This window comes from Cryptomeria japonica, chromosome 1 (assembly GCF_030272615.1).
Source record: "Cryptomeria japonica chromosome 1, Sugi_1.0, whole genome shotgun sequence".
Taxonomy (NCBI): domain Eukaryota; kingdom Viridiplantae; phylum Streptophyta; class Pinopsida; order Cupressales; family Cupressaceae; genus Cryptomeria; species Cryptomeria japonica.
Genome location: NC_081405.1, coordinates 560646409 through 560790587, shown reverse-complemented (window position 1 = coordinate 560790587; position 144179 = coordinate 560646409). Strand labels below are relative to the sequence as shown.

The 144179-nt window shown below is 37.6% G+C and overlaps 1 protein-coding gene across 1 annotated transcript; it reads right to left on the bottom strand.

Moving 5' to 3' along the window:
* Positions 1-40164: 40164 nt before the first annotated feature.
* On the bottom strand, positions 40165-129750 carry LOC131029156 (1-acyl-sn-glycerol-3-phosphate acyltransferase 2). The gene is made up of 11 exons (XM_057959547.2): positions 129100-129750; positions 116379-116501; positions 69085-69124; positions 68913-68986; positions 68729-68788; positions 58666-58743; positions 58401-58559; positions 41646-41771; positions 41309-41401; positions 41014-41100; positions 40165-40778 (listed from the first exon to the last, which is right to left on the bottom strand). Exons 1-11 carry the CDS (start codon positions 129178-129180, stop codon positions 40563-40565), a joined length of 1137 nt encoding a protein of 378 aa, XP_057815530.2. The 5' UTR covers positions 129181-129750; the 3' UTR covers positions 40165-40562.
* Between the last annotated feature and the right edge of the window lie 14429 nt (positions 129751-144179).

The following is a 144179-nucleotide window of genomic DNA, read 5'->3' as shown; positions in this document are numbered from 1 at the left end:
CCTAGTATGCCTTGGTAACACTATATAGTGTAAATATGCCCCCTCGGAAAAGGTGGTCAAAAAATTCAAAAATTGAGACCATATTTCGATATTAGTATAATGAGAAATCGTGTGAAGTTTTGTGTAATTTCGAGATCATTTGAGTAGCCTACAAGTTGTTTGAAGTTGGTGGGGACCACGGGCTTCGGGGTGGGAAAAAACCCTAATTTTGAGCTTTAAATAGAGATTTTAGCTTTTCATTTGCTCATTTGCATTGTGGTGAGTTCTTGGAAATCCATGCAAGTTTTGTGCTTTCCTGCAAGTATTTGATCATCATGGCTGGCTATAGGGCACAAATGCACTTGTTTGACCGAGTATGTTCTTATCAGAGACCTCCAAGGACTAGCATAATGGTATTTTTCTAAATTTTTGCTTGATTTTTTGCCTGTTTTTTGCTATTTTTTCCAAAGACCTAATTTTCAATCATCACACATTCGCCTGTCGATTTTAACGCATTCACCCTAAATGTACTGCAAAAGCTTAAGTGTGTTGCATAGGTTGTAGTTGTCACACATATGCTAATTTGTTCACACATTAGCTCATATGTTCACACATTCATGCTAAATGTCACGCATAAGCATTAACTGTAACACATTAGTGTAAAATGCAACGCATAAGTGTTAAACATTACATATTTGTTGTATATTGAAGTTTTTTATCACGCGTTTGATAATTTCTTGTAATCTCGTTATCTGATATTTGACATTTTCAATATTTTATCAGCGCGAGAGAATATCAAAGTGTTATACTGCCGACAGAGCAGACCCAGTGGACTTGATCTTTGTGCTAATTTACTTGATGAGGAGATTACACATATTTGACATCTTGGACTATATTATTTTTTACATTTGCCAGAGGTTACGGCCAACAGGGCCTTGATTACAGCGTTAGTAGAGCGATGACATTCTGAGATGTGTTCTTTCCATCTTCCTACTGCCGATGCATCCATTACCTTAAAGGATGTATGGTGTATACTGCACATTCCTATTCATGGTGATGTAATAGGTTGAAGATCCTGTGCCGGTGCATGAATGAGGTCTCCATGCATTTGGCATTTTTTACATTCTTGTACATATTTATTGGCATCCTTTTTCCATAGTTGGCCAATAATATCCAGTTCTTAACAATTTCTTTGACAATGGCGGGCCCCTTTGATGCGCTCCACAAATTCCATTGTGTGCTTCCTTTAGGGAAAGTTGTGCTTCATTTTCATCAAGATATTGGAGAAGGGTTCCATCAAAGCCCTTTCTATACAAAGTGTCAGCAATAATAGTGTGTCTAGATGCTTGACGAATAAGATTTTTCTTTTTATTTCTAGACAAATCAGGAGACATATATTGAGTATGTAAGTATGTGTATATCTCATTACACCATGGGGATTCCAGACCCACAATTGCACATACATATTGTGATGAGGGAATCTCATATGCCGATATCATCAATTGTTCTACAATAAACTTAAACTGAGTTTCATTATTAGGCATATTTAGTAGAGACCCTACCATAGCCATGGCATCGACTGCCTTGTTCTGCATCCTTGGAATCTGTTCAAAAGTGATGTTACTAAAATGTTCTTTGTAATCTTCTACCATTTGTTTATAAGGAAATAGTTTATCATCTTTTGTGTTATAGTCATCATTGACTTGATTTACTATTAGTTGTGAGTCACCATAGACTTGTAATTCTATTATCCTCCATTGTACATTAGTACAAAGTCCTATGATGAGAGCTTCATATTCAGCTATATTGTTCGTACAGGGAAAATTTATTTTGAATGACTTAGGGATATAATCACCTTGAGGGGTGATGAAAATAATCCCAGCTCTAGCTCCATGATTTGTATATGACCCATCAAATTATAATTTCCACGTGGTAGATGTTGTCAATGTAAATACTGATTCATCAGGAAAGTCTATTAGTAGTGGGTGACTGTCTTGTAAAGGAGCCTCTATTAACTGATCTGCTGTAATCTGCCCTTTAATTGCCTTTCTGTCCACATACTCTATATCAAACTCACCTAAAATCATGACCCAATTAGCCAATCTTCTAGTCAATGTTGCTCTTCTTAACAAATATTTGAGTGGATCAAAGCATGTGATGAGTTGTACTTTGTGACTCAGCATATAATGTCTTAGTTTCTGAGATGCGAAAATCATTGTTAGACATCCTCGTTCTATAGGAGTATAATTAACCTCATATCCAATTAAGGTTCTACTTATATAGTAGATTCCTCTTTCCTTTCCTTGATCATCATGTTGTGCCAACAAGGCTCCTAAAGATGAGTTTGTGGCTGATATATATAGTAATAGGGGTTTTCCTAGAGTAGGTAGAACTAACACTGGAGTATTAAGAAGATAATCTTTTAAAGCTTGGAAAGCTTCTTAGCATTGTTTTGTCCATTTCAAGGTAACTCATTTTTTGAGTAAATACTGGAACGGATGACATTTATCTGCCAGTTGTGTTGTGAACCTCCTTATGGACTGTAGTCTTCCTTGTAAACCTCTTAACTGCTTAAGTGTTGATGGAGGTTGCATATCCATGATTGCTTTGACCTTTGCAGGGTCAACTTCAATTCCTCTGTTAGACACAATAAACCCTAATAGTTTTCTTCCGATTTAGGAACCCAAGAGGTCTTTATCTGTGCTTCTCGATAAGCAGGGATGTCTTTGCGAGGTGGAGGTAGTGATGTGTCTTCCTCATCTGAAGTATTAATCTGGACAAAATCAAGTTCCCACTCATGTGAGTCAGTCTCTGAGTCACTTTCCAATATCCGATTACTATATCATATTGGGATATCCTTTGAGTTAAACACTGCAGGTATGATCGGCTGATGTACCATTGTAGATGAAATGATCGGTGTTGCAGGAAGGATTATGGGAATCAATGAATTTGATACGGGGAGTATCGATAGTGTTGAATCTGCTGCTTCTGCTGGAATTGCCAATGTTGTAGATACTATTGGGGGTCCTGATAGTGCTAGTGATGTTGTTGATGCAGTTGATGGGATTGTGGGTTTGATTTGTGGAATGATTGGTGTTGTGGATGTTATTGTTGGGATGTTTAGCCTCAATGGGGCAGTTTCTATAGTGCGCGCTATTGATGATATAATCAAAGGTGGCCTCTTTGTAATAAGCTTATATAATGGTTTGCTGGGTTTCCCTTTGAATCTGAGTTTAGGAAGGATCTCCTTTTGAAAGCCTAAGCCTGTATTATATTTGAGCTTTAATTCCGGCTGCAGCGGTTCATATCTTCCTTGCTTGCAAGGTCCCAAAGCACTCTGACTATCATAGCCCATTCTTTGCATAATGAGAAGGCCTTTGCCATACTGATCTATGGGAAGCTTAGCTTGTGGAATGTCCATGGTGATGGGATCTTTATAGATCCATTCTGGTAAGTCTTCATCTCTAGTTTCTTCTTCTTGACTCTTTCCAAGGATGAACGGCGTCAAAGTACATGCTGTCTTGACCAGTGGTGTTTTAAGTAACCGTTGAGGTTTTCCATGTGTTCTAGGAGAAGTGGGCACTTGTCCAACACAAAAGAGTTGGCTGAGTTTGTATTCCCGAGGACCTTCCTTTGCTATTTTCATCTTGAGCTTCTCTTGCTTGGGTATAGTGATGTTTGAACTGGAAAGAGAAGTTGGACATACATATGAGGTGGATGAGATGGCTTCTCTATTGTTGGGAATGGTAATTTCTAGTTGTTGACTGATTTTGTGACAATATGCAAAGGGGTTTGCATCGCCCAGGATTGTGATTTCTACACCATTGTGCGGGAACTTGATACACTGATTGTAGGTGGATGGAACAGCTTGCATGGCATGTATCCAAGGTCTTCCTAACAACAAATTGTATGGCAGAGGAAGGTCCAAAACTTGACAGATGATGTGTTTCACCATAGGGCCCACTTGGATTGGTAACACTACAGCTCCTTTGGATGAATGCTCTGCATCATCATAGGTTTTGATTGTTATCTTCTTGCGGGGATCCACTTATTCGATTGCATATCCCAGTGCTGTGACCAATTGTAGTGTATATATATTCAAGCCTACTCCATTGTCGATCAAGACTTGCTTGATCCTATGTTGATTGATAAACCCTTTAATGTGGAGTGAGGCGTTGTGAGGTTGCTGGAAGGATGAGTTGTCACTTTCAGAGAAAGTGAGACAAGGTGATGATCTTAGATTTCCAACCATGGCTTGGAACTAATCTATGTTTAGGTTTGCAGGAACTGACGCATCTTGGAGAGCTTGATCCAAAATTGTTTTATGAGATGGAGATAGGCGCAATATCTCTAAGATAGATATTAGTGCGGGCGTTTTATCTAATTGATCCATAAGGCTATACTGCTTTGGGATAGATGGGGTGCCTTGTGGAGCTTCTTTTATTGTAATCTTGCCATGACGTGTAACAATATTGCAATTAGACTTGGGATTTTTAATGGTAATAGTTGCAATCCATTCATTGGCATCATATAGGTGATTCACAGTGTAATTATATGGGGCTTGCGTATAATTGGTGGTATCTAAGTTTCTCCCTGAAGTGGAAGGACCCCTTTGATCTTGTGATGGAAGTGGATTTTTAAACATGAGATGATCATTGTTTGTTGTGTTTGGGTCATATCCTTCGATTTCTATTTCACCTCAGTCAATAAGATCCTGAATAAGGTCACCAGATTTTGAGAAACCAACTGACGTAACACTGTTTCAACGGGTTCCCCTAAGGGAGTGTATGTTCGTTTTCGTTTAAAATTTTGTTGATGTTGTCTGGGTTCCTCTTGAGATACGTTGTGTCCTTGAATTGGAGGAGCAACTGTTTTATTCTTGCGTGGGGGGTTCTATCTTGCAAATCGGACCATAGGTTGTGCACTTTTGATAGTTCTTCCATCCACGACCCCGTCATTGATGACTTTTTTGTTTTTTTTCCAGAAATTAGGCTTGTCACCATTGAAGTGTGGGCGAGAGCCATCCTTTGGCTCATTATATATCTTGATAAGCCCTTTTTTTTATGAGAGCCCACTCACATTTTAAGCCTTTGATGATCATGTCATTGAAAGAGTCTGTGTCTTTTACGTCTAGGTGAAATTCCATTTCGTCATTTAAGTTGAAAATAAATATTTCCACTAGTTCTTGTTTAGGTAACTGAAGAGAACGTCTGCTAGACATTTGATGCCATCATTACAGAAAGACTAAAAATAGCTCACCTGGTTTTTGTTTAGTGTTACATAGATCAGCCATTGTGATATCACGTTCAATGTTGTGTGAGTAATGTGCTAGGAACTTCTGGATGAGTTCTTCAAATGTCCTAATGCCACCAGGTAATCGGGAAAACCATGATGCGGTTGTTCCTCCCAAGCTTTGGGGAAAAATTTGCATTAGGTATGTGTCCTCGTATGCTACTTTGAGGCAAGCTAAATGATATTCTCTAACATGATCACAAGGGTCTCCTTTTCCTTGGTACTTTTCGAACTTGGGTATTTCAAACCCTCATGGAAAAGGTGGCATATGAAGATTCCTATCAAAGGGATAGGGACAAATGTCACTAAGTGAAAACTGATTAGTTTTCACACCACTATGAAGTTGTTGGGCAAGATTTTCAACTTGTTGCCGCAACATGTCTATTTCATTTGGAGGAGGAGGAGGTGGGGGATTACCTTGATGAAGGTTGTATCTGATGTGATCTCGACCTCTTTCATCCTCATTGCGACTTTGGCATTCTGATGCTTGCCTTAGTTGTGCAACATCAAAGTCAGAGGGTAGTTTGACTCCTTCTTGAGCAAGTCTTAAAAACTGAGCATCAACATTGCTCTTGAGTATTTCATCAAAAAGTCTATTAAAGAGAGGGTTGTGTTATGCCCTTTCTATTGCTGCAGGAGTAGGAGTACTTGGATTGTCATCATTTACGTTTAATCCAAGGGCTTTTTGGAATTCATTGATAGTTTCCTCCTCTTCCTCTTCAATTTCTTGTTGTCTAGACCTGGACCTAGTATGAGCCATTTTGTTTATAAGTTTTTGTTGAAATTTGATGAAAATGATGATGAGTTGGTGATGAAATGAAAGATTGATGTTTGGTGAAGTGTTTTGCATACGGATCTCCAACACTAAAGGTAGATGTTACCAAAGTTCTTTCTTGAATTGCTTGTTGTGTTTGATTGACAAAGTTTTATGTGATAAGGTTTAGAGAGATCTGAGATGTGTTACAGACCCAACTACTTAGTAATGAGAGGATTCACTCATAAACTAGTTTTAACCTGCATAAAAATGCCTCTTAGGATGAGTTTATCCTAGATGTAGAGACACTCTAAAAGTGATGTGTTTTGTGTTTGATTCAAGCAATATCGAAATAGAACTTAGGACAAAAACCTCTTGATGTTTTTGAGAGTTGGAATGGATTTGATGATGTGTGAATGTGGAAATGAATGAGATGCTAACTTTAATAAAAACTCTATGCTATATGGGGGACAAATTCTTCCTCTTCTCTTTCAGGAGTTGGTGGTTCTTCCTGAGCTACGTTATATGTGATGCAAATGTCTGGAAAGAAGTCGGGATTGATTTTGCCTCCTTTGTTTTTGTGATAACTCAAAGCTCTATATTGAGTAAAAGCTCTACAGTTTAGAGACTCTTAATCAAACTCATTTGATTTTCCTTGAATATATAGATGCATGTGATGTAAGAAAGCTCTATGAGAGACAAAGATTTGTCTATTAAGATAGAAGAATTTCCTCTTTTTGATAAAAGCCTTTGAGCTGAATGGTCTTCTCTTCAAGTTGACATGTTGATGAAGATTTTTCTTTCTTAAGATGTGAAGAATGGTCATATAGTTTGACACTTTTGTTATTTCCACTTTGTTTTGATCTCTTGTTTTTGAAAATGTTTGTGTTGGATGAATACTTGTTTTAGATTTGGATTTTATGATGTTTCTTTGACAAGAAAACAAAGAAAGCACACAAACACAAGAATGTTGCCTCAAAAGGCACAAGTAAGTATGGGTCTAGATTAACCCAATCCTTGGACTTTTATGGCCCTTTCCTTTAAATGTATTTTAGGTATTTTCCAAAGCCTGAAATCGGCTCAATTTGCACTGGTTTTGACTCAAAAACGAAAACACTTCAAACAGACTTTATTCCTAAGGTCAAATGGCCAGTTGTAATAATTTCAGCCCACATCTTGATATATCTTCAACTTTGGTACTATATACCTTATGAATCCCTCTGTGGCAGGTAAGGATGTGATATACTAAGTCTTGCATGAGCATAACAAATAGATGATCCCTATGATGGGGGAGTCAACACTTTTATCGGGCTACAAGCAACCTTTCAAAAATTTATGTTTCTACTCAAGGAAATATGTATGGTGAGTATCTTGGGAGAAAAACCTTCTATGCTCTTGCATTGAATTTATCACAAATATCCTCAATCAATAGAACGGGTGGGCTACTACTTTAGAGGTGTTTAGTAATTTTTGATGTTTTTGGACATAAGTTCATTCTGTAGTGATTCACTTAAGAGCCTTGTAACTTGTGGTGGGGCCCATTTGTCCTTTCGGCAAGTTGCACTGTAGGAACAACTATACCCAAGGCTACAACTTTTGCTCTCACCTGATTTCTATAACGGCTTGAAGGATTTACCGTGCGAGGTCGTTCCCAAGAGTGATGTGTCTCTTGGCAGGCCTCTCTTAAAAAGATAAAATTTGAGTGATACTAACACTTTTCTCTTGCACCTAGGACCACTAAAGCCAAGGGAGAGGATAGTGTGTGTTATAAGTAGGACCACTCGACAAACTCTTTTTGCACAAGTGTGCAAAACACAAAATAATCTTGTTCTTTTTAACTTGTCATTGCAATGATGTTCTATCTATTTGGAGATGTTGCTCCAACAACCATGATGTTGTTTTTAACTTCAAAGGCAAACAACCATGATATTGTTTTTAACTTCAAAGGCAATATGTTTGAGTAAACTAGGAATTTGAAATCCTGGTCAACTGAAATTGAAACACGTATGCATGAAGTAAATCATTTTTACAAAATGAAACAAGTCGATTGTTCATTTTACTTGGACAAAATTGAAGTGTTGATTGTGAATTTCCTTAAGTTTGATGCAAGAAATGAGATTTGTCTTGTCTTGTTTTAAGCACCAAAATAGAGTGTATCCTAACTTGCAATGAAAGCAAATTTGTGGGATTTTGAATTTGTTGTTCTTTTTAACTTGGACAAATGAAGTTCATTTTTAAACCCAAGATAAAAAGTGTGATTTAATTTTTAGAACCCAAAATGAAGTGTGAAGTTCAATTTTTAAACAAAAATAAACAGTGAATTTATTTTAAGACCAACTTCTAAAGGAAAGTTATTAAAATAAATAAGTCTACTTTTTAGTCTAATTTAAACCTACACAACAGAGAAAAACAGTTAGTAAAATTCGCCTATATGCTGGGCTTCCACAAGCCTAATTTTTTTTTTATCGATTACAAGGCCTTTTTTACAACGTTCTGTTACAATAGCGCTACTCTGTGTGAAAACAAAAGCACTACTTAACACAAACACACTAAAGTAAAAACAAAAGCGCTAAAACAAAATATTTATGCAGCAATACAAAAGCGCTAATGACGAAACAAAAGCACTAACTAATGAACAAAAGCACTATACTATCAACAAAAGCGCTAAGTTTTGGACAATAGTGCTATTGTAAAAACAAAAGCGCTAGAAGACCAAAAACGATAGCGTTAAAACACGAACAAAAGCGCCGAAGCGTGACCTGTATGTCAAGCTAAATAGTCAAAAAGTTAGTTTGTCAAAAAAAAAGTTGTTGTTTGATTCACGTCAAGTTCACCAAATGATGCTCTACAAAATGAACAATGTTAGACTAAACCTATGGTCGTATAACACACAAGAAACAAAGATAGATGTTAGTGTCAATCAACCAAAAATTAGTCTAAGCAGGCATATCAACAGAGACACGAAAAACATGATGAAATATTTAACTATGGAAGCAAATACAACAAGGCATCTCCAAATGCCTTCTAACATGCTCTTAGCTCCTTCTCCCTCTTTCCTCTCCTCTCCAAGTTCCAAATTAGTGTAGCTCTCAGCAGCGTTTTGCACTATGGATACCTTATGAAGATTCAAGATTGAAATGATGATTAATCTAAAATGTTATGCAAATGTGAACAAGAGTTAAAACAAGGGATTATCTAATTAGCTAGTGTTGATTTTAAAACAAAAGAGTGAATATGATTGATTATCTAATGCTCTCTAAAAATGACTATAATGTAAATGCATACAAGTTTTCAGGATCTGGATTATGAAGAAATGGGCTCTATTTATAGGAAAAATGGAGCAATGGATGGTTGAGATTGAGTTAATCTCAACAAGGGTCAAGATTGAATGATATTCAATCTATGTGAGGACTTTCAACCCAGTCCCAAGATGACAAGTGTCAATATAAGATAGGTTGAGAGGAGAGGGAAGACGCATTAAATGCTTGACATGACCTGAGAGTTAACTTGGGAGTTAAGGTCAAGGTTGGGTTGAGTGAATAAATTCATTATCCAAAGAATAATGCTTTTATCCAATGGATAAACTCTTGTGCAAAAGGTTAAAGGGATAACCATGGTCAAAGCAATAAATGGTTGAGGAGACACATAAGTCACATGAGGGTTGAGTTAGAGGCTAACCATAAATGGTCATGTAAGAGCCATAAGTGGTTTGGAAGACTTTAGAGGTTAATTTGTTGAACACACGAAGCATTTAATGCTTTTGAAAGAATTTGAAGTCTTTGAGAAGTGACTCCAAGTTGCTTAGGAATGTGACAATAATTAGGGTATGGATTAGGCGAATTAGGAAGGGGTTAGAAGAATCTAGAAGGGGGTTAGGATTGCAAGTGGGTTTGGTGGGTGAGGGAAAATAGGATTTTAATTAAAATAAAATTCATTTATTTCCACTTGTGGTTGCAACTTGATTTTGTAGGAAAATGCAAGTGGGAGGGGATTTAATGATTTAAATAAATGTTTATTTAATTTATTTAAAAGAGTAAAGGGGATTAAATTGAATAATATGATTTATTCATTTAATTGATTTGTGAATTTGGTTTGATGAATTAATTAAAATAAATTGAATAATTTATTTAATTAATAGGAGAATATTTGAAGATTAATTAATTAAATATTTAATTTAATTAACTGATGGCTAGTGGGTTTTTAATCAAATAAATAGCAAATATTCATTTAATTAAAATGGACATATTTATGTGACTACATTTGCCCCTCTTTGAGACGGTGTGGTTTATCGTGTTGTTTCAAAGAAAGAAAATAGGTGTGAAAAAATATGCCCCATAATTGTTTATTTAATGGGTGGTATGCCCCCTCCAGAGATGGGCCAAATTTTTTGAAAAATCGGGCGATCTCTCGAAAAAGAATTAAAATTGGCGGGGTGATAGAAGAGAAGAAAATAGAACTAATAGTGAAAGAATGGGAGAAAATTGAGTGAATATGAAGAAACAACAAGCCAACGAGTACCCTTAGATTATGCAAGAGATACAAAGCAGATGTAGTGTGTGGTTTGGATTGATGCTATACAATTGATCAAAATTGGTTGGACAATCTGGTGCAATCGGTTTAATTGCCTCGGTCGAGTCAAAGTGTGACAGATGATGTCAGTTGGTCGCTTCAGCAGGATAAAGTCTGAGTAAGTGAATCAAAGTGACCTGATGGTGACCTAGACAATTGATGTAATTGCCTGATGAAGTCAAGGTATCTGAAACAAAATACTCTTTGAGACTTAGACAATTGATGTAAATGTCCGTTATGATTTGTTTGATTGGTTGATCAATTGATAGTGTGTGCGTGTGATGGATGGTTGTGGGGAATCATGGAAGCCCCGTTGAGACTAGGTCAATATGAGAAATGTTTGTTGTAGTCTAGGATTACCATGATCGATTACCTGTTGAGACTCGCATATAATTGATCAGAGTATATGTTGATAGTCTAGGTGTGTGGGAGTTGATGTACCTATGCAGATAGAGTAACTTGCTTGATTTAGAGGATGACTTAGGATGGGAAATGCAGTCCCTCCTATTTAGAGATGGATGGTGATGAACATGGCTTGATTGGGTTGAAGGAAAATAATGAAGGGATTATGATGATGTTGATGATCAAGATAGGGAGGGTGAGGGGGTGGATTCAATGTTAGATAGAAGATATGGAGGACCTATTCCTATGGATGAAGAGCGAAATAGAGTATGCACCCATTGTCATTACTATGTATGAATAATATGCAGCTATTTATGAATGTATGGATGGATGGAATGCAACAGAATGCAATTTATACAGATGAGATGGAATAACGATCCATAGTGCTTTATTTTCATCATTGAGCATGGTAATATAAAACTTGGATGAGCCAATAGGAACCAAGGATCGAGCATTGTACCTGCAAACAAACAACATAAATAAAGTATAAAGAATATGGACCCTCCATAATGGTTCATGCTCATATGGTCGAGGTATACGTTGTAGTCAGCAAGCCATAGTGATTCATGATTGTAGTTTGCATGAGATCACATAGCTTAGTGAACTTCCCACATAGACACCATTAGTACATGCCCCAGCACTTCATTGGAATAATATGCAGAATTCATTCAAACAATGTCTAGGAACCATCCTGGCCACTCTAATCACTTATGGATATCCCGGAGTAGCATAGGAACCTAATATAAATGAATACATAACTAACAAACCAACCAAGTACTTGATAGCTTTAAACATAATTTTCTTGTCAAAGAAAATGTCATCTTTGTCTTTGTTTTGGTAAGGAAGGATGCATCCTTGTGAAGACAATTTTGCATTTTGATGTTGATTTTGTGGTCGATATGAGAAGTGGTCATCGTTTGAGTATTTCAGAATGTGTGTTTGGTATCTGCTTGGGTGCATATGTACAAAAGCGTTGCCATGTTTTTGATTGATTTTGTGATGTTTTATGATGTTTTTTGGATGTTGTGAGATAGTTTTGAATGTTTTTATTTTTTGTGAGACAGTTTTGAATGTTTTTGGTATTTTGTGAGACAATTTTGAATGAAGAACTCAATGAATCACAAGTAATGCATAATCCATTTCCATCAAATAGATTAAGGGCATTGCCCCCAGTTTAGACATGACTATGCAAAAGCGGGATGCAAGACGCATGAAGTACTATCCTTGATTGCAGATCAATAACCAGCCATGGTTTTGACGTATGGATGAATGGATGAAATGAATGTGATCGCAACAAGCCTGAAAGACAATGGAGCCATAGCCATTACAAGTGGTGCCTATTTGCCAGGTTTTCACTATCACACTTACCCAAGGTGCCACCGGAGTGGTTGTTCATAGTTTGGATGCATGATTTTTCTTTACTATTTTGATTGTTTTTATGTTTTTTCTTCAGGACATTTATTTGAATGTATTTGGTGTTTTTCTGGTATGTAGGGGATTTTGATGCTCTGTGCAGCTTATGTATAAAACTGTTTGAGGTGCATGTTGTTGATCGGATCTGTTAGCAGTTCTCCTTCTGAAGTAGCCAACTGATATGTCCCGGACCCAAATACAACAGTGATAACATATGGACCCAGCCAGTTTGATTCAAACTTTCCCTGATGTTCTCTATTTGGTTGGTTATAAGGATTATCTCAAAGAACAAGATCACCTACCTCAAATGTACGAGGTATAACTCGGTGATTATAGCTTTTGCTTGTGCATTGTTGATAAGATTTAAGGTGATTGTATGCAACTTGTCATTTCTAATCAAGTAGCTCTAAGTCCTGAAGACGTGATACCTTGTATGTTCCATCATCTATGAGGTTATGCAAGGAAACCCGTAGAGATGGTATCTCGACCTCAATAGGAAGGATAGCTTCTGCACCATAGACCAGTCAGTAGGGAGTTGCGCCTGTAGGGGTTTGAATGCTAGTTCGATACACCTATAGTGCTGGATTCAATTGAACATGTCAATCACAACCAACATCATTGACTGTCTTCTTGAGGATTCTCAATATGTTCTTGTTTGATGCTTCGGCTTGACCATTGCCTTGTGGGTAATAGAGAGTAGAAAAGCGGTGTTGGATGTGAAACTTCTCACAAAGTTCATGGACATCCTGATTCTTGAAAGGAAGACCGTTATTTGTGATGATGGACATGGGTACACCATACCAGTAGATGATGTAATTGAGGATGAATGAGGCGATCTTCTTGCTGGTGACTTGGGTAAGTGGAACAACTTCGATCCATTTTGTGAAGTATTCAGTAGCGGTGATGATGAATTTGTGGCCATTGGATGAAGATGGATGAATCTTACCCACAAGGTCAAGGCCCCATTGACAAAAAGGCCATGGTGTTCTGATTGGTTGCAATTCGTATGCTGTATCATGTATCAGGTCTCCATGAACTTGGCGTTTCTTGCATTTTTTGACAAAATAATAGGAGTCTTTTTCCATGGATGGCCAATAGTATCCAGTGCGCAGGAGTTTCTCGGCAAGTGACGAACCACTTGCATGAGTTCCATAAATTCCTTCATGTACCTCTTCCAAGGCCTTTGTTATCTCATCCCATTCTAGATATCGAAGGAGAATACCATCAATACTGCATTGGTATAGGGTTTCAACAATAATGGTATATCAAGCGGTTTGGCGAATGAAGGTTTTACGTTGGTTATTCGATTGGTTGGGAGGAAGTGTGTGATCACGGAGATAGGTGTAGAACTCATCGTACCATAGGGATTCAGAACCGATAAGGTGACATATCATCTCAGATTCGGGGATATCATAAATGGGAATCCAAAGTTGTTGTACCAAGAACTCATAGCATGTTGAATTATGTGGAAGATCTAGGAGAGATGCGATAGTAGCCATAGCATCAGCAACTCAATTATGATCTCGGGGTATCTACTCAAAGGTGATAGTAGTAAATGATGCTTTTAAACTATCCACCATTTTCTTGTATGACATGAGTTTATCATCCTTGGTTTGATACTCATATGTTTCTTGTTGAATGACCAGTTGGGAGTCGCCATATACTTGTAGTTCTTGTAACTTCCATTGTATGGCTAGCCCGAGTCCTGTGATCAAGGCCTCATATTCAGCTATTTGTTTGTGCATGGAAATGTGAGCCTATAAGAGTTCGGGATGCTGCCACCTCGAGGTGTGATAAATAGAATGCCTACCCCTGAGACATGCCTAGTGTATGAACCATCAAAGTATAGTTTCCATGGTTGTGTTGTTGTGATCATGAATATCTCTTCATCTGGAAAATTGGAAATGAGAGGATGATCACTTATGACGGGAGCATCGGCCAACTGATCTGCAATAACTTGACCCTTGATAGCCTTACAGTCCACATACTCAATGTCAAATTCACTTAGAATCATCACCCATTTGGCCAAGCGGCCTGTCAATGTTGCTTTGCTAAGTAAGTACTTTAGTGGATCGATCTTTGCAATGAGTTGTACTTTATGTGTTAACAAATAGTGCCTCAGTTTAGTAGCTACTAAGATTACTGCTAGGCAAGCTTGCTCAATAGGTATGTAATTGAGTTCATAACTGACCAGTGTGTAAGAGATCTAGTAAACAACACACTCTTTCCCTTCTGCATTGTGTTGAGACAATAGTACACCCAATGTTGTACTTGTTTCTGAAATATAGAGCAATAGAGGTCTACTCGGATCTGGTGGGATCAACAATGGTGTATTCATGAGATAATTTTTAAGCATCTGGATGCTTGCTATCATCTGGTATCCCATTGAAAGCGGATGTTCTTGTGTAGTAGGTGTGTAAAGGGGTAACATTTATCTGCCAGTTGTGCAATGAATCTTCGGATGGATTGAAGCCACTCTTGTAATGTCCTTAGCTGACTGATGTTCTTTGGAGGTGGCATGTCCATGATTGCTTTGACCTTTGCTAGATCGACCTCAATACCTTTGCTTGAGACAATGTATCCTAGAAGCTTCCCTGAGGTTACTCCAAAGACACATTTCTTTGGGTTGAGTCGAACGTGATATTGTTCTAGTCTATCAAAGTTTTTCTCTAATATTTCTAGATGACCTTCTCTTGTTATTGATTTTGCCAGTAAGTCATCAACATAATCTTCCATTATGGTATGCATCATGTCATGAAAGATGGTGGTCATTTCTCTTTGGTAGGTCGCTCCTGCATTCTTTAGACCAAAAGGCATTACATTCCAGCAGTATGTGCCCCATGGACATGTAAAGGTTGTCTTATGTTGATCCTCTAGTGCGATCTTTATCTGATTGTACCCTGAAAAGCCATCCATGAGTGAAAGCACAGCATGACCTGCTGTTAGGTCCACCTTTCATCCTCAAGTGCCTCAGAGAGGTTTTTACCATTGGATACACTCTTTCTTTTTACTTTTGTGGGATCAAACAATGCCACAATGTGGTTTTCACTGGAAGATCCATGTTTTATTATTATATTTTTGTAGCTGAAAGGTTTGGCATCTGCCCCAAAGTATGTTGTGCTATTAAGTTCTATGGCAAATCCAGCTTTGTGATCCCCACTTGGTATGTTATCTCGTAGTTCCAAAAAGTCAATGATTGCCTCATCATTTTGGAAATGGTCAAGACATGGGGGATTAGGTTGGTTCCATTCGATGAATTTAGGATGGATAATGGGCATTACCTCATCGATTAGGTTAAGTTCATTAGATGTGATAGTGAGGGTTAAGATGCTATGGTGAAGGTCGTTGATGGTACTCTCCCTATCTGAATCGGGCATAGGATGTGATGTAGGGTCTGTGGAAGATGTTTCCAGTTCCGGAACCCAAGAGTTCTTTATCTGTGCTTCTTGGTAAACAAGGATGTATTTGCAAGGTGGAGGTAGTGATGTGTCTTCCTCATCTGAAGTATTAAGATGGACGGAATCAAATTCCCACTCATGTGAGTCAATCTTTGAGTCGCTTTCCAATATCCGATTACTATACCATACTGGGATATCCTTGGAGTTAAACATTGTAGGTGTGATCGGTTGACGTACCATTGTAGATGAAATGATTGGTGCTGTAGGAAGGATTATGGGGATCAATGAATCCGATACGGGGAGTATCGATAGTGTTGAATCTGCTACTTCTACTAGAATTATCGGTGTTGTAGATACTGTTGGGGGTTTTGATAGTGCTAGTGGTGTTGTTGATGCGGTTGATGGGATTGTGGGTTTGATTGGTGGAATGATTGGTGTTGTGGATGTTATTGCTAGGATGTTTAGCCTCAATGGGGTAGTTTCTATGGTGCGCGTTGTTGTTGATATAATCAAAGGTGGCCTCTTTGTAATAGGCTGATATAGTGGTTTGTTGGGTTTCCCTTTGAATCTGAGTTTAGGAAGGATCTCCTTTTGAAAGCCTAAGCTCGTGTTATCTTTGGGCTTTAATTCCGGCTGCAGCGGTTCATGTATTCCTTGCTTGCAAGGTCCCAAAGCACTCTGACCATCATAACCAATTCTTTGCATAATGAGAAGGACTTTGCCATACTAATCTGTGGGAAGCTTAGCTTGTGATAGATGGGGTGCCTTGTGGAGATGCTTTTATGGTAATCTTGTCGCGACATGTAACAACATTGCAGTTAGACTTGGGATTTTTAATGGGCAATCTGTTCACTGGCATCATATAGGTGATTCATAGTGTAATTATACGCGGCTTGCGTATAATCGGTTGTATCTGTGTTTCCCCTTGAAGTGGAAGTACCCCTTTGATCTTGTGATGGAAGTGGATTTTTAAACATGAGATGATCATTGTTTGTTGTCTTTGGGTTGTGTCCTTCGATTTTGATTTCACCTCAATCAATAAGATCCAGAATAGGATCTTTCAATCTGTGACAAATGCTTGTCTTATGCCCTTTCCCTTGATGGAAATCACAATGTTCAATATCCCTCCACCATGAAGGTTTGACTTGAGGTTCGTAGTTTGATGTTTTGGGTAAGGCCACCAGATTTTGAGAAACCAACTGACGTAACACTGTTTCAATGGGTTCCCCTAAGGGAGTGTATGTTCGTTCTGGTTTAAAATTTTGTTGACGTTGTCTGGGTTCCTCTTGAGATACGTTGCATCCTTGATTTCGAGGAGCAACTGTGTTATTCTTGGGTGGGGGGTTTTGTCCTGCAAATTGGACCATAGGTTGTGCACTTTTTATAGTTCTTGCATCCACAACCCTGCCATTGATGATATTTTTGTTCCAGAAATTAGGCTTGTCACTATTGAAGCATGGGTGAGGGCCATCCTTTGGCTCATTATATATCTTGATAAGATATTTTTTTGATGAGATCCTACTCACATTTTAAGCCTTTGGTGATCATGTCATTGAAAGAGTCTGTTTCTTTTTAGTCTAGGTGAAATTCCATTTCATCATTTAAGTTGAAAATAAAAATTTCCACTAGTTCTTGTTCAGGTAACTGAAGAGAACGTCTGCTAGACATTTGACGCCATCATTGCAGAAAGACTGAAAATAGCTCACCTGGTTTTTGTTTAGTGTTACATAGATCAGCCATTGTGATATCACGTTCAATGTTGTGTGAGTAATATGCTAGGAACTTCTGGATGTGTTCTTCAAATGTCCTAATGCCACCGAGTAATCGAGAAAACCATGATGTGGTTGTTCCTCCCAAGCTTTGGGGAAAAAGTTGCGTTAGGTATGTGTCCTCGTATGCCACTTCGAGGCAAGCTAAATGGAATTCTCTAACATGATCATGAGGGTCTCCTTTTCCTCGGTACTTTTCGAACTTGGGTGTTTCAAACCCTCGTTGAAAAGGTGGCATATGAAGATTCCTATCAAAGGGATAGGGACAAATGTCATTAAGTGAAAACCGATTAGTTTTCACACCACTATGAAGTTGTTGGGCAAGATTTTCAACTTGTTGCCGCAACATGTCTATTTCATTTGGAGGAGGAGGAGGTGGGGGATTACCTTGATGAAGGTTGTATCGGATGTGATCTCGACCTCTTTCATACTCATTGCAACTTTGGCGTTCTGATGCTTGCCTTAGTTGCACAACATAAAAGTCGAAGGGTAGTTTGGCTCCTTCTTGAGCAAGTCTCAAAAAGTGAGCATCAACATTGCTCCTGAGTATTTCATCAAAAAGTATATTAAAGAGAGGGTTTTGTTGTGCCCTTTCTATTGCTGCAGGAGTAGGAGTACTTGGATTGACATCATTTACGTTTCCTCCAAGGGATTCTTGGAATTCATTGATATTTTCCTCCTCTTCCTCTTCAATTTCTTGTTGTCTAGACCTGGACCTGGTATGAGCCATTTTGTTTATAAGTTTTTGTTGAAGTTTGATGAAAATGATGATGAGTTGGTGATGAAATGAAAGATTGATGTTTGGTGAAGTGTTTGCATATACAACTCCAACACTAAAGGTAGATGTTACCAAAGTTCTTTCTTGAATTGCTTGTTGTGTTTGATTGGCAAAGTTTGATGTGATAAGCTTTAGAGAGATCTGAGATGTGTTACATAACCAACTACCTCGTAATGAGAGGATTCACTCATAAACTAGTTTTGACCTTCGTAGAAATGCCTCTTAGGATGAGTTTATCCTAGATGTAGAGACACTCTAAAAGTGATGTGTTTTGTGTTTGACTCAAGCAATATATAAATAGAACTTAGGACAAAAACCTCTTGATGTTTTTGAGAGTTGGAATGGATTTGATGATGTGTGAATGTGGAAATGAATGAGATGCTAACTTCAATAAAAATTTCCATGTTACATAGGGGACAAATTATTCCTCTTCTCTTTCAGGAGTTGGTGGTTCTTCCCGAGCTACGTTATATGTGATGCAAATGTCTCGAAAGAAGTCGAGATTGATTTTGCCTCCTTTGTTTTTGTGATAACTCAAAGCTCTATATTGAGTAAAAGCTCTGCGGTTTAGAGACTCTTGATCAAACTCATTTGATTTTCCTTGAAGATATAGATGCATGTGACGTAAGAAAGCTCTATGAGAGACAATGATTTGTCTATTAAGATAGAAGAATTTCCTATTTTTGATAAAAGCCTTTGAGCTCAATGGTCTTCTCTTCAATTTGACATGTTGATGAAGATTTTTCTTTCTTAAGATGTGAAGAATGGTCATATAGTTTGACATTTTTGTTATTTGCACTTTGTTTTGATCTCTTCTTTTTGAAAATGTTTGTGTTGGATGAATACTTGTTTTGGATTTGGATTTTATGATGTTTCTTTGACAAGAAAACAAAGAAAGCACACAAACACAAGAATGTTGCCTCAAAAGGCACAAGGAAGTATGGGTCTAGATTAACCTAATCCTTGGACTTTTATGGCCCTTTCCTTTAAATGTATTTTAGGTGTTTTCCAAAGCCTGAAATCAGCTCAATTTGCATTGGTCTTGACTCAAAAATGAAAATACTTTAAACACTCTTTATCCCTAAGGTTAAATGGCCAGTTGCGATAATTTCAACCCATGTCTTGATATTTCTTCAACTTTGGTACTAGATACCTTATGAATCTCAACATGGTAGGTAAGGATGTGATATACTAAGTCTTGCACAAGCATAACAAATAGATGATCCCTATGATGGGGGAGTCACCACTTTTATTGGGCTACAAGTAACTTTTCAAAAAGCTATGTTTCTACTCAAGGAAATATATATGGTGAGTATCTTGGGAGCAAAACCTTCTATGCTCTTGCACTGAATTTATCACAAATATCCTCAATCAATAGAACGAGTGGGCTACTACTTTAGAGGTGTTTAGTAATTTTTTATGTTTTTGGACATAAGTTCATTCTGTAGTGATTCACTTAAGAGCCTTGTAACTTGTGGCGGGGCCCATTTGTCCTTTCGGCAAGTTACACTGTAGAAACAACTATACCCAAGGCTACAACTTTCGCTCTCACCTAATTTCTATAGCGGCTCGAAGGATTTACTGTGTCTCTTAGCAGGCCTCTCTTAAAAAGATAAAATTCGAGTGTTACTAACACTTTTCTCTTGCACCTAGGACCACGAAAGCCAAGGGAGAGGATAGTGTGTGTTAGAAGTAGGACCACTCGATAAACTCTTTTTGCACAAGTGTGCCAAACACAAAATACACTTGTTCTTTTTAACTTGTCATTGCAATGATGTTCTATCTATTTGGAGATGTTGCTCCAACAACCATGATGTTCTTTTTAATTTCAAAGGCAATATGTTTGAGCAAACTAGGAATTTGAAATCCTGGTCAACTGAAATTGAAACACGTATGCATTAAGTAAATCATTTTTGCAAAATGAAACAAGTTGATTGTTCTTTTTACTTGGACAAAATTGAAGTGTTGATTGTGAATTTCCTTAAGTTTGATGCAAGAAATGAGATTTGTCTTGTTTTTTTTAAGCACCAAAATAGAGTGTATCCTAACTTGGAATTAAATCAAATTTATGAGATTTTGAATTGGTTGTTCTTTTTAACTTGGACAAATGAAGTTCATTTTTAAACCCAAGTTGAAAAGTGTGATTTAATTTTTAGAACCAAAATGAAGTGTGAAGTTCAATTTTTAAACAAAAATAAAAAGTGAATTCATTTTAAGACCAACTTTGAAAGGAAAGTTATTAAAATAAATAAATCTACTTTTTAGTCTAATTTAAACCTGCACAACAGAGAAAAACAATTAGTAAAATCCGCCTATATGGTGGGTTTCCACAAGCCTAAAAAAAAGAAATTTATCGATTACAAGGCCTTTTTACAACGTTCTGTTACAATAGCGCTACTCTATGTGAAAACAAAAGTGCTACTTAACACAAACACGCTAAAGTAAAAACAAAAGTGCTCAAACATAATATTTATGCAGCAATACAAAAGTGCTAATGACGAAACAAACGCGCTAACTAATGAACAAAAGCGATAAGTTTTGGACAATAGCGCTATTGTTAAAACAAAAGCGCTAGAAGACCAAAAACGATAGCGCTAAAATGCGAACAAAAGCATCGAAGCACGACCTGCGTGTCAAGCTAAACAGTCAAAAAGTTAGTTTGTCAAAAAAAAGTTGTCGTTTGATTCACGTCGGGTTCACCAAATGATGCTCTACAAAATGAACAATGTTAGACTAAAACCCGTGGTCATATAACACACAAAAACACAAGAAACAAAGATAGATGTTAGTGGCAATCAACCAAAAATTAGTCTAAGCAGGCATATCAAAAGAGACACTAAAAACATGATGAAATATTTAACTATGGAAGCAAATACAACAAGACATCTCCAAATGCCTTCTAACATGCTCTTAGCTCCTTCTCCCTTGTTCCTGTCCTCTCCAAGTTCCAAATTAGTGTAGCTCTCAGCAGCTTTTTGCACTATGGATACCTTATGAATATTCAAGATTGAAATGATGATTAATCTAAAATGTTATGCAAATGTGAACAAGAGCTAAAACAAGAGATTCTCTAATTAGCTAGTGTTGATTTTAAAACAAAAGAGTGAATATGATTGATTATCTAATGCTCTCTAAAAATGACTATAATGTAAATGCATACAAGTTTTCAGGATCTGGATTATGAAGAAATGGGCTCTATTTATAGGAAAAATGGAGCAATGGATGGTTGAGATTGAGTAACCTCAACAAGGGTCAGGATTGAATGATATTCAATCCATGTGAGGACTTTCAACCCAATCCCAGGATGACAAGTGTCAATATGAGATAGGTTGAGAGGAGAGGGAATAAGCATTAAATGCTTGACATGACCTGAGAGTTAACTTGGGGGTTAAGGTCAAGGTTGGGTTGAGTGAATAAATTCATTTTCCAAAGAATAATTCTTTTATCCAATGGATAAACTCTTGTGCAAAGGTTAAAGGGATAACCATGGTCAAAGCAATAAATGCTTGAGGAGACACATGATTCACATGAGGGTTGAGTTAGGGGTTAACCATAAATGGTCATGTAAGAGCCATAAGTGGTTTGGAAGACTTTAGAGGTTAATTTGTTGAACACATAAAGCAATATTTAGTTTGTACTCCACTCCTATATATTGAGGTGCGTTTCTCTTTAATTGTGAGGCCAAGTTACCTAAACCGTCAAGGATTTCACATTGACCGTCGTTTGGCACTAGATTAGGTTTCTCGAAGGGGAGCACACCATTACCTAGGAGACCCATTAAGACGCATGTTGTCTTTCTAGTATGATTATGCAAATGATGATGAACTAAGACAAATGTATATGATGTCTAGACAAGGACATATATGAGGACGATAATGAGGACGTAAATAGAGATTATGCAACTTCTAAGGATGATAATAAGGACGTAAATGAGGACTATGCAAGGACTATGCAAGAACTAAGGATGATAATAAGAATGTAAATGAGGACTATGCAAGGACTAAGGATGATAATAAGGACATAAATGAGGACTATGCAAGGACTAAGGACGATAATAAGGACATAAATGAGGACTGTTCAAGGACTACCTATGGTCACAAGTATGTAAAACCTTGAGTTTGTAGGAATGTCTGACGTTTCAAAATGGACTTTGTTTCCAAATGGATTTTGTTTCCAATAATTTTATGTGTAGCATAAGTTTGTTGTTCCAAGTCTGAGAACAATTGTCTAGAGGTAGGTATAGCTGACTAAACTTGTTTTCAAACAAACTCTGAGAATTCAAAGATACACAGGGCAGGGCTAGAAATAGCCCAATATTGATTCAATACTGGTCTGACACAACGATACATATAAAAGCACAGAAGACAATCTTAGGCTGGAAATTGGAAACATTTAAATGAGGCCCTTACAAAATACTGAAACAAGATGAATAGCTAGAGAGTATGGCAACATTGGCTCCACTCCACGTCACACACTTCTCGGGCATTCTAGTCTCTCTTACCCCGAAGATCCGAAGATCTTATCACCGAGGGATTTCTGTCTCACAATGCAAGGTACATGAAGGGAATCTATGGGGTATGATCCGCACTCCCAGAATCACTGAATGTAGGATTTGGGCTACTAAGTTGGTTCTTATTATAAAATTTTGAGGGTTCTCGATCCAACGATGGATTCTCAGAGAAAGCCACTTAAGACTTTAGTTGAACTTATCAGTGAAGGGAAGGCCCCCACATACGTTGAATTCACTCAACACTCTAGCTGCCTAACCAGTATGTTTATATAGCGGCTCAAAAAACCCACTCGAGAGTACGTTGGGAGAGATGATATCCCCAACACATCCTAATTTGAAGTACCTCTGTGGGGTGAAATAAAATTGGGTGTTGTTGTCACCTTCTCCCATTTTCCCAAGACCTCAAAGGCAGGTGGAAAGGTAGTTAATGCAACAGTAGGTCCACCCCAAACACGATAAAAGATTATTTCCGTTAAAGAAATGAAATGTGAGTTAATCTATTGAGCGGCCTGATTCACGTTCGTTTTAAAAACCCAAATTTAGGTGTTAGATATGCATGTGCATGTCAATTTTAAAACACCAAATTGAAATGTGAATGCATGCATCTCAATTTTAACCATTGTTAATTTTAAGCCAAAAACTGAAGTGTGATACATGTATGTCCATTTTAACCATTGTTAATTTTAAGCCCAAAAACTGAAGTGTGATACATGCATGTCCATTTTAACCATTGTTGATTTTAAGACCAAAAAATGAAGTGTGAGAGCATGAGTGTTTATGATTCAATAATAACTCGATCCTCTGTAAATTCGCCACAGGCTGTAGACAGAAAATTAGAAACCCAATAAAATCCACAGAAAATAGAGAAATAAATTATGACAAAAATGAATGCATGATGATACCTGAGCGATTGCGTGATCTTGTATGTCCAATTGCATAATTATGTCAAAGTGATTGTGTAATTATGACAGAGTGATTGCATGATCCTAACAGAGCGATTACGTGATCCATAGACAGACCAAACAAAAAATGAAAAATAAAGCTAATTCTGATCTGGAACCTGCAAAACAGATTGCGATGCTCTAGCAAGATCTCTCATCATCCATTCTATATTAATCAAATCATATTTCACCCTATATGAGAGAAATAGGCTATTGTATTTGTCGATGGTTGGTTGGTCCTCTAAATCTTGTTTCTTCTTTTCTACTTTGAGGATTTGTTGATAGCGTCTGGCTTGTCTTCTTTGCTCCTTCGTCCTCCTGGCACCTGAAATTCTGAATTGTATCTTAGGTGCCATGAAATTGTTGGCATTGCAATAAGTTGAGAGATTGTTGGCATTACAATAAGTTTGATGGTTGATGATATTGAGAAGGTTGTTGGAGATGAATGATATAATTGATAAAGGATGATTACTGTCTTAATATTATTATTTTGTCATTGATGTCAAGCAATTGATTTTCTGATTCAGTATGATGTTGTCATATCTTAAAAAGTATGTTTTGATGAGTATAAAGATGTCGGTAAGTGTCATAGAAAGAATGTGAAAATGAAGGGGAGTAATAAGTTATTCAATGGGCAACTATTACCGAGTTAGACAATGATGAGATTATGATGTTTAGATTGTTTTGATATCCTATATATGTGTATTTGAAGACTGAACAAGAAGGAGAAAAGATTTCATGTAATAGAATGAGTAAAGGTTTGATACTATTCTATTTTACCGAGCAAGGAGCTAGTCGGTAAACTCCAAGGTTACCGATGTCGATTAATGAAAGAAAAAGTCACCGAGAAGAGAATGTCTACCGAGTAAAGTTCAGTATTAACCGAGTATCAACCGAGCAGTAACAGAATGCATTAAATGAGTGTATACATTATTAAATGAAGGATGCCAATGAGCTAGAGGTTTATTGAAGATAGGAATGTCGTGCAAGAAGTTTGTTAAGGATCAACGACAATTAAAATTCAAAAGATCTACAACACAGATTGAATGGTCCTAACCGAGCACAAGTACCAAGAAAGGTATACAAGTTTCAAGGCAAGATAAAACATTTTTTTAGATCGAAGGATTCAATGAACCTAGTCAAGTTTAAAGATCCAATGGCTAAGATTAATCATGGGAAATGTGATTAAGGAGATTAAGCGGTTGGGAATTGCTTATAAATAAAGAAATGTTGATGAACAAAGGAAGCAGGCAAACTGAAGCACAGTGATGCTACAGAGGTGATTACCGAGCACAGAAGATTGAAGATCTGATTGAAGAACAGATTGAGAAGCCCAGCAAGGAGAAAGATAAGTCTTATGACAAGATTATCTTGAGCACATTGAGCACATAGAATCTTCTTTAATATTTTAGATGTGAAGTTGTAGATATATTTTATTACTGTTATTTATTTTTGTAAGTGATAGGAAATATCTTAACCGAGTGGACTTAACAGTCTTATTTGTAAATCCTCTTGGAAGGTAACATTGTGAATGAGTGTTTGAAATCCTTTGACAAGGTCACTTCTAATAAAGTGAAGATTCTAACAGATATGAGGGAAATCCCTTGACCGGGTCACGTCTAGCAATGTGTATGTAATCTTTAATAGGATTTGCTTTTAACTGAGCATACTCTAGAAGAGTATATTTTCTTGTGGGTTCGAAATCCCACAGTGGTTTTTCCCTATTAGGGTTTCCACATTAAATCTGGTGTCAAATGTGATTTAATGTTTCATGTTTATCTGTTTATGAATTTGAATGATTTACAGTCATAAGTTGCATATCAAGTAAGCCGCCGAGGTTAAATCTGATTAGAGTAATTATTATTGAGGTTATCTGATTCACCCCCCCCCCCCCTCTCATCTAACTAACAATTGGTATCAGAGCTTGGACTCCGGAAGAAAAGTTTAAAGGTACTTGAGGCAAGATCCGAAGATGTATAAAAGGGATGCACCAAAGCTGAACAAGTCAAGTTTCACCACATGGAAGAAAAGGATGAAGCTGCACTTATCAGGAATTGGAGAATATGCAACATATTATCTGGAGAATGATTACATTGCACCTAGCACCTACCCTATGACAATAGAAGAAATAAAGGCAAAGCAAGAACACATTCAAGCAATGATAGAGATAACATCAGCTTTGACCGACTAGAAGTTTAATGATCTAGAAGGTTGTAATGATGCCAAAGCAATGTGGAATAAGCTCACATTTGTGTATGGTGGAGATGAACATGTTCAAAGAGAAAAAGCAGGCAGTCTAAGAGGACAACTTGAATCCATGAGAATGAATGAAGGTGAGAACATAATCCAATACAGTATAAGGTTAAAGGAAACTGTCAATCAATTCAAAGGAGCAGGAGGAACTATTGAAGAAAAAGATGTAACAAGTAAGTTGCTAAGAACACTTCTACCTACTTATGCCATTAAAGTTTCTGCAATTAATGAATTGAGGTCCGTACCAAACATGCCAGTCTCTTTGGATGCTACTATCGGTAAGCTACATGCTTTTGAGTTAAGTAATTTTGATAACAGTGGGTCTTCAGTAAACAAAGTTGAATCTGCATTCAATTCTTTTCATCTCAGTGAATCTGAAGACTATAATGATAGAATGTCTAAGTATGCTGAAGGAAATCACAGTGGAACAAGTGAGAGATTTCGCAAAAACATGGAAGAAGTACACAAACTATATGAGGAAATCAGAAAGCAAGAAGAGTTTGAAGCACTATTGGCCAGAAGGTTACGAAGAGGCAAAGGTAAGTATAAAGGGAAGTTACCTTAAAAATGTTTTAACTGTGATGAAATTGGACATATGGCTTCTAACTGTCTTGACAAAGATGATGAAAAGAAAGAATATCGAGATGACAAACAGAAAGACAACCAATACAGAAGGCACCAAGACTTCAGAAGGAGAGAAAGAAAGACATGCCTAGTAGTTGATGAGGAATCCAATGATGATAATTCTGATGAGACTAAGATAGAGGAAGTTGTATATATGGCTATCAAAGATGGATTAGATGAAGAAAGGTATGAAGAAAAAACCTTAATATCACACATAAATAAAAATGATTCTTGAATCATAGATAGTGGATGGTCACATCACATGACAGTTGATAAACACAAGTTTGTTAAATTAGAAGATTATGATGGAGCTTATGTAAGATTTGGTAATGATGCACCATGTACTATGAAAGGTAAAGGTTCAATTACACTTCTTGACAATGCTAAATGTGATGATGTATATTAGGTTGAAGGTCTGAAATACAATTTGTTGAGTGTAGCACAGCTAAATAATACAGGATACCGAATAGAATTTTAGAAAGGAATTGTCAAAGTTCATGACAAACATGGAAAGTTGGCTGCTACCGGGGCTCAAACAAGAGGTAATACATTTCACCTTGACTCAACTCGGAACAATTGTCTGTATGCAAAAATAGAAGATACCTGGTTATGGCATAAAAGGTTTTGTCATGTAAATTTTGATAATCTAATCAAATTAAATAAGTAAGAAGCATCGTGTAAGAGGTCTACCAAGCTTGGAAAAACCTGAGAATGCAATATGCCGAGGATGCCAGATGGGTAAGATGACAAAATCAAGCTTTACAAGTAATTCTTATACTTCTAAAGGAATTTTAGATCTTGTACACACTAATCTTTATGGTCCTATGAAAGTTCAAAGTTACTATGGTGATAAATACTTCATATTATTTGTGGATGAATACTCAAGGATGATGTCAGTTATGTTTCTAAAAGAGAAATTGGAAGCTTTTCAAATGTTCAAATGGTATAAGGAAAGAGTTGAAAAAGAAATAGGAAGATAGTTGAAATGTCTTAGATCTGATAGAGGAGGAGAATTCATTTTTGATGAATTTAACTTATTTTGCAATGATCATGGTATAAAGAGACAAGTGTCAGCACCAAGGACACCACAGCAAAATGGAATAGCTGAAGAAGGAACAGATCAATTGTAGATTGTGCCAGAACTTTGATGGCAGAAAAGAGAGTACCTCAAATATTTTGGAGAGAAGCAATAAGCACTACAGTTTACACCTTGAACCGAGTACAACTGAAGAAAGGAACTATGAAGACACCTTATGAAATCTAGTATGACAAGAAACCAAATGTAAGTTATTTTAAAATATTTGGAAGTAGATGTTATATTCACAAAGATGATAGAAATGGAAAATTTGATCAGAAGAGCGAGGAAGGAACATTTCTTGGTTATTCCTCTAGGATTAAAGCATTTAAATGTCTGATCAAATCATCTAACAAAATTGTTGAAAGTGCAAATGTGAAAATTGATGAATTTGCAGAAAAGAATGATGAAGGAAACTCCAAAGAACCAGAAGATTATGAAGAGTTTGTATATGTACAACCGACAAGTTTTACCGAGAAAGCCAATGAAGAAATTACTCAGTTATCGAGTGATGAAAAAGATCATACAGAGCCTACTGAGCCTATATTAGCAAAATATGTCAGAAGAAATCATGCATCAAGTCAGATTATAGGAGATAAGGAGACACAACACATGTCTGATATCTAAATTTGAACCGAGGATAGTAAAAGAGGCATTAAACAATGAAGATTGGGTAAATGCTATGACAGAAGAGATTGATCAAATCAAGAAGAATGACACATGGACACTGGTCCCAAGACCAAAAGAGAAAAATGTGATCGGTACAAAGTGGATTTTCAGAAACAAGCTAAATGAAAAAGGTGAGGTCATTCGGAATAAAGCAAGGCTAGTTTGCAAAGGTTATGCTCAAGAAGAAGGAATGGACTATGGAGAAACTTTTGCACCTGTAGCAAGACTTGAAGGAGTAAGAACATTGTTGGCATATGTTGCTTACAAAAATTTCAAGGTATATCAAATGGATGTTAAATCTGCATTTTTGAATGGTATACTAGAAGAAGAAATCTATATTGAATAGCCCAAAGGATTTATTGAAGAGAAGAATAAAGTTCAGGTATGTAAGTTGAACAAAGCTTTATATGGTCTAAAGCAAGCACCTAGAGCATGGTATGAAAGGTTGCACTCTTACTTAATAAAGATTGGATTCATGAGGACTAGTGAGAACAACATGTATATGAAGAATGAGGAGAATGGAATACTGATGTCAACCATATTTGTCGATGATATTATTTTTTGTGGAAATGATTCTTTATGTAAGAACTTTGGAAATGAAATGTGCAAAGAATTTGAGATGTCATTAATCGGTGAGATAAAGTATTTTATAGATTTACAAATACTGCAAATGAAAAATGAGATTTCATTACTCAATCCAAGTATATAAAGGAAATCTTGAAGAAATTTGGAATGGAGGATTCTAAACCTGTAAGTACTCCTATGACTACTAATTGTAAACTATCAAAGAATGATGAATTTGCATCTATTGATGAGACACTTTATCGATCTATGATTGGAAAATTGCAATATGTAGTTCACAACAGGCCTGATATAGCACATGCAGTGGGTATAGCTGCAAGATTTTCTGCAGATCCCAAAGAAACTCATATGAGAGCAGTCAAGAGAATTTTCAGATATTTGAGAGGCACTAAAGAATATGGTCTACTATATGAAAAGAGGAATGATTTTGACTTAAAAGTCTATACTAATGCTAATTGGGCAGGAAATATTGATGACAGGAAAAGCACAAGCGGTGAAGCTTTCTTTTTGGGAGAAAGACTAGTAAGTTGGCTTAGCAAGAAACAAGGATGCATTTCACACTCAACAGCTGATGCTGAATATGTCGCTGCATCATTGAATTGTACCAATATAGCATGGATCAAACAACTGTTGGAAGGAATGAATGAGACAGTTACAGAGCCAGTAACTATATTTTGTGATAATACAAGTGCTATTAACATTTCAAAGAATCTGGTAATGCACTCTAAGACAAAACATATCTCTATAAAGTATCATTATCTGTTGTGCTGGAATATGTTAGCACAAAGGAACAAATCGCAGACATCTTCACAAAGCCACTGCCAAGGGAGACTTTTGAGTATCTCAGAAGTAAGTTAGGGGTCCTACCCCTATCTAGCACTCACTGACAGAGTTCGGTGACAACATCAATTCTATGACTCCAAAGAATACTATTTGTAAGTTGATGCCGATTTACACACTTTAGAAGGATGTCTAAAGTTGTGCAGGAAATAGTGAATGAAGACAAGTTGCTCTAATCGAGATACATTTGTATATGTTTTTGAACTGCAAGGAAATTACTTCACAGGGGGAGTAATTATGGATCAGTCTTACTTTTGGCATTGTTGTCAAAGGGGGAGAAGATTATCAAAGGTGGAGAAGACTAATGACAAGAGAAGATTACAAGAGAATTTTACAGCTCAAGGACAACAGGAGAAGAATAACAGCGGTTTGAATCAATTGGAATAAATCAAGTTGGTATTGCCATCAATGCCAAAGGGGGAGATTGTTGGCATTACAATAAGTTTGATGGTTGATGATATTGAGAAGGTTGTTGGAGATGAATGATATAATTGATAAAGGATTATTACTGTCTTAATATTATTATTTTGTCATTGATGTCAAGCAATTGATTTTTTGATTCAGTATGATGTTGCGATATCTTAAAAAGTATGTTTTGATGAGTATAAAGATGTCGGTAAGTGTCACAGAAAGAATGTGAAAATGAAGGGGATTAATAAGTTATTCAATGGGCAACTATTACCGAGTTGGACAGTGATGAGATTATGATGTTTTGATTGTTTTGATATCCTATATATGTGTATTTGAAGACTAAACAAGAAGGAGAAAAGATTTCGTGTAATAGAATGAGTAAAGGTTTGATACTATCTATTTTACCGAGCAAGGAACTAGTCGGTAAACTCCAAGGTTACCGATGTTGGTTAATATAAGAAAAAGTCACCGAGAAGAGAATGTCTACCGAGTAAAGTTCAGTATTAACCGAGTATCAACCGAGTGGTAACAGAATGCATTAAATGAGTGTATACATTATTAAATGAAGGATGCCAATGAGCTGGAGGTTTATTGAAGATAGGAATGTCGTGCAAGAAGTTTGTTAAGGATCAACGACAATTAAAATTCAAGAGTAAGATCTACAGTACAGATTGAACGGTCCTAACCGAGCACAAGTACCAAGAGAGGTATACAAGTTTCAAGGCAAGATAAAATGTTTTTCAGATCGAAAGATTCAATGAACCTAGTCAAGTTTGAAGATCCAATGGCTAAGATTAATCATGGGAAATGTGATTAAGGAGATTAAGCGGTTGGGAATTGCTTATAAATAAAGAAATGTTGATGAACAAAAGAAGCAGGCAAACTAAAGCACAGTGATGCTACAGAGGTGATTACCGAGTACAGAAGATTGAAGAACAGATTGAGAAGCCCAGCAAGGAGAAAGATATGTCTTATGACAAGATTATCTTGAGCACATTGAGCACATAGAATCTCCTTTAACATTTTAGATGTGAAGTTACAGATATATTTTATTACTGTTATTTATTTTTGTAAGTGACAGGAAATCTCTTAACCAAGTGGACTTAACAGTCTTATTTGTAAATCCTCTTGGAAGGTAACATTCTGAATGAGTGTTTGAAATCCTTTGACAAGGTCACTTCTAACAAAGTGAAGATTCTAACAGATCTGAGGGAAATCCCTTGACTGGGTCACATCTAGCAATATGTATGTAATCTTTAACAGGATTTGCTTTTAACCGAGCATACTCTAGAAGAGTATATTTTCTTGTGGGTCTGAAATCCCACAGTGGTTGTTTCCCATTAGGGTTTCCACATTAAATCTGGTGTCAAATGTGATTTAATGTTTCATGTTTATATGTTTATTAGTTTGAATGATTTGCAATCATAAGTTGCATATCAAGTAAATGCTATCGAGGTTGAATCTGATTAGAGTAATTATTATTGAGGTTATCTGATTAACCCCCCCTCTCATCTAACTAACAAAAATGTCATAATTAAGCATGCAATAAAAATAAACTGTATTCAGATTTACCTAATTTCATACAAAATTTGACAGAACTAAGAGAAGAAAATGCAAAAGCCCAAAATAAACAAAACAACAATATTCCTAACGAATGCGTGATCCTAAGAGAGTGATTGTGTGATCTTGTAAGGGCTTTTGTCTGATGGGTTCCGCACGAATGTGTGACCCTATCTGCTCGATTGTGTAACCCTGTCTATATGATTGTGTGATGATGAAATCTGCTTTACAATCTGTACAAAACCTGAAAAAAAATGAAAAAAATCCATACGACCTGCAAAAATCACACATAAAATGAAGAAGGTTAATTAGTTGTTGCTCACGTCGGGTTCACCAGAATATCGTATGAAAAAATCATCTATCAAATCAATTAGAAATAGAGGGAAATCACAAATCCCTATCTAATCAAAAAATTCTAAATAAACCAATGAAATAAGACAATCAATCAAAATAGGGATGTAAAATAATCAATTAAAACTCCTTATTCGAGGATCGCATATAGCTTCCATTGTTCTTCTCTCCTTTGTGGTATGATGGCTCTCAGATATTGCGCTGGCAACCTGCAAATGACACAAAGGTTCAAAGTTTGTGATTGTTGAAAATGGAGATTGAATGTTCAATTTATAGATTATTGGATGAGATTGATTGAAAGGTGGAACAAATTGATCAAGAGGTGGAACTCAAGTGAGCTCACATGTCGATTGATAGTTGAACTATTGATTTAAAGGTGAAACAGAATATATTGAATAGATTAATTGAGTCAACTGATTGAGAAAAAAGCTGATTGAAAGATGAAAAAGAATGATTGGAGGAAATTAATTGATGACAAAGAAAGCTTTATTTAGAAAAAGCTAACTAGAAGATAGAAAAAGAATGATTGGAGAGAATTAAACAAAAGATGGAATTAATCAATTAATTGAAATAATCAATTAAAATAGATGGAATAGTTAACCGATTGAAAGCTTTTTGGAAAAAAAACAAAGTGGAAGATAGAAATAGGAATTGAAAAGGTAACTGATTTAATTAATTGATTGATTGAATTAATTAGTTTAGCATGTGCTTGCACTTTGCATGAGATTTAATTCAAATATTGAATTTATTTTAAATTCAATTTGTTATTTGAATATATTCAGAACTTGGCTTTGAAATTCAATTTGACTTTTGCAATCATGCACATGTATTAGAAATGAGAAGAAATTAGAAGAAATATGAAATTAAAAGAAATATGAAATTAAAAGAATTAATGAAATTAAATGAATTAATTTGAGAATTAGAAGAATTAGTTAATTAAATAATTTAAAGAAACTATTTAATTATTAGAAATGGACTTTAATAAAATAATAAAGATTATTTGAATTAAAGGAATTAAATCACAATTAATTAAACGATTAATATTGAATTAATATTTAAAAGAGGGTTAATGATAATTGATTAACTGAATAGAGATAGAAATTGAAAATGGAATTTATTTAAATAATAAAGATTATTTAAATTCAGGAATTAATCAGAATTAATTAAAAAATAAATATTTAATTAAAAATGGTTAAGATGATTAAATGATGATAGAATAGGAAATAGAATAATTAGTAAGATGATGAGGAAATATGAAATTAGAAGAATAAGATTAATTAACTTAATTAAAGAATTATTTAATCAACTAAACGAATAATTAGTACATAATCAATGAGACATTTTTAGGTGTCTACAACAACAGTAACTTGTATTTGAAGACTGGAGAAGAAGGAAAACATCTGATTGCAAAGATTTTTGTAGATGACATCATCTTTAGAGGAGATGATGAAATGAGCAAAGATTTTGTAGAAGAAATGAAGAAAAAGTTTGAAATGTCCATGAGCAGTGAAATAAAATTCTTCATTGGTCCACAAGTATCTCAGCTAAAGAATGGTATATTCATTAGCTAGACCAAATATATAAGGGAAATATTGATGACCTTTGGAATGGAAGATTCCAAACCTGTTGAAATTCTGATGGTTACAAGTTGCAAGCTCTCCAAAGATGATGAAGCTAATGAAGTGAATGAGACACTATACTGATACATGATCAATAAGTTGCAGTATGCAGTGCACAGTAGACCGGATATAGCACAAGCAGTTGGCTTGGTTGCTAGATTTGTTGCAAATCCAAAAGAGACTCATATGGTGGCGGTTAAAAGGATATTTAGATACCTTAAAGGGATTGATGAGTATGGTCTCTAGTATCCACATAAGGGAAATTTCAACTTAAGTGTCTTCACCGATGCAGATTGGGAAGGGAACATTGATGACAGAAAGAGCACTAGTGGAGGTGCATTCTTTCTTGGAGATAGGATTGTGTCATGGACAAGCAAGAAACAAAATTGTGTCTCTCAATCCACTGTCGAGGCGAAGTATGTGGTTGTTGCAATCAACTGTACACAGGTAGTATGGATTAAGTAGATCTTGGAAGGTATCCAAGAAAAGGTGATTGAACCTGTGGTGATACACTGTGACAATACAAGTGCCATCAACATATTAAAAAATCCGATAATGTACTCCAAAACCAAGCATATTGCAATAAAATATCATTATCTTAGGGAACAGTTGCAGGACAAAGAAGTTAGACTGGAATATGTGCCAACCAAGGAACAACTTGTAGACATATTCACCAAGCCGCTACCTAAGGATACTTTTGAGTATCTCAGAGGTAAACTAGGGGTAATTCCCTTGCATGCTCTAAGGTGAGTGAAGATCAGAACAACATCAATCCGATATGATTTTCTTGAAGATTCTATGTATTTGGCTTGATGATTATGCACTACTCCTGTTAGGGGGAGAAATCATTACAGTATGTGAAATAGGATGTCTATACTACACCTTTGGCATTGTTATCAAAGGGGGAGTGAAGTTAGATGTAACATGAAGGAAGATGAAGTCAGATGTGACATGAATGGAAGCCAGTGGAAGGGGGAGTAAGATCATTACTCAAGATCAAACAGAGCAGCTGATTGGTACAATAGAAGCAGAAGTGACTGGTTGCTAAAAGAGAAGTTTGAAGTGTTTCCATCAATGCCAAAGGGGAAGATTGTTGGCATAACTGATGGTGTTGGCACAACTGGTTCATCAGTTAGTATTGTCATTGATGACTAACACTTACCGGTGAATAAGGCCAAGCTCATAGGCAAGGAGGTGTGGTAAACCTCAATGGTTTACTCATGGCTGCAAATAGTATGGAGGATTCAGTGCTTCCCTAATATGCATTATTGACACACTTAAGCAGTGTGTTGGTCGAAGACTAATCGGTTGAAGGATAAACAGAGTAGTTGATAGGTCAATCAAGCATCTGATAGGTGTTGAGATCTGTTTCTTAAACTGGCAGTTGAATTGATGATGCGGTCATAGGAGGTGACTCAGATTGCAGTTTAGTAGTTTTATGGATGATCGGAACACTCTGGACAGACAGGTGATCAGTCCAATTGATGATCAGTGACCGATGGTAAAAGATGAAGAGTTACACCAGTGAACCAGTGATACAGGTTGAAGGATGATATCCTCCGAGAATCTCAGAGCAGTGACCGGTAAGTCGGATGCGATGACCAAAGGTGAGTCAATCGGGGTGAGATGTCATCAAACAAACTGCTAGTAAAGTCTACAACAGTTAACAACCAGTTAAGGCTATGGATTTTTCGGTTCGCATTAAAAAGGCAGAACACGATCGAGAAGTTGCTAAAATTATGAGTTGCGGTGGTAGATAAGGATGAGTTGTTGGCGAGAACAATGAAGAGTTCGCAGAGAAAGTGCAAGAAGATTTGAATTTTAAATTTACCGAGTTTTAGGTTTGAACTAATTTAGGAAACAACACTTATGTGTTGGCAAAACATGGTATATGGTTTTTGGCAAAAAACCAAAAACTTTGATTGTAAAATTGTTGTGCAATTTTGAAGAGAGGCGTTCCAACAAGGTGAGAAGAGTGCAGAACTGCTAAGTGAACAACAAAGCATTGAAGAGAGTGTGCAAAGCTCGGATAGTGTGAAGAGTAGAGAAAGAATGCAGAGCACCGGTAGAGTGCAAAGCGAGTGTAATGCAGAGCACCAGTAGAGTGCAGAGCAAGTGTAACCGATGGTCAAAACAAAGAGCTTCAATTGGATCTGATTAAGCTAAGAGTAGCTATTATAGCAGATCATTCTCTCTGTTGTTTTCTAATAACTACAATAGTAAAATCCATTAACCAGGTGACATCTTAATTGATGATCCTAAGTCCTTTAACAAGGTTGCCTTTAATAGGGTAAAGGTTCCAACAGGCCTTGAAGAAAATCCCTCAACCGGGTCACACCCAACAGTGTGTGTAATCTCCTAACAGGGATGGCTCCTCACCGGGCGTACTCCAGAAGAGTGCAGATTTTGTGAGTTTCTACTCACTCCATGGTTTTCTCCCATTTGGGTTTCCACGTGATAAATCTTGGTACTCATGTGTGATTGATTTTATGTGTGCATGTTTATTATTAATGTTGCTTATACTGATAAGTGTTAAGTCTGAGTAGAAACTTTGATTAAGGTCAAATCTGGTAGAACCGATAAAGTGTCGATTCACCCCTCCCCTCTCAGCACCAGTTGGGACCAACAGGTGCATCAACCAAAACCAAGGTTGGGCTAAAATTCTCAATATTAAATATCTTGGGGGAGTGGATGGTAAGGATGTTCTCCACTACAATATGACAAGTAATGGCTCCATGATTTGGAATACTCTTAAGAGGGGAGCACAGTTAGTTGAGCAAGTGATCTTTTGGATTATAATAAGGGTGTTGAAGCTTTATTTTGGCAGGATTCTTGGGATGGAATTCCTTTCATTCTCTCTCAATTTCCTCATTTATAGTCTCTGTGCAACAATTTTCTTGAAGCAAGATGGAGTAGAGTTGAGGATTTTAAAGTTACTTTGAATTTGGAACAAGGAGAAGTGGATAGATGGAAAGAGCCATGTGAGTGGCCTTCTGGAGGATCAATGGAGGATAGGGAGGATCTTGGTATGAAGAATGTGTAATTCCTTGAAAGGACTAGATATTCTTGTCTATGGTGTTGATTCGAAGGGTAGGTTTTCAATGGCTTCAAGATAATCGAAGTTGGATAGGTTGACCTATAGAAAGATGAATGTTCCTTGATGGAAGCAAGTGTGGAATTGGTTGGTTTGGGCAAAGTGTATTTTTTCTTGTGGTTAGTTGTGTAGAATAGATGTCTCACTTGGGAGAATCTTCGTAAGAGAGGGTTTTAGGGGCCTTTTGTTTGTGTTTTGTGTAATAATAATGAAGAGAGTACTTCTCATCTTTTTCTTCCAATGTTCTTTCACCAAGGAAATTTGGCATTTTTGGTGGGGGGTCTAGAAGCATGCATGTGTTCATGATAATTCTTTGGTTGAGTTCTGGAATACTCTTGGTAGACCCTCTACTAAGACCTCCATCCTCCAAGCTCCATTGGATAATGGACCTTGTTATATTATTTGGTAGTGGTGGTTAGAAAGAAATCACAAAACCTTTCCAGATAAGAAGATGTTGGTGCATCAAATTTGACTGAGTTATTAACATGATTCAAGAAACTTTAATAGCTAAGTGTGATATTTTTGGTGATGTGGACCTGGGGATTCGCATATTGTCTAGAACTTGAATATCCCAAGTGAAGGTATTAGAGATCTCATTTTTAGGAGGCATTGGCATGGTAAGTGTCAACATGCTAAAAAGAAGGTTCAACGAGATGGTAAGTGGTCTCCTTCACCCCAAGGAGTCTTTAAGATAAATATTGATTGTTCTTCTAGGGGCAACATTAGGTATGCGATAATTGGAGGTGTTGATAAGGATAGTTTTGGAAATGTGATTTCCCGGTTTTCAATGGATATGGTGTAGCAGACCAATAATTGTATGGAGGCTCTTGTTCTCTCAACATTGGAAAGAAGATGTGCTCTTGGATGGAGAACATTTATTTGTGAATTTGATTCACAAGTTGTTATGGATCTGTTGAATAGGCAGAGGGTTGATGATGTTGACTAGCATTTGGTTGTTGTGGGTAGATAAATTCTTAGATTAAGGGACTCTTCGGAATATGTTTCCTTCTACTATGTTCTTCAAGAGTAAGGCAACATATTGTTTGGCTAAATGGGCTTCTAAATGTTTGGATGGTTGGAATGTTTGAGAATGGGGTCAATTGCCCTCGAAGTGTGCTCAATATTTTGAGAAAATTGTCATGGAGGACATGGTGGGATAGTTGTGGCCCATTCCAGGTCACTTTGTTGTTGGTGTTTCTAGTCTTGCTCTCTTTTCTAGGCTTGTTGGTCCTTTGATTTGTAATTATATATATATATATATATATATATATATATATATATATATATATATATATATATATATATATATATATATATATATATATATATATATATATATATATATATATATATATATATTCTAGACTATTATATAATATTATATTAATATTAATCCTAATTAAACTATCTTCTAGTGATGGTGAATTTTTCCATAGTTACTAATTATATTCAAATAAATCATGGCATTCTATTGATTATTGAATTTAAATTATATTTACTGATTCAATTTGTTATCACATCTTAATGTAAAGCTTTTGATTCTTAGAAGCTTTAGATATTACTAGATAAGATAGAATTCCTTCTTTTTCTCTAAAATATTACTTGTTCATATGTATTTTACCAATTAAGTGTCTATTTGAAGCATAGTATTATATGACTTTTCTAGTCAAGGAACTCTTCATACTTCCCAAATGCACTATAACACCCATAACTAAATACACAATTTAAAAGTTATTGTCATTGATTTAGGTAATCTACCTTTGCATTCTTAATTTAAAAAATGCTAAATAACACAATGACAAAATACTTTCCAAAGAGTAAAACAATTATGTCCATATTTTACAAACTATGTTGCAACATGGCCTTGTTTAAATGCCCTTTCATTTGATGTTTTGATGTTTTGATGTTTTAAGGAAAATATAAAAAAATATGTTTAATTTATGAAAAAATTATGTAAAATATTTTATGCTAAATTCTTTGAGTTTTATTAATCATGCATATTTAATGTGAAAAGGTATAGATATTTATCTTTAATAAAGTGTTATAAATAATTTAAAATGTTTTAAAATATATAATTACGTATAGTTTAAATTAAGTACTTTTTAATAGGAAACATAATTCTTAAAAATGTTAATAAAAAATAACATAATCTAATAGAAATCTTTAAACTAAAAATTAAATTCCCTTCTTTATACATAAAAATAAAAAATGAATACAACATTAAAAAATAATTATAATAACTATTAGAAGTTAATGCAAAAGTCTCTAATTTAGACTTACAATTCACACTAAGTTTCTAAATTCACATTAAAAAAATATTGTAAGAATTAAAAACAATTATATTCTCTCTTTTGAAATAAATGATGTATATTAATTTATAAATTAGAATAGATAATAAATATGGTCTAATAAAATTGAAGGGATAATTCATTCTCCTCAGAATGGTTCATTTCAAGAAGTTTTGACTCCAAAAAGCATCCAATTGAATCCTCCTACCTTATGGATTATAATTTAAGCCCCAAAACATAATAGATCAGCCCATTGCAACTGAAAATTCTGAACAATTAAGATACAGGGAATCACAGAACCTTCTCTAAAACTCCAAATACATTATTTGATCAGCCCATTGCAACTAAAAAATTAACCGCTAGATGTTACAAACATGGATGTTTCTTCTGTTAATCTTACTTCATGCCGAACAAGGCATAGGAGCAGAAAACCTTCGTGCCGAACAAGGATAGGAGCAGAAAACATACAGAAATTAAATTACCATTCAGCACAATTTAATATTTAAACTTGAAAAAATGAATGATTGATAGCATTGGAAATTGAAGAAAACAGGAACTAGGTACAATAGTCTACAAACAAAACTAAAGAGATAAATTTCGAGTCATTTACGAATAAAGAATGTCCTGTGATGTATTCAACCAGATATCCATTAATCCCAAGAAACCAGCATTGTTCGAGACAGAGACCCCATAATTGAGGATGATCTGGTTAAATGATTTACTTCTAAAAACCCAACTATGAAAACCTAACCCACCAAAAATATAACCAAAAGATACTTAGGCGTAAGATTCCAAAAAAATCAACGTAGTCACTGCCATTGAACTTAAAAAACTGAGGTTTAAATAATTGTTTGTGTTGGACGATAACAAATTAAGATAGATGACCGGCCCAACAAAAAACAATGACACTGTTCTCATTCTAATCTTAAGTAGCATACCAATAATGTGGGATTTCCTTGGTGAAAGGGTTTTCCTGTGAGTTTATATGGTATATGCAAGATAACGTCTGGTTACAGGGTTTGTTGAGCCCAAAGAAAATATTAACACAAGTTACAATTATGAACGTGTGAATTCCCAACGCTCCTTTCTAACTGGTTAAATAAAAATTCTATATAGATACATTAGTAGCTGCATGTTGCCATCAACCAAAAAAGTTTTCTGAATCAATAATGCAGATTTGACAAGCATTATTATAACAAATGACTTTACAAGTTTACAGCTTCAAATCCTTTAACGTGCATGCCCCTGGCCCTACCAAGTTCTTTCATATTAGATTTTACTAGTGCCTTCCTGTCCTAAACATATTACATTCACATGAACTGGGACCTATAGAAGTAGAGCAATGCTTTGAGAAACAAAAAACCTTCAGAATCTATTTCCTTATCAGAATCTTATGTACCATTTCTGCCATTTGTATGCTTGCCTCCGGGAGCAACTTTTGCTGGAGTTGAACGCTCTGATTGAGAGAAAACTATAAGAATATGCATCGAGAGTGTAACCATAGCAATCCCCCCAAGTAACAAAGCAACACCTTTCCGAGTAGCCAAATGAGGCCTCAGAAGTTTTGATGCCATAATTACCAAAATCGAAGACCATCCTATAATAACCTGTAGACGTACAAAGAGCACAATTATTGCATCATTCCCTAACATATTTTTGTATATTCGGAATACGCAGTGCCAAATGCCTACATAATCATTCTGCCGCAATTATGCTAAAGTGATTGCTATGTAGACAAAAGCATAAAATTTTGAAATATTCTTTCTAGGATTTTGTGCAACAGAAACACCTAATTTGATATGCTTTAGATGCATACAGGCAAAGGCTATATGTAGTATGTACCATGAGAGGCTTGGCTCGCCGTTGCATTGGCTGGTACAGCTCCTCTCCAAACGTATTAGCAAGCTTGTGTTTATCTAACAGGTCATCCTGCTTGCCAAATGCCAACAAAACAATGTTTTGCTCGTGGCTTGAGCACATTCAAATACCTACAACAGTAATTGCTATTCCTACATGATGATAATAAATTCATACAAATTTCAAGTCAACTGTTCATTGAACCAGTGATGTCGGAGTCATTTTTATTAAAAGCGTATTCCAAAATTTCAGTAATAATGAGGTTATTCGAATATAGCACCTTAGAAACAAATGCATCTCTACACCATTGAGCAACTCCCTCATCTGTTCTGGGCAAATCATCCATCACCTGCCGCTTAATATGCACGTGCATCTATGGTATATCATAATCACATCTTAGTCAAATCCAATCATAGATCCTTGCAAATCAATCCAGTGAGATCTTGCATGATTGTCAAGGGATGAACCCAAATTTTCACAAAAAATTCAACATGATTAGATAAGGGCTTAAAAGTTAAAAACTAAACCTACTGAACACACACACTAATACAGACCAAATATGACTCAAATAGAATGAAATGTTTCAGCCTGACTCACTACTAATCAAATTTCCGTACCACAGAAGGCTGACCCTTCAAAAGGCGCAACATTGTGGGAGATGGTTCTTCCTTAGGTATTGCAACAGTGATATCATAAATGGCTGGAACAAATGACCGTAAATTCCCAACAGCTGAAACAAAACCCTGAGTAAAGACCAGCATGAGATACTTTCAATTAGAAACAGGCTGATATTTAGTACAATGTTAAATACAGAAAAATCATGAAATGCTCAGCGACCCTGAATGCAAAAAGATTAAACATATCGATGACAGTAATTCAAATTTGATTTTATAGTAAGTAAAGGCTTAAATTTCTAACCAAAAACATGGAAAACTGCAACACACAAAGGCGACGCTATCCCAGACTATAACTATATTCATTATCAGAATCTGAAGATCTTGTATAAACATCATGTAAACATATCCAGAACAAAGTAAATACAAAAGCAGGATTTCAAATGAGAGAATATGACCACCAAAAGGATTGGATTAAGCCAATAGTACCAATCAAAAGATTATCACCATATCTACCTTGTTTATTGCCTGTCTTAATACCCATAATAGCAAACAAACCATATCAATGAAATAATCTACTGTGTACATCAAATTTTATTTGAGGACATAAAGTCCTAATCATGGACATGGAAGTGAAATGGATCATGTCTCTTCCCAAACTTTCTATTAAACATTTCTAGGCAAAAAGATGGGCATGAATTTGCCCAACTTTGCATATACCAAGTCCAATAAACCAGTGTGACACACCATATATGTCTAATAATGCACAACAAGAACTGTCACCGACAACATATATTCAAAACGTATCAATCTCAAGCAGAAACAACAATTTTATAAACACTGTGCCAAAATAACTCAAAATTTGCATCCCTTTATGTTAATAATATGAAATCACAATAAACCATATTTAAGCAACAGCAAGCTTTACAGTGTGTTTAAAATGTATGCATTCTAGGTTAACTATAATTTTGATGAGATTAATGTTATCTTTTTTTTATAGGAGCACAATGTCATGGTCATATAGGTGATGGACATGATTTGAAAGCAAAATGATGTTGTACATCTTCATGAAGGGTCAAGTAAAATATTTTCAGTAAACAAATCTGTGCATGAATATGCAGAAATAAAAACACTGCATGCTAAAAAATTTAATTCTCATCCGACAAACATTCATACAAAGAACATACACAACAGCTATAACAAGTACAAATCAATATTTATTATTTATAAAAAAACTATTTATTGTAGTGTGCCACTACAATGAGATGGCAAGAAGTTTAGGCAAGATGTCCAATAAATATCTTTTGACAATTTTAAGTTAATTTTGTATTTGATTCTAACTAATTTGTATGCTCAAATTTTATGTTTACAAATTTTGAACTTAAATACCAGTGATTCCCAAAATTCGAAAATACTGATCAATCAAAATTTAGCAAGGTATCCAAAATAAATTAGAAAAATCATAAAAAATCAAGAATTGACAATATTCAATAAATTTTTATTCAATTTCGAAGCTCTAAAATTTTCTGAAAACATCATGAGTTTTCCCATTTTTTAAAATACTTAAAAAGTCCCCTCATGTTTTGAAATATTTGTGGCACTTTCCTTAGTTTACTAAATTCCAAATTTTCCCTAATCACCTCACCACGAAATTACCAATTTGGCATTAATGGTAAGAATGTTCAAAGCAGCTTCGCTGGCAAATAAAAAGAATCAACTTGCCATTCCATTTTAAAAATCTCATTAAATTATGAACAAATTAGTCTACTTATCATAGAGCTAGGAATGAATAAGGATATACCCAACCCCAAGGATTTGATAAAAATCAACACCAAAGGAGTTAGTCAGGGAAATGCTCTTTTATTATGCCTTGGACTCTTGAGCAGCAAACTAAAGAACACATGGAGACACTCGTTGTAAACTTGGGAACGTTGGTAGCCCACAAAAGCAGGCTCTACAAAACAATTGTTGAGACTCATTCCACACTCCTACAGGATAGACCTGTCAATAATAATGAGTAGAATACCAACAGCCTTCTATGGCGTGAAGGAGAGTTATCAGGTCAACTAGGGCCTCCATGAACAATCTGAATAGCTCAAAATACAATTGCTGACTGTAATGCCCAAGAAGCTATTAGGCTCCTCTTTGGGAGAAGTTCTTCGTTGTGACTTTGAAAGGATTGAGGGTTATGCTAAAATTTTGTTTAATTTCCTTAAGCACAAAAGTTGTGTGGGGAATGGGAAAAGTAATTATTAGCTGCTGATTGTAATGAACCACTTTTGGGATTACCCTATATTTTGCTCTAGAATCACAAATTTAATAAGACAGGGAACATAATATAGTTAGAGATATAACTTTACCCAAAGGTTGTAAAAAACAAGATAGATCCTTGTTGAGATCCTGCAATCATGTCAGACAAATACTGAAGATACAATTCATAAGATCAACCATTACTAGGGTTAAAGAGAATATATTCATGATCATCTAATCATATCATATCTAATTTATTATTTGGGTTCAATAATAACGGCAAATCGGACAAGGAGATGTGATAGGGTGCCTAAAGCAATCGCCCACCCTAGGCCCAAGAGTGGATATACCATCCCTCTTGACCTCGTGTGGCCTTCGGCCATCCATATGAGATCGTGTACCTAGAGAGGTATCCTATAGCTGTTATCCCCCATCAAGGCACCCTTGTTCTTCCTCTTATGATTGAGACTCCCTTGAATCCATCCCAACAATCAACCAATGTAAAGGTTGGAGGGGAAACTACAATAGAGTAACCAAAGCGATCCTCCACCCTAGACCCAAAAGCATATATAACATCCCTCTTGACCTCGTAAGGCTTTCCGCCATCCATATGAGGTGGTGTACCTAGTGACGAAGCCTATAGCAGTTCTCCCTCTTTGTACCCTTCCTCACCTTGCCATGATTGATTGTTGCTATTTGGAAATCCACATTGTTGCTTATATATATAATATTTGAATTACTGCTTGAATTAATATGTAAGGAATTGTGCATTCAATCATTATCATGTTGCATACATCAGGCATATATTGAACATATATCCATGCATACCACAGACAGATGAGAATACTATTTCCTGCAATAAATAATGATTTCTGATTATGATCTGATTGCTGGTGTGTAATGTATTTGATCTGCTCTTACCAATGCTTTTGACTGCCTTTCCTGATGCCTTCTCCCATCATGGCTCTCTCCATATATATTTTTATATTTCCATGAAGGGGGATGTCCCTTGAAAGTGCTGCTTTTTCAAGAATGGTCTCAATTTTTCAAAGTCACAACCCTTCATAAGTCGCTGCCCTTTTAAGATTAATCTTTATTTTATTTTCAAATTAATCATTAGTCCCTTTAATTCCTGCGATAACGTTAATCTTTAATCAAGATCGCTACTTTATATTTTATTGTTGCTGTTCAGTGCTCACTGCTATTAAGATCTATCTCTGCTTATCTGCTATTATATCATAGAATATTTCATCCCATTTCTCCGCCACCTTCTCATTCCACATCTTGTTGCATCTTATATCATGCTCAAGAGTGGTGACTATTCAAAGAGCCATAATACTTTTCAAGCCAGCCTTATCATTATTGTATTTTTTTTGTTTGCTTAGTAATGGAGTCAGCCTCCTCTAAAAAAACTGCTGACAATTAATGTTCTTTATTCTTGGTCAGCCCCTTACCATGGAACATTATTATAATTTATTTTATCATCTAGGTTTTATGTATTCAGATTGTGATCTGCTTTGATAAAGGCTGTGATTTGTATTTACAAAGCCCTAACCTTAGGCAGGGCATGACAGTCCCCCTTCCCGATATTGCTTGTCCTCAAACAATAATAGTTATAAATATTTTCAATGTCAAGATCCCTAAACTGATCCTTCTTAAATCCACCTTGTGATATAGCAACCTTCTGCTGAGCAACTCTGATATTATCCCAAGGCATATATCTTTGTCTTTAATTCAAACGTGAGTTATCTCGACCAATGATTGGAAATTTGCAAGGTTTGTAATTAAAACAAGTTTTCTCTCATCAATTGTATCGTAAGAACTGTTTTGGTTGGTCCTATGGATATCTCTTCAAGACAAAGCAAGGATGAACTGCCCATTTATTGCGAAGAGGATTAGAAGCATGACACACATCTATGACCTTAAATACAATGTTCTTTCCTAAATAAATTCATCTCTCTTTTGGTTCACTCTTGTTATTCTCATATTCTAGATCAACCGAAAATAAAAATCTCATGATGATAGGAATATGTTTACAGAAATCATAGATATTCATGGAGTAGACAAGCTGAAAAACACATCAGGTATGAACCAAACACGGAGCATTCACATAAAAACATGAAGCATATACGCAAATAGACGTATTGTTAGATCCCTTCTCATTGACTAGAATGCATCCACTGTTTTATCTTTACACTACAGGCTGGTAGGATCAAAGCTCTGATACCAATTGTAATGTCCCCATTTGGGATTACCCTTTATTCTGCCCTAGAATCACAAATGTAACAAAACAGGGAATATAATATATTTAGAGATATAACTTTACCAAAGGTTGTAAAAGCAAGATAGATCCTTGTTGAGATCCTGCAATCATGTTAGACAAATACTGAAGATACAATTCATAAGATCAACCATTACTAGGGTTAAAAAGAATATATTCATAATCATTTAATCATATAGCATATCTAATTTATTATTTGGGTTCAATCATAACGAAGCTCAGACAAGGAGACATGATAGGGTGCCTGAAGTGATCCCCTACCCTAGGCCCAAGAGCGGATATACAATCCCTCTTGGCCTAAAGTGGCCTTCGGCCATCCGTATGAGGTGCTGTACCTAGAGAGGTATCCTATAGCTGTTCTCACTCATCAAGCCACCCTCGTTCTCCCTTGTATGATTGGGACTCCCTCAAACCCATCCCAACAATCGATCAATGTAGAGGCTGGAGGAGAAAATACAATAGGGTATCCAAAGCGATTCTCCACCCTGGACACATGGGCAGATGTACCATCCCTCTTGGCCTCATGTGGCTTTCTGCCATCCATATGAGGTGGTGTACCTAGTGAGGAAGCCTATAGCAGTTCTCCCTCTTTGTATTCCCTTCCTCACCTTGCCATGTTTGATTGCTGCTATTTGGAAATCCACATTGTTTCTTACATCTATATTATTTGAATTATTGCTTGAATTAATATGTAAGAAATTGTGCATTCAATCATTCTCATGTTACATACATCAGGCATATATTGAACATATATTCATGCATACCACAGATGGATGAGAATACTATTTCCTGCAATAAATAATGATTTCTGATTCTGATATGATCGCTGGTGTATAATGTATTGATCTGCTCTTACTGATGCTTTTGACTGCATTTCCTGATGCCTTCTCCCATCGTGGCTCTCTCCATATATATATCTATATTTCCATGAAGGGGGACATCCCTTGAAAGTGTTGCTCTTTCAGGAATGATCTCAATCTTTCCAAATCACAACCCTTCATAAGTCACTGCCCTTCTAAGAATAATCTTTATTTTATTCTCAAACTAATCATTAGTCCCTTTAATTCCTGCAATTGCGTTAATCTTTAATCAAGATCGCTGCTTTTAATATCTTACTGTTGCTACTCATTGCTCACTGCTATTAAGATCTATCTCTGCTTATCTGCTATTATATCATAGAATATTTCATCCTATTTCCCTGCCACCTTCTCATTCCACGTCTTGTTGCATCTTATATCATGCTCAAGAGTGGTGACTATACAAAGAGCCATAATACTTTTCAATGCAGCCTTATCATTATTATATTCGATATATTTTTTTTGCTTACTAATGGAGTCACCCCTCTGTTTAAATAAATTGCTGACAATTAATCTTCTTTATACTTGGTCGGCCCCTTACCATGGAACATTGTTGTAATTTATTTTATCATCTAGGTTTTATGTATTTAGACAGTAATCTGTTTTGGTAAATGCTGTGATTTGTATTTACAAAGCCCTAACCTTAGGCGGGGCATGACATTGATTGCATTGCTATGATGCAGCAGCACCCCTCTTATCTGAATCTCATCATCAAGGATGGAATTATCACAATTTGGTATCTACCTATATTGGGATATGGGATGATGATAGTTTCTACTAGGTACTTAATGCTCAAGATCGCATAGATTAAAATACTGCCAATAACTCACAAAACTTGCAAGTACTCAAAGGTTAGACTAGGCCTGCAAGTAACTCGCAAATAAATTTGGCCATGAATTATTGGCAAAAAATAGAACTCGCTCAATAACTCACAAGTGGAGGTCAAAAACTTGGCTTGTGCTGACAGAAAACAGTTTGCCAAAACAAAATGCCATTTTCATCATTTGTTGAATTAGTTCTTTTGATTTTTCAAGCATTCATATTTCTATATTTGACAGGCATGTAACAATTTTCCAATTTCTCTTTGTGCCTTCATTCTAAATTTCTAGCGCTAAGGTTTAGTTATTTATTATTTTACTTCTGAATTTGAGTTAGTTTTTGGTAGTTACTAGGATTTAGTTTGAATTTTTTATGTTTTTCTGGTCTGCTACTATTTAATTCCATTTTTCTGAAAACAAACTAGCATCCATAAGTACACGACGTGGCAGTAAGCCAAGACAGTGGCTTGGAAACATGGGATAGCAGGTTCAGAGCAAGAAATATTAATCTACAAATATTGTGGGTTGCATGTGAGAGGGGGGATAAAATTGCCTCAAATATCACCTTTACATAGATCAGTTGTTGAGAGATTGCAGTATGTACTGTAAAGTCTAAGCAGGTTAAGCAAGAGGCAAAAGATCTCTTGGCATTTATGATCAAAAGAAAGCAAAGAAAAAAAATAACAAAAGCATTGATAGGAATCATGGGTTCATGGGTTCTACATTGTCAAAGGAAGATATAAGAGGCTATTTGTCTTCCATTGGGCCATGAAAACAGGAATTAAGCAGAGCATAGGTAGCCATAATTCCAAATTTTGGTTTATCACAACACTTCTAGTTTGCTACTTTTGTTGGAAGGTACTACAATGTTCCATTTAATGTTGTAGGAAGTCTTTATTGGGAGTAGTTGAACACCACATTAACCTAGAAGGTAAAGCGTTTAAGGCACTGAGCCCTAATGTGTTTTGCATAAGCCATTACTGGAGGATCTAGTCAAAAACAGTATCACAAATCAGCTGATAATTAAACAAATGCAAATTTGAATAACAGCACTTTAGTTTATGGGTGGACAGATGGCAAGGACTGCACCTTAATCAACTTCCTCATGACTTCAGGAAGGTCGGAGCTGATGATGGATCATATCACTCACAGTAACTTGCTTATCTTGAAAAAATTTGGGTAGTGATTCCACTTGTGTTTCCTCTACAAGATCTTTCAATGCTTCCTCAAATAGCATAATGGTGATGAAATCTTCAAGCGCCCCTTTGAATTGTTCTTCATACCTAGGCTCACTTATGATGATTTGTATCTCTTTGTTCAACATCTCAACTTGATTGTCTTCTTCAATGAGGCCATTTGAAAACTCCTGCAATTCAATCTCAAGGATCTCCTTTTGTAGCATAAACGAGAATTCTTCAAGGAATGAGTCATCTTCTCCTTTAATTACTTGTTCAACTCCTGGATCTTCCTTTATTACTGTTTGAGTATTCTCGACTGATTCTTCAACTTTTGTTTCGTGGTTTTCCTTTTCAGGTGCGAGGCATGGCGAGCTATCCACTGTAATACATTGTTCCTTAGGTGTATTTGTATCGTCAACGTACAACTGATCCTTCTCACAATCAGATGCTGGAACGATGTCTTGTTCATAGGTCCTCCTGAATTCAGCTGTGAGATGTGCACCCCAAGATCTGTTCATGATGCACTCTTCTTCAGACAAAATTGGCATTCCAAACTGGTTTCTGACTTGATTGATAGCCATTTCACATACTGAGCAAGTAAATTCAGAGTGAGGTGAGTTGTGAATTCTACACCACAATGGTAGTAATGTGTTCTCTAAACGCATTTCACCATTCAAAATGAGTTGATTCTCGATCATCCACAAGAAGCTTAGAAGAGGATCCTTGCTCTCTGGGACACTGAAGTTGCCATCTTCTGTTTCTGGCCTAAGGACATCCCAAAAGAAGATTTTTCCCTGCGCTACCGATTCCATCCTTGATAAGTACTTCAAGCAATGCATTTCATCATGTGCCTCTGTCTCATGAACTCGACACTGCCCTGGTCTTGCAAACTCGGACAATCTGCGTGCATAAAGTGGTGTATCTAATCTCCACCAAAGTTCAGGAAAATCAACTTGTTGCTCCTCGTGGAACTGTTGCCGCTCCATTGAGAAATCTTTTCTTTTTTGATTTTTTGATTTTTGATTTTTTTTGGATTTTCCATTTTCACCTTTTTTTGGATTTTCTATTTTTCTCTTTTTTTTGGATTTTTTGGTTTTTTTTCTCTTTTTTTGGATTTTCTGGAATAAGAGAGATCTTGAATATCTCAGATTCAACTTGAACGTTCAATTGGTTCTAGCTTGCTTCCTTGTTTTCACAAGTCCAACTAACGATCCAGCGATAACCCTTCCTTCTCTTTATCACTTCCGTCGAGTGTTTGATAATAGGCTTTCCATTGATCTTCCTTGGATTCAAGAGTTCGTATTCGCTCACCTTTCTTCTGCTTCACTTTTGTCGAGCGTGGAGGATGGTAAAAAAAAGTCTTTAAGATTACTCCTGTAAACATGAATTGATATAATCTGAAGTCTAGCTGTTTAGGCATTCATTGCGATCATGCCCTCCTTCTAGCGCCAATTCTGTTGCGCGCGGGAGGAGGGTGAAAAAATGTCTTTAAGATTACTCCTGTAAACATGAATTGATAGAATCTGAAGTCTAGTTGTTTAGGCATTCATCGCGATCAGGCCCTCCTAGCGCCAATTATATTGATGTGTATTTTGTATACGACGAAACACAAAATAAAATACCTAAAAGCTACCTTATCCTCTCTTGAACAAAGTTCCCGACTGCTGAAGATCTCGCCAAAGGATCAGTCGAGGCAACTCCAAGGTTCTGCTTTATAGGATCTCTACTCGTGGATAAGCTCTTCGCGGTATGATGTGATTTTGATGGAATCACAAGGGGACTTACACTTGACGACCTAAACATCTGATTTACTGGAATAACAGGATTTCACTAGCCTAGATTTTGAAAAAAAGAAAAAAAAGGATGAGGGCGAGGGAAGGATCTAATTCTGACACTAAGAATGTAGGAGCCATGATCGATCTTTGATGAAATTCTAACTAAGTCTTGTTTTGACATCCCAGGACCATCTCCACAAGATTAGTGCGATCTTCGGAGGAAAGTTTTATGATGTTCAAATCATCGCTACAGGCATAGATACCATCAGGCTGATCCATGTCAATGAAGAAGCGACAATTGAAGTTAAGCTCAAGCTGAATGATTCCAATTGACTACACAAGGTAAGTCTGCAATCAACAAACTGCTAATAGTATGGATAAACAAATTTCACCATCAATCAAACACATTTCTTCCATTCATCTAATAACATGAAATCAAATCTAAGAAGTATAAAGACCATGCAAATTGTTGAATCGACCCATAGATTTCACCATTTCTTCAATGAAGTTTACAAGTCTTTCACAACAACATCTTGGCAACAATCTTTGCCTTTTCTTTCTATTCTACTCTAATTGCTATTCTATCAACTGACTATTCACTATTAGCTAACTATTCACCTACTATAAACTATTGACTAACTATTAGCCTTTACAAATGAGGAGCCAAGGCTTATATAGTGCCCACAATACAATTCAATAGCTTAGATCAATGGCCGAGATTTTACAATGAAAACCCTAATTAGGGTTTGTTACAACAAAATTAATTCTGACCAACGAAATAATTGCATTATTTGGACACGTCTTCTTTGGAATATTCGACCAATGGATAGCCAGGGTAGGTACATCGAAGTTTGTGCCATCTCCCATTAGTCAGGTACATTGAATCTGGACACGTTGAGGTGGACCAATCCGACTGGAGGAGTAATGACTGGGATGCCACCTTGTCTGACACTTGTAACTTGGTAGATATTCAATTTGATGTTGCTGAGAAGCTAGCTTTAATTAGCTCTTCTGAAACTGTCTGCTTCTTCAACGAACCCTTGCTTTAACTTCCTTTGTCTTCGATGTGCAGGATGGATGGTGTACCTTTCCTTCGAATGCTGGACTGGAAGAGGTCGTCCCTGATGATGTTGGAGAAGAGAAGGTCGTCCTTGATGATGCTGGACTGGAGAAGGTCGTCCTTCATGATGCTAGGCTGGAGAAGGCCGTCCTTAATGATGCCGGACTGGAGAAGGTCGTCCTTGATGATGTTGGGCTGGAGAAGGCCGTCCTTGATGATGTCGGACTGGAGAAGGTCGTCCTTGTCTTGGTCTGGTCCTATGGAGGTTGTCATTTGATACCTACACAAAAGCTTAAAGTTGGGGTTTGAGCATAATATCTTAAGGTATAGGATTCAAGACCTTTCAAGGAAATAACTAAATATTAATTTGAAAATGATGATAAATCTAATATTATGAATTTTCAAATTAAATTAAAATCAGATTGTACAAGACTTACATTTTCCAAAGGATTACTATGGAAAATCCAACTAAATTTTGAATAAAAATTTCAAGAATCTGATTCTTCATATCTCTTCCTTGAATTTTTTGCTATCAACCTTGAAAAATGAATGAAGGGAGATGAGAATTTGCTAGACAAGGACGTTTGATCTGAATTTCAGGTCCTCCTTTGGATGAATTAAGCTTCAATCAGCCTTCAAAAAGAATTTCGCCTTCAACTAGCTTCTCAAAATCTGGAAATTCGCCTTCAAACACCTTCCAAAATCTGGAAATTATCCTCCAACTTGCTCAATTTTGCACCTCCAAATCTGCTCTTCAAGTTCGCATAAGAGATAATGAAAGAATGATTTGAATTTGTTAAAATACACCTCCCTTATATAGGGCGCTCACCTTGATTTCCCTCAAGGCCGACTTGGCAAATAGGGAATAAAATAAAATAAAACTCCTCTCAAAGGATGGCCGACTTGTTTGTAAAGGCACAATAATGATTTTTGAGCGCTCAAGCATAATTTTTAATTTTTTATATTAATTCCAAAGCTCAAAGGTGGATTTTTTCATTTATTTCAAGGCCTAGAAATTAATTAATCAAATTATGAATGCCTTAATTTATGTGAACTTGTTTTAGTCTTCCAAATGTCTTGTAATAGGCAACTTTAGTGAAAGACTATAGGCTAGTTTAGGGAATGTTAAAGCTTGATTAAGGCTTGATGAATCTTCATTTTCCTTGGGCATTAAAATATTCAAAGTGATGGAGGCTTAAATTATTTCAAGGCTTATTTGAACCTCTCATCTAGGCTTGTCTGCTTCACGAATCAAAATCTTCACAACCTAGGTTTGCCATCACAATTTTGCAATTTGCCTTCAACTTAGCCTAAACAAGGTGAATAATAGGTGTTTTCAAGGATTTCGCCCTGGACCCTTTGGAAGGGTCAGGAGCGATTTTTCTAATTAGGACTTGAGTACCTTGTTTTCTTGACTTCAAAATCTTCTGGAAGGCGAGCTCATGTTTGTTTTGACCTAATCAAAGTCTTGCATTTCAAATTTTAGCATTTCACATGAGAAAAGTAGGTGAAAAATGTGAATTTCGCCCTGGACCCTTTGGAAGGGTCAGGAGCGATTTTCTTTGCTTGGGCTTACTCCTCCATCATTTTATCTTGAATCCACCACTCAAGGCTAGGAAATAGTCCTCTTCTTTCACCCAATCCGAGTTTGATTTGTTTTTGTAAGGCAAAATAGGGGATTTTAGGATTTTCGCTTTGGACCATTTGGAAGGGTCAGGAGCGAAAATCTTCCTCTGACCTAGAATCATCACTTTTGGAAGCCAACATCAACTCAAAGGTGGTCTCAAGGGCAATTTCTACCTTGGTCTAGTCTTGTCTTCGCATAAACTTGAAAGGAACACATAGGTTTTAGGATTCTCGCTCTAGACCCTTTGGAAGGGTCAGGAGCGAAAATCAGGTTTTACGGCAATTTTCCCATCCTTTCATCTTCAAATCACCTCCAAGGCATAGAACATCTTGCCTCACTCCTCTCCAAGTCATGAAAACCAAAATCTTGTCTTAAATTGAAAGGAAAAAGGAGAATTTAGAAATTTCGCTTTGGACCCTTTGGAAGGGTCAGGAGCGAAATTTTCATTAGGCTTCAAAACTTTCCTTCTTAGCAACCAAAATCCACTCTAAGGCAAACCAAATGCCTTCCCACACCCTTATCTAAGTTTAGTTTTGTCCAAAATTTGGAAGAAAAGATGACTTTGAGGATTTTCGCTCCGGACCCTTTGGAAGGGTCAGGAACGAAAATCTCTTCTAGGCTCAATTCCTTCATCTTTCATGATTTCTTGCAACTTCAAGTCACTCCCAGGGGCAATTCCTTCTTGATTTTACCTTATCCCACACTTGACTTAGCAAAACTTTGATAGCAAAAAGAAGTTTTCAGAAAATTCGCTTTGGACCCTTTGGAAGGGTCAGGAGCGAAATTCTCAATCTTGACCAAAAATATTCATTTTTTCAACTTGAAACTTCTTTGCAAGGTAGGATTTCATGTTTCATTATGCTAGCAATAAAGTTTCATGTCCAAGAAAGGCTAAAAATAGGTTTACAAGGAATTTCGCTCTGGACCCTTTGGAAGGGTCAGGAGCGAAATTTCCTTTCCTGGCCAGAATCCTTCATTTTCACAACTTCTAAACATTCCCAAGCATTTCAATATGTTCATTCTTCGTTTCATCATGTCTTGGACACCTCAATTTGACCAAACCAAGCAAGAAATGTCTCTTATAGAGATTTTCGCTCTGGACCCTTTGGAAGGGTCAGGAGCGAAATTCTCCATTTGGGCTAAATCCTTCATTTTTTTCAGTTCAAAACAACCTCAAGAGGCAAAAGCAAGTTATTCTTCTTCCATCCATGTCAAAAAACTTGACCTTCTTCAATGCAAAATAAGAGCCTTTGGGAATTTCGCTCTGGACCATTTGGAAGGGGGTCAGGAGCGAAATTTCCCTTTTGGTCCAAAATCCTTCATTTCTCAACGCTTTCAAACACTTCAAAGGCAACAAGAATGTCCATCCTTCCTTCCAAGATACCCTGCAAATCAAAATTTAGTCAATCTTAGGAAAAAATGAGCTTTAAGAAGATTTTCGCTCTAGACCCTTTGGAAGGGTCAAGAGCGAAAATCTCATTCTAGGCTAGATTACTCACTTTTCAAACTTCAAACCACTTCAAGAAGCAAACTTAGATCATTTTCCACCTGAGGAAGAAGGTTTCAAGGTCAAACAAGGTAGCAATTGAGGTTTATGATGAATTTCGCTCTGGACCCTTTGGAAGGGTCAGGAGCGAAATTCTCCTTTAGGCCAAAATCTTGTTCTTCAAAATCAATCAAACTCCCTCTCAAGGCAAAACATACCCATTCATCTCCCATCAAGCCAACGCCTAGCCAAAATAAGGAGGAAAACAAGAGTTATAATGATTTTCGCTCTGGACCCTTTGGAAGGGTCAGGAGCGAAATTCCTAATCTTGGCCAAGATCCTAACTTCATTTTCACATTTCTTCATTCAAACAAGCGTTTTTACCTTCATTCAAGCCTGGGAATGCGTTAGTTCTAGGTTTTGGTCAAAGTAGAATGTCTTATGGAGAATTTCGCTCTGGACCCTTTGGAAGGGTCAAGAGCGAAATTCGCTGTGGACCCTTTGGAAGGGTGGAGAGCGAAATTTGACTTTTTGAACTCTCCGTCAGGATCATTTTATGGAATATAACATTTAAGAATGTCACTTATACTTTAAGTTATATTCCATATATACTTTCAGGATGTTTGAGAGTGGTTTCGGACCTCCAGGAGTTATATTGCAAAATCTAGTTTTTGGAGGATTCTTCAGTTTTCCTGACTTAGCCAAATTTCAGGATCAAGACATTCCAGACTTAGCCAAATTTCAAGATCAGGGCATTCCAGACTTGGCTAAATTTCAGGGCATTTGAAGATCACGATGACATTCCAGACTTCATCACTCACCAACTCGACCTAACTCAGACCTTCAAGGATGATACCCACTCACAAAGCAAGACACAATTAGCAACAAGAGCAAAACCGGGCCCTAAAGAAGACTCTCAAAGAAACCCTAATTCTAGGGCACCTGCTAACTCCCCTGGCTCAAGCAAAGCCTACCATCCTATTGATCCCCTAGCGACACTCAAAATGCAAAGGCTAACAGACAAACCCTAAACACCTAGAAAGCAAACCCCAGAAAGCAAAAACAAGTAGGGGTCCCCATTTGTAATGGGGCGATGTGTGAATACGTCACAACACCTAGGCATACCCAAACACCTGGGTACATACCCTATGCGCATACCCAAGCATACCCTTGAGTAAACCTATACCTAGACATACCTAGTACGGGCACAAGAGGCCTTGGGAGCATTCCCAATAACTTAGGTTTTAGGTGTCAAACATGTTTCATGGATGAGGATAAAAACCCCACAGGTATTTATATGAGGCCATGGACAAAACCAAAGAGACAATTCAGCACTCAATGGGTTAAATAGATACGGATATGGACCCAGCTGTCATGTTATTGATCACAGGTGGAACATGACAAATTGTGTTTTTTTAGTTTTCAGAAATTTTATCTAATTTTTTCCCAAGATTTTGTCATGTCTGAGTTTTTGAAAAAAATTGGGTTTGCCTGAGTCCAAATTTTTAAAATATGCTTAGGACATTGGATGCCTAGACTTCACTTGAACCTTTGCTATCAATCTCCATGATAGGAAAATGAGAACCCAACCTGAAGAGAATTATAGCAGTAAGGTAACATAAGAAAAGTCATGGAGGTGTGCAAGGCTTGGTCTAACAAACACAAGAAACAGCAGCTGCATTCACTTTTAATCCTTGTCATGATCAGATAATTCAACAAATGAAGCAGCAGGTTCACAGGATGAACATTTTGGTAAGTATGCCCATCTCTGCCATGCAGAAGAGCATCTTGGAATTTTTCAGCAGAAGCAACCATTGATCACTGGTAAGTGCCCCCCTAGCACCTTCCAGAATTGACCTTAGTCATTCCTTGCTGGAACCAACTATTTAATTTCTTTCTGTATTATATTCACATTTTGTCTACAACCTGAAAGCTGGATCATAACTCACAAAATCAGATTCAACTCAGACTTGGCAGACCAAAAATTTTCCGAATCAGCAAAAACATAAATTTAATGCAAAATGAAAATACAGTTACAAAATGTGTCAGATAAGACTATAAATGTCAGGAAATTATTTTCTATTATATTTGATTCATTTGAATGCAAATAGAGACAAAATTTCACACATCAAAGGGTTAAACTCAGAGAAAACTTGTCTTGCAAGACTCGCAAGTTAAAGTCAGGAAATGTTGAATTTTTTTTAAAAGTGCGGTACTAAGTGAGTAGTTAAACTATGTGCTAGAGCTACAGATTTCTAGCTCACCAAATTAAGTTATATAGTAGGTTTCACTTCTAGAAATTCTTCCTGTTTGGTTTTCAAGCTAAGCTTGTCTTACTATTTTCTATGTAACAGCACATTAACAAACATTGTTATCTGATTTTCCCAGCCCTAATCTGTCATTGGATCAGCACATTTGAAATCAGATTCTGATCTGTTACAGTGGTATTTAGGTACTTAAAACTGCTGCACTTATTATCCCTTATTTGTAGCTTTTTCTGCTGTCGAGTGTCTCCTACTTTAGAAGATGCTCAGTTTATTAGTTGTTAAACAGATATGGGCTCATAGCGATTCAATGACTCGCAAATATTTAGGATAAAATTTGTAGATGAGCACCTAAGGTTCATAAAGCATGTAAGCAGCTTCAAAAAAATAAAGCTGATAATCGCACTTAAAATCTGTTGAGTTGTGAGCACTGATATAAAGAAAGAAGATTTCAAATTTTATAATTCAAATGAATATAGAAAGTAGCAGAGATTACAACAATAAAATCTTGTAAATCAAGAACCCTATACATTACATGTTTTGTTTTAAATTTTAACAAGCTCTAAAGATCTGTGGAATGCTAGAATTTGAAACTGGATTATAAATTGAACACACAAATCATACATAATGTGACCATTAGTCTCTAATATAATTCTGAAGAAATTGAGCACAGAAATTCATCAAACCACCAGATTTGAAATGAAGGATGTGAAGCTCCGGTTATTCAAAGCATATCAATATCCAATCATACCAACATTGATATGCGTATTTGACTACCTCAATGTAAAAATCACATCTTCATTAAACACAATCTGCGTTTCAAAAGAAAAACAAGTATTTGACAACTATGACTAGTTGGATCCACACATGAAGCTTTTAAGTTTAACAACATGTGCGATCTTCTTATTTTCAAACATCCAATTTCATTTAATAGCAATTTCCTGGTTTAAATACCACAAAGTTTACCAAAATTTGGAGTGAAACATATAACACAATAAAGTAAACACAGCACAGAGGAGTGTTGCAGCTAACAGAAGAATTGATAAATGAAGCCAAAGGCGAAGAAATAAACATGACTTGAACCCCCCAATATAGATATTCAAAATTCAAATTTAGTAGATGGACGCTAGATTGTTCAGATATACAAGGAAAGTTTGCCTACCTTTGTGCGAGGGATGAGCAAATTGCGTGGCACTGGAAGCCCTGTAGACGTTGCATACTCTTGGGCTGCAAGTAGCTTGGCTGTGGTAAATCTTGTCCCCTCTACAAAGAGGCCCAACCAGAAAGGTCGAGGAAAATCCTTCAACCTTTGGAAGCCTGACTGCAGTTTTAAATATACTTTCAATAATTACTGAGTAATACAATATAAAATTTAAAACAGAAAGCGGAATTTCCTTCCAAAACAGCATGATTAAGCCAGCCATTACCTTCAATGTAGCTTCATCCCTAGACCAGTTCCTCTCCAGGAACACGTACTCTGAAAACCACATTGACCATCCCACCACCTGAATGAATCATTCCCAATGAGAAAAGTCTATTTAACAGATCCTTGAAATCAAACAATATGTACATTACAAAATCTATTCATGAAGTCAGTTCTACTTAAAGCAAAAAGTGAACCAATATGCAATTCCAATCATGTCTCATATTTTGAATACATCTCAGGGAAATCTCAACATGCTGCCAGGAGCTTTTAAAAACATGAACAGAAATTTTCAGTAGTGGCTCAATCAATTGCACAATGGTGATTTCTGGGTCAAAGAAAGTTACATGGTCCAGAAAACTAGGGCACACTAAACCATTGTTAGTGTTTAAGACATTTTCAGCAAAGCTAAGTGCTGTCACAATTACCAAATGGCAGAAATATTTGTCAATTTCATAGCTGTTATAAAAGATATTAACCACATTGTAGGAGTTAGTTAAAGGTCTCCCAAATACAGAAACCCCACACGCTGAGAAATAAGGTCAGTGGTTATAAATTAAAAATTCAACACAAATAAGATCCTCTCCATTGCCCAGCTCATCAACGCAGCCCACTGGTAATCTCTAGCATAATGATAGGAGTTATTCTTGAGTAAATCAGCTTTGCAGGTTCAACAGGAACTCACATTGTGTGATGTCCCCACTTTGAAATATACTTTTAATAATAAACAATAATAATAATAAAATTAAAATACAAAAGAACAAAAATAAAAATATAATTAAATATAACTAAATATAATTAAAATTTGAATAAAGTTAATGTATGGTCAAAAGGCATGAAATGATAGTGACTCCCCCAAATATGAGGTATAAAAGGGAGAAGAGAGCTCATTTGAAGTGGGGATAATTTAAGAATCAGAAGTGCAGATCTGATTGTGAAAGGATGTGTCCCTTTCAAGAGGCAGAAATAATGAAGAGTTGCACTCTTTAAAAGGGTGCTAATGGTGAAAGGGTGTGTCTCTTGCCAAAGGGCATACATGATGAAGAGGTGTGACCTCTCCCTCACATGAAGAGATATAAAGGAAAGGAATCAAAAGCATCCCATGACATCATCCATCAATCAGATCAGATCAGAACTGTTATTAAGTTACAGGCAGTAACATCCTTGTTCTTGGTGGTATGCATGGGGGTGTGCTTAATATGTATGCTTAATATATGAATCCTGATAATGTTCTTATGTAGAATTTAATAGTAAATATTAATATAGACTGCAATATGTATGAGAGTCATAGTTAGTTTCATATATATTCATAATACATCAGAAGTTAGTGTACTCATAGCCCAAGTACTTAATCAATTCTAATTCTTCCCCCCATAAGGAGAGGCGTGGTGTTGTTAGGGAGAGGCGGAGTAAATCCATCCCAAATCACGTGAGCCCGCTCCTGTGAAGCTTCCTCCATCTGCCCAAGGATTGTTTCTATGAAACTATCTTGGCGTGGCTCTTCTGGATGGGAGGGAATTTCTTACCTTTAACCTCCTGGCTGAGTTGGCCTGTGTGCAACGCTGATACTAAGAACATCTTGTGCAAGTGTGTTATCAGGCATATTGCCTTGTGGCGGATTCAGTGGATTTTCTTGTGCGAACATTTCCACCTCTCGCACACTAGAAGAACTGGCTAGGGATTGAGCTTCTTCAACCCTTGCTCTTTTCTGTTGTGGTTCTTCCTAGTGGACTTCCTGCTGAACAGCTAGTTGGATTTCTAGTTGAACATTTGGCAGGGCTTCCTTCCTTTTCCTTGTCCTAGGCTTCTTTGGAGCATTCTTTCCTTCATTAGGTCCAACTGTTTTCTGCTAGATTTCTCCTTCCTCAGCTTGGGTCTGTGATGATCCTTTTGTGGCCTCACTGTGGGAATCCAAATTTCCCATTAACTAGTAGCTCAAGGGGACATGTCATTCCTTTAACATCCTGACATGTCGATCGATCCAATGCCTAGTGAACTTCAAAACTGGTCTAGCCAAAATGTCTAGATCATTAACTTCAGGTTCTGACGAATCCAGAAGCTAGATAGGTTGATCCTTTACCTTTTCAATTTCCGGTTGGACTACGTTTGGATCCTCTTTCACTTGATCTGGCACTTGCATTATGTCACCAATTCTAATCATGTCAAGGGGTAGTCTGAAAAACATATTTTTCCTGACCTCAAGATCATCCTTGGCACGAGCCCAAAAATCTTCCAGGTGAAACTTGTGCACAAACTTCATTCCAGCTACATTCCGGATTTTATTATATGGATCGTAGTATGATCTGGATGTTTAGAATGGTAACCGGTAGAATGCCAATTCCTCTGCTACCTTCTCAACTACAGCCAGGTTCAAGCACAATTCCACATACTCACCCAAGACAATTGGGAACTCAATGGATAAGTTCTTTTTCTTTTTCTGAATCTGATCATATGCTATCAATTGTTTGATAAGCTCCAACGAGACCAGTTTGTTCGATGGAAATCTTGGCAATTTATGTGGCTGGGAGGAGAATCTTTGTGTCCTGATATAAGTAAACTTTGGAAACTGCTGGAACACGGCCCCAAACTTTTGCACCAGTGCCCTGGCTTCGGACGACACTCTCGTATGAAGCTCATTTTGCATCAACCTAGTCAAGTACATAGTGAAAGTGTCATTCACCAATTTGAATGAGCTAGTGTTGTTCAGGTGCAACTGAGGATAACATTCATGGACCTTCAACTTTGCTACTCCGCATCCCATGGGCCCACTTCCTAGCAAGCCATCGAAGCCACCCATCCTTGCGAGCGAATAAATCACGTATGAGCTCATATAAAAGGATTGGGTTCTCTTTTCTTTTAGACCTTTCAACTATTCATGCACATAGTGGCTAATTAACCAAGACCAATCCACTATTCCGTTGGCATTCATGACCTCACCAACATAGAAGAACATCCATGTCTCAAAATTGATGGCTTATGGGCACCCCATAATCCTGCTTAACATCATCACAAATCCACATACTCTTGCTTGAAATAAAAAATAGTGAGTTGCTTGGGCATCTTGGAGTGAGGCCTTGGTTTCGGCATCCGGTTCTTCTTGATTACTCTAGCACATCTGTCAAGACCTGCATCATACACTACTTCAGCTCTATCCTTAGTCTTGTAGGTCATGGAATGATGTGATGGGATTCCAAAGGTTTCCCCAATAGCTTCCAGAGTTAGGTTGGCCAAAAGCTTGCCACTCTCTGTTGAAATAGTTCTTCTCTCCAGGTTGTAGTGTTTTGTGCATTCCAAGATCAACTTTGGACATTGGATAGACGGAGGGAAACCTGCTGCTGCAACAATTCCACTTTTAACAATCCTGGCAGCGATAGGTGACGGATTATGTCCGGCTGTTCCAAACATCCTAATCCGAAAAGCAACCAAATTGAAAGTCCCTAGATTTGTGTCGCTGATTTCCTTCCATTTGGACAAAATTTTGGATTCTAAATGGAATCCCTTCATCTCATTTTTAATTTGTGCCTGCCTAGAAATAGCCACTACTTTGCTTGATTCTACCATTTCTCCACAATCAAAACTTCTGAAAAGGAACAAGAAATTCTTCAAGTTTGACTTTACTATTTCTCTCCAACTTTAGCTCTCTCCAAATTTGCCCATGAGAAATGAATTGTGTTTGCATGTTTAAATAGAATTCTCTCACCAACTTGCTAAGTTGACAAAAGACCAACTTTGGCAGTTGTTTTAATGATGCATCATACTTTCCTCTTCAACATGCCATGCAAACAGGACCCGCCATTATCATTGTTTTTCAAAATGGAATTTTATATTAACTCCTTGAGTCATGCATCATATCTTGGAATATTCTTTCCTTTGCATTGCCAACTCCCCATTCTTTCCAATTTGAATTTTGGAGGGATATTTGAAAGATTTACTTGCGAATTTTACTATCCATCCACTTGGCAAGAAATCTTTGGAGAGAGAAAATTTCATCTAGGAAGAATTTTCTTGAGATTTTGAATTCGCCTTGTTCCAAGGAAGCTTTTTCATCAATCTTCAACATCTCCTGTTTTTTAGGGATTTTTTCAAATTAGCGTTACAGGGTCCAAGAGAGATAAAATTCTCTCACAAATCCAAATCTATCATCATTTTGAAATTCAAATGATTTTTTATGCCCAAAAATGGATTTTCCAGAATTTTTCCTGAGGTGGAATTTGCCTTAAATTAATCCTCGACTTCCATTTTCCTTGCCTTCGAATTTGCTCTTAAAACTTGGGCATGGAATCCACAATGTGAAGGAATTTCTTAATCTTCTTCTTTTCCTTGACCCCTTGAGATTAGTGCCCATCCTTGACCTTGGGCGTTGGATGCTTGGTATGGAGGATTTTTGACCAGCTTTGACTTTTTCATTACACCTTGGTTTTGGAGCCCTTTACCTGACTTGGGCGCTATTTGCACTAGGTGGAGGAATTCTCAAAGTTTTAACTTTTCCATGACCCCTCCTTCCAGTGCCCTCAACTGCATTTGAGCACTATTTTGGCCATGTGGTGGAATTTTCAAATCTTTTGTTTCTTCCTTGTCACCCTCCATTTGGTGCCCTTGCACAAACTTGGGCGCTATTTGGCCATCATGGAGGAATTTTGTGCCTTAGACTATTTCCCTACTCACCTTCATTTAGCGCCCCATAACCACTTTGGGCGCCAAAGCACTGCAGTGAAGGATTTTTCAAGTTTTCCATGACCTCCTCATTTTGGCACTCTCAACCTTGCTCAGGTGCCAAAACACTATGAGCAAGGAATTTTGGGGGCTGGAGGAAATTCCTCCATCACCACATTTTAGCAACCTACCTTTGACTTGGGCGCCAAAATACTATGGTGATGGAATTTTTAACTTTGCCAACTTTCCTTGGCATCCTCATTCTAGCGCCCAACTCCAGACTAGAGCACCAAATCCATCATGCCAAGGAATTTTGGATTTTCTTGACCATACTTGCACACTTCCGCCTTGGCAAGGATTCTTGCTTGGTTTTTTGTCCATAGTCAGTTTTCGGCCATTTTCCACATTCAAGATGCCACATTTGGAACTGAAGTGATTTTGTGCCAGACTTAGAAGATTTTCCATGCTTTCTACTTTTGGAAGGAGAGTCCACACTTAGCCATTTTTCGATCAATTAGCTTGCTTTTTCACAATTTCCGGATTTAGAAATGTTCAAGAATGCTCAGTCTTTAGTGTCAGCACCTGTGCAATAAATAGTAAGTAGTTCAAAATGTTAAGATTAGGGCAAAACAGGATGCAAAGACACTTAATAAAAATAGAAACTTACTAAAAATAGAAATTGCTAAAAATAGTAAGCTTGATTTTCAGCAAAATTAGACCAATCCGAGGGGCGCAATGAAATGCCTAAAAAATAGGAACTTTTTAAAAATAGAAAGTTGCTCAAAATTTGCTCAAATTTCATGGGTAGATTCCTTAAAGGATCCTAACTCCAATGCAATGCTTAGTTTTCCCAAAACCCTAAAGGAAAGGCCTCAAACCCAAGCCTTAAGGATGAAACCCTAAAACGGATAAAACAGGCTCCAGAGTTAGCCAAATTTGCTCAAACGAGCTGCAAACTTGATCAAATTGACCCCTAAACACTTGCAAACTGGGAGGACTAACAAGACTGCCAAGAAAAAACCCAACAAACAGCCAAAAGACCGAGAGGGCCTAAAAAGGAGGGGGTCCCCATTTGCAACGGGGTGATGTGTGATTAGGTCACAACAGGATCATTTAAACATTTTGACATTTTCTAACACTTTGATCCTATTGACTTCAAAACTCAAGAATTTGTCATTGCTTGCACATTGAAGACCTTGGAACATGACAATATCAAAATGAGACTCAAACATTAAAGTTCAAAATTGTCACCTAACTGCCAAAACCCTAAACTAACAAAACCAAAAAGCGGGAAAGAGGGGGGCCCCATTTGCAATGGGACGCAAATGGGACGATGTGTGAAAAGGTTATAACAGGGACTCCTATTCAAGCAACCAAATTCGAGGACAAAAAACTAGTCCTCTTTTGGCGACCATTATACTTTATATTGAAGATATCTTCCATTCTTTGTAAATTATTGTAAGCTACATCCTTACCAGTTTGTATATGCTCATGAAAATCTACTTTTGTCACATGTGTGAAAGTGCACTTGTTACCTATCTTCAAAGAGTTACACATATAATGGCTTTTCAGTAGTTACAAATTAAGTAGGAAACTGTAAATGGCTTCACATTTGGGGATATTAATTTTGTTTCGCAATTTAGTTGCATTGTAACTTGATATTAATCTATTATTTACATATTTGTGATCTATAAGACTTGTAAGCTAGTATGCGGGGTATTTGGTGGGAAATCCTTGAGATATCCTCAAAGCATAACTAAGCCATAGTAACATGTTTTTTTATTTCTCTTTAATTATCCTGTAAAATCTCAAGGAACAGCCACATCCTCTTTTCTTTGGCAAAACCAAAAGCATAGAACTGTTACCCGAACTAGCTACAATTTGATAATGAATACTTCCTAATTGCCTAGCTTGACATTGTTTCCCCCAGGTTAGTTCTTAACGTGTGTCTTCTCGATTGTAAACTATGGTTTGGAGAACAAACACGTACCATGCATGAATGGTCATAAATCCACTATCAAGAGTGAATGACTAATCAGCTCATTTAATTTTAACCTCTTTGCATGACTTGGAATTGAATTAAAAACTGACGATTAACCTATCCCTCACTTATCCAAGTACTTAGTTCCAAGTGAATCATTTATTCTTAGGGAAGCATTTAACTACTCATTAATAAACTTGTCATTTAGCTTTGAATTTCTTATCTACGAAATCAACAATAATTTGCTTATGTCATTGAAAGCGAACTTGAAAACTTTATGATTATACTTCCTAGAGAAGTTACTTGAAGAAAACAAGTTAGTTCGATGTTGAAGATCATATGATGTAGGCAATGGAATCACTCTTTGCAATGAAAATAAATTAGTACATGCATTCTTGATATGATGCTAAGTCTAATTAAGGGAAATTAGCGTAAACATCTTACCTTTAGATGGAAATGCCTATTTATGTTATAGTATTTGACATCTGTTATGAATGAATGCATCTGCATTATGTTTTCCTTACTTCGGAACTAGGATATTCATAAACTGAATTTCTAGACTTGGCATTTCACATTTATTGTGAGACTAAATGACAAATCTAGAAATTAATTCCTGTTGACTCTGTTATCTCAAATTGCTCTATAGAAATACTTGGCATTTCACATTTATTGTGAGACTACATGACAAATCTAGAAATTAATTCCTGTTGACTCTGTTATCTCAAATTGCTCTATAGAAATAAAAAGTTGAAAATAACCTTTTTTGATTTGGAGTTCATTGCTGTTACCTGTTGGGAACTAGGATATTCATAAACTGAATTTCTAGACTTGGCATTTCACGTTTATTGTGAGACTACATGACAAATCTAGAAATTAATTCCTGTTGACTCTGTCATCTCAAATTGCTCTATAGAAATAAAAAAATTGAAAATAACTTTTTTGATTTGGAGTTCAGTGCTATTACCTGTTGGGCCTATGGTAGAAATCTGTAGTCACATCTCAATTATTTGAATGTCTGAATTGAAAAATACAAACTGGATCACTCAAATAGGTAGTGTTTTATTTACCCAATACACATACTGTATTTGACAAAAATATACTTACAAAGCAAAAACATGTAATCCTTTTATGCAAGATGGAATGAGAGCTAGCCCAAGTTTTAGGTTTTTCTAGGAGAATCGGGTACTAGAATAATGTAGCATTTGTTAAAATGCAAAAGGTAAAAGGTTCAAATACCAACCAAAAAAGATAAAATTGCAGATTTGAAAGACAGGTAGAGAAAAAAGATGTGACAAGCACAAACTCAGCCATTAGAAACAGAAGCCTCACAATTTTGTATTCTCATTATATAAATTCTTTGCTACCTTTTACATTTTACCTAACATCTACTTTTACCATGTAATTTCAAGCTAATGTTTGCATCAGTCCCATAACAACAGAATCAAGGTTGTAGAAAGTTACAAGAATGCTGCAGGATAGGTAAACAACAGCAAGTTCCACTGGTGTAATAGTGTCAAAGATCTACAGAAAAGGTCATGCCATTGTACTTACACCAAGGCAGAAGATGTATCTTGCATCAATCGTAACTGATAAGGAAGACATAAAAACTACATTGAAGACATCAATGAATGGGCTTATGACAACGGCACCTAGAAAAGTTGAGAGCTCAAATGTCAAAAAATAATTGGTGAGGTCTACCATAGGGTTGTGTGTTAGTCTTTGACAGAAATTTAATTTTGCAGGTCAAGCAATGAGACAGCATCCCACTCATTCAAGGAATCTGCATGTTTTCCCCAGAAAATCTTAAGGCAAAGCAGGACATATAAAGAAATATACCTCCACCTCCATCACATGAAGTTCTTCATGTAACAAAGACTGTACAGAATGGCAACTTTGAGAGCTCCATTGTCCATAATATTACTCATCCAATTTGAATGGTTTTAAGAAAATTTGGTGAAAATTCTGGAAACTCAAATGCATTTGCTCTAAATTTTCTACTTAATGGGTATACCGTATACCAAACAATCATAAGCACTATAAATTTCCATTCTATTCACATTAAGCTAATGGTAAAATATTTTTACTCGTAATCCTTTCACACTGCATTCCATCCACACATGCTCTTCTTCACAATACAATTGAGCAGGAGATGAGAACTTCCTGGAACATACAAAGTGAAGCTCTTTGAGATGTAGATCAGTATCTCTAGTACTGGATGATAGCATTGTTCAAAAAAGATTCACATCAGACCAAGACAGAACTCCACCACAGGCCGTTTTGACTCTTTCCAAATTGCAGTCACTGTTTAATGTCTTTTTCTAATCCAGAAGTTAACAATGTGGTCTAAAAAAACCTAAAAGTGATGGATATCAAAATCATCTAGTAAATATCTATCATTTTAAAGGCTTTAAAACTCTTACAACTTATTACTTTCTACTATGAGACTGTGCACTAGGTGTGTCAAGGTATGGAGTTACATTTTGGTTATCCCAGATTTCACAAGTTTGGTTTCTCTTGAAATTATGTGATCGAGAAAATTGTTAAATCTCACTTGATAAGGAGTTTAGGAACATGGCTCCAGAAATCATAGTATATATCTGCTCTGAAAGGCCAGAAATATCAGAACACAATTCTCTATTTTTTGCACCATATAATTATATAAAAGAGATTTTTCTCAATAATGAAGAAAGTCATTTCTGAATTGGAGTTATCAAAACTGACAATCAACAACGATTTTCTCCACTTAATTACAATTTCAGTAATGTCAAAATTATAAAATAATAATCAAAAACTTAGTTGATTACCAAAATATCACCCAATAACTTAATCTTTCATAGACAACCAATGATAGTTCCCAATTTTGATAAATTAATCATATCTTTTTCAAAACAAAGCCATCTTTTGTCCATTTTCAGATTTTTTCACATTTTAACCATTTTGGGATTATCGCCAAATACAAACAAGCTATCCAAGATTTTGCAAACATACAGAAATAACCACATTTACAAGTTAAGAAATCGTCCATTAGATTTGCAAAGTACCCTGCTTGAATTTAGCAATCCATTGATCTCCACATAGAAATTCACAAATAAAATGTATTTGTCTTATTTTTTACTCCAATACAAAGCGCTGTTAAGTCAAAGAACACTTAAACCAAGCAAAAGTAATATGAACTTAAATGCCAATATAATATGATATAAGCAAACTGATAAAATAGTCAAATGTAACAGATAAAAAAGCTAGCCAACAACAGATTCAAGTATAAAACCAAACATCAACAATTCAAGAGAGAAGATTAATAAACCAATTTCACCTCAGCTAAAAAAAAATGGGCCAAATATCAGCATTGTCAGAGCTAAAACAGCTCACAATAGTTTGTTGAAATACAATTCTATGAATTTATCTCCATATTTTCATCCACACAAAGACTTACTGGAAGAAACTTTGATGACTTTTTCATAATAGCCCGTGCACTCCCAAGGCAACCAAAGTGCTGAAGCAACATAAACCAATCAGATAATGTCAATAAATGCTCAAGTAACAGTTAAGAAAACAATAGTTGAGGAGCCTACGATTAACAAGATATGCTAAAACTAGAGTTAATATCATGATCAAACCTGAGCTAGAACCCAGCCTACAAGCCAATCTATGTCACTGCGATGATTGCAAACCAAGAGGGCATGTTCTTTTCCTGTCCAGCAATACATATAATAAGAATAAATAAATAAACAGCTATATATATTCTAAGACAGTTTTTTTAAAAGAGTCATAATGACAAATACTACTCACCCATGAGCTTCCATGTATCAGCATCTGTATACACACGAATCTGCTTGACAGCACCACACTCATTAAGTGCCAAAGAAAACAAAATTGAAAAACAAGAAAAGAATTACAATGCACTTTAAGAAGAATAGCAAACAGGGAGAGTACACATTCATATCTGGACCCCAGGAAAACTTTGTAAAAGATAACTTTAATCCGGCAACTATGCTTAAAAAACTGTAAGGCTCATTTATTTATGCAACCCCTATTGCACTCATTGTTCCTTATGTTATACAGTGATAATGTTTTGGAATCATATGTTGATACTCGGATAGATGGTTATGATTAGTTGTTTATTGTTTTCATATATGCTAATAGTAATCCTAATTTATGCCATAGTTCATATTTGTCTAGTTAGTTGTTATCAATTCAGACGCCATTAAATGAATTTAACGTAAATAGATGTTATTATATGTTGAAACTAAAAACCCAATATATTGGTTCAGTTTATTGTCGTTAAAATAAATTCTACATGCTAAGGAAACATTGATTAAAATGCTAGCATGGATATGAATTGATATATTTAAAATGCTATAATTTGGTAAAATATGAATAGTAAAAATTTCCAAAAAATTATGATGTTTAATATAGTGAATTTTCTATTGTAAATGCTGTGATTCAATCATATTTGTACAAGACTGGTTTATAACTTTATATCTATGTTGATGATGTATGATTAATGGTTTGAAATGCATTCCGAAGTATGTGAATTAATTATACTTACTAACAAGTGAATAGTGTAATTATATTATTTCTCTTCAGCTAAATATATTTCTCGAGGAGATTGAATGTGTGCTTTAAATGTGCAATTTAGTACAAGGTGGCCAACACGAATATAAGAGGATCAATAAGAACCCTAACTGCAAAGAAAAGGATGAAAAAACTGGGGGCTTATCGTTTTTTTTTTAAGTTTTTTTTTTTAATTTTGTGGGGTCAGTTTATTGGCCTGCAGGTACTGTGGGTACACAGCAGGCACTGCGGGTAACCGCAGTACTGTGGGTACCGCAGGACTGCAGCCCGCAGTGTACCTGCAGGTTTACAGTCACTGCGGCCCGCAGTGTACCTGCAGGTTCGCCGTCACTGCGGCCCCACAGGGGCTTTTAAATTTTTTTAAAAATAACTTTTTTAAGTTGTTTTTTTTAATGTTTTTAAATAATGTACTTAGATTAGGAATATTCATGTGAGACTTTTATTCTCTAGTTGAGAAAGTATTTGGATTGAGTACATCTATCATTGGTGCTCATCCGTCTGTCTCCATGTCTGATCTTTATCATGTTGCAGTGAGTGATTCATTGGTCATTCTTCATTGACATTGGTACCTGGTTTTGTCACACTTTGACATTATTGGTGCAGCATTGGCTCTCTTTCTTCCAAATGGGGAGAAATGTTGGTCTTCATCTTGGACCATCTTTGCAGAAGATTCTTCATTGTGGGGGGGCTTTATGGTCTCTCAAATTCTTCTTTGTGTTTTTCTCTCTTTCTCTGTTTGTGAGAGATTGCATTGGTTTGGATGCATTTGCATTTGTACATGGGTACCTAACATGGCCTCGTAGTCGGGACCCATCTTGCATTGTTAACTTGAGTCTAGATTTCACTAAGTTGCACTTAAGTGGGGCTGTTGGTGTAAATTATGCCTCATAATTACACCTTACTTAAGTTGACTTAGGGTAATGTATTTCATAGTAGTTTGGATATGATACACTTAGTGAAGTGTGCATAAGGGATGATGTGTGTAAGAGAAATTCCACCTTTTGTGGTCTTATCTTGTTGTTACATTCCACCTTCGGTGGGTGATCCACCTTTTGTGGAATATTTTATTATTTCTCCTACCTACCATTACCTACCCTTGTTTTGCATTGAGCCACATGTCATGATTGTGTGCTCACATATCCATATGGCCTTGCCTTTATAAGAAGGCTCATCTTTCATTGTGTGTAACAATCAATTCAATTTCAATCAACTCAGTTAGTTGGGTATTTTGCATATTGATCGAAATACAGTTTATTCTTGTCACATATTTTGTTCTCTCTTATTTGTGCTCTCACTCTAGGTCTTGGCAAATTCTCACACTTTTTTATTTACAGGAAATGTAATTGCATATAGATAGAGTGAAAAAAATGAGAATTTTCAAATTGAATTTTTTAATATGTATCTTTGTTCATTAATGTTTGGATCACTGAATACATAACACAATGTATAGTAATATGATATAGTAGTTCATTAGCATATTGTAAAATACTACAAGTACATAGGTTGACTTTTAAGTACAAAATAATAAAAAGAATGGAGTGAGCCAATGACTCTTGCTGCTGAGAAGTACACTACACGACAGTCCTATACAGCTTGATGGTGAAGCACCCAAGCTGATCCTCTCCCAATTCAATCAATAATTTGAAGATCAAAATCAGCTTCTCCCACAAGCTTAAAACCTTTCTCATCAAAAATTGGGTTCTCATCATTTGTGATCCATTCAAAAGCTATATCAATCTTCTCAAGGTCAATTGGCTGATCTTCCTTAATGCTATCTGATATTGTTAAATTGAATTCATATATTAGCAACAAACACAAAATAATTTCTACAAAAATTGGAAGTAACTTTGAAAACAAATAAAAACAACAATTATAATTTATACAAAATCAATAATTGCATCTTACCTAACCTTAAGATTTCTTCTACTCAAGGCAGAGGTTGTGGTGAACAAACTCCAAATCATTCATTTGTTGGTGTATCAAATAGTTGTGTTTCTTAAAATAAATATGTTCAAACACACTCCGAGTATGCTCACAAACAAATGAACTACATAGCCAGCTCAAAAGGCACGTCACCATGAATAGAAGGTTTTTGATCTCTTTGCCAAAAAATCAACGGCATGGGGAAAACACAATTTTTTTCAAGATTCGATCATCTACAATTTACTCAAAATTGCATACCCATGATGACACAAACAATATAGAGAAATTGTCAAAAGCTTTTTTTACTCTACCTAGTTACAAGGTGGCCTTGCCTTCTATGGCAAACTTATCTGAGAGGAAAAAAACCCACCTATTTGTATATAGGCAACTCTCTATAGCTATACGTAACTCCTTTGAAGTGGTAAGTAATCTCTCCATACATGTGAATAGGCCCTCAGTAACCTTTGCATCATCTCAAAAAGAGGCACCATAGAAAAACAAGGGATTCAAATTGTATCAAACAACATTGAGGGAATGCATTTGCCAACCCCTTGCATCATCTCGAAAAGAGACAACATAGAAAAAATAGTATCCAATAACATTGAAGGAATGCATTTGCAAAGCCCATCTATTATCAATTACCTCCCATAATGGCATGAACTTGTCCTCATTATTCTTGATCCAAGTTTTCATTGCCACATTTTTGTAATGGACACCCTAGAATGCCCAAAAACTAAACCAACTGCTGATAGGAATTTAGTCAAACAGTTTGCATCCAACTCCTTATTTCTCCGTTTAATGTTTAAACCCCCTTATGGCTTCGGAAATGAAATGTTTGTTTGTTTTTAAGTCTTTGCATAGATTTGAAATCACATAACATGAACTAGAAGGAAATTACAATAATATGCAACATGAAGATTGAACTACTGCATCCAACTCCTTATTTCTCCGTTTAATGTTTAAACCCCCTTATGGCTTCGGAAATGAAATGTTTGTTTGTTTTTAAGTCTATGCATAGATTTGAAATCACATAACATGAACTAGAAGGAAATTACAATAATATGCAACATGAAGATTGAACTACTGCTGATATGATATTATTTCCAGAATTAATAAAATCAAACACATAGCAGATTTTTCAACTCACTAAATACTCCAGCATTTTTGACATAATGTTCCAACAATGACTTCCCATCTTGCTGCTACAGTAACATGAATAGCGCCATGCTACAGTAACATGAATAGCACCATGCTACAGTAACGTGAATAGTGCCATGCTACAGTGGCGTGAATAGTGTTGTGCTACAATAACGTGAATGGCGTTGCGCTACAGTGCTGCTACAGTATTAATTAGTCTTCAATCAGTCCAATATCTTCATAAAATCATCCCTTCAAAATGGCATAAGCATTGGACAAGAAGTGAAGAAGGTATGAGCAAAAACACCAAATCTGCCTATAGCTGGAGATGCACCCAATCTGCCTGCTAATGAAGCTGATAGCAATGGATTCCAAAGGCCAAACCCCAAAGGAATGACATCTAGAATGTCACAAGAGAGGATAGACGTCCCCTAATGCCAAGAACGGATCTACAACTCACACATCAATTTCTTCTCATATTCAACATGCCGAATGAAGCCACAAAAGCTTCCTTTTATTCTTTCTCCAAAGGTCGACCCAACTCACTTGAGCAATGTGGGATAAAAGATGTGCAATATAAAACATATTAAAATATTCACTTATGTCTCCCTTGGGTGCCCGTTTGATTTGCACACATCCCCATAAAAATAAATATTAAAGTAACACTTTAATATTTTACAATTAAATTAAATGTTACTTTAATAACACTTCAGGCATTAAAATATATTAGCAATCGGACTCCGAATAGCGCGAGTAATAGCTCGTCGGAAAGCTCTCGCCGAGGAGTATCGAATCCAATCACCAAAGCTAGCATCCGTTGTGTCTTGTTGACTTACTAAAAATAGTAAGTATGCCTGAAACTAAGTAAATCAACTCCGTTTTAGCCCAAACTGAAAATGACTAGGCCAAAACACTCCAAGATCCCCTTAAACCCTTCGTTAGCCCTCGGGACCATGTAGAGCTAGGCTAACGCACATACACTTGGTCAACTGCTAAAGTGGGGACATTACAGTCCGCCCCCCTTGAAATTGCTTGTCCTCAAGCAATCTCAGTCCAGCCTGCTGTATCACTTGCTCATTCTCCCATGTAGCATCTTCCTCCGGAAGGTCTCTCCATCTGACCAAATACTCTTTCACTATCTTGTTTCTGAGTTTCCTCTCTCTGGTGTCCAAAATAGCCTCAGGTATTAACACAAGCTTCCCATCCTCATCCAAAGGGGGTAAATCTGTAGAAGGTACTACACTCTGACCAATGGCTTTCTTAAGCCTAGACACATGAAATACATTGTGTACCCAACTGCCCTCTAGAAGCTCAAGCTCATAGGCGACTTCGCCCACTCTGCAAATCACCCTGTAGGGACCATAAAATCTAGGCTTTAGCTTCTCTACTTCGTTCCTCTTGAGCGATGACTGCATATATGGTTGTAGCCTCAAATACACAATGTCCCCCACCTCGAAACTACGCTCTACCCTATGTTGGTCAGCATACAACTTCTACTGATTTTGAACCTGATGTATATTCTCCTCGAGCGCTCTCAAGATATCCTGACTATCCTGCAACAAATCCTTGGCTTTGGGCACTCTGCTCTCCCCCAAAGCCAAATCCATGAAGCTTGGTGCTTCATACCCATACAATGCCAGAAATGGAGTCATCTTGATGGTCATGTGATATGTGGTATTGTAACAATACTCCCCCATGTGTAACCACCTGACCCAAGCTCTTTGTTGTGCAGTCACATAGTTTTGTAAATAACCTTCCACCCATTTATTTACTATCTCCCTCTGCCCATCTATCTGAGGATGGTAGCTCGTACTAGGTGTAAGATTTGTACTGCACAACCTGAACAACTCCTACCAAAAGGCGCTCATGAACTTGCTATCCCTGTCACTAACAATAAATCTCGGTAGCCCATGCAACCTAAAAATCTCTCTGAAGAACAAATCTGCCACCTGAGCTGTTGTGTCAGTAGAAGGAATAACAAAGAAGTGAGCAAACTTCGTCAATCTATCTACCACCACATAAATGCCATCTCTTCCCTGCACTCATGGTAAACCAGTGATGAAGTCCATAGAAATGCTTCCCCATTTCTTGTCCGGAATGGGCAAGGGTTGTAGTAAACCTACAGGAAACGTGTGCTCTCCCTTATTCTACTGACAAACTGCACACTCCCTGACATACCTCTGAACATCACCCTTGAGCCCCCTCCATGAGAACCGCTCTCGAATCTGCCTGTAGGTCTTGAAGACCCCCGGATGCCCAACTGTAGGTGCATCATGAAATGCCCTCAGTATCGCCTCTCTCAACTGTGATGACGGAATCAAATAAACCCTGTCCTGAAATTTGATCAATCCATCTATCACCTCATAGCGATCATCTTGTCTAGTACCTGAAATCAAACTAGAAGCCCAAGTATCTCCAACATATTCTGCTATAATCTTATCCCTCCAATCTCCCGTAATCTCTGCAAGAGCACAAATGTGAGGTCTTCTGGATAAGGCATCAGCTACTACATTCTTCTTCCCTTTGATAAACTCAATGTCAAAGTCATAAGCCTGCAATTTAGTGACCCACTTCTGCTGCCTGTCATTCAAGTCTCGCTGGCTCATGAAATACTTTATGCTGTTGTGATCCGTCTTGATCACAAACTTCCCTCCAACCAAGTAGGATCGGAATTTGGCCAAGGCATGCATGATGGCCAACATCTCACGATCATAAATAGAATAGCTCCTCTCCACACCTCGGAGCTTCCTACTCTCAAAAGCGATGGGGTGCTTCTCTAGCATCAATACTGCTCCAACCCCATCACCCGATGCATCACAAGAATCTCAAAAGGCTTCATGAAGTCTGGTAGAGCTAGGACTGGACATGAAGACATCACCTGCTTGAAATGCTCAAAACACCTCTGTGCTGCCCCTGTCCACATGAAGGCCCCCTTCTTAGTAAGATCTGTCAAGGGAGCAGTTGTCTGAGAAAACCCCTTAACAAACCTCCTATAAAAACCACATAAGCCAAAGAACCCCTTAAGCTGAGTAAGGTTCATAGGCGTGGGCCAATCAACAATAGCTCTAATCTTTTCAGGATCCACCCGAACTCCCTTTGCACTGATAATCTGACCAAGGTACAAAAGCTCTGTCATCCCGAACTCACACTTAGACTCCTTGGCATACAGTGACTCTCTCTCCAAGATAGATAGCACCTCCTCAAGATGTTGCAAATGCTCCTCCCATGTCTTGCTAAAGACCAAAATATCGTCAAAGAAAATCAAAACGAATCTCCTCAAATGCCCCCTGAACACCTGGTTCATGCAACTCTGAAAAAGTAGCAGGAGCATTGGTTAGCCCAAATGGCATAACCAGAAACTCGAAATCACCATAGTGACACCGAAAAGTTGTCTTCTCAATGTCCTCTGCCCTCATACTGATCTGATGATACCCTGATCTCAAATCTATCTTTGTGAAGAAGCATGCCCCATGTAGCTCATCTATCAGCTCATCTATCCTCGGAATGGGGTACATGTTCTTAATGGTTTTCTTGTTCAAGGTCCTGTAGTCAATGCACACGCACATTGTTCCATCCTTCTTAACCAAAACAACTGCTGAAGCAAAAGGGCTTTTGCTTGGCCTAATGTGCCCCATCTCCAACAACTCCTTGATGGCTTTCTCTATCTCATCCTTGTGTTTCTTTGGATAACGATAGGGTGTGATTATAATGGGCTTAGCCCCCTCTTCTAACTCAATGACGTGCTCTATCCCCCTATCTGGAGGAATGCCATGTGGAATACTACCAAATACCTTGGCATGTCTATCAAGGATGTCCTGCATATCAGGCGGATGACTCTTAACCTATGGCTCTGGTGATGCTGGCATAATCAAGCACTCCGCTGCCCACTCAAGATCATCATGTCTGAACAACCTCTCCATCATCCTCAAAGAAACTACCCTACAACTGCCATCTAATAATCCTCTGAGTACCATGGTCCTGCCCTCATGCTGAAACCTCATCTCTCCTCTCTCCATGTTGAGAGTAAACTCTCTCAACGATGCCATCCAAGTCATCCCTAAGATAACGTCATAATCACCCATGTCCACAACATAGAACTCATCCTGGAGCTCATAACCATCTCCCAATCTGATGCAAAGATTTGTAATCTTCTGTGTGCATAGTAACTTGTGACCAGTAGCTACCATGACTCGGAATCCTGAATGTTCTTCAGTTTGCCACCCTCTCCTAGCCACTAACTGAGAATCTATGAAATTATGTGTGGCCCCAGTGTCCAACAAAGCAACCACCTTCTGTCCCTGTATGGTGCCACGCACCTTAAAAGTAATTGCCTTTTGAGCACCTGTCAATCTAGCTAGGGACTTCTCGTTCCCTGAACCCTCCTCAGTGGCACTGCTCTCACCATCAGACTCTGACTGCTGCTCCTCATCCTCTGACTGAGACTCCTCAACAGAGAAGTACTCCATCTGGTTGGCCTTAGCCTTCAAAGGACACTTGTGAGATAAATCCCACCATTCCCTACACTGAAAACATAGTTTTTTCCGCCTCAACTCGTTCAGTGTCTCATTGTCTAACCTCTTTGATTCTTTTTTCTGAGGCTGAGAATCCTTATGTAGAGGTTTCTTATCCTTATCCTTCTTGAAGTGTGGATCCTTAGGAGTGAACTTACTCCTAGAAGCAGAAGGTGTAAGATCTCTCGCCTTCCGAATGGCATCCTGCAATGTGAGGGGATCATGTCCCTTCACCCAACCACGAAGAGGCTCTGACAATACATCCACAAACAGTACAATCAACCTCCTCTCCGAAATGTCTGTAACCAACATTGATAGACTTTGGAAATCTGATATGTAACTGTCGATAGGACCCCACTGTCTCAACTGGGCTAACTCCTTGAAATGGAGTTTTGGATCCTTCGTATCAAACCTATCAATCAACCTCTCAGTGAACTCTGCGTATGTGTCTATTTGGTTATGGCCCAATGTGATCATACCATGGTGCCACCACTCGTGTGCTCTCCCATCCAAGTGCAATGCAGCATACTTAATCACATCCTCCTCAAGCATGGGATTAAGCTAGAAATAAGTATCTAATTTCTGGACCCATGTCCATGCTAAAGCCTTCCATGTACCATCATAGTATGGAATAGACAACTTTCCCAACTTCCTCATCTCATAATTCTGTTGTCCGTTTCCTCTCATGGGCATATTCTTGAGTCTAACATCCATATATTCCCTGAATGTCATCTCAGCCTGCAACTTAGGGCTAGAGTTCCTCCAATCATCCATAATCATATCTTGAATCTCTTGTTGTGTAGGACTGGCATTATTCTGGTCATTCTGTTTCGGAGGAAACTGTGGCATGAGTGGTCTCGTAGTAGAAGAACCTGCTCTAGCATATGTCCCGGTTCCCCAATTAACCAATGCGTCTCAATTACCTCCATTACCCTGATTGGTACTATTACCTTGGTTGCCATTATTACCTTGGCTGCCATTATTACCTTGGCTGCCATTATTACCTTGTTCGGCTCTCGTCAAATGTTGAGTAATGGCTATAGCCATCTGCTGCAATGTAGCCTGGAGCTCCCTCTGACCCCTAGCAAGATCACTAAGCATCTCCCTAGTGCTAGGTTCTCCCCTTTCCCCATCTCTGTCACCCATGGCTGGTGCTGAAAAAGGGTCACCCTCCTCTTCAATCTCTGGTGAATTCTGTAAGTTTGGGTTTGACCTGTTTCTCTTCAGGTAATACTGATGTGCTGGACGCATGAAACCCTCACAGGATGGCAGAAAAACAAGCTCTGATACCACTATAATGGACACCCTAGAATGCCCAAAAACTAAACCAACTGCTGATAGGAATTTAGTCAAACAGTTTGCATCCAACTCCTTATTTCTCCGTTTAATGTTTAAACCCCCTTATGGCTTCGGAAATGAAATGTTTGTTTGTTGTTAAGCCTTTGCATAGATTTGAAATCACATAACATGAACTCGAAGGAAATTACAATAACATGCAACATGAAGATTGAACTACTGCTGATATGATATTATTTCCAGAATTAATAAAATCAAATACATAGCAGATGTTTCAACTCACTAAATACTCTAGCATTTTTGACATAATGTTCCAACAATGACTTCCCATCTTGCTGCTACAGTAACATGAATAGTGCCGTGCTACAGTAATGTAAATAGTGCCGCGCTACAGTGGCATGAATAGTGTCATGCTACAGTAACATGAATAGTGTTGCGCTACAGTGCTGCTACAGTATTAATTAGTCTTCAATCGGTCCAATATCTTCATAAAATCATCCCTTCAGAATGGCATAAGCATTGGACAAGAAGTGAAGAAGGTGTGAGCAAAAACACCAAATCTGCCTATAGTTGAGATGCACCCAATCTGCCTGCTAATGAAGCTGATAGCAATGGATTCTAAAGGCCAAACCCCAAAGGAATGACATCTAGAATGTCACAAGAGAGGATAGACGTCCCCTAATGCCAAGAACGGATCTGCAACTCACACATCAATTTCTTCTCATATTCAACATGCCGAATGAAGCCACAAAAGCTTCCTTTTATTCTTTCTCCAAGGGTCGACCCAACTAACTTGAGCAATGTGGGATAAAAGATGTGCAATATAAAACATATTAAAATATTCACTTATGTCTCTTTTGGGTGCCCGTTTGATTTGCACACATCCCCATAAAAATAAATATTAAAGTAACACTTTAATATTTTACAATTAAATTAAATGTTACTTTAATAACACTTCAGGCATTAAAATATATTAGCAGTCGGGCTCAGAATAGCGCGAGTAATAGCTCGTCGGAAAGCTCTCGCCGAGGAGTATCGAATCCAATCACCAAAGCTAGCCTCTGTTGTTTCCTGCTGACTTACTAAAAATAGTATGCCTAAAACTAAGTAAATCAACTCCATTTTAGCCCAAACTGGAAATGACTAGGCCAAAACACTCTAGGATCCCCTTAAACCCTTCGTTAGCTCTCAGGACCATGTAGAACTAGGCTAACGCAAATACACTTGGTCAACTGCTAAAGTGGGGACATTACACTTTTCTCTATCCATGGCCTCATCCAAATAGCCCATAGGGCATTTCTCCTTATCAACTAGTCTCAAAACTATTACTACAGGCTCCAAAAATGGAACAAAACACTCTACCAAATCCCAAAACTTGTAGAAAAAATTCAATTTGCCATATGCTGACTAGCAAAGTTATACTCCATCCACTCATTTGAAATGAACATCTTTTTCAGATTCAATTTATACTAGCAAAGAGTTTGCAATGCAAGTAAATGTGTAGTGAACCTTGTCACCCCTAACTAAAAGAGTTCCTTGCCCTCTATGAAGGTGTGTCATACTCAATCATGTGATTGTATAATAATTTCAAAATAGTGTGGGCTTTTTGCAAAGACTCTTTAACCCATTTAAGTTTTCTAATGTCCTAGGCTAAATCAAGATAGCATGCCACACATGGGCTCCAAAACAAAGTGGGATACTTCTCCATCAAAAGTTTCCCAATGGAACCTAAAGTATCAGCATTATCTCTAATTATTTGGACCACTTTTTGTGGCCCTGCATCAATGATCACCTCATAAAACAACTCAAACAAAGCATCTACAAATTCGACCCTACCTAATGCATCCACCAACTTCAAAAGGATTGTGCCAATGTCACATGAAACAAGAAAGTTGATGAGAGTTGTGTTCTTTCTATTTATCCATCTAACATGATAATGCATCCAATACTCCTAATAATTTTCAGTAACATCACTAACATTTTGTACCATATCCTTCAAAATATCAACCTTCAAAGCCTCATATGATGGGGCTTTGAACCCACCCAAGACTTGCAATTGCAATGGCATCCACCATACCTGGCTGGTATCAAGACCTAGCAATATTCAAAGATGAGTTAGAAAACAACCAAAAATTCCTTGTGGCCTTCTTCACCTGATCATGAACATTCTTCTTCCCCATTGTACACTCTAAACTAGGTTCTAATCCTAACATGGTACAAGGCAATAATGTTGCACTCCCCCCCTTTTTGTCCAAGTTACAAAACTAGTAGATTGAGAACCTCTCTCCCCCTATTGTGGTCCTTATGCATCATTTTTATGATTCGATCCCACTTTTGTGCTAACCTTGACCCTTTTAGCCTTCCACTCTAAATATGCTCTCATAACTTCATGCCTCTAATATGTCGCACTCATGTCATGGCACATCTCATTTGTTGACTCCCATTTGAAGCGGTATATACCTCCACTACATACTTTCATGCAAAATTTGCATTTCACTTTTGTTTGTACCCTCCACCAACATGCCATGTGTCATTCAAAGTTTCTCTCAGATGGCATGATGCCCAAACCTAAACCAAAAAATGATTTAGGTTTTTGTAAGACCAACACATTTAATTTTTTCCTTATCAATCCCAAAAGACACTGAGTACTCCAAATCTAAACCCCAAAAATAATTAAATTTGACAAGCATTTAGTATGCAGGAAGAATACCAAACCCATGTAAAAATTTGGTAGACCTAAACCCCAAAAATAATTAAATTTGACAAGCATTTAGTATGCAGGAAGAATACCAAAACCATGTAAAAATTTGGTAGACTCAAATAACCAATCGTGCAAATCACTACCATAGATTGAGAGATCTAAAAAAATCGTATAAATATTGAACAAAAGGAATATGAATCCAGCTTCCTTCAAAGGAACATACTACGGAATATGTTAGCGTAAACTAAGGATTTGTCAATCCAAAAACTAGCAGCACTATTTACATCATTCCCTATACCGCTCATAATAGACTAGCAAAACGGATAGAACCATTTAGAAGAGGAAAAGAAAGCATATTATGTGGCTCTTCATCACAATTGGTAGTAAAATCATATGTTGCAGAGCATTCACATACTATTACAAGTACACATCATATCTACAAAGAGAGAGCCAGCCATTGCAAAGGGTCATTTGGAATTATAAAATATACCAACAATTTGCATAAGGGACAATAGTTTAGGATTAAGCCATTTTTGGAGGCTTCTGATCCATAAGGTTACAAAGAGGGCATGAGCTCATGCAAGAAAAATTAATTTACATTTTACAAATTGAAGGTTCCCAACCTCATGTTTACAACAGAGTTATTTTTGGAGGCTTCTGATCCATAAGTTTACAAAGAGGACATGAGCTCATGCAAGAAATAATTAATTTATTATATTTCACAAGTTGAACACTTCTAGCCTCATGTTTGCAACAGAGTTAGCTAATAAAGACTGGTAAGTTGTAATCCAGAGTTATTATTCATTTTTGCAAGTTAAGCATTCCCAACCTTGTGTTTGCAACAGAGTTAGCTACTAGGGACTAATAGTTGTAATCCAGTTCATTATTCATTTTTATTACAGGTTGGGAAGTGTGATCTGCTAAAACATCAACGTTCTTACGAATGTAATACAGTTTGTTCAAGAAGTTTCTTACAATCCTACAAACTACCAAACCATCATTATCGACCCACTCATTGCATAACTTTTAAAATCATGGTGAAACAAGGAATTAGTAGTTGGGTCAAGAAACAAGTAGAGAAAGTGACATGACACATAGGTTTTAAAGCCAAACATTCAAATATACACCAATGCATCACAAGTAGGTGTTGATTTGAAAAGGTTTGGAATGAAAAGAAGACAACTAGTTTTTCAAAGAAAATGTTTCTAGATGCAACTGGGCACATGGTGCAATCATATGTATATTGGTTGTTTGCCAATAGGTACCAATTTGAGTTCCATAGTAAACATTGTGTTGCTTAAGTGTGTTTCAACTAGGTCCTTGGTGAACAATATGTTTCAAAGTATGAAGATTACGTCCTCTATTTAGCCTCACTAGGTGGGACTGGCTATACCCATTATTCACATGTCATTAAAGAAAGCTTCTAAATTTCAAAATTCTGTAATGGACAACGCTAGCAAGAAAAAGGGGACGTAGACCGAAGTTCTAAGCCCCAAGTAATTGCTATGTGCTGAAAACTCAATTATACAAAGGAAGCAAGGCATTAATCTAGACAAATGTAGTGTCCCCTTTTGGGATATGCCTAACTTTGCCCAAAAAAACAATTCAAACAAATGCAATTCATTTACAAATATAATTTTATAATAAAATTCCATAATTATAATGTCAACTTAGAGAAAATCTTAATTTAGGTCTTATACTAAAATCATTCATATCTATTTCATAGCTTATTCCCATTGTAAACCATATTAGGAATCCAATGCAAAAGCTTTATAGGACACTGGAAGACTGTCTTCCTCAACCAAGCTCAAGGGATCTAAATGAACCTCAAAGTCATTCAATCCCTTGGCCCACAAGTGCAAGACCTCCAATGCATCCATCTCGGGGTGGCATGCTTGATGAGGGAAAACTGATACCACTGCGTCTTCCTATAAAACATCACACCGATTCCAAACATGATAGTTGATGTAAATCAGGATATACTATATTCTAAATTTGTTACACCAAAGGTGTACCCTATATGAAGTTGAGCGGTTCACTTGAAATATCAACGGTCCAAATTGCTTTAGAGGGGATGTGTTGATGTGTTTTTTATGCACATGCGAACACAAAATAAAATACCAAGGTATCTTATCCTCTCTTGAACAAAGTTATTTGAATGCTGAAGATTTGCCTAAGGATCAATCGAAATAACTCCAAGGTTCTTATATGTAGGGTCTCTACGTGTGGACAAGCACAGTTGGTTTGATGTGATTATGCTGGAATCACAAGGGGACTTACATTTGAATGCCTGAGCGTTTGATTTGCTAGAACTCAAGTCCTATCTACTCACCGGGATAATAAAGAAATAACCAAAAGGTGCAGGGTTTAGCGAGTCTAATCTAAGACCTAGAATGTAAGAAGATAGATGAACGACTAGGTGGAGTCCTAGTGGGTTGGGTCTCACCATCAGGTTGAACAATCCGACACCAACTCAGTGCAACCTTCTAAGGGATGCTTCGAATATGTTCAAATCGTTACACCATCAGACACTGATAACCATTCAAGTTAATGCATGAACAATAGACACATAACAATTCGAGATTAAGCTCATTCAATGCCAGATGACCACACAAGGCTAGTGGTTTGGACTAGGCGGATTCCACGCAATCTAATCATTTACCATCTAAAATGAAGATTCAACGAGAAACCATGCATATTGCAAAGAAACGACATATTTCACAATATCTTCAATAAAAATGGAATCTTTTACAATCAAGGCAACAATTTCTTGCCTTCTCTTCCTAATCTACTCTAATTACTATTTATTCTCTATTGATCACTAGCTATTCTAACCTCTATTACTAACTATTAACCAACTATTATCCTTTAAAAAATGAAGAGCACTAGCTTTATATAGAGAGCTCTATACAATTCAATGGCTTTGATTGATTTACAATCAATGGCTATGATTACAAGATGGAAACCCTAATTTGGGTTTGTTACAACAAACTCCCTTAGCCAATGATAAAATTACATTCAATGCATGAGAACCAATAGGAAACAGAGGTAGGTACATCGAAGTTTGTGCCTTCGTGTATAAGCGTGGTTCACTGAATCTAGATATGCTGAGGTGGAGACTTCTGATTGGAGGAATAGTGACTGGGATGCCACCTTGTCTGGTACTTGCTCAGTGATGACCTTGATCGATCCTCCTTCGTCCTTGATGTGCTTGATGAATGATGTACCCTCTCCTTGACTCTCTTGCGTTTGATGAGGCTTCCTTCTTGATTTTGCATAATGGTGCTAGGAAGTCATGGTCAAGTCACTCCTTCACCTCTAACATCTCATCTCGTCTTGAAATGTTTGTATGATCCCTCCTCTGACATTTAGTGATCTCTTAATGTGGCAGAATGAAGATCTTGAGGATAGCTTGCTCTATTGCTTGCAACTCCTTGAACACTTGAAGTCCTCTCAAACGCATTTGAAGTGTCCTTGGTGATGATGATACTTTTGAAAGGAGAGCGGGAGAGCGGGAGCGAGAGGGGTTTCCTGCGAAGGAGTTGCAGAAGATGGGGAAGATGGTGCTGCGTATGAGGATGATTTCCTCCCTCTCCTCCTTTCACCTTCCATGCCATCTGATGGGGCTCTTCATGGCTCTTCTTTGCTGGATTGGTGGGTGGAGTTTGGTGCAGAGGAAGGAGTGGAGGCCGCAACAGTGATGGAGGCGTTTTGGCATGGGTTTTTTGTGGCCTCTACTTTTGGTCATCAGGGGTGTGCAGTGGTTCCTGTCAATGGCCTTTTTTCTGCTCTTTCTTTGGTGGGTGGTGTTCTCCTGCCTGTGTCTGGGATGGTGTCTGGGCAGATCTGGGACCCTGGCAGATCTCTTGTGGAGAGGCTCCATGTGTTTTCTCCTTTCCTTTGTGTTGAGGATTTGTAGTTGTTCTAGCCTTTGGCGCTCTGGTTCTTCGAAGGAGCTTCTTTTTTCGGTTCTTCTTTGTTTGGCTACTCTCCTATGGAGGTGGAGAGTTGTCTTTGGTGTGAACCTTTGAGAGGGGTTTCTTGGCTCTTGTTCTTTTCCCCTCCTTGTCTGTTAGAGGTGACCATATTTCCTATGGAGGTGGACATTTGGTGGAGGGGAAAGGGTTGGTTTCTGCTTGCTGCTGGAGAGTGTTGGTTGTTGTCTTTCTGCTTCATTCTTCGTCCTGTAGAGGTGGAGCTCTTTCCTATTGAGGTGGAGAGATGGAATGTTGGGCATTTTCGACTTTTGGTGCTCCTCTTGCTGCTGGCTATGGATGCTTGTTTCTTCTCTCATGGGAGTCTCCTTGGGTGGGTCTGGAAGTTCTTTTTTCTAGACTCCCAGCTTGTCTCCTGGACTGGTTCCTTCTGTTGTTTCTTGGTTTGGCCTCCTTCCTTCTGGTTTTTGGGGTCTTTGTTCCCCCTTTTTCTAGTTGTGGGTTCCTGGTTTATCCTATAGGCAGGCCGGTTGCTAATAGTTTTAAAGGGCCTAGTCTGTCTTTCTACTGTCTTTGGTTTGGAGAAAATCCTGCGTTGGGAGTTTTGAGCTCGTCATTTAAGGTTGAGGGTGCCTGGCAAAACCCCTGGTTGCTGGTTTTGGGTTCCATTTTAAAACCCAGTTTGAAGGTTGAGGGAGCCTTTCAAAACCCCTACTGGCCAGATTCAAATTGTATGAATATCTGCTGTAATCTGGTGTTGTTATTGAAGGTTAGGGGTACCTTTCAAAACCCTGATAGTTGGCTAAGGGTGCTTGTTATACCCTCGATTGTTACTGTTCCGTGCTATAGTTTGGAGTTGTAGCTTTGTTGGGTGTGGCCTGACTATGCTTGTTGTTGCTGGATTTTGACTGCGGTTTTTCATTGTTTATTTCTTTTAGCAACCTGCTTTGTTGGGTTCTAGATCCCGGTAAAATCTATTGGGTTTCAGGTCCCTCCAAAACCTGTTGTATGGGGTTTCGGGTCCCCTCAAAAACTGTTTTTCCCCTAATCAAAAACATGGCATTTCTTACCTTAAATCATCAATAAGAAGATATTTGAATCAATCTCCCTTCAAGCTAGGAGGAAAAGACATACTTTTAGAAGAAATTCACTTATGTACCTTACAAAGGGTCAAGAGCGAATTTGACATTTGTGTTCAAATTCATCAAGTTTACTCATTTCTACTAGCTCAAACCATGATTATAGGTCCTTAAGGCTTGGATGAGGTCATTCTTCCTTACGCAAAGTTCTTGAACCAAGGATTCTACCCAAACTGGAGGTGAGATGTAGATTTTGAAAGAATTCTCTCATGTACCTTTGGAAGGGTCAGAAGCAAATTTGATCCTCTAGGCTCAATTCATACTCCTTTTCACTTAGCCTTGTCTTAGACTTGACCTTTCAATCCCTCTCTCCTGAAGACATCATTGATTTGACCCCCAAAAAGGCCTAAAAGAAGGATTTCGCTTTGGACCTTGGCCAAGGACAGGACCTATATTGAAATTCGCTCTGGACCCTCTCCAAGGACAAGACCCATAATGAAATTCACTCTGGACCCTCTCCAAGGACAAGACCCATAATGAAATTCGCTCTAGACCCTCTGGAAGGGTCAGGAGCGAATTTGGCATTTAGTCTCAAATTCATCATTTCCTTTGTTTCAATTCACTTCTCAAGGCAAGTATACATCAATCCTCTCTCAACAACGCCATAGGAACAAAGATTTTGACCCCAAACAAGGAGTAAATAGGTATTTAGGAAAATTCGCTCTAGACCCTTCGGAAGGGTCAGGAGCGAATTTTGCATTTTGCACAAATTCTTCACACTTTATGACCACAACTCACTCAAATGCATGTCTAAGGATGCCTCTAAGTTCAATCAACCTTAACCAATGCTATGCTTGATGTAAATTGGGAGCAAAAGGAGGTTTCAAAAGAATTCGCTCTAGACCCTTTGGAAGGGTCAAGAGCGAAATAGCTATTTGCACTCAAACTCTCATCAATTCCTTCAACTTTGCTCTTAGACTTGGCTTTTGGGTCCTTCCTTCATCTCAATCAAGTCTATTTGCCTTCAAAGTGATGTCCACTCAATGCTTTTGGTGACAAATTAGGCATTTCTAAGGATTTCGCTTTGGACCCTTCAGAAGGGTCAGGAGCGAAATTCATACTTTCACTCAATTCATCCTTCATTTTACTTTTGTTTTGACCTTGGTCCATGCTTGGAAGGCATCCTAAGGGTTTTCCTTGCTCAAATCTGGAGTCAAAGAGCAACTATTGACAAGTTCGCTTGTGTACCCTTGGAAGGTACATACCCCTCTAGGAATTTCGCTCTGGACCCTTTGGAAGGGTCAGGAGCGAAATTGATGTTTTAGGCTCAATTTCCTCATCCCATCTCATTCCAGCTTGCTCACAAGGCATAGATAGGTCATTCCTCATTCATTCAAGGCGTAGGAGCAAGCCTTTTTTAATCTAACTTAGGAGATCTAAGGAAATTCGCTCTGGACCCTTTGGAAGGGTCAGGAGCAAATTTTGCTTCTTGAGCTCAAATTCTTATCTTTCCAAGGCTAAGTGCATTCGGCTAGGTTTTAATTCATTCTCAAGGCCTAGATATATCATCCTCTCCTCAATCATGACTAGAAAACAAGGTTTTGTCCAAAATAGGAGGGCAAAGAGAGCTAAGGAAGAATTCGCTCATGTCCCTTTAGAAGGGTCAGGAGCGAATTTGAAACTCACTCATATTCCTCATTCAACTCTCAAGTTTTCAAGTCTAGGCTTGGTCGTTAGGCATTTTCTAAAGATAAATAAGTCAGTTTCACATCAATCAATGCCTAGAAGTAAAAGAACTTCATCATTCATTAACTGGACCAATCACAAACCCTCAAACAGAAGAATCCTTGAGAACACATACTCACAGACCTCCATTCACTTCCTTAACTCAATGAGATAGGTCTCAAAAGGCAAGACCCCTAGCATGACACAAAGACTTCCTTAAACTCAATCAAAAATCGACCCTAGAAATAAGACCCCAGCCTAACCAAGGGGAGGCTTTCAAAGAGACCCTGACCTGGACCACCTACTGACCCACTTCAACTCAAGCAAACCATCCTATCCTAAAGAGCTCTCTGGCAACTCTCCAATGCAAAGATTCATAGTCAAGAACCCAAAAGACTAAGCTAGGAAGACTAACCCAAGAAAGCAAAAAGCAAGGGTCCCCATTTGCAATGGGACGATGTGTGAATACGTCACAACAGGATGCAAGACGATGAAATTCATCTTGTTCGTTTAATTTTTTTTTATTTTTCATTCATCGATTTGTTAGTTTGCATTCAATATTCCTTGAAATGATTTTTCACAATGACAATGTTCTCGCTTAATGCAAGACGTTTGAATTGATCGGATCCATCGATCTCATCATCTGCCTGTTCATTGGTTCCAAGGCATGATTGTCAAATAAAACTTTACTCCGACTAAAATAATGCATGGTTGTCGTAAGTGTAGCAGTTCATGTTTGTTGTTACCCAATTACAACAATGGCAACATCTCATAAAAGCAGCACTCAAATTTCCAACTAAAATCATGCTCAATTTTTGAGTTGGTTGGCCATGCGACATTATTTTGGTTTGAAAGGATATATTTATTCAGCTGAACGTGTAAAGGAGAAAAAATAATGATAAGGATAATAATGGACTTGGGTTCGTGTGTAAAAATACTTTTGTAAAATCAAATTTAAAATATAATATTGATAATAATTTTAAGGCTGATCATAATAAATCAATAATTCCTTTTTCTTTACTATAATCTTATTTAGAAAAAAAACAAGGGAATTTAGATATTCAAATGTCATCGAACTTACTTTAAGGCTTATGTTTATGCAAATTATATTAATTCGATTGTTTTTATATAACTTAATATATATTATATAATAATAATGAAATAAATTTAATATTTAATCACAAATATCTACTTTATATAAAATACAATAAAAAATAGTGAAATAAATTATATTATATATCAAAAAAAAAAATTATAATTTAAATTTAATATAAACTAAATACATATAAAATAATTAAAATACTATATATTAATTTATACTATTTAGAATAAAAATAATTATATATTACACTATTTATATTTAAACTGAATTTAATATTTAATCACAAATATCTACTTTATATAAAATACAATATAAATAGTGAAATAAATTATAATATATATTAAAAAAAATTATAATTTAAATTTAATATAAACTAAATACATATAAAATAATTAAACTATATATTAATTTATACTATTTAGAATAAAAATAATTATTTTATATTACACTAATTATATTTAAACTGTCTTATTTTAAAAATATAATTTACATTGAGGAATGATTGATCTATATTTTAAAAAATACATTTAAATACAATAAATAATAATTATAATTCTTAAATAATTTTAAAATATATTAAAATAATTCTTAACTAAATAAAAATACGTCTAGGGTTGGAATAAATACACCTTCAGGGATATCTTCAGGCAAAAAAAAAGGAGCTCAATAGTAAACTGACTGCTATCCAAGAGCGCATTGATCGAGGTGACTCCCTTTAAGCTACCCATATGGAGGAGGCTGCTCTCAGCAAAAATGGGAAGGAAAACTCCCACAAAGAAAAACTCTACTGGAAACATAAATCCAAGGTTCAATGGCTCAAAGAGGGTGACAAGAATACGACTTTCTTTCACAGATCTGCTATTATCCACAGGCGTAGAAACCACATCTCCTCCCTCTTGGATGATAACAATCAAGAGGTCAATGATGAGGATAGTTTGAGCAAACTGACTACCAACTATTTTGCCACTTTGTTTAGGGAAGATGGTGACTCTGGGGCCCCTGCTGGGGAGGATCTTCTCAACCGCCTCCCACCACCCCTCTCGATGGAAGATAACAACCTCATTTTGGCCCCTGTTTCTAACCAGGAAGTCAAGTCACCTGTTTTTGCTATGGGTTCCTTCAAAGCCCCGGGTCCTGATGGTTTCCCCTCGGTTTTTTTCCAAGATTTCTGGGATGTGGTGGGCCTTGATGTTGTTCTAGCCACTAGGGATTTTTTCAGATCTGGAAGGCTTCTCAACAAGCTCAATTAGACCTTCATTGCCCTTGTCCCTAAAACTCAGGAGGTGTCTAGTCTCAAGGACTTCCGCCCTATCAGTCTCTGCAACACTATTTATTATATCTTCAGCAAAGTTCTTGTTAATAGGCTCAAACCTTTCTCGGATCCTCTGATTAACCCTTCCCAGAAGGGTTTTGTCCCGAGTAGACAAATTCTTGATGCGGTCATCTCTACTCATGAGATTATTCACTCCATGGATAAGTGTTATCAGCTGAGGATGGTGCTCAAGCTTGACATCTCCAAGGATTATGATAAAGTCAACTGGAACTTCCTTTCCAAAGTTCTCAATGCTATGGGTTTTGGAGATAAACTCATTAAAACTTATTGGGGAATGCATATCTACGGTCACCTACTATGTGCTTCTCAACGGGAGCCCCTTGGAGAAGTTCAGGGCCTCCAGAGGTCTGGGACAAGGGGATCCTCTCTCCCCTTACCTTTTCATCATCCTTGTTGAAGTGTTGGCTTCTAATTTGAACTCCATGGTTTGCAGGGGAGCTCTCCTGGGCATCAAACCTGCCTCTACTGTGCCTCCTAATGTTCTACAGCAGTTCGTCGAGGACGCTATTCTTTTTGGTATCTCCTCTGTGTGGGAAGCTAAGGTTTAGAAATCATTTCTCAACTCCTATGCTCTGGCCTCTGGCCAACACATTACCTATGAGAAGAGCAGCATTTACTTCTTTCACACTCATGTCCAACTCCAAGATAAAGTCTGCAGAATCCTTGGTTGTCAAAGGGCTACCCTCCCTGTCACCTACCTGGGCCTCCACTTGACTGTTAAAGATGTGTCTAATTCCTTTTGGATCTCTATCCTCGAAAGAATGCAGAAGAAGTTGGCTGGTTGGAAACGTAGATTCCTTAGTAGTGCTGGGAAATTACAGCTGCTCTCCTCCTCCCTCCAAGGGATCCCTGTGTACTTCCTCTCCCTTTTTAAGATTTTTGCGGCTATGGCTGCTAAGCTGGACAATATCCAAAAGACTTTCCTTTGGACGGGAATGGAAGAAAAGAAGAGGCTCGCCTTGGTGGGCTGGGACAGAGTTTGTCTTCTGAAGGCCATGGGCGAGTTGGGAACCCGCAAGATCTCAAGGTTCAATAGGGGCCTTATGACCAAAATTGCCTGGAAGCTTTTGAATAAGGATACAGATTGGAGCAGGATCATCAGGGCCAAATACCTGGGTAATGGGGACTTTTCTTTTGTTCTGAAAGAGGAGGGCCTTCCTAGGGGTTCCAAAATTTGGAATAACATCTTGAGCTGCAGGGACCCTTTATCTCATGGCTTGAGGTGGCTTATTGGAAATGGAAGGAATATTCTCTTCTGGGAGGATTACTGGTTGGGAGAGAAACCCCTTGCTTCTTCCCCCTCCCTTAGAAGGCTCCAGGATGCTACCAAAAGCTTCTTTGGAGAAAGGGTTAGTGATTATTTCAGCAACTGCACTTGGAGGGCTTTGGAGGACTGTTGCATTGATCATCCCTTCCTCCTCCCTACTGCTAGAGAGCTCCAAAAGCTTTTGGCTGGTACGTTCCTTCCCCTTTTTCATAGGGAAAATAGATTCATTTGGAAGTAGGACCCTTCTCGAGACTTCTCTGTCAAAACTGCCTACACCAGCTTGCTAAGAGAACCTGTTTACACCTCTATCTGGAAAGAGGTCCAGAATCCCCAACTCATCCCCAAGGTTAATTTCTTTTGGTGGACTACTCTCCTCAACAAAATTTTGACCCAAGACAATTTGTCCAAGCGGGAATTCCAATTCCCTAACAGATGCATCCTCTGCAAAAATGAGGAAAGTCCTGCTCATCTCTTTCTCCACTGTGCCTTTACTCGGGAGCTCTGGGGGATGGTCTACAGCAAGCTCAATATCTGTTGGATTATGAATGATAATTTGTTAAATTTGTCCCAGGAATTTTGGGGCCCCTCTTCCAACCCCATTATCCAACAACTGTGGAAGCAGATCCCCCTCATGTGAGATGGAGTATCTGGAAGGAAAGGAATGACAAGATATTCAGAGACAAAGAGGCCTCTATGGAAACTGTGTTCTCTCGATTCCTTAAGTTGATTCTTGAGAATATCTTTATTTCTAAATCACAGATGGCGTCCAAGCCCCCCTCTACCTGGGAGTGGAAAAATTGCTAGATGTTGGAACATTCCCCCCTCGTTCTCTCTTGTTGACTGCTCCAAGAGACTCATAAGGCAAAGCACGGTTTGGTCCCCTCCAGCTATACATATCAAACTCAATTTTGATGGGGTTGTCAGGGGGGGTCTCGCTACTGGTGGAGGGTTTATCAGATCCCATTTGGGGGCCCTTGTTGTTGCTTATGCGGGTAACTTGAATGGGCATTCCTCTAATCAGGCTGAAGCTATGGCCTTAGCCTGGGGAATTCGTCTCGCCCTCACCATTGGAATCAGGATTATGGACATTGAGGGTGACTCCAAGCTCATCATTAATGTTGTCAAAGGGCAGAATAAGCTTAATTGGAACATTGAGGCAACCATCAAGGACACCCTGACGCTCATCTTTGGGCTTGACTCGTTTAAAATCATGCATGTCTTCAGGGAAGGCAACAAAGTGGCGGATGCCCTGGCGGCCATTGGACTAAATCTCTCAGGCTTGAGATGTTGGAGGAGTCACAATTCCCTCCCGGACCATGTTAACTTCCTTCTTCAGGAAGAGAAATCCAAAATTCTTACTAATGATTGAGTTGCTACCAAGTGTTTTCATTACTCTCCTCTCTTCCCTTGGGGTAGTCTGGAGGTGTTGGTTTCATAATTCAAATTATGAGAATATCCCTTCGATCTTTTCTGATGTGGTGGTGACTCGTTCGGCCAGGCTGGCGGTGATGGACGTGTTGTTTTGTTGGCAATTCCTTTGGGCTTACAGTGTAATGATGAGGTATGATTGGATTGGTAACGTGTTGGTTGCCGCCGGTATTTGCTGACTCTTCATGCCTCGTAACCTGGAAATCATTTCTAAATGTGATTTCAATTTTTCCTATGCGCCCAACTTCAAGTCTCATTTATTGACATCGGGCTCACACACTTCCCATTATCTTTTCTCAGCTTACTTCTCTAAGGATCTCTGCAACTTTCTCTACGAAAATTTTTTCATGACTAAAGAAGTCATGTTGGCGGAGGATATGGGGGGCGACAGAGTTAGATAAATGACCCCCTGGTCTGGAATTTCTGCGTTGAAGGACGGGTTGCCGATTTTTTGGAATGTCTGCAAGGCCACGATGAGCAACTCTCGGCTGCTTTTGCCACCTCCTGGTCTGGGAGGCGTGTCTTGGTGGGCGGCATTTCCTTTGATGTCTCTAAGGAGACTATTGCCCAGGCTACGAAGTTGACCCTTGACGAGCGACACTGGAAGCATACCAGCCATGTTGCCAATAGCAAAGGTTTGAAACAATTCTTCCGAAACCGCGAAGAACCTGTCAAACTCCAGGGTGGGTTTTCTCGAGAGGAGCTCAAACACTCGTGGAACATGATCTACCTTATGATCATGAACTACTTCACTCTCGAGAGCAGGCACAAGGTATTCTACTACTATCATTTGCCCCTTCTCAATCATTTCCGCAATAATGATTTGCTTTGTCTGCCCTTTTATTTACTGCACTCTATTGAAAGCTCTGTTAAAGACACCATGGGTCCCAAGCATGGGGATAAGCCACCCTACCTCCTTCACGAGGGCCTCATTTACAAGTTGTATAAATTCCATGAGGCCCTTTTCCCCTTCTGGAACCTCTCGCTCTCTCAGCCCCCCATGCCTACTCCTCAGCAGCTTGTCGCCCTGTCTAGGACCTTCCCTAGATTTTTCCAGTATCCTCATGAAGGCTTTGCTACGGCCACCATGTCTCTGCCTGCTTATGCCTCTGTTGTTTCCTTATCTGCGGTCTCCCCCAGTTTGACTTTGTCAGCCTCTCCCAGTGCTTCCCACTCCCTATCCAAGGGCAAAGGCAAAACCCCTGTTAAACGCAAACATATTGTCTTTGATGACAATTCTTCCTCTGAGGATGTTGAGAATGACAATTCTTCCCTTGATTCTGAGGTTAAAAGGAGATCCTCCGATCTGGCTTCCAAAAGTCGCAAGAACACCCCGATGATCGAAAATATTGACTCAAAGGAGGACCCCACTGGGGACAAGGACAGAGAGGGACCCTAATACCACTATGGGGGGCCTTGATGGGGATGTTGTGGATGTGGATATGACTAAGGACCCCATGGTTCCGACCACTGTTGGTGCCGCTGACACGGGCAATTCTAAGATGCAAACCCAAGACGCGATTGATGTTAAGGATACGGCCCCTATGAACATGGGCATTGAGGGTGTCATAGTGAGGAAATTTCTGATAACAAAGCCCTGGACTCTGGTAACTTGGACCTAGATTTAAAGATGGCGGAACAAGTGATGCAATCTCTCCCCCTAATGGGTCTGGGTAAAGACATTGACAACCCCCCTTCTGAAGATGTACCCAAGGAGATGGAAAAGACTACGGATGACATGGTTGTTGTGAACCCCCAGGGTGTCCCTACTCTGCAGCAAATGGAAAAGTTGTGCACAGATGTGTTTGACATCACGCAGAGGATTGAGAAGCTAGGCCTTGTGCTTGAATTGCAGGCTATCATGGACGATGTCAACCGGCTCAAGAGCAAGATGGAGGCTTGGGATGCCCAAATGGCAGGCCTTAACAAATTTCATTTATAGGTGTTACACAGATCGACGCTCACCCTCTCTCTGCTAAGGGAACGTACTGCGAACATGGAGGAGGATAAGCAAGAGGTTAGGGACCTTTACAAGTTCTTGTCCAATGAATGCAACAGTGCCATGGATGCCACTAGGGTGCGCAAGGCACCCCTGTAGTTTGTTTTTGTGTTTTCTGCTGTTGTTACTGATTTCTAAAGACTTGGTCTCTTTTTGCTGCTAGTTGTTGTTGTTAATGTTGTTATAGTGTTGTTTTTGCACTGTGGTTTCGTTAATAGTTATGCTATATAAAGGGTCAGTGCCCTTGTTCTTACTGCTTTATTAATCTAAAAAAATAACTCTTCTTATAAAAATGAAATTAAAAAATTGAAAAAAAATAATATATAAACATAGAAATTTCACCATTACAATCATTAACAAAATCTAATTATATTTGCAAAGCACAATTATTATCCCCAATTCTTAATATTGTTGAAAAGTCATAGGCCTTTATTTGTATTTTAGATGACAATTTATAATAAATCATGTATGCCACACTTCACTAAATAGATTGGAAAATATTGTTTGCCATAAATGTATTCTACACACATTTTGTCATGTTATTAATGATGGTGACAAGATTATGAAACCCTACCAAAGCACATTGTTTCTAAAATGAGACAAACCAAAATAAATCCGGCTTAGAAATAATATTGTGGATAAGTACGTGATGATAATTAGTAAAATGATAAAATATAGTAAATAAAAAAATACAAAAAAATGACAAAATACTCCTCCTTGCCTTTGTACATATTTCTACAAATATGAGTTGTCTTTGTAACCTTCATAATTTTCGAGAGTAGACCTATAAATAGTTAGCTATCACTTACATATTTTAGTTGTAATTTTTTTATGTATAATTCCATCTTAGAATTCTTCTCAAATATTTGTTGGAGGTATTCCTACACTTTTGCCTTGGACAAAGTGCTCCGTAATTTCCATAACCATTTTTTATTTAGTCATTAAATGAAGGAGATTTAATAGAAAGGAAAAGGGTTTCTTTTTGTTTCTACCTCTCTATCTATTGAGTGCGCTTGCTCTCTCCCTCTCTCTACCTCTCCTATCTCTCCCTCCCTCACTCTCTCCCTATACCTTTGTATATCTCTTTATATCAACCTCTCTACCCTATTTCCCTCTTCATCTCACCATCTCTATTTGTCATTCTACTCTATTTTTTTATCTCTCTCCTTTGCCCCTCTCTATATCTCCTTCTATCTTTGTCTCTCTACCACTATATATCTCCATCTATATCTCATTTTATCTCTCTCTCTCTCTCCCCCTTTTCCTCTATATCTTTATCTTCCTCTCTATCTGTCCTTACATGTCTCCTTATTTTTTTCTATCTTTATCTCACACTCTACCACTACTTATGTATATCTATTTGTCTCCCTCGTCATCTCTCATTCTATATTCATCCCTACCTCTATATCTATATCTTTGCCTCTCTATCTCTATTTCTACCTCATTATATATTCCTCTCTATCTCCCTATCTATCTCTATTTCTATTTTTCCCTCCATCTCCCACTCTAGAAATATTTTTTTTAGTCATCTTTAGATCTCCATTAGTGGATAGGTGATTTTAAGCTATCACTTCTCCATTGACAAAATCATTTTCCAAATGGCTTACTAGTTGACCTCATGTAATACACAAATGTATGTGAAAAATAGACCAGTTCTTTTCCTAATCAACCTTTCATACCTTTTCGGTGTACCCATTGCACATCAAGGTGCAATTGCTAGTTTATTTATGTTGTGTATACTTGTGCCTCTTTTACAAACTGATGTATTTGAATTCTCGCTTTATTTCTATTCCGAATAGATTTTCCCATTATTCTCTTTCTACCTTATATCTTAGTTTCCTTTTTGTTTTTCAATTCACACTTCATGCCTTCACCAAATGAGGCGTTCTCTTTTTATACCTTCCAAGGTGGGAAGGGTCATAACCTTTATCCTTGAAAAGATACCTCTTTTGCAATTGTTGCCCTTTCACTTTCAACGGCTGCCCTTTCATGATCATATAACAAGGGCCACTAATTATTATAATAAGTAACCACCGCTAAAAAATAAAAGATAATTGATATTACCTAAGGGAAATAGTCAACCAGCAATGATTAAGATTCCTTTCCTTAGGCGTTGCTTGGAACATGTTTTAATATATTCATATTCTCTTGGTTGGCCTCCCTTGGAATTTGCCAACCTTGGAATTATTTCATATTTAACCTAGTCAGACTCCTTAAGAATGCGATTATTTTAATATGAGTCGGCTGTCTTGCCCAAGTTTATTTATTTATAACTTAAAAGGACTATGATTTGTATTAATTAAGAGGAAAACCCTAGTCTGCCAAAGGTATGACAAACTAGTTAATAGAAAATCGAAGCATGAAACATCCAACAAACATAGCATGCTCTACAGAACTTCACTATATTGATATTATCAAAGATTAGTCATGTACATTTATCTTGTCCTGATATCTCCTATTCAATCATATATATATCTCTTTTATAATCTCTATTCTACTATCTCTTTTGCTATACAAATATCTAGCTGATGTGACATGACCCATCTATTCTACTCCTATTCTCGATGATGTCTTTTGAATATCAAGCTCTGCAAGCTCTTTGTGGTGAAGTGCACTAAGGTTCTTTGATGATTGTGTCTACACCTGCTTCTTTCCTACCAACATCATCCCCCCTTTCTAAATGTTGGTATGTCCTCAAGTCAACTCGTTTATACAAGAATATCCTTGTAAATCTCCTTAAGATTAGCAAAATTGTTTTCCTATTGTATTTTGGCTTATGAATGTATTTGGGGATTTGGATCTATTGCGCCAAATTCTAGGCTTCTTGAAGAATTCTAGTGCTATGTGCTAGCCTAAGACTTACAACCTCCCTCAGCAAGTGAAATTTATGCCTTGCCCGTTGGTCCTATAATTGTTGGAACTATGTGTGCATCGTTTCAATTAGCACCCAAGACTGTCCTATATCCAAGAGAGCATCATATGCAATAGCCTTCTAAAGTATCTGCACCTCTAACTGGTCCATTTGAGCCTTAATATGATCTATCATCATAGGCTATTGCAAACAAAACTGATAAAGGGCATTGATATCTCCCTCGATACTCTTCACAGTATTAATGTGTCTCCAAGGCAAAGTTTGTGGTGGCACTCTTTTTCCTCTCTTCTTCCATTCTTGACTTTTGCAATTCTGACAAAATTTGTTGCCACGTAGTTTTCTTTTGCAACTGAGTGTCTTGCAGGACTCCATCTACCAATGTCTTTAATTCGATAAGAAGGGGTTGAGAAGAATCCCCTTGTAGATATTTCGAGCTATCCACATGTTGTTTCAAAATTTCTTACCTAGTCGTTTGATGTAGGAGGTCCCCAAATTCAAACTTGTGCAAGGGAGAGATACTATCTATATCCACCTAAGTTCCACCAATGGGAGTCGAAGTAGTTGTGGTAATGTAACTAGTTGAAGGTGCTTATGTTGAGCCAAAAAGTCCTTGATGGACTGCATTGGTGAGGTTGTGGAGGAAGAGTGGGTATCTAATTGCAGTGGAAAAGAAGATGTCCCTTCTTTCAAATATGTTGATTCCAAAGTGGTCTTGGTATATTTTGCTTCTTCCTCACAAATTTGTTGGTAGGCTTTGGCAGTGGCTTCCCTAATCTCTATTTGTACATTCTTGGTTACTTTTGGCTTTTTCATCCTTAGCTTATCAACGCTTTGATTCGTAACAATTCTTTGTCTGAATCTCTATGATTTTTTGCTTCTGCTGAGGGAGGGCAGTAAGGCCCATCTCCACAATAGCGAGATCCCTTAGTTCCTCTTCTTCTTTTGCTACTTGTTACCTTCTTGCCTTGAGTGCAATAGCCAGTGGGTCCAAAAGGTAGTCTATGAGGTCCTCCAAAGTTGTGTCTGAGACTACCATATACTAGATCAAAGCTCTTTCTATAATGAGCTTGTTGGCTACCGCCATGTTTTATTTCTCGAGTGTCATATCTAGCACCTCCTTGTGGAACAAAACATTGTAGAGTTGATCTTAATCAACTAATGGCACAACTTGCTCTAGAAGAGAAGTGTCCTCCAATACATTTTACTCCTCTTCTCCTTCCTCAAGTGAGGCTTCCCTATGTGCTTTCTTTTTTCTTCATTTATGTTGTCCTTTTGCACTCATTTGCAGTAGAGTTGTGGAGGCCTCTTCTTTGGATGGCTCTTGCCAAGGTGGTGTAGTAGCCAATCTTCTCTTTCTTTACATACTGCTTTCAGACTACATGGATTCTTCCAAGGATATGCCTACCTATAGCCTTTCGGACCTCCGCAGAGTGCCAGTGCTTTGTTCCTCCAACCATTCAATTAGTTTCCATATAACTTGACATCGAGGTGGAGGATTGTGGAGCTGGTCTAAAGATGATTTCCTTGATTTTTCTTAATGTGGTAGTAATTTTGTAATGTCCCCTATTCAGAGGCTGTAATGTCCCTTTTTATAAATTAACCTAATTTACCCTAGATTTTAATTCTTAGTTATTAAAGGAGGGTTACAAGAGGGAGTACCTTTAACTCTTAATAGTACAACCCTACAACAAGTTAGGAAATAGTCTACCAATTATAACATATAAGTGATTAATTACAAACATACTAAGTAAAGAATGAACTGATAATGATAAAATGAAGATTGGCTAACCATGTAAAACAAGAAGACTAACTATGATTCATAAATCAAAGAGAGCTAACCATGATTAATAAGGTAAAGGAAAGTTTAATAAGGTAAAGGAAAGTTTAATAAATATAAATGTAAAGAAACATGGATTATAAGTAGAAGTATCCCTAACAAAGTGAGTTAGGAGGGATGACCCAATAGGGTGTCCTCAACAACCATTCTCAGTTAACCATACTTGATAGGGTGTCCTAATCGCCCTTCTCCCTCAATCAAGTCATACTTGGTAGGGTGTCCTTAACACCATTCTCCCTCAATCGAGTCATCTTCTCCTACTCATATGAATTATCATCATCATCATAGAGAGGATGGAGATTGCCTCAATAGGGTGTCCTAAGTCTAACCTTCCTAAGCCCAAAGGCAGAGCACCTTCGCCCCCCTTTGGCCTCAAGTGGACTCTGCCATACATATGAGATGGCGTGCTTAGAGGTGACCCTTAATGCCATTACCCCTATTGCAATCATTCTTCTTCTACCTTGTCTGATAATAAACAAACAAGAATATATATATGCGAAGCATCATATTTCATCACTTATTCCAGAATATATAACCATAAATGACTCTAAAGTATGCTGTGTAAATGTACATAACAGTGGACTATTATCAGACATTAGTATGCAAAGAATGCTGTAGAAATATGGTGCACAAGATCACGTACCAAAATGTCTTAATGTCGTAAACATGGATATGACAGAGAGATCCTTACTTGCTGTGAGTTCAATCTGCTTTCTTCGATGTTCTTCTTCCTTATCATACCATGACTGGGTATATTTAGAACATATGAAGGAATTCATTCTACATATAATAAATTGGCAAACTGTGGTAATCAGACAAACTGCTGAATATTTAATATCTTATAAAATCAAATCTGAATCCTTCGATTCTTATATCTTCAGGTCTTTTTGTGCCTGTAACTTAATAACAATTCTGATCTGATCGATGGTGATCTCCCTAGATGCTTTTGATTGCTTTCCTTTATATCTTTCATTGTGAGGGAGAGGTCACACCTCTTCATCATGTATGCCCTTTGGCAAGAGACACACCCTTTCACCATTAGCACCCTTTGAAAGAGTGCAACTCTTCATTATTTATGTCCTTTGAAAGGGACACAACCTTTCACAATCAGATCTGCACTTTCATTTTCAAATTCCCCCCCTTTGAATGAGTTCTCTTCTCCCTTTTATACCTCATATTTGAGAGAGTCGCAACTTATCATTTCATGCCTTTTGACCATTCATTAATTTAATTAAACTTTAATTATATTTAGTTATATTCTTTTATATTTTAATTTAAATTTTAATTTAAATTTTAATTTTAATTTTAATTTTAATTTTAATTTTATTCTTTTGTATTTTAATTTTATTATTATTATTTTTTATTAAATTCTATTATCAGAAACCCTCAAGCCTGTTGCTGATCTGAAAATTGGAAGCATAAGAATGAATCCAAATCATAGACAAAATGCACTTTTATCTATTTTGAGGTTACTATTTGGCCTAAAAATCATCAAATAACATTGAGGGCCTAATTCCTCACTGTGAACTTGGCCCGCTTTTAAAAACAACTTAAATTCCTAGGATGGGGGAAACTTTTCACTATTCCTCTTATGTTTCTCTGTTACTACTCACTTTTTACTATTCCGTTAAGGCCAACTTTAATATTTCAATTTTAATCATGGATTCAACCCCAGACCTCCAATCTGAAAGGCCCATACAGCTCCCTGCTGAGCTCCACAACCCCCGGTTGGGTACCCAAACCACACTGCTGACCTACAGGACCCTAATAGTAGGCCAATCTCTGCTTAAGTCTGAGATGCCAAAGGAAGGGACATTACATTGTCCTTATTCCAGCTCTAATCTTAATCCCTTCTAATTCTCGACCCTTGATGGGGATTGAAAGATCCCTGATGGATCCCCTTGCTGATCTGCTGTAATTTTTAAAATAATAAACTATATTTTCCTGTGATTTTTGTTGATGGTCTTACAGAATAGAGAGAAGTTGCAGAATGTTTGGTTTCCTTTTTGTATTTTTTGAATATATAAGCAAGTAATGAATAAAGAACAGCAAATAAGGAAGGAAACTGAAACAAGTAAGAACATTCAATTAAATCAGAATTGATACAAATCGTACCAGGCAGATTTCTGATTTATAATATCCAAATTATTCCCTATGCACTGGGAATGTGCTTACATCCAATAATGGCGCCAACTGAAGGGTAGATGATGAACACAAACCAAGAACACCAGCTACGGCTGAATGGAAGTCTTCACCACTTCCAGCGTATAGTGTACCTGCTGTAATGGTGGCATCAAGCTGAAACAATCACGCCCCAACTGGGAAATTCAACCACCCTGCTCAAACCCTTACCAAGCAATCTGAATCTCCACAAGGAATAGCGCATACACTCTGACCAATAATGCCAATGCCAAAAGAATCCACTGCCAATCAATAGCTGAGGGCATCGTCCCAACCAGTACCAATCATGGGGTTTGCGTCCCAGATTGAAGAATTGCTCTACCAGAGCAATATTGCACCACACAAGTTTTCAATATGTAAAAGATAATGAGAAATTAGGTTTCCTTCTCCTTATATCTCTTTCCTTCCAAATCGAACCCTAAAGATATATGAAAAGTGCGCTTTAATATAAAGTCATATTTCCCAATATTGGGCGCCCAAGTATAGAGAAAAAACCACTTTTTTCAATATAAAATAACTCCAAGCGCCAAAAGGACCCTGGCAAGTGAAAATCATTTAGAAAAGTTCAAGACCTTTCCAACGAGCTATAACACATGGGCATACGAATCCAGATGAAGCCAAAAACCCCTTATTACTCCGAAATGGCTATAGACAGCCTTATTTAAAATATTAAAATGCTAACTTAGGAAATATTTAAATATATTCAAAATATAACCCAAATAGCTACAGAAAGATCGAAACACACCAAAAGCCTGAAACTGAACCTATCACCTATCTGTGACTGATGTCAAAAATCATGGATCAACGAGCAGTCCCTTCCCTAAAATCTAGGGATGCTCCTAGAAACTAGGGAACACACCTTGTCGCCCTGAAACTGAAACCATCTGAAAGGTCATGAATAACCTCACGACTGGCAACTGTCATGACCTCCTAAAATTTAGGGATATCCCCTAAAATCTAGGAACTGCTCCAAACTAGCTCCAAACTGCCTGTAAAGCCAAAATCCAGTCACTATATGCACTGAATGAGTCCCAATCAACCTCTGCTAGCCTACGAGACTCCAATGATAGGCCAACTCCTCTATCTCTGATGTCCACTCTAGAAAGGGGACATGACAGGGATTTACTTGTCTAGGGCACGATGACACTACCTCCATAATGCAGCCCAGATTTTAGGCCTAGCAGTACCCAAAAACTATTGAAGGGTTCCTTCATTTCCACTACCTCATGATTTGCTAGTTGCTTAAGGCCATAAATGTTTATTCTACATTTCTCCATCTTCCTAGTATCTCCATACCTGATCCATCTGCTAAACTTATGTTAATTGGAGTTTTGACCAACTTGGAGCAGCCTACTCTTAGTGGTTGCCAAAATGATATTGAGATTTGCACCCAAATCTACCATAACATGTTTTATTTGACATTATTAAGATGTTCGGTAATCAACACGTCCATTTTTCAGTTCCAATTTCTGTTTATTCCAATACTTTCCCAGTTGTTTCAATTTGACTAATAAACCCTTTTGTTGGGCCAAAGAGGCCAAGATTTTCAAAATTAGAACTTCATATTCAAAAAAACAAGCCACATCATCATTTTATTATTGTAGGCTATGTTGTTTGGTGTTTTCTACTATCCTGTCATTTTTTGCTTGTTGGGCTTGAAGTAATCATCTTCTTCCAATTCTAGTCCAAACTCCTCACTGACTTCTTCAATGATCTTCTACTTATTTCTACCAATATCAGTTCCTTGGCACGTTGGGATTGCATCTTTGTCCTTTGTATTGCTTGACTATTTCTTCTTTGAGGTCCGCAACTCCATTGAAGTATCTAATGCCGATTATTCGTACATTGGGATCCTCTCACACCCTACAATGGAACTCTCCTTATGACTCTTGCTCCTATATTCTATTGCAAGTCATCACTCCTTGAATGTGGTGGGACATTTTGTAAGTATTGGTGTGCTCTCTTGCATTTGCATCAGATCATGTGCTTCATCTCCACAAAATGCACGACTTTTCTTCTTCTTAAACCAACATTTTGTTGCAAAGTTGCATCATTACTTTTGTGGTTGTTTCTTTCACGTCCTCTCCCTCCTCTACAGTTGGACTATTGTGCTCTAGATAGGTCTATAGAGGGATTATTTTGGAATGGAAGGTGTTCATCTCATTTCTCCATGGTGATTGTCTATATCCCCATCACTAGCATATAAAGGTCGCTCCACAAGACCTTTGACATAAGCCATATTCTGGTCTACCTCCCAGGTCGCTCCACAAGACCTTTGACATAAGCCATATTCTAGTCTACCTCCCTATCACAATCATTATGCAACGGACATTTGGGGTCTAGATGGTCTTCAACTTTCCAAATGGGGAACTGATTGGCAAGGCAATTTTCTATGGGATGATTGTTCCATTCATCACTAGTATCATAATATAGTGAGTTTGATTTGGCCAGTGTGGTTTTGAATTCTACTTGGAGGGCGGCTGTTGTTCTTTCTCCTTGTGCCTTGGGGCATTCATTTCGGACGTGCCCTTCTCTTGAGCAATATGAACACCAAATTTCCTGTTTAGACTTCTTTGCTTCTCCTCTGGCATTGATACCTTGTTGCAAAGTCAATTGTTCTACTGCTAATTGCAATTTCTCAAAGGCCTCTTTCTATCCTTCTTTATACTATGGTTGGGCCTCGATGCGGTAGGCCACTATGACATCCATGTAGGTGTCAAAAAGCCTCCCATCCAACGCTGCTCTAATGTCCTTTTGTAAACTAAAAATGAAGCATTCAATCTGTTGTCATTTAATCAGGGGTTCCTCCAACTTTAGATATACCTCCTTGAATCTCTTATCATATGCTTTAACTGACTCATCCTCTTTTGGAACTAATTCCCTCATCTTACACTTTTTGTAGGAGTGTCCAAAGTATTTAAGTTGGCTAAGAAGTCTTTCTTCACTTCTTCCCAATTTTTCACATGTTTAAAATATGTCTTTTTGTATTAGTCTAATGTGCCTTTTTGTAGGGAGGCCCCAAAGTGTAATAATTTAATTGTCTTCCTCAATGTCCTACCTTGCCCAAAGGGATTCCAACAAGAAGATATGCTCTGCAGCCTTTGTGGTATCTTTCCCAAACACTGGTAGGTTGATGGCTGATTCCATTTTTGTCTCCTTTTTCTTTGTTTTTGGTTCACAGAGTGTTGAACTGTTTGTTTTCTCCCTTTTGATGCTTTTTACTATAGGACGCTTAAGTCCTTTGCCCTTATCTCTTGCTAACTTAATCTCAAAATACTATTCTCCAAGAATCTCTGCCCAATCTACTGCTTTGTCCTCTCATTTACATGTCTCTTCCTTTTGCGATTCTTCCTCAATAGAAATTCTTCTACTCTTATATGGCATAGAGGATGAATCCTGGTCTGAGGGTAGTGATTCTCCATAACATCTTTTCATACTTTTGTTTGTTAATGACATTTCATTAGTTAGTGAACATAATTCTTCTCCCAAATTATACATAATCTTCTTATCCTTTCCTATTTCTTCCTTCCATAATTTCTTCATACTTCTATTAACCAATTCCTCTGTGTATTCTTCTTGAATGGATAGGATCTCCGAAATTTTCAGAAATTCAAAAAATCCATCATCCAACTTAATCGTTATGTTTAATAGATTTGTCCTGATTGACAAACATTTGGAGAGTTGGATACAGCCTCTATGCTACTACAATCTCCTAACAACTACTTTTTGGATCTTCCATAGTCAATTATGTTCTTTTCCAAACAATTTAAAAGTTGTCCTACTTTTTCCCATTCTGAATTTAATTTCCCCAAGGTCTTCCAGTTCCTCTTCTTTGGTTTCTCTTTCTTCCTCCTTCCTGACAGTACCCACCTTGGCGCACTCACTCCTCATGTTTTCCACATTTTCCAATCTTCTATTGTATCTCACTTCTCTCTCAACATTTATTCTTTGCCTTCCTTCCTCTCTGTTTGGGCTTGCCATGTTTTTCTTTGTTAGTTTAATGTGTTCTCTAATCTCTCAAATTTTTCTTATCTCCTTTTGCCACAGGTGTGTTTGATTTGGGATTGCATTGCTCCTTTATCTTTCCCCATGGTAGTTATTAGGTATCTTTTTTTGTTGGTCACATTCTTTTAAGGATTCTTTTCGGATATCCTCCCCCTTTCCATTCTCCATCCCCTTGGTGCCTAACCCCCTCTCATGAGGCAAACACCAAGGAGATAGCGCCGCAAGCTATCAAAAAAATTTCATCCTTTCCCTTCCTTCTATATCCAATTTAAATTCTTTAAATTTGAATATATCCTTGCTATCCTTTATACAACCTAACCAAGTTCCCATCAATGGAACCAATGTTAGCAAGAAAAATGAGGAGCACAAACCGAAGTTTTGAGCCCCAAGTAATTTTTGTGTTGTATATTTATACCCCAAACTCAATTATACAAAGGGAGCAAGAAGTTAAACCAGACAAAGTACTAAACTAATTAATAAAACATCAAAGCATGAAACATCCAACAGACATAGCATATTATATACAACTCTGGTATATTGATATTATCAAAGATTAGTCATGTACATTTATCTTGTCCTTATATCTCCTAATATCTAGCTAATGGAACATTCGACTCCTATTCTTGATGATGTCTTTTCAATATCAAGCTCCACAAGCTCTTTGCAATCAAGTGTGATAGGTTCTTCAATGACTACATCTGCACCTGCTCCTTTACTGCCAACAAACTACAAAAGTTTAAGTCTCTAATGTCTATTGGTTTTTAACGAAGTTCAATACATGATTCATGGGATCAAATTATCAAGCAGAATGGAGGAACTAGAAGTAAGCAGATAATAGTAGGCCAACCATACAAAAACTCAAAGAATAGATCTGGGCCAAAATCATGTCATATATATGATTGGTGTAATGCTTTGGAAGAGATAGAGGGATCAAGAAAGGCAGCTCATTGTCTCTTTTGGCTTATACATTGACAAGCAATAACAATATGCATGTTTGGGGGTCAAGTCGACTTAGCCGGCTATGTTATGTCAATCATCACATTTGTTTCATATACAGCCCAACATTTGACAGAATACTTGAAGAGATCCTTGCACTCTCTTGTAAGGAAGTCTGCAGAAAGGTAAACATAAGCAAAACCAAGCTATTTGTCTACTCCCTTCAAAGAGAAGGAACAGTCAATTAACTTAATTTCTAGTTTCCAGGCAGAGACTTCTAGAAGTAAATCAGACTACAAGCATCTTGATCTGAAATTTCATAACAAACTCAACTGGGAAATAAGTAGAATGAAGAGAATGTAAGTAGAATGGAAAGCACTATAGACACTATAGAACAGATGAAAGAACTAAAAATGTGGAATTAGCACCAAATCCTTATTTAGGTTATCTGTTGCACTAGAGAGTACTTACCGGTGTGAGGTATGGAGTCTATAGACCAGCAATGTCTCAGGTTTGAAATAGAGAAAAAATAGAAAGAACCCAAAATACACAATCACAATAACTTCAACACCAAGGCTGCATTTCCTTGTGAGATACTAATAATAGAACCAAGTACTTTCCCTTTAGAGATAACAGTCATGATCCAATTGCTACGCTATCTGAAAATCAAAAAAGTAGAAACCATAAATACCAGCAACTAACATAAAAAGTTGCAAATAAGAAAGGGAACTTAGATGAAGTAGAACAACTGATGGGTACACACATCGCAAGAATAGGACCTTGATTAAATTTTTAGTGGCTTCTAACAGTACATAAATATTCTTGAAGTCCATAGATTCCTCACACAAAATTGATAATGAAGAGAGACTGCAATTGTTGAAATTGGTGGCCTTAGAGGTAAGAGCAGAGAATGAAATTCAAGTTGTCACTTTAGTGGCTTCTAACAGTACATAAATATTCTTGAAGTCCATAGATTCCTCACACAAAATTGATAATGAAGAGAGACTGCAATTGTTGAAATTGGTGGCCTAAGAGGTAAGAGCAGAGAATGAAATTCAAGTTGTCACCAAGAAAGAAGCTGCATATACAGCCATAAGGAGACTTTTTCAAGAGAAGCATCCTGTCAACTTTTGGATCCTTTCTGCTTCCTCTTGCATAGATTTAATGCTAGAGGACATCAGGAAAATTGGATAGAAATAAGGTGTGGTTGAAGATGCAAGAAACACTACTAAATTTACCTACAACCATATTTGGGTGCTTATCTTGATGAGAGGGTGTAACAAAGGTTTTGAGCCTATGCAATGGGGGATCACATGATTCATTATGTGCCTCATCACATTGCCAAGCACTATAGGGGAAACACCTTCTCACAATCAAATGTTTATGAGCAATCAGTGATTGAAGTCTCCATATTGCAGAAAAGCAAAAGGGAGGAATGTCATGAGGTCAGTTTTGATAATATGTTTGCCAAAAACGCAGAAGAGATACTCAGGATAAGTTACACACATATAATTTATAAATTCTTAAATTGTTGTCTTTAGTTTTTTTTCAATCTTCTATTAATTGAAATTATTTATTTTCATTTTTTTTGTTTGACAGAGACTTTGGCTAAGGTTCTGCACTTGCTTGATGGGAATAAAATGTTGATGGGTTATTTCTACAAAGCTATGGATAAGGCCGGCCAAGGAGGCCATATTGATTATTGTAGTATGAAATCATTTGCCAAATAATTGATCAGAAATGGACCAACCAACTCTGCCAGCCACTGTATACCTTAGGGTAACTTACTTATGCCCGAAACAAACCCATTCCTTTACAACCAATCAAAAAGCATGAGTCCTTTAATTGCACACTTTTTAAATTTTAACTTAATATTACAAAGTTTCACTTAATGCTTATAATTATTTAAAAATCTTATTTTTAAATTTGAGGTGGAAATTATGGTACTCAAACACGTTATCTTATGAGGCTAGACATCCATGATTTGTGCCTGTTTGCCACATACGGGTAAACGATTAAATGCAGAAAGTAAATGCACAGAACATAATGGAAATATTTTGAAGAACCAGTCTCTCTATTAATTCAACAGTCCATGTACATCAAGTGCTTATAACATCACAACCAGATACGACTACCATGATGCTACTAAGAAGGAAAGGTATGCAATATATAATACCCGAAGGGGTGCGACCAACCGTCGCGTCCAACTGCCCTTCGGGAAGCCTAACTAACTGTCGTAACCCACAATTACCGACGACAACATAACATAATGATTATTCCCGACAACATCTTCCCCCCCAAGAAAAGAAGTCATCTCCGGACGACTTAATACAAAATAGAGATGAGGTTCATACACTAAACAGAATCAAGGTATAGAAGAAGAAGGGGGCTGAGGGGGCATCCCTGAAGGAGGTAGTTGCACCGCCGATGAAGAAGATGTAGGAACTGCTGACGCAAGTCGAACCTGAAACTCATACACCTGTTGCGTCCTCACCTAAAAACCCTTTTCTGATACCATCCGATGCTCAAGTGCGGATTTCATCACTATTGCTTCCGCAAGGTCTTTTTTTTTCCTTGACATCCCAGTCCTCCTGTGCCTAAACCAAACTTGTCTACAAAACACGCTTTTCAGTCTCTACCTCCACCAACTGCTACTCAAATGATACTGTCTCCCTAGCTAATTTGTCCTCGATAGCCACCCGCGTTGCCCTCTCGGCATCCAACTCCTAGGCACGCTGAGCTAAGTCTCACACTACTACTACCTCCAACCTGGTGATCAGCTCCTCCCGAGCCCTTTGTGCATCCACCAAGGCAATCTCACGTCCAGCCGAGACATACTCCGAGTTCCTCAAAGTGTACCATTCATGCCTGGAGGTAGCCACAACCCTCTGGCACAAAGGCTAGGAGACGCCTCAAATCCTCCATCACACTCCCCAAAGGCTGATAACTAAACTGAATAACTCCCTGGTGTCGTACAACCTCACGTGCTTGCAATGCCTTCCCTCAAACTTTGTTTGTTCGCAACCTCCAAATCTATCTCCCTCTACGGCTTATGGCTCCCCCACCAATGCTTAGCTTCAGGCTTCTTTCTCACAGTACAGGACAACCCAAACACTTACCGTGACTTCTCTAATGCCCTTCGCCCAACTCAAAAAGTATATTGTTGCTCAAAAATAAACTGGGGGTCTAGGGCAGCGCCCCAGCGGGGTCAAGCAGCAGCACCCCTCGTGGGGTCTAGGGGCTATGCTCCCACACCAATTTACAACCTTCAGAACCACACGAAAGTCCATAACGCACATCATTTTTGTGATATTTTAAGATGACAAAAACCTTCCTCTCCACTCTAATTTTTTCAGCGTCCTGGCTCCAAACTCCATCGAATGATTTTTCAATTTGGTAGTCGTCTTTTTTTTTTCTACCACTATAATGTACCCGATGGCACCCCAGCCATACAACAACCTCCCCGTATGGTCAACAACAGAGAGCACTGAAATTGACCCTTGACACAACAATCGTGCGGTCAACACCCTCCTTACCGTACGGACACCCCTCCACCGTACACACCACCCTGTATGGACAACACGACCAACCGTCCACCGTACACACCGTACGGTCCTCCTTTCGTACGCCCAATGCAAGTGACAAAAGGAGATTTTACTTGCCGAAGAAATAACCTGTGGATTCGCACTTGTAAAAAGCATTTATATTGATAATGAATGCACAACAGATTACACCGACTTCGACAAAAGCAGAATAGGGTGAGGAGCTGTCGGCGCATTATTTTCTTTTCACATGCCATCACCACCGTTTATCCCTACCGTGCCGTGGTATTTTTCCTTTCACCTTTTTCTTTTCTTTTTTTTTTTTTTGTAAACCGTCGCCGCCGTTGTCGTGCTCTTTAAGGCCTACGGTGGTATTCCACCGCCGATGACCTCCATCAACGGTGGTCCACCGTACCGGGGTCATACTGTAGTGGTTGCACCGTACGATGGCCCCCCGACGATGGTTCCACTGTCGGTGACTCACTGTGGTGGTTCCACCATACGGTGGCCCCCCGACAGTGGTTCCACCATACGGGGACCCCCCGACGGTGGTCCCACCACACGGCGGTTCCACCATAGCCACCGATTTTATTTTTTTTTATTTTTTTTCAAATTTATTTTTTTTTGTTTTTCAAATTTTTTTTTTTTAATTTCCTAATCTAATTTTCCAAAGAGTCTTCAGCTCAGGTCCCGTGCCTCTGGGATCACCCTTCATCCTTCTCGATTTGCCTTGCCCGAGAGTCTCCCGCTTTAGTCCCGTGCCTCTCAAGTCACCTGCCCGACCTCTCGGGTCCCCTGTGCGCTTCTCGTGGTAGGGTTTCAATTTGGACCCGTTGATGGCAAGTCTATTTTCAATGGCCATCCGAAGACCTGGAACCATAAATTCTACAGGAACCACGGTCTCCTTCCCATACATAAGAAGAAGAAGAAGAAGAATAAGATTTTGAAGGCTACGGCCTTCCACACAGGGTTCCAATCATTGCCGACACGAACGATCTTGGGATTATCTATGTCACCGAGGTTTGTCTCCTTCAATTTTACCTCTTGATACCTGATGGGTTCTTCCTTCGAGAACTGGTGTGCGGTGGTGTCACTGACATGGGCGTCTCCCTTCCAATATTCTTTGTATTCCAGCAAGTACACCTCCTCTGTTACTTGCTCTGGTTCCTCTACTTTGAGCCTGTAGCTTTGGAACATTTTGTAATCCTCCATCTGCCAGTAGAAGAGGCCATTCATGGAGTCCCCGTCATCCCCCGAGCATGCTTCCAATTCTAATACCCCTCCGTCACTGGGCTCCGTACGATGTCCGTCTCCATCCTCACATAACTGGTCTCCCTCAGATTCCGACTCGGAGGAGGATGCCAACTCCTCGCTCACCATCTGCGTACAGAGATCGATCACGTACTTCCTCCCCACGCTTTCCAAGGAAAGCATATTCCGCTTCCAGTTATGGTTCACCTTTGCTGCAATGAGCCACCCACGTCCGAGAATAGCATCGTACCCTTTCTGCTTCAGTGGAATCACTACAAAATCTAGCACGAATGGCTGCGTGCCAATCATCACCCACTGGCCCATGAGGGTACCGAGGGGTTTAATCCCGTGTTGATCTGCCCCTAGCAAGTTGAACATGGGGGGCCACAACGTAGGCTTGCCCAGTTTTTTCCATGTCTCTTCTGGGAGCACATTTACTCCTAACCCTCTGTCCACAATGGTGTCCGTCAAGGTAGTCCCCAGGATGCCCATTTCTACCACCGTCGGTTGGCGTCCGTTGTTGACTACGAATGACATAGGGTCGACCATGGGGCTTACGACCTCCCTCGTTTTAGCTTGTGTGGGTACGGAGTTTAAGATAGCTGTTTTCAACTGCGACATGGTTTCAAGGAGGTCTTGAATCTTCACGGGTACCTCTATTTGCAATATTTGTTGTAGGATTCTCTCTTCTCCCTTCGTCCGTGACGGGCTTGTGGCCTTGTGGCTACTTTGTCCTTGTGCAGCCATTTCCTTTGTGATCTCGACCCTTGCTTCCCGCATCCTCTCGGTCTTCGTGCGAGGATCGAGGTTTGCAGCCTTTTTGGCTTGTGCCCTTGTGATTGCCAATACTTCTGCCTTCGTAGGTTCGATGTTCAAAAGGTTTACTCCTGGCTTCGAGCAATTTGTTTCCTCATGGTCGACTGGCCCACACCATCGGCAGAGGTGCTGAGGGGTGGCTTCCTTCGTGCAATCCCGGGCGAAGTGCCCCCATTGATTGCAGGCCCTACATTGGATTGGTCGGCCCTTGGCATCATACTGGACACGGCTTCGGTTATTGTTATTGTTGTTATTCCTTCCGCCGCCGCGTCTATTGTCCCGATAACCTCCAGATGATGTCGTTGTGTTGGTTTGCTAGGTCGTACCCGCTGGTGCGAATGTTGTGGCATGTTCAGTGAACAGCACTTGCGTATTTCGGGCCTTCATATTGTATGGGCACTCCTTGATGAAGTGTCCCATTACTTGGCAAATTTCGCAAAAGGCCTTCTTCGGGCATGTACCCTTTGTATGTCCTTCCTCCTTGCACTTCGTGCACCACACATCCCCTTCAGTCCATCTCGTAGAGCCTTTCATCACTTTAAATTCCTCATCATACGCTCTATGTCCCTCTGCAGGGCCGTCACTTTCTTTTTCAACCCCTCGTTACCACTCTCATCAGAGGAAGAGTCATTTTCCTCAGAGGACTTCCCCTTTTTCTTGGACGTTTTGTATTCACTTTCTAAGTCCATAGCCCTATTGTATGCATCATCGTATGACGAAGGAGGGACTATCTTCATTTTCTTCTTCAAACTGGGTTTTAGGCCTTCTACGAATCACCTCTTCTTGAGTCCGTCGGTCAGCTGGCTCTCCATTTTCCCAATAAGCTCCTTCAAGTTCAGGTGCCTTCCGTATGCACGAACTGCTTCCTTTTGTCCTTGTTTCGTACTGTATATCTCTGCAACTATTTCATTATCATCCCGAAGTAGGCGGAACTCCTTCTCAAAGGCTTTCCGCAGCGTGTCCCATGTGGCCACTGTAGTTTTATCAATATCCGAGTACCAGTTGATGGCAACTCCCTGTAATGTCGCTGGGAAATGCGTCATCCATTCGTCCTGGTCCGTGACACCATTGGCCGCCCATAAGGTTTCGCAGGTTCTGCAGTGCCTTACGAGATCCTCCTTGTCGCTGGTGAATTTCGGCAACTTCTGCCTATTGGCCATTGATGAGGGTCGTGTCCCCAAAGGTGGTTGTGTCTGTCGTGCACCCACGCCACTCCCTCCCGTGCCGATGGTGTTTCCTGCTTGAGTGACTCGGGGTACGATGTTTTGGACTCGCGTGCTTGGTGTGATGGGTCCCAAGAGGCGGTCCTGTATGTCATGTGTCTGTGCCTCCTTCGCACCTACGGTCGTACAGTTGCCCTCCCCTCCGTTCTCACCCTCGTCCTCTGCTCGCTCCCTTCGGTGGTCCTCCGTGCGCGGCGTAAGAGATAAGTTCCTGAACTGATCCCGGGTCTCTTCGACCAGATTTCTTCGTAGCCTTGTTTCCTCCAAAAACTCTTCGTGGCTTCTCACCCTACGATGTTCTAGGGACGCGTAGAAATTTTCTTCGGCTTCTGCACCCTCCGTGACACCTCCTTGGTTCCCTTCGAGCAACCCTTCGGCAAGTTGTCTCAACCTCCGTCTATGATCTACTTGTTGTTCCAGAATCAAGGCCCTCTGTGCGGCCTCCCACTCCTCACTATGTGCCTTCTTATTTCTATCCTTGTTTAATAAGTTGGGCATTAATTCCCGTACATCTCCATAAATAGCAACACCACAAAAAAATAGAACACTTCTTTATTAATTCATCCCGTCGGATACAATTTGTGTCAATAGTACGACACCATTATTATAATATAGAATGTTCTTTATTCCTCCTAGAGGTTCAGGGTTCAATTTCCCCTTGGCCTCATGCCATCATGCTCCGCTTCCCAGTGACGACTGTTTTCTTCGTACTGTTGGAGGATTTGTTGGCGTCTCTCCTCACGAGCAATCTCCTCCAGGCGAGTTCCTTGTGCCAGTGATGCCTGTGCAAGCAACCAAGGGAGGTGGTTCATCAACCAATTCGCTGCGGAGCTAACTTCCAGTGCGGTCCACACGGCACTTGTTGGGACATCAGCCTCCGTGGCCTCCCTTCGAACATAGGTCTCGATGGCCACCTAAAGCAGGATTGAGAATTCCCTCATTGCAGTGTCTTCTCCGTCGTAGAGCTCCATTTGCGCATCGTCGGCCTCTGGGTTAATCTCACCAACGGGTAGGCCCATCGTGTCCGTACGCCATCCGCTCCTTCCTTTCCCGAGTATGTCTAGGCAACGGCGCCAGATGTTTGCCACATACAAGTAAACAATTAAATGCAGAAAGTAAATGCACAGAACATAATAGAAATATATTGAAGAACCAGTCTCTGTATTAATTCAACCGTCCATGTACATCAAGTGCTTATAACATCACACCCAGATACCTGAAGGGGTGCGACCAACCGTCGCGTCCAATTGCCCTTCGGGAAGACTAATCGACTGCCATAACCCACAATTACCAACGACAACATAACATAATGATTATTCCCGACAACAGTGCCAGCCCTTTATCGCTTCGTGGTGTGAGAAAAATTGGAGCCTGTTTGAGCGCATTCACACCAAGAAGAGAAATAGGTTGACCCAAGAGTGCCTCAATGACCTTATCTTTATTCAATACAACCTTCATGTTCACACCAAAAGGATTGTGAAGGAGTCTCGCGGTGCCATTGACTTGGATAAAATCAATAGATATTCGTCAAATTGGATTGCTAAGGATGTGACTGTCATGTTTGCTAACAAAGATTTAACTTAATTGCAGAGATAAGTAGCAGCAGCAGCAGCAAATGTAGACAAAATTGATGGTTCTTCCAATCTTGAGGAAATGATTGAGATTTACTTTCCACTTAAAGCTTAATACTACTAGGCAGAGAGAGAAAAGTTGTAGACTATAGTCATACAATATTTGAAATTATAAATGTTTAACCTTTAAGGGATATGACATGAAATCATTGATTCAAGCCAAATTGCTAATCGAAGTAGGCTTATGCGCTCTCTAAATTTATTCTCTATGCATTGATGCACTATTTAGGTTTATTTTATGTATTTATGTAAAATTATTTTATTTGTCAAGTTGAACTGTTGAAGTTGCCTAGTTTTTGCCCAGCCCAAGCTTTTGATCTATGAGTTCTAATAATCTGCAGCATGCATTGACATGCTTGGACCTTGACAGAGAGAATTTCAAACTATCATTACAGGCAGATTAACAAAAGGTAAACAAAAAAGGAACTCTTAAAGTAAAAAAGACATTTAGAAGGTGCTATTTGTACAAATTTTGGCCAGCGCATCCATGCACCAAGTACATTTTCAATATATATAATGATGTCAATCATTCTTTAATTCAAATCCAAAATGATTCAATATTCATGCATTAATTCTCTGAAAAGAAAATCAAGATGTGTGAAACCAACTTTGTCAAGCAATGTAAAAGTTGAAGATTTGTATGAGCCAAAACTAGGAACAAGTTTCAAAAACTTTGCTTTCAAAAAAACTTTCTAATATTTTATTAAATTAATAAATTTCTAAACAAATTGCAGACACCTTACTTTAGGATGAAATAAATCAGAGGAGAAAAAACAACCTTAACACCTGCCCACCAAGTAACCAACCATACAAGCTCTGACCATAATAAATCCATCATGATTATATTAGCCCTCCGATATAAGTTCCTTGAGAATGGCAGTACAATAAGAAAAAGAATTGCCTGCAAAAAAAGAAGAAAAAGGCAAATTTATGGACTTTTGCATAACCACATCAAACTGAACAACCTAGCCTGCTTCAAAGAAAACCACAACTGAGCCTCTACAATTGAAGAAGCTAGACAAAGATGAGCTGAAAAAATTATCACACAGAGTTGTTCGGGCTAAAATTTTAACACCACAGAACATACTTTTAAGCATCAGTCACCTACAAAGGAGATAGAACCTTATGTTGCCACATAGAACAGGCCTATAAAGTAGCCCATGTGAGCATAATTTTTGGATGATATTCTTAAGTACAGAAAAGAAATTTTACCTGTTTGTGCATTGTATTTGATTATAAAAAGTTTAAGTAAATTGCACTGTCAACTCTGCATTATTGACTATATCCTGTATTTCCAATTCTACTTTGACCATACAGTAATACAAGCATATGAGAATAGTCTTTGGATAATTGTTTTTCTTCTTCACTTATTGCATCTAGTTGAACATGATATCTGCAGACTGTTCTACGAATTTTGCATTAACCATATCATGGTATATTGATTCTACATTAGGTATAAGGAAATAAAACTAAGAAACTTCTTCATATGCCTCACACATGGGTAACATTTCCTAATCCTCGTACTCCCCTCCAGTTTTCTATCTTAATTGTGGACACTTCCATTCGATAACTCGGTGATCTCAAGTACTTTTATTGAAATTTGCCGTTATGCAATTCATTTCAAAGCATTCCACCAAACTAGTGCTTGCCCTAAAATTACAGCTTCTGACATGACAAACTGCAGACATGAATGCAATGTCAGTCCCAAACAGTAACTTTAGATTTTTATAAGTGGTGAAATCTTCAAAAAATATCTTGCAATTACCGGCTTATGAAAATTGCATATAACATGCCCATTAATGGGCCTAGTAGAATTAATCCTGCTCATGATGCAAGGGGTAGAGTGGTACGGGAAAAACCGGAGTTAAGTTGTGTTGGTGTACGTTTTATCATATACCGAGCATTAGAATAAAATATCCAAGGATACTCTATCCTCTCCTGAACAAAATCACTACTTGTGCCAAGATTGCGAGAAAGACCACAAGACTTCAAGGTCTATAACAAGCGACTTTATGTTGGATAGCTTCCTTGGTGATGTATGCTGAAATACAAGGGGACTTACGCTCAAGCTAGAATCATTCACAAGCTAGGACTTAGATGGATTTATCAATGACAGCTCTCTTCTTTTTTTTTTTTTGGATTTTCGAATTTTGGACATCTTCAAAAAAAGGATAAGAAGGATAAGGGTTCAGAAGTTCTATGCTACTTCTAAGCTATTCCTATGAAATCAAAAGACGGTAAAGACTGGGTGAAACCAATAACAATACTTTGTTTCACCACAATAGGACAACTACGCAAAGCAAATGCAATCTTCCAAGGGTGTGCTCAAGATTTTCATAGTTGAATAATACCATCAATCGAACAATATTTACTAGAAGAAGAAGTTAAGCATCCACATTATAAGCTTAGGCTAACTTTACACATTGAACGAAAATCATCAATCCAAAGAAAGTACGAGCAAGATTTCACAAATCTATACTACAAATCCTTCATTCATCTAACAAACTTTGAAAGCAAATCTATTTTAGTCAAATCTATTCTATTGTTGAAGAAAGATACGCAACCATGCAACCACTTAATGATAATAAGATTTCAAAGCAAACACTTGCAAATGAACTTTTATTAGTCAAGTAGCTCTAAGCAACAATTTCATAAATCTCTCCACAACACCGAAAATGGGAGAATGAGAGTTTATATAGAGTTTTGAGAAACAAATGAATGGTCGAGATCGATCTAAGATCAACGGTCAAGATTAAGACAACATAACCCTAGATAGAGTTTCTAAAAATAAAACTAGAGACAAATGCATGCTAGACAAGTGGCGTAGTTAGCCATCTCCTAAGAAGGGACATCCTTATCCTCACGAGCAACATTGTGTTTGATGAATCTGGACACAATTGAGTTGACCTCTTCCATGGTGACAAGTGGCAGCATATTGATCTCGTATTCCCATCTGTCCAAATCATCTACGCAAGCAGCAAAAACAATCTCCGACTCCAGCTCCTGTTTCTGGAAGGCATCTCAGATGGACAAGAATTATGATGCCTTAGTCAAATTCTGCTTCTGGAAATCTCCTGAGCTCTGAGCTTTAGGCTTTCCAACTGCATATCATTTTCTCTGATTGTTTCCTTCTCAAGTACGTCTGCAACTACAAAGAAGATCTTATCCTGAATCTCTCTTATCTGCTCCTCGGCCTTAGCACTATCTGCCCTCACCTTCTCCAGAACTTCACTGCGAGCAACTAGTGTCCAATGTCATGCATTAAAATCATAGGCAGCCCTTGCTGCAATTATCTCCTTATCAATCAGCTCTTGCTTATGCATATCTTTCAGTACTCTAAGGCATGGGATAACTCTGTCCCAAATATCCTGGAGGTCAGCGCATGTTTCCGTAATGCTTGCAATTCTGGAGAGCAAGAAGGAGATTTGTCCATACGCCAACCTTAATTTGTCCACAAATGTTGTTGCTTCTTCTTTTCCATTTGTCATCCATCCTTTGGTTTCTCTTGCTGTTGTCTTTTCTTCTTCAAGCTTTTCAATTGCTTCTTGCAAGGAGTTCAAAAGTTGAGGAACTGCTGCATCGCACTAGTTGAGTGGTTTAGTCAGGTGTTGGATATATTCCCTTAGGCGCTCCACTTCCTTTTTGTATTCCCTCTTCTTTTCCACCTCTTTGTCTAATTTGGCCTTCATGGAAACAACTGAATTGTCTAAATCTTCTACTTCTTGACCCTTTGTTCTTGGTCCCAAGTCAAAAGTGGTGATCTCATATTCTGAGGGAGTTATATTGTCCTTTTGACTTATTCACTTTTGGTACAGCAATATGAACTGTACAGTTGCCTGCTTCATCTCTCTGGATTGTGAAAAACTTCCTAGCGGGCTTCTTTGCAGGAGTCTATTCTAATATGGCCAAGAAGTCGGCCATATCATCTTCTTCTTGAATTTCTATTACTTGTATCTTTACTTTCAATCTTTCCTTCAGCCAATTAGGAACTATAGGTTGTTCAACGCCTTTCACTTCCTGATCATTCTCTTCACATGACATATTCTAGCCTCCTCGAAGAGTGGAAATCATTCCCTCCTGAAATTCATTGCCGAGAATATCCATTTCATCATTGAACTCCAATATATTTGTGCCTGTAGGAGACGGGGGCTCTTTATCTTCTTGATGGACTGACTCTACATTTCCTCCATGAATTGGGGAAAGCATCTCCATATCTGCCAATGACTAATCAATAGACAATGTATCAATTATGTTCCCTAATGCAGCAGAACGAGATGGTTCTATCCTTTGTTTCTTCTGAGCAAGTCCTTCATTTACAACTGTCTTCCCTTTTGTTCTTGAAGAGCTTCCTACTTCTTTCTTTTTAGCACTTTCAATCGGTTTGGAACTTTGATATGCTTCTGCATTTGAACATTCTTCTGCTTCACCCATCAGGTCATAAGTCAAGGTCAAATTTCTCCGTTTTAGTCCATGAGTTTGTTGATCGACCCACCAACGAGAATACTTCACGACTGGCCACATCAAAGTAGCCAAGTCTGCATGTTCAAGTCCTGACCATCTAACAGGCGGAAGAGGTGCATTCTCGTCAAAGAGTGGTTGAGTGTATTCTGCATTATCTTCCAACTGATCAGGCACATGGAAAAGTTCGGTTATTCTGATCAAGCTTACTGATAGTTTGGACCATAGTCTCTTCCTGATGTCAAATTCATCTGCAGCATATACCCAAAATCCTTCTAAGTCCACTTTATGCCTGTATCTCTCTCCATTTACTGTCCCAATACTGTCGTGAGGATCATAGTTAGCTTTGGACCGGTAAAATGTGAAGGGATACCATTACATCTCTAGCATGGCACTTTCAGCTGCCTGTGTCGTTGGACAAGACTCCAATATATTTCCAATAAAGAATGGGAAGGAAATAGCTACCTTCTGCCGTATTCTTTTGAAGCCCTGATATGTCTCCTTCTATCTAAGAACTTCTAATAGGACCATTCTATTGGTAGGATAGATAGGAAGTCGGAAAGGACAACCAGTAAAACCTTGAATTCTTATGTATGTGAATTTCGGAAATTGGATAAACCAGGATCCATACTTGCTAATTAAACTCTTAGCTTCAAGAGATAGCCTTTGATGAGTTCCCCCTTGTAGTGTCCTTGTGATATACATCAGGAATGCATCATTTACTCGCTTGAAATGGTTCTTCTCACTAAGCTGCAACTGCAGGTAATAGTCATTAAGACTTGAATTTATTTTCACCATTGCCAACTATGCCTCTACAAATTAGTCCAGAATATCTATAATTTCTGGTCAACAAGTGGACAATGTAAGAGCTCATGTAAAATGACTTTGTCCTTTCTAAATTTGTCAATTGTTCATGAAGATTGTTACTAAATATGCGGGACCAATTGAACATCTTGACTCCCAAGGTGATTTCATCAATGAAGTAGTACATCCATGTTTCAAATGGCACACCCTGAGGACTGCCCATTACTCTATTCAGCAGTAAGATAATGTCACCATATTCCTCTTTGAAGTATGGGCGTAGCAACTTCTTTGGCATTTTCTTTTGGGAAGGTTTTGTCTTTTCCAATGATGACTTGTTGATATTTGCCGCACAGAGTTCAAACTGGTCATCATAGATCTTTTGGGTATCTTATTTAGTTGTATATGAGGTTTTGTTGTAGTTTGGTATTCCAAACGCTTCTTGAATGGCTAACTCTGAAAGATTAGCTAATACCCTTCCATCAGGTGCAATGATCGCTCTTTCTTGTGCATCATAGTGCATAGCACATTCAACCATCAACTCGGCACATTCTTAGCAGGTGGAAATCCAACTGCTTGGACGATGCCATCCCTCATCATCATGCGAGCAATAGGTGTTGGCAAGTATCCATCATGGCCATACATTCTCTTTTTGAAGTCTTCGAAATCAACATGCCCAAGGTTAGTATCTATGACATTCTTCCACTTGAATTTGATCTTTGATTCCGGCTGCAATCCTTTGCTGGTGAACTTCATCTTGAGTTTTTCTGGAAGGAACTCCTTTGATGGTCTTTAACCTGCAAAACACATGAAAATTATCATCATTTATTAAGAAAATTTGTAGTTTTAATTCTGATTCTGGACGTTTTAACTCAGAAATTTCACTTTCAGCTTGTTAAAAAGCTAATTATCTATGAAAAATCAGACTGAAAGTGGATGAAATTGATCAAGTACTTAGTAAATTCTAAGAAGTAAACGGTTTAGACAAAAGAAATCAGTTAAGAATATGAATTTCTTGAACCTCTGGAGTTTTCTTTGACTGATTTTGATGAAAATTTGCCTTAAATTCTGAAAATTTTGTCTAAAACTCAAAAAAAACACTTATTTTCTTCCTTCCAATACAGAGAAAAATTTTAATTCTTCAAAATTCTTTCTTGAAAATCAATCTTCCACAAAATCAGAGAGAGAGAAAACTTCTTCTCAATTGCACTCCAATCTTCCAACCTGATAATAAATTTGAAAGTGACTGGTTGAAAATATATAGAGCTTGAGAGGTTCGATTTTAGGAGTTTTAAGTTTTTTTGTTTTTTTTAATTATTTTTTTGTGTTTTTATGTTTTAAATCTTTCCAAAATGGAAAGTTTTATTTTTCCCTCAAGAATTATTTCTTAGCCAAAGAAACATCTAGATCTTTCTCTCAAATTCCATTTTCTTGAATTTTCGAAAATAATTCTAAGTGTTGAAAACATTTTCCTTTCGAAAATAATTCTAAGTGTTGGAAAACAATTAAAAATATTCATGTGTCAAGTTTTATTTTCCAACCCGTTCATTTGATTGACCCTTTATTTCATGTGCTATTTTCTCAAATTTGTTTTTCCTATAGCCATTTTTCTCTCCTTGTCATGGCAAGTTGATCATCTTCATGTCTAATCTTCAAATCATGGGCAAATTTCTCATCTTGTTTAGGCATCTTCACATATTCGATTTATGCTTACGTGAACTTGGCTAGTGTCTGATGTCTTATTCATCTTGACAAATTTTGCTTTCATGTCCAAAATTTCTTGCTTTAATTCATGTTTTTCCAAGTTAGGCAGACTTGGAGTCTTGTTGGACCATCTTGTTTACGCCAAGACAGACTTTACCTTCTATTTGCCAAGGCGGACTTGAGCCTTTCCTTGCCATGTTTTCATGTGTTTGATCATGCTTTTCATGCTTTTCATAGGCGGACTTCAAGGATTTGATGCCAAGGCGGACTTTGGATAATCTCAACCATTTTGCTTTATGCCTAGGCAAAGTTTGATGATGTCTTGACATATTTTAGGAGGGCGGCCTTTGTCTTGCATATGCCATGTTTTGAGCTGACTTAACCTTAGGTCAAAGTTCAATTAACTCTTGCCATTTATATTATCGGGCAAAGACTTAAAAAGTTTCAAGATTTTGAAATCTCGCATGTTCGAAGGGAAGGAAATGTCGAAGATGATCAGTTATCAAGGATGCGATTTAAATGTCCAAAGTGTGAGGTGGTGGGATGGCCTTGGTGAGTACAAGTTTCTAATGGTCTAATGGAGCAATTTTGAGGAGTTGGCGGGTGACGTATTGCCCACGATCTTCTTCATCATTTGGGTGGATGATGTGTATTGTTACATGCAACACTATAAATGCGCTTGAAACATGTTCACCATCGTTTTACACTCTATTTAACTGTGTGGCGGAGTGATAATAGTTGAGTTGGAGGTGGCACAAGTAGCTTGAACTCAAAATGATGATTTGGCCATATCGTACATCATTGACAGGAGGGTGAATTAAAGATCATTACTGCTGATTTGACATGGGGTCAAGTGGAGCCATTTAAATACAAAGGAGGCGGCGTTTTGGCTTTTCCAAGGTTGAGGTGTGTGAAGAAAGCTTCAGATTGTGACAGGAGGGAGCTCGAAAAGTGCACAACTAGCAATCATAGAAGCAATTTTTTTATCATGGAGGTGTTGCTGGGAGAAGAGTATTTCCAATCGAAATTTCATTACAGAACGAATGTCAACATAATTTCCATGACAATTGCATGGGAGTTGATGTTTGGTACAAAGGAGGAGGTGATTTGGTTGGCAAAAGCTTGCGTCCCAAACCACTCACTGTGTGGCTTGACCTCTTTGATGGTGCAGGTTGTGGTGGGAAGAGGCTTGAGGCAACCGTTTGGAGAAGGGATCATGCCAAAATAGAACAACACAGAGTTCACACCCTTTGTTCTCTAGAACAATGGAGCACATAGAGAAGCCAAAACAGAGGAGGCGCGAGTGGGTTGGGAGCATAGTTCTAGGACTAAGCAAGTCCTGAGCCGAGATATCCTGGGCGAGTCTCAAGGGCCCGAACTCGAGCTCACCGAGTACCAGGCGAAACCAGCCAAGTCCTTGGACTCGGTGACCTGGCCCAAACCCGACGAGTCTCGATGCCAAGAGTCGATCAACGTCAACTCAATAGAAAAACAAAAAAAAACTTTTTAAAACTTGTTTTAACTTGCTTTTTTTTCACTTATATTTTCTTCTAAAGGCTAAAAGTCATCTCATTTCATTCTATTGAAAAAAAAGGAGAAGAGTGAGTTGTGAGGAAAAAGAAGAGTGCATAGTAAGGCAACCAGCAAGGAGGAAGAGCAAAATTTCTTCAAAAAATCGCATTGGAGCAGAGTAAAATACTTACATTTGGTGCATCAAGAGCTTGTTAGCGAGGATCAGAAAGAGGTTGCATTTCATTTCAACCTTGTTCTAAGAGGTAGGATTGATTTTTTTTTGGTTTTTTTAGTGTTTTATAAGCAAAATTTACATTGTTTTTTTTTTAAACATTTGTATTCATTTTCTTTCAAAGAAATCAGCAAACCATACCATGTAGATTGTTTTTTTTCAAAATATAAAAAAATCAGCAAACCCTACAATGTACATTAATGTTTTGAAAAAAAAAACAATCTACATGGTAGGGTTTCCTGATTTCTTTGAAAGAAAATGAATACAAATTCTATAACATTGTTTTTTTTCAAAACATTTATATTACATTGTTTTATTTGTATTAGTTTATAATTTAACAATGCACAAATGTTCATTTTTTTGTAGTTGTGTCTTATTCCAGAAACCTTCAGCTTTTGAAAACCATATTTTTCACAATGTCTAGTTCTACTCCTAGAACAATCTTGAGTAGAAGAGATCCAACTTGGAAACATACTGAATATTTTCCTAGGCAAAAAAAGGGAGAAGCAAAGAGTAAATATTGCAAAACAATCTTTCATGGAGGCACAAATAGATTGAAATACCACATTGCCAACATAAGTGGCCATGATATTGATCCTTGCGAGAAAACACTTCCTGAGGCTATTTGGGAGTGTCAAGTGCAACTAGAGACATTTGAGGCAAAAAAAGAAATGAAAATGAGACAAAGGGAGGAGTTGGCTAGCACTGGTTGTGTTGGAGAGGCTTCTTCCATGCCTCCATATCATCCTAGTTCGAGTGCTACTACTTTTGTTAGTGCTAGTGTCAGTGGTAATGGGAGTGCAACTACAAGCATTGGTCCTAGAATTCATAAATCTAAGATGGATTTATATTTTGAGCCACACAATACTCCCGGTGCCCAACATTTGCTTGAGAGCATGGGTTGAAACAAGGAGGTACACGATGCAGCTAAACGTGCAATTGGGAGATTTTGGTACTATTGCACCATTCCATTCTTTGCAATCAAGGAATTCCTTTTAGTTTTTATTTGATTGTTTTAACTTTTCAATGTTTAGCATTTACAGTTTGTTCTGTCATTAATTTTTTTTGGACATGGATATACTTATCTTATTCAATTTATTCGTAACAGGTCTCCTTATTGGCAGAGCATACTTGATGCCATCACTATTTGTGGGGCAGGGTCCAAAACCCCTTCTCATACTGAGTCAAGTGGCCAAATTTTGACAAGTTCGATGGCTATGTAAAAGCCACATTAGAGGACCAGCACGAGATATGGAAGAAGAAAGGTTGCACCATCATGACCAATGGTTGACCTGATAGGAGAAACAAGACACTCCTAAATTTTCTTGTGCCTTCTGCAAGTGATTGAATAATTTGAATTTGATTTAATGATTAGTATTTTTAATTTAAATTTTATTAAATGAACATTGATCATTGATTTTGCTTTGTTTTCAAATTTCCGGTGGCACCATGTTCCTGAAATCTATTGATGCTTCTGCACATTCCAACAATGCCACTTACCTATGTGAGGTTATAGAGGAGGTCACATATGAGGTGCGTGAGGAGAATGTAGTACAAGTGGTGACCGATAATGCAACAAATTATGTTGCTGCAAGTAAACTTTTGATGGAGAGGCACCCATCTATATTTTGGTCTCAATAGCCACCCATTGCATTGACCTCATGTTGGAGGACATTGGCAAGATTCCATGGATTAGGACATGTGTAGAGAAGGCAAAAAACATTTGCAAATTTGTATAAATCATGCATGGGTCCTTAACCTAATGAGGCAATACACGGAGCAGAAGGAGTTGGCTCGTCCTGAAATCACTAGATTTGCCACCAACTTCATCACATTGCAATCCTTGATTTGGAGTAAGCCAGCTTTGAGACATATGTTTGTTGGTGAGGAGTGGACTTCCTCATCCTATGCTACAACTGTTGCAGGGATTGATGTGGCAGATTGCGTTTTTGATGAACCAAGCTTTTGGGCCCCTTGTGCTGAGATTGTGAAGGTAAAAATTTTATAAATTCTACATTTTGTTTTAATTTTTATTCATATTTTTCTTTTATATGCTTATTTTCATTCACAATTTCACACTTAAGCTAACTAATATTAGGCAATGTTTCACAATATTTGCAATTCATTGAGCCCTTGGTAGTTCTCCTACGAGTTGTTGATGAGGAGAAGCCCGCATTAGGCTACATATACGAGGGCATGGATAGGGCCAAGGAGGTTATCAGATCTGCCTATGTAGGGGATGAGAGTAAGTATCGTCCCATTTGGGATATGATTAATAGGAGATGGCAGGTCCAGCTTCACAATCCCTTCCATGCAGCCACTTATTACCTCAATCCGGCATTCCATTTCCACCTTGATTTCAAGGCAGATGAGGAGGTTCTTAGTGGGCTCTACTCAATGATAGAGCGAATGTCGCCTAGTCATAGAAGCACTATAATCCACGAGCTAGAGGCCTTTTCTAATGTGGAAGGGGAGGTCTTCTCTCGTCAACTTTGCAAAGACAATCAGACAAAAATGCGGCTAGGTAAAAATATATATTTTAAGAGCATATTTTAATTATATATTATTCAATTTATTATTAATTATTAAATGAGGCTGATTTCTTTTTCTTTTTATCATCTCAGATAGATGGTGGCAAATGTTTGGTCCTAAAACACTAACCCTTCAGTGGATAGCCATTCATATTTTGAGCCAACCATGCAGTGCTTCTGGTTGTGAGTGCAATTGGAATATTCTTGAGCACATACACTCCAAAGAGGCGCAATAGACTGCCTATGGAGAGGTTGAATGATCTAGTCTTTGTTCATTACAACCTCCGTCTTTAGACAGAGACAAGTTATACCATGACATCACCCCGATCACGCTAGAGGAGGTTGATCCAGAATCTAAGTGGATCAGTGAGGCTGCAAATCCTGTCTTTAGTAACAAGGACTTTGATTGGATCGACCAGGTAGATAGAGAGGTTGAGGCTATAGCCATGGTAGAAGAGGTTAGAGCACGAGCAGAGCCAAACACAGTTGATGTTGGTGAGGGTGGAATGGAGTCACAGGCAAAGAGTATGGCTGCAAAATCATCCAGGATCTACCTTAGACGCCTTCATAGGAAGGATGCAAGCTCCTCTGAGCCATAGACTTGTAGTTGTTTTGATATTTGTGTGGAACATTTGATGTCATGGATTTCATATTCCATGAGTTTTGTAATATTTTTACATTTGACACTGACTATTTATATATCTATGTTTGTTATTTCCTTTAGCTACAATTTTCGTTTATAACTTTATGCTGATGTCCTTGATGTATACATGTGTATGTGATCAAATTAACTTCTATTTGATGATGTTATTGTGTTTATAAGGTTTATTTAATAAAGGGTGCATGAAACAAGTTTTAAATCCTTAAAAATCTCTAAATTTCTTGGGTTTTTCACTTTGTTGAGTCCTGACCGAGTTTTTTTGCCGAGTCCATTGTCCCAAGTTGAGTCACCCTTGCCGAGTCCACGCCGAGTCCTAGTCTCGTTTCTATGCTTGGGAGACCTTAAAAGACTACATTCATGAGGAGGAGGTGGAGATGTGAATGGTATGAGCGACGAAGCAAAAGGATGAGGCAAAGAAGACCAAATTTGCCCCAGAGGAGTACCGGGTCAATGGCCCCGGTAAAAAGAAGATGAAAATCCAGATTGGTTGTAGTCTTTGCCATATTTTGTTTTTAAAAAAATTGTAGAATTGGAAAGTTTAAATTTGTAGTTTGGAAAAATGGGTGAAAAACAAAATTTTGGGTGGTGGGGTAGCGGATTGTAGCAGGATAGTCTCTGTAGGCGGATAGCTTGGGGTACCGGATGGTATAAGTGGCAGGGTCTGTTTTTCTTCAGACAGTGTTAGGGGTTGATCCCTGTTTTTGGCTATGTCTGACAAATTATTGTATGAACTTTTTTAATATTAATATAATACTATATATTACCGATAAAAAAAAAAGAAAATTGCATTCAACATAATAGCCTCAATTTCCGTTAAAATCGCGATGCACAGAGAGATGCATTTGAAATATACCAATATGACAAGTCAGAACGGGAAAATGGGCCTCGGAGAAAAAAAATGGAGTTCTATTCACTGATTTTCAGGTTATTTACAAGATCAATAAATCACTAAGATTACAGTTCATTTCTAATGTTGAATTGCATACAACATAATAGCCTCAATTTCCGTTAAAATCGCGATGCACAGAGAGATGCATTTGAAATATACCAATATGACAAGTCAGAACGGGAAAATGGGCCTTGAAGAAAAAAAATGGAGTTCTATTCACTGATTTTCAGGTTATTTACAAGATCAATAAATCACTAAGATTACAGTTCATTTCTAATGTTGAATTGCATACAACATAATAGCCTCAATTTCCGTTAAAATCGCGATGCACAGAGAGATGCATTTGAAATATACCAATATGACAAGTCAGAACGGGAAAATGGGCCTTGGAGAAAAAAAATGGAGTTCTATTCACTGATTTTCAGGTTATTTACAAGATCAATAAATCACTAAGATTACAGTTCATTTCTAACGTTGAAAGTTCTTCGAACTAATAAGCATAACCTTATTCAAGTTTGCACAACATTGACATGAAATTTACCCCTGCTCGATGCATAGGATCCAAGACAATAGTCCAAATCGAAAAAACACTATCTTAAACAACCGAAAATAAGGAATACTTAACCTAGACGCTCACAAAGTAATTAAAGCAACTGATCTACTTAAAAACCAAACATGAAAGCCTAATATAGGGAAACAAATATTAGCTACCTGAAAAAAGTTAACGATCAGACCAGACAAAAGAAAAATCACGCTTATAGGCAAAGCGAACACTGCTGCAGCAAGCTCCATGGATGTACTACAAAAGCCACTTAAAAAAAACCCTCGTTTCTGCACAAATTCAACCAATTTCAGACTTCGGATCCTTCAAAATTTTCAACAAAACCACTAAAACTCCTTCAATCTTCGCTACGCAGCCTTTAGTTGAACTGCAGCCGAGTCGATCGACGGTCCGGACAAGAAATCAGCGTACTAAATGCATGTAGACATGCATATCCTCCAAGTTTAGTTCTTCCGCTGAAGTAGCGCGTAGCATTTATTTGGCGCAGTGTACCGATGTTCGAGCATTTATGTCGGTTAATTTCTTTTAATAATTAGACTATCGTCGTTTAACGCTCAGATGGTTCTGTTTTTTGAATTTTATCGGATTTTTTTATCTTGGGTATTTTGTCCAGAGTTAAAAAACCTGTCAACTTGCAGGGCCACGTTTCGCGTATGGGCTGACGAACTCGTCAATTACGGTAATCTAGGTTGTAAAGCAAGTGACGGCGTTAACAGCTTTTTAAAGCTGGGGTGAAAAAATATTTCTGTAGCTTTAGTAAAGAGCAGATGCGGCGTTCGTTGAGAAGATTTAGATCAAATGAAATACAATTAAAAGCATCTTTTCGAATGAAATACAATTAAAAGCATCTTTTTCCTGAGAGCGTTCACCGGGTTCAAGAAATTTGATATAGAACGGTTTTGATGACGTGGAAAGGTCCCACGAAAAGCGTTGATGTTGCCGAAAGATTGTTTTTGAATACTTTTATAAAGTTTTTCGTTGCTGTAAGTGTAGGTAATGTCCCTCTGCAAATATTGTGTGAACTCTCGAAACCAATAAACCAGAGTCAACAAAAGGAAACTTGCCGGTGAGAATCAAAATAGAATAGATATTTTTAAATTGTTATTTATATTTGTTGTATTTATATAATGTTAAAAAATTTGTATCTATTTGAGATTCGGGATAAGGTATGTATGTCTTGTTTGCAGTTAGAGGTAGTCCTATGCTACTATAAGCTTGCTCTAGATCTATATACAAATTATTGTGGACTATAAAAGAATCTTTCTTTCTTTCTATTATAAATGTAGTGTGTAAAATATATGATATTAATATTAGTTGTAACAATTTAGTTAAAAAATGATCTTTTGTTTAGATGTATGTTTTCTCATAATCTTGTAATTTGTCACATAAAGATATAGATGTTGAAATCTATATAATCTAGTAAAATCCATTGTAAAATATATACAATTCTTAGGCATCACAAATATGTCATGCTTACTTAGAAAGTGATGATTATTTTACATCCTATAATGAGAGGTGTCTTATAAAAAAACTATGTTTTAATTTTCATATAATATTATTTTCATTAAATAAAATATATTGCAAATGGTTGGGATATAATAAAGGCCTAACAAAAGTAGACAAGAGTGCCTAAGTCTTAAAAAAAATTACCAAACATGTGATTCTTTAATAATAAGCATGTTTATGTTAGAAAGGTTGTGCTCGAGTGGTTAGGCCATAGGGCTCTTATTATATTTAAATCGAAGTTTGATTCCCCTAGGTGACACTTAAGCATAAGAAATCATGGTATGAGAAATATGCATATAGTTGGTCCTTAGTTGACATTTGTGAGAAATATATGTGATTATGTCTTACAGTGTACTTTGTTGGTTTTTAGTCGACATGTTGTATAAGTTTTGGCCCTCAAAACCAAATTATTTCTAAAAAATAATAGGCATATTTAACACTAATCTTGAACTTTTTTCTTTCTTCTTTCATGTTCTTATTTCTAGTTTCAATATAGTGTAAGGAATTGTGATTTATTTTTCCTTGCTCATGAGGTTTGGATCTACTAGTTATCCTGGAGGAGATGCCAACAATAATGTTATTAATACATTTGCCAAGGTCAACTTGAGTGACTTCAAGCTTTGAAACTCATCCCAAATTTTATTGTCTTTGCTTACCAATCAGCAACTAGCATTAAGGGTGTCTTGTAAAAGATTTGATCAAGTAGCCATTTTGAAGATAATGTTAAACCAAATCTTAAGGATTCCAATTCCTTAAGGAAAGCATGGGTAATTAAAGATTGTAATACAAAATTATTTCTAAAGATGATCACTTATAAATTATTTATTTCATTCAAAAATAATATTCATTACAATTCCAAATCCTAGCACTATAGCTTTCCAATCAAGGGGGTGAGAAAAAAAGGTTGTGAAATCCCTAAAGATAGCATGCCAAAGAAAATGGGCCAATTTGTAGTCTTATAAGTGGTGCATAACATGTTTGGTTATGAGAGAGCTTATAGTTAAAGAAATATTTGTTTCTCACCAAAAAGAAGTTTGAAATGCGAAAAAAGTCTAGGCTAGAACTTGGGAACTTTGGCATGTTAAACACAAGAACTCGACTTGGAGCACAAATAATTACTAGAGTGTTTACTACACATAGCATTAAGCTCGGTAACAAGGAGAACCTTTGGAAGAATTCAATGACAAGAGGAAGGCCAATTGTATTTTTGAAGAAGTTTTAAGGGGTCAAAATAGAGAATTTAGAAATAAACTTGGGAGGGACAAGGAACATGATGAGCCTAATCACATGCTTATCGTGAGAGGAGAGGTCAAACCTACACAAAGGTGATCCTAGAGTCTCATGCAAGAGCTAAGCAACACTCACGTAGATCACTAAATGTATGGATAACTTTGTGAAAGAAGCTACAATCATGGTGTTGAGAGAAACGTATGATTTAATTTTATTTTGAAACAATGTGTTCCATCAACTGGAAGAAGTTGAGAAGATGAGAATATGTCTAAGAGAGTAGACTTCCTTGTTTATAGAAGTTTGGAGAGTAATTGTTAGACCTTCCCCATGCTAACAAGTGGTGAGGAAGCCTTGATACTAAAGAAGGGTGCAAGAAGAATCTTATCTTGTCAATTGATTATGCACAATTTTTAACTTTAACTAAAGTAACTCTATGTATAATCAATATTTTCTAAGGCTTATCTTCTTGTATATCTTTAGTGATACATTTGGAGATTAGATAGTTTTTTTTAATATCAATGGTTCTTGATATCCTTTATTTCCTGAAGTGGTTTCTCACTGTAGCATCCTAAATTGTACTCCCTTACAATTTCATCCTCATTCAGGCCCTCACCTTGGCGTTCTTGTTTTGAGGCCCGATCGAAGCCCTAATTCTGCTCACATTATGCAAATTTGTCATTATTTTCACCTTGCACTTCATTTCCCCTCATTTTTTGGTGCCTGGTTGGTCCCCCTAGACCAGAGCACCAAACGCCTTAGTCCTCCCAATTAGGACCTTTTTTGAAGCCCCTTAATGGTCATAACATTTTGGCAAGGACCTAGATCCTATGTTAGCTCATGATAGAAAATTAAGTTATTTTTTTATGGGTGAGTATAAAAGGAGGTCTACCCCTCTCATTTTTATATACACATGCATCAATTCAATCCAACATCAAGAAATCAAGCATTCAAATTTAAGTGAGCAAGCAATCAGTCTTCTTTCAAGAATTGGAGCAGAGATAAGGTCAAGATTCAAGCATTGGAGTTGACATTCATGTTCTATATTGTTGAAGACTTCATGAAACTCTTATTTCATGTGGAGACAAATAAAACTCCATACAAGGTATATTATCAGTGTTTCAATCATTATTCAACATCTCCTTCAAAAGGAGAACATTTCCATTACTATAATTCAATCATATTTCATTTTTATTTCACGTTTAATTCCAAAACCGGGGTTTGACCTAAGGCAAACTCCTATTCCCAACCCATTTCCCTTCTCTATTGTGTGCAGGAATAGGTGCGGAGTTGCAATCTTTAGAATTGGCTTTATTTACAATGACAAACCAATCCCCCATTGGAGTGCAAAAAGTGCGGAGGACCAGAGCGACCACCATCTCGATCTCAACAAATCAGGAGCTCCTTTTGGGAACAAATTTGAATACATTTACATTCCTTGGATCCAGGTTTGTGGCTCAATTTGACGACTATAGCTTGTTGTTTATCCATTTTTACATCAATTCCAACACATTTACCCCAATTTCAGCAATTCAATTTAAAGGGGCATTAAATCAATTTTACCCAAAACAAAATCCGATAAGAATTCTTAGCCTGATCTTTGTTGATTTGTGGGTAGATCTATTGGGTTTGCACTCCTCTTTTAATGTAATTCAACCCCAAATAAAAATTAGCGGCTTTCATCCTTCTTGTGGTGGAAACCCTAATTTTTCACAACATTGCACTCACTTATCAAGTAAATCACTAAATCAACTTAGTCAACTCCTCATAGTATATATCAGACAACATCCAATACAAGGAGAAATAAACATGGGTCTCAAGATACATTTTGTTGGTAGATGAACTCTCCCAATAAGTAATGTCTTGAGCTTTTAATATTTTGTTGGTAGATGAAATCTCCCAATAAGTAATGTCTTGATCCTTTTCTCAATACATTAATGATTACATGAGGCAAACATTTATTTTACATTGCAAGTGAAAATTCAAGCATGTTACACTACATACTTCACATTCAAGAGGTGTTGTGACATTTATACATAGGATATTGTCACCAACACATCATGTAAGATGAAAAAAGAAAAATATTTCACACATGGAGGGACAAGTCACCATGACAACCATATGAGATAATGAAGTTTCCTCCTTGATAGAGATCAGACATGAGTCCATGATCTCATTCTCTCACATATGCAATAAATTGGATGTAAGAAACACTCATTACATAACATATTCCTAGAAAACAATAATGAAGATCCAAACACTTAAGAATACCTACTCAAGAGATTGGTCTATTGGGAGATGCAAGGCCTTATCCTATAAAATTGCCAACTAGTTGATTTCACACTAAGAAAAGTATCTAGATATAAAAGAGAATATAACTTGCAAAACATAACATTGTTCACCAAAGTGAGATAATAAAAATACTAAGTAGACTAAGGGGAACAACTTTTCTTATAAAAAAAATCTTAGAAAGATCCAATAATTCATTATTGTCTAAAAAGGTCTAAACAACTATGTAGTCTAGAATTAAGCATACCTACATTATAGTCCAACATTTGTATTATCATCTTGTTTTGTATTTTTAGAGAGTAATTTATCGGTATTTGATTGTTTGGGTCCTAAATTTGGGATTTTCTTAAGTTTTAAAATATTGGTCTCGGTTCTTCAACTAAAAATTAATGTGCAACAAGCAAGCTCATCCTAGGCTAGTCATCGTAATGCTAGGTACAATTCACAACATCTAAAGGTCGTACAATTCATAATAATTGTAAAGAGAACATAAACTTCTAATTCCAACATAACCAAGCAACGAAAAACATGATAATATAATCATCGAAGCATCGAGTGTAAACTAAATCTACACAAAATATCAAGATGATCATATCACAAGGTTCTATTTTAAAATGTGGTATCTACACATAATATATGAAGGTAGCTAAAAGATTTCCAAATGAAGCCTCCATCCAAATATGGATAGTTAACCACGGGTTACAAATTTTAATTATCAGTCCAAAACAATTTGATCTAATGAGTGACATGAGTCCTTAAATACACATTTCTCAATAAAGGTTACAAGAAATACCTACCATACCATAAGATAGGTGGAGACATTTTCATTCTCTCCAAGCATACTTATAAATCTAGCTATCCCCAATGATAGATATCTAGCACCACCCAACCATGTGGAAATATCAATCTCACCCCTATAAATTGAGAGACAACCAATCAATAAATTATAAACACGCATAATATATTTGTAGTAAATAATACAATTCATGTTATCATGCATACCAAGAACATACACATTACAATCAAGACCACAATAAGGAATGTTGTCTCTAACCAATTTAACACATAAGAATATTCGGTAAAAAACATCAAAACTAAAGCCACGATTTGACACATTGACACACTCAAGAAAAGAAATCATAAGGATGCATCAATTTCCAATAATCCAAAAAAAATGGGAAAAGGACTACCAATTATTAGACATAGAATGTCATCATTATTTTTTGTGATTACTTCAAGGTCGTGAGCATAAGTCATGTTAGGATAAGGTGGAAATTAACATTGTGAATCCTATGCCATTCACATGTCTCCATGTTCCTTGGAAAGTGTTCCCTAAGACATGTGAAAATAAATAAATTAATGTTTGTACTTTACATCTAATTGTAATTGCATTCTCAAGAGGTGAACATGAAGAGGTGATAAAGAAAAATTAAAATGGTCAAAATACACTCCTTCTCATGTCCAAGTTGAGATATTAAGGGTCATACATTGGGTGGCCAAGTTTGGGAGGAGAACAAGAATCCATTTGGGGATCTAAAGACTCATCAGGAGTTACAAAGCATCCTGAATGTCAAAAATCTCAGTGGCTTTGGGTTTGGCACCCATGTTGGAGTCACTTGAAGGGATTTAATATTTTATTATTTCTATGGGCTATTCACTTTCCCAGGCATGGATTTTGGCAAGTGGTTTCTTGCCTCTTGTTTTGGGAAACAACAGTGGTTTTTCCTTGCCCAGTTTGCTATAAATTAGAGAATCGACATAGTTGTTTCATCACAAGTTTCTTTGAGGTTCTAGGTTGTTCCAAGTCTATTTTGAGAAGTGAAGTGTGTTATTGTGTTGTTTTCTCTTTTGAAGAATAATAATGTACTTGTCCCCATTCTCTGGTAGGGTTTTTTCTTGAAAGGGTTTCTCCACATAAATTTGGTGTCTCTTTTGGTACGTTGAATTAATATTTATGTTGAATGGTGTAATCGCATGTTTGTTTCAAATTTGTAATAACACAATAAAGTTAATATTGCAATATTTACTCACCTTGTTTCTCAACATTTGGTACCAAAGATAATAGTTTTGTTGAGGATGGATGCTTTTCTCTTAAAGTGTTGAATGTTTTTTGCTATATTGGGAGATTTTGTTGTGTGGTTTTGCATATTTGAGAAAAGGATTGAAAGCCATGACTTTTAATTCTTGCATGGATATTGATAAATTTAATGACATTGGTTATGAGATGTGGAAACTAAAGATGGAAGATTGTTTAGAAGAAAGAGATTGGTGGTTGTCAGTTTCATGTTTCACCCCATTTTATGATTTACAGATACTTTCATCTTTATATGTGTTTAGTTATGTATGCAAGATTGATTTTGTAAGAGATAGATGTTTTAATATGAACATAATTTGACATGAACATTTATCATTCATGATTAGATAAATATGACTATAAACATTTTGTTTAAATGTTCCTAATATCATGTATGTAATGAGCTAACTATTGTCATGATCTACTAAGTTGGATGCAGGATCCACCTTGCCATCTTGGATAGAGAGGGAGAGTATCACTGGAGAGATGACTATAGATGTCATGAACAAGTGAGTAATGTCGTCTTGGGTCTAACACACACACTCACATAAGTTACATGTTGTATAATTGTATGTGGTTGAGTCTATCATTTTGGAGTACCTTGCATCTCCTCATGTGCAGTGTTATCTTGAGCCTATGTCAATCTAAATTTCATTAAGGTCTAAGGTTGCGCTTGGGTCAAAATTTGAACCCATTTACTGGTTAGATTTTGTAAAGTTCTCTTTGATCTAAGTAGATGTTTCAATATGATATTTATATAAGCATATTTATATTTAAAGCTAAATGAAATATGATATTTCAATATGACATTACTACCAAACTAATATTATTTTATTTAACAATACATTTTTTTATTACACCAAAACCACTGAACATTTATTATGGAATAATGATTTCAAATTTTAAATGTTTAGGTTGCCATAGTTTATTGGCTACGTATGGTTTTTTGTTGCTATATTCAATGTTCATGTTGGACCATACCTCTTACAGCTATGAGAGGTTAACTGCTTTTGGATGACAATCCATGATGGTGTGAAAGCCATTATACATAAGCAACCGAATTGATAATTGCTTCAATAGTTGAGAGTGGTGTGATATGATAGGAGATATTCTTTTATTAATGTCCTTTTGGTTTTTGAAACTATTTCTTTATGATTCAAAGAGAAGGTGGGGTTTTTATTTTTTTGGCATACGGGTGAAGTGAATTTTTATTGACTTGGGAAACCATTTATATATATTTTGATAGAGGGGAATAATTCATGTTAATCTAGAATTCACAATGTGTAGTTGAAAAACAAAATGAGATGCATGCGAGTTTTTTTTGTTTTTTTTTTGGGGGGGGGGAGGAATAGGTTTATTTTAGAGCTTCAATAGAAGAGTTTTTGTATTCATTTTGCATGGGAGATTATTATTCATATATTAACATCATGGGTTGAGTGTTACGATTGGCAGAAAGAGGAGGGAAGAGTTGGGAGTTAGGAATAACTTCAATTTAGTTTGGAGTCTTTGGTGGTTTTAGCTTGTGTGAGAATTGCAAAAAGATTTAGTTTTCGACAATATTTTATTTTAGTTTTGTTTGGAGTCTGTGGTATTTCAGTGCATGGATGGAAAGAAAATAGAGAGAGTTTCTCTACGTAGGAGTGCTATTTGTCAGTGCATTACAATATCCAGGCATGTCAAACTACTAAGATTCTCCATCTTTATTCTAGTTTTTGTTCTTTTAATTACAACATGCATAGTCCGAGAGATTTATAATTACATTTGTATATGTATTTTTATATATATTTCTAATGCATATATGTAAATACATATATAGATATAAAATCATAGTTGTTATGGTTATTATTACTTGAAATTAGAGGCACGATGATGCTAAGAAGTAAATAAACCGAGAAGAGACAAGTTGTGTATGATTTATCTTTTCTATAAATCGTCTCTATGTTGTATGCATGCTTCTCTCTTCGATTCACAAAGTCTTGGTAGTATGTGTTGTTCTCAAATTTTGATTTCCCAAATCCCCTCTATAAAAAAATTCAAAGCCTATGTCGCATATGGAGAGGACAACAAGAAAATAGAACTCTAGAATAACATATAACAAGGTTTCTACAAAACCTTCTACACTTTAAGCTTATCCTAAGCTTAGGTGGGTATACCTCTTGTGCATACCTTCACAATTCAACACAATATCCATAGTGAAACCAGTGCTTAAAAACCTATGAACCTCATCACCTCAATAAAACTGAAACATTAAAGAAAACTTGTGCTCATTTTAGTCTTGATCCCAAGAAAGATAGAAAGAATTCCACAACTGATATCTGTGCCTTATCCAGGCTACAGAGTCACCCAAATCAAACAAGAGTTCCAAATCTGAACATTCTCATACATTTCATCACTTCGGCTTTCATTAACCCTATACATGCCTGGCATATAAATAAGTTCTTTCCCTTTAAACTAAAACGGTTTATCAAATTCAAAGCAACAAACAATTGATTTACTGACAAAGATATTTCACACATATTTAATTCCTCTCACGAAGAGAAAAGCCAGAAACATATCTATAAGATTGCCTTACAATCCATATTCAATCAAATAACCCTAAATTATTCAAATGAAACCAACAAACTAATGAATGCATACCAGAAGACAACGAAGATTTAGGCCCAAAAAGCTTTGATTTGTATATTCATATTCATTTTGAAAATCTTACATAATTCAAGGTAATTTCTAAAAGAACCAAAAAACCCTAGATATACTTCAACAGAGTTTCTTTACAAATTCTTGTGATGATCTACCCTTGAGTCCTGGTATCCATTTATAATAATATGGATGCAAAACAAGCTTCAGACTTTCCTAAGAATAGTTTCTTACAACAACAAATTTCTTCAAACAGAAGTTACAAGTCATTTTCAATCCTAGCGGCTTTTAAGTTTGTTATTCCATTGCAGCATCTTCTTGAACCTCTGCTTCTTGCACCGTGTATTTCCTTTTCCACTCTTGGAACACATCATCACTAGACCAGGAGAAATTAACAATTTTCTTCTTCAATTTATCCAACCTTTTCCACGTGTTTCTTATTTTCTTAACCTCTGACTCCAAAAAACCATAATGTGACTTTATCTTCTCAATTTCTTCAATTGTCCAGATAAATAAATATGTGTCATTTGTATTGATGACTTCATTTATCATGTGGGACAAGCTATCTCCTAGCTCATCAAGCCACACCTATTTATCCTTCAACGGATCTACACTAAAAAAACCCCCAGGAAACAGTTCAAACTTATGTTCAGCATATTCCTTCATGTACAAGTTCACCTTTCTCTCTACACCAGCTCTTCCTTCTGCTAACCTAGTCATGCCTTTCACTAACTCACAGGTAGATTTAATATTGGCATCAACCTCTCCATCTTCATGAGATGAACACATGAGTTCCAACTCCACTTCCCTAGGCATCCACTTATTCAAAATTGGCTCCAGAGTAGCCTTATCTTCTTTCAAATCAGTCAATATGCTCACAATTATTTTCATAAAAATGTACACAATGGAAGCCCCAATTGTGTCAGCAAACTTCAAGATTGTGCCTCTGACCTTTTCTTCATATTTAATTGCAAACAAGGCCTAAGCCTGTTTCAACTTTTCCAATTCATATTGTATGGTTTCAGTTGCTTGGAAACCAAAGGTCATAGGAGAAGGGGGAAATTCAATGATGGGACTGGTGGGTGGAGGTCTTGCTAGAGAAGAGGCAATCATTAGGGTAGAAGATTCACCTCTCTGGTATTGCCCTACCAATTGACTCTTTAGTTTGGCAATGATACTATCCTTGGTGGCTATCTCCCCTTTGGCCTCATTATAAGCCTTCAAAATTGTCTCTAGTTTTACCTCGAGATCAGCCTTCTCATTAGATTCCTTCTCAGCTACTGCCACACTGAATTTTGTTGTTTCTAGAACTATGTTGGTAGCTTCTACCACCCCTGTGTCCTACACTCTCTTCACAATCATACCTCCAAGGTAGTTGGACTCTGAAGTGTCCTTCATTCTTCTGCTCTCATCCCTCCTTAGGGACCACATGACCAAAGCAACATTGTCCTTGCTTAATGTCACTCCTTCCATGGGCTTGGTTTCTTTCCTTACTGCTTCAAGCACTAAGGCATCTACTATGTCCCACTCAGGAAGAATTAGCACACCAGCTTTTGCTACGATTTCTCTCCCTTGCTCAGGAGTAATGGTTTTGAAATCTGCCATCATTTCTTATTTCACTTCCTCCTCCACTGCAGTTGCATTTTTGTGGGGTTGTTCATTATTCCTCTTATCACATCTTGCTTTGAATTGTTCAATATGTTGCCTCCAAACAAATTGCATAAAAGATCATGTTGTAACAAAATTATTATTAGCTAGAAACTCTTCACTGGCTTGTTTGATTGCAGGGTCTAACTCTTTTCCTTTAAACTCATCTGCAGTCAAGTTCATTTCAGCACTTGGTGGCTCTTAAGGCATTCCTTCTTGTGTTTCCTCATAAGTGTAGGTAATCTCCCTGAGACTCCCTAGCTGCAACAATTTCTCAGCCACTGCATGTTCATATGCCAGATGGATTGGGGATTGGGATGGGGAATATAAAGGTTCACCTGTTTGCACCTCTTTTCCCACCCTTTTCATTTTAGGGGAATCTTTGATGTCAATGACATCTTCTATTGGTCTTTTCCCTTTTGAAGTGGAAGACTCACCTCTGACTGGCACTAGCACACTGTACTTTGGCCTTTTGTGCATCACATATTCACCTGGAGGGATGGCCTTGGCAAAGCCAGGCTTCGCTAAAACCGACTTAGCCTTTTCAGGATCATTTCTCATTATAGCTTCCCTCTTCTCCTTCAAGGTTTGCATTAAATCTTCAAAATACAGTATCAATAATTCAGCCTTCTCCCCAAAGGGAGTAAAACTAGACAAAGGGTCATAACCAAACATCAAATTGGTGGATAAAATCAAGAGCCCTTTTGTATGCTATCCATTTCTCTTTTCTCAATTCCTGCTCATCTAGATTCAATTCATTTCTGATCAGATCCTTGGGAAAATGGAATTGATGTGCTCTACCTTTACATACGACTCTTTTCTTGAACATGTCATTAAAGAAATCTTCAGGGTCAGCAAACCTTGACACTGCAGTAGACAACCTATAGGGTTGAAAGAAATCATCAAAATGTTTCCAACGACCCTTGGTGATTACAAATTGATGTGCAATGGTGATGGTTGGGAAAATGGTCCCTTTCCCCCTATTTGTTAATTCTGCCTCTTGCACACCCCCGATTTGCCTTAGGACCTCTGCAATTCCTATCTTCAATGGGACTTGATAGGGGAGCAAGTATGGGGTTCCTCTGAAACAATAAACTCTGAACACAGTAGATACAGGGTACAAGTATATATCACCCTAGTTGCGAACAATCTTGATATCTTCAGCGAATTCCTTAGTCCTAAGGAACTCTAAGAGAGTCTTAGGGATCCTAGGGTTTTGTGGGCACAACAGGATCCTAAGCCTAGATGCAAAACATCTATCAAACTTCAAGTAACTTGCATCCTCTCTGTCCCAAGACAAAATTGTGTTCCATAATTGCACAGGCATCTCTTCACCATCCTTCTCCTTAACTAGGTCCATTTCCTTAGCAAAATAATCATCACCTTTAAATAAAAGCATGTGCATAAGAAGAGAATACCACCCAAAAGGTCTATCTACTTTAGCATTTTTTATCCCTATCAGCCCTGCATGAATTGCATCAGTGAGATAAGGTGCAAAATCAAAAGTTACAGCTAGAGAGGGGTTCAAAATCTGTGCTATCATTAGCATATAATGGGTTGGCATGGTTGTTTCAGCATCTTCCCCAAAATTCTATCATAGGGACCAATACATCCCTTTAGCCCTCAAAGTGAATAAATTTAGAGAGAAGGGATCTATGGTACTAGGACCTACAACAGTCAGTCCTCCTATTTTGACAAAAAATTCTTTCAAAGGGCCACTCCTGAGATGATCTCTCTGCACATTATAGACATGTGCAAGTGTGTCAAAATTGATGGGCTCCAAGTAATTTGACACCTCACTGAGTCTGAACACTTTCCTAAACTCATCATCATTTATCTCAATTAAAGCTCCCCTATTTACATTTCTAACACATCTGGCAACAGGGTCATAATTATTGGCAATCTGGGTTAACAAGTCTACATCCATGAAACCCCCAGGGACTATAAGCTTTCTTACATCTAACTCCCATATATTGTTCATTGGAGCAGGGGAATGTCTCTAGCCAAATCCCACTTTGAAGAGTCTCAGACCTGATATCCCTATCTGTGAATCCCTTAACTAGTTTCCTTTATCATACAAACCATCGCCAATTCTCAGACGGGGAGCCTTAGGCACTAATTCTTTCATTTTAGTAGCGATATTAGTAGACATGGTTAATTGTTCTAGAAAATCATCACATATGGATCTCTCTTTGTAATTAACTTTCCCTGTGAAATCTCTTCGCGGTGCCATTTTGAAATTATAGCTATTTTAATTAAGACTTAAGCAAACCTCTGAGAAAATCAAGCACCTAGTGATATCAATTCAAACAGTAATTGTCAAGCAATATGCAGAACTTACTTGTTGCCTGAAGAAATTCGCTCTGTGCAATGTTTCCTCTGCAAAACTCTTTGAAATGACGCCAAAATCAGTTGATGTGAAGCTTAATACGATAACTGAGCATTGAATTGAAACATTAATCCACATGCTTCGGCAATCAATTCACAATTGAATTCAAAAAAGGCTCCAACGGACCACAAAGAAATTCTCAATGTCTTGGCTTTTTTGTTGCTTCGGGAAAGATAAAAATATCACATCTTTTCCATGCAAAACAACATCGTCCATCAGATCCTGAAAAACATGTACGTTTCTTACCTTACCTAGGTCATCCTACTTAAAAACGGCCCCACCTTCCTTTCATTATTTCGCGAAGCATAAATCTCATGCATCTTTTCCATGTGAATAGCATTGACCGTTGGATTTTCTACCATCTGCTCGACCTTTATCCTCCATGGTGACCGTCAGTCTATTTAACTAACCACATGAAACCTTCACCGCTAACGATTTTCATTGTTTCGCAATGGTTAATCATCGTGTCACTTTGGGCCGCGAAACAACGTGCATCGTCTGATCAATTTAGAGATGTGCGGCCTTTAACATACTTTAACCTTCAAAGTGGGCCCTCTGTGTAGAATCCACTTGCCCTATTGGTTTCCGGCAAATAACTCCTACGTGACAGCCGTTCACTGGTTCAAGAACTCTTATCAGACTCCACATTTGAACCGCCATGTGTCTGTTCAGCCATGAATTTCATTAATATCGCCACATAATCAAACGGGCCCCTCACGATCCCTTTAGAGCCACGTGTCTGTCTGATAGATTACCTTTCACCTCAGCCAGACATCCTCTGTACTGCTACACCATCCACCACGTAGTCGCCAACTCCTTTTTGCCACTTCGCGAAGAATAAACTTCATGTTGCTTCTGGCTACGAAACAATGCGGGTCGTCCAATCAACTCCAAGTTGATCGGTCTTTAAAATTGGGAACTGTCTGTTTGTCGGGCCCACCATCCTTTCGCTACTTCGCGAAGGATAAAAAAACATGTGATTTCGCCAAGTGAAATAACGCGAGTCATTGGATGTATTTCAAGATGCACTATCTTTACCTTACAAGTCACCCTTTCATTGGGCCCATTGCCCTTTTCGCTACTTCGCGAAGAATAAACTTCTAGCAGCTTTCCTTTGTGAATCAACACAGACCATTGGATCTTGAGAAACATGTTCGGTCTTTAACTTCATTCTTTAACTCACCTGTCGGGTCCACCATTCTTTCGTTACTTCTCAAAGAATAAACTTCGCCCATCTTTGGGCTACAAAACAATGCAGTCTATTAGATCGATTGGGAGATACTCGTTCTTTAGCCTTCCTTGCGACCACTTTACCCGGGCCCGCCACCTTTTCGCCACTTCGCGAAGGGTAAGTTTCGCACATCTTCCTTTCGCGAGATCGCACGCACCGTCAAATCAATCAAAACTTGCATGGTCTTTACGAGGCCCGACAAAGAAATAAAACTTAGGAGAAGGTGAAAAAT

Bases quoted from the DNA above. Each gene is read 5' to 3' on its own strand.
- LOC131029156 (XM_057959547.2), bottom strand. From the start codon at position 129,180: ATGGAGCTTGCTGCAGCAGTGTTCGCTTTGCCTATAAGCGTGATTTTT. The intron at 116,502-129,099 runs GTAGCTAATATT...CTTTTTTTGCAG, and splicing joins TGATCGTTAACTTTTTTCAG to GCAATTCTTTTTCTTATTGT. The intron at 58,560-58,665 runs GTAATGGCTGGC...TTAAAACTGCAG, and splicing joins GGGATGAAGCTACATTGAAG to TCAGGCTTCCAAAGGTTGAA.